Source organism: Stegostoma tigrinum, chromosome 15 (genome assembly GCF_030684315.1).
Source record: "Stegostoma tigrinum isolate sSteTig4 chromosome 15, sSteTig4.hap1, whole genome shotgun sequence".
Classification (NCBI taxonomy): Eukaryota; Metazoa; Chordata; class Chondrichthyes; order Orectolobiformes; family Stegostomatidae; genus Stegostoma; species Stegostoma tigrinum.
The window spans coordinates 38,367,677-38,511,855 of NC_081368.1; the positions used below are offsets into that span (position 1 = coordinate 38,367,677).

At 41.6% G+C, this 144,179-nt stretch overlaps 1 protein-coding gene across 2 annotated transcripts; it reads right to left on the reverse strand.

Annotated features, from left to right (window-relative positions):
- Positions 1 to 726: 726 nt before the first annotated feature.
- LOC125458911 (glycerophosphoinositol inositolphosphodiesterase GDPD2-like) lies at positions 727 to 120,081 on the reverse strand. Of its 2 annotated transcripts, XM_048544743.2 has the most exons (17): positions 120,003 to 120,081; positions 87,768 to 87,913; positions 77,796 to 77,899; positions 72,204 to 72,297; positions 70,713 to 70,772; positions 67,871 to 67,969; positions 60,956 to 61,046; positions 57,047 to 57,127; positions 56,284 to 56,429; positions 55,895 to 55,977; positions 45,464 to 45,614; positions 44,192 to 44,416; positions 29,182 to 29,327; positions 25,234 to 25,381; positions 20,947 to 21,029; positions 10,552 to 10,574; positions 727 to 1,967 (listed from the first exon to the last, which is right to left on the reverse strand). In XM_048544743.2, the coding sequence occupies exons 2-17, from the start codon at positions 87,873 to 87,875 to the stop codon at positions 1,927 to 1,929; spliced, it is 1,683 nt and encodes a 560-aa protein (XP_048400700.2). In that variant the 5' UTR covers positions 87,876 to 87,913; positions 120,003 to 120,081; the 3' UTR covers positions 727 to 1,926. The 2 variants fall into 2 exon arrangements, with proteins under 2 accessions (XP_048400700.2, XP_048400702.1); XM_048544745.2 differs by lacking the exon at positions 44,192 to 44,416.
- Positions 120,082 to 144,179: the final 24,098 nt, after the last annotated feature.

The window sequence follows — 144,179 nt, forward strand, 5'->3', positions numbered from 1 at the left end:
TGCATTGATAAAACATTTAGTTCTTTCAGGGCAGTGACTTGAAAAAAAATCAGGCATTTAAATATACATATTAATCAATAAAACTTTCTAATTGATTAAAGATTTAACAGCATCTTAGGCTTGTTTAATACATCCTTATCAGTTGTGTGACCCTTTGATCTTTCACTTATAAATTCTGTGTCTGTTGCCTCCTATCTCACCAACACCTGAAGGAGCAAGGCTTTGAAAGCTTGTGTTTTCAAACAAACCTGTTGGACTCTAACCTGTCATGTGATTTCTGACAATATAACAACGGCAGCCTTTGGACAAAAAGAGGGAAAAAAGCTACATAGAATGATAACAGCAAGGATGCTGAAAATTCTCTCTCTCTCTCTCTCTCTCTCTCTATTGTAGAAACCAGCACCAGTTAAAAAGGCATGTTTGAATAAATCATCATTCCCAGAGAACTTAAGATATGCAAACTTTACCGCTGCTACAGAACAAGACAACAGTTAAACAGTTAGAGATGGTGGGAACTGCAGATGCTGGAGAATCTGAGATAACAAGGTGTGGAGCTGGATGAACTCAGCAAACCAAGCAGCATCAGAGGAGCAGGAAAGCTGATGTTTCAGGCCTAGACACTTCTTCAGAAAAAAACCCTTTTTTCCCTTTATGGTCTCTTTTTTCTGAAGAAGCGTCTAGGCCTGAAATGTCAGCTTTCCTGCTCCTCTGATGCTTCTTGACCTGCTGTGTTCATCCAGCTCTACACCTTGTTATCTTACAGTCGGACCTGGATCTTTTCATTCTTGTCACTGCATTTACCTTGCCTTTCATTATGTACTAGACAGCCTTTCTCCCTTTGTAAGTTGACTAATTGTATTTGTGTGTATTTGGTGTTGTATTTTATTTCTTCAGAGTAGTAGATCTTAAACTCCATTTTCTTCCATTCAAGAAAACTTTGGAATTGGCTCTCCTTTAATTTTGATCTGGTTAACTAAGTTTAATTGAAGTGTGTTATCTGCATACTAAAAAAGAAAAAGATAGAAAAAAATTGTTCTGGCTGAACAAGAAGGGATTAAAAAGGAAGTCATGGTTCCACCTCACCTGATCATAACAAAAGGTATGTGTGTTATGGATGCACTCTTTCGATCGGGAGGCTTCAAGAGCCAACTGTCCTACAGGTGAGTCCAGCTTAGATGAAACATGCCTGGATCAGAGTGACCCTCATGAGTCTGTGTTCTGATGAGTTCTTTGACTCGTGAGGTGATTCTGGTGACTTCCTAACAAATGATACTGTCCTGTGTTACATTTCTTTCCTCTTCAACTTCCTGCCATCCCGTGGAACTGTACTATCCAACAGTTTTCCCTTTTCAAGGTACACCTTGATGGCAGTCCATCACAACACACTGGATGCTGAACAGAATTGTATTTTTAAATGACTGATGATCTGTATCTCCTGTATGGCCTTTTCTGCTTTCTCTGAGAAGGAAGCGTTGTGTCACCATCTTGAGCCAGTGCAGTCCATGTAATTAAAAACTGAAAGAACTACAAATGCTGTAAATCAGGAAGCGCTCAGCAGGTCTGGCAGCATCTGTGAAGGGAAAAACAGAGTTAACGTTTCGGGTCCGGTGACCCTTCTTCTGAGGAAAATTGGTTCTGTTGAATTGGAGTGTACTTGTATGAGGGAAATGGGTTTCAATAGCTGAGGGACCTTTGACAGATGGGGAAAAAGGAGTCTGATTTTAGATTTAAAAAAAAACAATACACATTTTGTTATATAAACCCTATGCAGAGATGAAAAAATAGATATATTCCATTTATACGTTAATAAAATTTTCAAAAAATATAGATACAATGTTCCATTAATCTCAGACTTGAATTCTCAAAGGCCGCTGCAGTTTCTGTGACAACATGCAGTTATGGAGAAATGCTGACTTCAAAGTTTCATCAAAGAATAGTGTCCTCAATATTTTCTTCTCCTCTACCCACTGCAAAAGAGAAAGAATAAAGAAACATTTTTTTAATAGACTCTCTACAGTGCGGAAACAGGCCCTTTAGCCCAACAAGTCCATACTGAACTTCAGAGCATCCCACCCAGACCCATCCCTCGATAAACCCACCTAATCTACACATCCCTGAACATTACAGGAAATTTAGCATGACCAATCCACCTAGCCTTCACATCTTTGGACTGTGGGAGGAAATCAGAGCACTCAGAGGAAACCCACACAGACAAGGGGAGAATGTGCAAACTCCACATAGGCAATCACCCAAGGGTGGAATTGAACCTAGCCCCCTGGCACTGTGAGAGAGCAGTGCCAACCACTGTCATCATGCTGTGAAAGAAATAAAACACCACTTAGTCCTTGCATTGAAATAAATTCTGGAATATCCATTACTTGATCTTGTACAAGCAAAGTTACAGTGTGGTGATGCCTACAATATCAAGAAAAACAGAGGTAACGTTGTTTATTGTCACAACTAAGTTGATTTCACACCTAATGAATAATGAATTAAAGTTAATTGGTGAGGACTAATTGAAGGCGCTTTAATCAGTCCATTGCAGACAGACAGAAATAGCTCACAGCAGAGTTGATTCAGTACTGCTCTGGTTCGATTGAAGCAGAATGAAGTTACGTAGCATATGAAAAGACATCATTTTTGGGAGACATTGTAGACTATATTGCAGGGAATCAGCAGACTTGTTTTCACATCAGAATCATTGCTGGGGCCTGATGATCTTCCCAGTGCAAATTCCAGTTGACTATGGATCAGATTGCTTATGCAGTTTGGCCATTAAATGCGACCTTTCGAGCGGCGTTATTTGCTAAGAGTTCAGGGGATAATCTTTGTCCCAGATTAGCCAGTTTCTCACATTGTGCAGTGATAAAGAGTGAGGGAGCAGTGATGGGGTTCAGGACCGCTGCAATTTAAAATCATTATAAGAAAAGCTTATGTTAAAGTGATCGCATCGCTGGATGTAAGTTTGTTCGCTGAGCTGGAAGGTTCGTTTTTCAGACATTTTGTCACTTTTTTTATTTGAAAAAAATATACTTTATTCATAGAATGTACAAAAAATAAAACATTTATACACCTACCCAGTCATGCAAGCCGCTCCGGGTTACCGGGGGTATGTACACCAACTAAAGGAAAAAAACAAAATAGAGAAAAAAAAAACAAAGCAAAGAAACCGCCCCGGCAGTCGTCACCCCGCACAGTCCCAGTTGGCCCCCTGACCAGTTGGGGAAGGCGCCAGCTGGGCCCAGTTACCAGATAGGGTTCTTTTCCCTTTTCTGGACGAGGGGGCTCATACGGTGGTCTTTCCCCACCGCGCCTTGGCGGCGGCTGCCCTAAGCTTTAGCGCGTCCCTCAGCACGTAGTCCTGGACCTTGGAGTGCGCCAGTCTGCAACACTCAGCCGGGGTCAGTTCTTTCAGCTGGCAGACCAGCAAGTTGCGGGCAGACCAAAGAGCGTCTTTCACCGCATTGATGGTCCTCCAGGCGCAGTTGATGTTGGTCTCGGTGTGCGTCCCCGGAAACAGCCCGTAGAGCACGGAGTCCCGCGTCACGGAGCTGCTCGGGACGAACCTCGACAAATACCACTGCATCCCCCTCCAGACCTCCTGCGCATAGGCACGCTCCAGAAGGAGGTGATCGACAGTGTCGTCCCCCCCGCAGCCACCTCGAGGGCAGCGAGCAGTGGTGCAGAGATTCCGGGCATGCATAAAGGATTTCACTGGCAGAGCCCCTCTCACCGCCAGCCAAGCAATGTCCTTGTGCTTGTTTGAAAGTTCTGGCAATGAGACATTCTGCCAAACGACTTTGGCAGTCTGCGTGGGGAACCACACAACGGGATCCACCCTCTCCTTTTCCCGAAGGGTCCCGAGGATACTACGTGCTGACCACTGCCTGACGGCCTTGTGGTCAAAGGTGTTTCCTTTCAAAAATTTCTCCACGAATGACAGGTGGTACAGGACGGTCCAACTACTCGGAGCGTTCCGCGGCAACGAGGCCAGGCCCATCCTTCGCAACAGCGGGGACAGGTAGAACCTCAGTAAGTAGTGACACTTGGTGTTTGCGTACTGAGGATCTACGCCCAGCTTGATGCAGCCGCACACAAAGGTAGCCGTCAGGGCGAGGGTGGCGTTCGGTACACCCTTTCCCCCATTTCCCAGGTCTTTGTACATGGTGTCTCTGCAGACCCGGTCCATCCTCGACCCCCAAATGAAGTGGAAGATGGCCCGGGTGACCGCAGCGGCGCACGTCCGGGGAATAGGCCAGGCCTGCGCCACATACAACAGTACCGAAAGCCCCTCGCACCTGACAACCAGGTTCTTACCCGCGATGGAGAGGGACCGGAGCGTCCACCTGCCCAGCTTCTGCTTCAATTTGGTGATACGCTCCTCCCAAGTCTTAGTGCATGCCCCAGCTCCACCAAACCAAACACCCAGCACCTTCAGGTAGTCTGTCCTGACGGTGAAGGGGATGAAGGAGCGGTCGTCCCAGTTCCCGAAGAACATGACCTCGCTCTTACCCCTATTGACTTTGGCACACGAGGCCAGTTCAAACTGGCCACAGATGTCCAATAGTCTACTCACCGACCGACGATCGGTGCAGAAGACGGCGACATCGTCCATGTACAGGGAGGTCTTGACCTGAAGGCCTCCGCTGCCTGGGATAGTCACGCCCTTCAGGCTCACGTCCTTCCTGATGGAGGCGGCGAAGGGCTCCACACAGCACACGAACAAGGCAGGAGAGAGTGGGCAGCCCTAACAGATCTAACAGGAAAACTGTCTGATTCCCACCCGTTGATCGAGACTGCGCTAACGATGTTGGCGTAGAGCAGCCGGATCCAATTGCGGATGCCCTCCCCGAACCCCAATTTGGAGAGGACGTCCCTCATGTAAGCATGAGAGACCCTGTCGAAGGCCTTCTCCTGGTCCAGGCTGACGAGGCAGGTGTCCACCCGCCTGTCCTGTACGTAGGCGATTGTATCCCTGATGAGCGCGAGGCTCTCAGCGATCTTCCTGCCCGGCACAGCACAGGTTTGGTCAGGGTGAATAACCGGCTCCAGGACAGACCTGACCCGGTTGGCTATGACCTTGGCCAGGATTTTGTAGTCCACGTTCAAAAGTGAAATGGGATGCCAATTCTTAATTTCTTCCCTCTCCCCCTTCCTCTTGTAAATGAGGGTGATGATGCCCTTCCTCATGGACTTGCACATTTCCCCTGCCCGAAGCGCACTATCGTACACCTCCAGCAGGTCTTGGCCGACCAGGCCCCACAGAGCAGAATACAGCTCGACCGGTAAGCCATCACTTCCGGGAGTCCTATTCCTCTGCAAGGACTTGAGGGCTCTGGCCAGCTCGTCCAGGGATATCGGCCGGTCCAGCCACTCCCTCGTGCTGTTGTCTAAGACCTCCGTGATAGACGACAGGAACGACTCGGAGGCCGTGCTGTCCGTGGGCTTCGTGTCGTACAGTCCGGCATAGAAGGATCTGCTGATCCTCAAAACGTCAGGCCGAGACGACGTCACCGAGCCGTCGTCCTCCTTCAGCCGGCTAAGCACAGAGCTCTCTTTGTGCACCTTCTGAAAGAAGAAACGCGAGCACGTCTCATCCTGCTCCACGGAGCGGACCCTGGACCGGAAGATTATCCTGGAGGCCTCCGCGGCGAAGAGCGAGGCTTGCTGGCCCCTCACCTCGCGGAGGTCCTCCGTGACATCGACCCCCATCAACTGCAGAAGGAGCAGGTTCTGCACCCTTTTCTGGAGTCGCGACAGCTTTCCCCGCCTCTCTCTTGCCTTCTGAACACCCTTGAGGACAAAGAACCTCTTGATGTTCTCCTTCACCGTCTCCCACCAGTCGCCTGGAGACTCAAAGAGGGGTTTCACGGTTCTCCAACTGGTGTACTCCCTCTTAAGCTCCTCGACGTTCTCTGGGGTCAACAGAGTCGTGTTGAGCTTCCACGTCACCTTGCCGCCGGCTGGTCGTCCTGTAAGTGACAGTCGGCCAACAGGAGGCAGTGGTCAGAGAAGAACACCGGCTCGACACCAGTGGATCTGACCGTGAACGTCCGTGACACAAACAGGAAGTCTATCCTTGAGCGGATAGACCCGTCTGGCCGCGACCAGGTGTACCTCTGCTGCGCTCCGTCTGCAGGGGTGCTGAAGACGTCGAGCAGCTTGGCGTCCTTCACCGTGCCCATCAGGAATCTGGACGTGACGTCCAGTTGAATCCCCCCACCCGCTGTCCCCACGCCGGATCTTCCATCTGCATCAATGATGCAGTTGAAGTCTCCGCCTAGGATGACCGGCCTGGACGTAGCCAGCAGGGGTGGAAGCCGCTGCAGGACGGCCAACCGCTCACTCCGTACCGCTGGGGCGTACACGTTAATCAGCCTCAGGGGAGCGTTCCTGTAGGTGATGTCAGCCACTAGGAGGCGCCCCCCACCACCTCCTGAACTTGAGAGATGGTGAAGTTGTGCCCCCGCAGCAGAATAGCCAGGCCCGAGGAGCGACAGTCGTTACCCCCCGACCAGATCGAAGGCCCACAGGTCCAGGCGCCGGACCATTTCCCGTACCTGCCGAGGTGCGGTATCCCGCACTCCTGCAGAAACAGGAGGTCCGCCTTGATGGTGGTCAGGTAGGCCAACGTGGACACACATCTTGCGGTTGACTTGACGCTGCGCACATTAATGCTCCCAATTCGTACCCCCATTGTGGGCAGTGACCGCAGTACCCTCCCCAAGTCCAAGGTCCAGCCCCTCCATCTGTCCCTTCATGCCCATTGCCCGGGCTAACTGCTGGACGCTCTCTGGGCTCAGGAAACCGTCCGTGCTGCCTTCCGGGTGGCATCCCCCCGTCAGGGGTGCGGAGGCAGGAGGGTCCGGCTCCGGGTCAGGCTGGGGACGTGCTGTTTCCTCCTTCCCGCCTGGAAGTTCCGGGGGGCCCTCCAGTGCTCCAGCAGCACTTGACTGGGTGTCGGAGTGAGCCTCAGGACGCCTCCCGTCACCTGGAAGCGGGGTGCTGCTTTCCTTCCCCCTCGAGACCTTTAACTTCTGCTTCGGGTGGGCCCTCTCCAAATCTCCCTCGTCAGAGGAGCTCTTATAGCCCCCCTGTAGCTGCCTCTTCCCGCCTGATTGTTGCGGTTCCTGGGCCCGTCGACGCACCTTCCTCCTCGCTTTCCGGACTGTTGTCCACTCCCCTGGGTTGCCTGTGGCCGCCTCCATTGGCTCCGGGTTGTCGGGGGGGATCGGAGCCTGCAGGGGTGCTTTGCTGGCCTCGGGCCCATCCTGCAGGGCTGGGCCCTCCTGCACGGCCTGGCCCTCCTGCACATTAGTGGGGTCCTTGCTGGGCCCTGGTGCCTTCCTCTCCTCCAGGGGGGCCTGGCCCCGCATTTCCCCTGCCGGCGACCTCTCTTTCTGGGGGTACCCCGCCACGGGCATGCCCTATAGAAGTGGCCCGCTTCCCCGCAAAGGTTGCAGCTTCTCTCTCGTGGGCAATCCTTTGCAAGGTGTCCCTCCTCCCTGCAGTTCCTGCAGATGGTGGCTTTGCAGTCGGCCGCCATGTGACCTGACCTATCACAGGCATGGCAGACTTTAGGTTGCCCTGCATAGGTCAGGTAGCTCCTGCTCCCGCCGATCGCGAAGCTGGACGGTGGGTGTGTGACATTCCCGTCTGCGCCCATCCTCAGCGTCACCTTGACCTGCCTCTTACTCGTCCAGATGCCAAAGGGGTCCATGATGTCAGTTAGGTCCCCTTCCTCCTTCACATACCTTCCGAGGAAGGTCAGGACATCAACTGCTGGCACATGCGGGTTGTACATGTGTACAGTCACCATACGGCTCCTCTGTGCTGGCATCACAAACAGTGGGACAGCGGTCAATACAGAGAGGGGGCCCTCACCTCCTTTCTCCTTGAAAACCTCCAGGAAGCGCTCACAAAGCTTGGCACTCCGGAAGGTCACATCGTAAAAACCTCCTCCGGGGAAATCCTGCAGGCAGTAAATGTCCGCAGCAGCAAACCCACAACAGTCCAACAGGACCCTCTTCATGAAGAAGGTGCGGTCCACAGGTGCACCTTCATCCACCTTCTTTACAGAAACACGGATGGTGTTCCAGACCCCCTGACCTGGGGCACGAGCACTTGCCGCAGCCATCGTTGCAGGTTGGCTGCTCCCCTGAACCAGCGTTAGGCCGAAGCCAGCATTAAGATCCACTGGTCGCAAGGGTGCATAGCCAACCCGACGTCCTCCTTTCACCTCCAAGACAGCACTCTCCTCCTAACGGTCCACAAGAGAGTGGTTCTTTACTGTGTTCGAGATGTAAGCTGGTTCACTGAGCTGTAAGGTTTGTTCCCAGATGTTTTGTCACTATTCTAGGTAACATCATCAGTGAGCCTCCGACGAAGCGCTGGTGTTATGTTCTGCTTTCTATTTATGTGTTTAGTTTTCCTTGGGCTGATGATGTCATGTCCTGTGTTGATGTCATTTCCTGTGTCGGTGATTCATTTGATGATAACATCTCTATATCTGAGCCAAAAGCTCTGCATTCAAGTCCAATCTAAGATTGGACAGTCAAGAATGATTGTAATGCAGCCATTCAGATTGAGTCTTACTAGTAAATCTGCCACTGGCAGATAATAAGCATGGGGGGAGTCCCTAGCCAGCCATGTGATGGAGAGATATTCCACTATTCACAGCTCCAGGCTACAACATATACATAGAAATATGTTACTGTAGCAACCTGGACTACTTGGTGGGGAGGCACTTGTTTGGGTCAGATTGGTGCCTAGGTTTAATCCCTGTTGTGACTAAGATGGAATCTGAACCTGTCCCCTTACCCTACCCATGGTGGAATTCATAGCGCTGTAGGTCACACCTGCCTTCAGGCAGTGAACTCAAGAAGAAAAAAGTTACCATTGCAGTTAATAGCATTGTGGGCACAAACCACTGTAAGGCACTATCAATGATCATAGTTCAGACTTATATTCATTGAGTGTAAGCCTTTGCAGGTCATGAGGGCAGTGGATTTGTGTGAAGAAGCCAGGGGAACAACAACATGAGTGCTGTCAATAGAATTCTTTATTTGCTGAAATCTTTTGTGCAGAACATGGAAAACTATTTTGCTGCTTTCTGTTATCTACTGAGACAACAATGAATGTATTTTTGTCATAAATATGGCATCAATCTTCTGTAAAAGCAAGCATAAACTATAGACTAACCAATATCACTAATGTTCCCTTTAATTGATTAGAAGCAGCTGCAAAGAAGTTGAGAGCTGCAGTTGATTTGATCTTACTCAGCAGGGGAATGGGGTAAGAACGAGATTATATCCTTGCTGACAGGAAGGAAAATCAATAAAGCACCTCCAGCAAACGAACAAGGTGAGAGTGGAACTTTCACCCCTCCAAGCCTGGCCATCAATTGCTGTTGGCCAATCTGATTGGTCTGCTACTCTATCAGTTCCAGCAATTTCAGAACTCAGTAGCGTGCACTGTGGTACTTGAAGCCAATACATGGATCCCAGAGTGATGTAAGTCAGGAGTATTAGTAGGGGATGGATGGGATCAGGGCTGAATAAATGGGGTAATATCAGTAATATCACCGGGCACCCTCCCTCCTGCATTTTAAACAGTTTGCTTGAAAAAAAACCTCTCCACTTCCACCTGCCTTTCAAAGTCAACTGTTTTACAGTGTGGGTAGTGTGTATTTGGATTTATAACAAGTTCAAATGTTTGTTAATTATTTATTTAAAAATAGTGGTTGAGCTGCTGAATATGGCAACTGAGCTGAGAATGAATGGGAAGGTGGTGGACCAGCCACTGCCAAGCATATCTCTGCAACCAAAAAAACATGCTTGCAGACACTATAATTTCAAAAGACAATTATATGTATGTTTGAAATAGAAAAAAAATTGAAGGGATATGGGAAAAGAGCAATGGGAATAGGACTAATTTGATAGATATTTCATTATATGATTCGTCATGCCAATAGTTCGAAATCAATTGAAATGTTTACAGGGCAAAGGACTCCTTTATGTGATGAATAAGCTACCTGTGAATTACCAAGACATTTGAGGGAATTTTATTCAAAATAACTTACAGCAACGAGTTATAGGAAATAGCATAATTGATCAATGCAGTACTTTGAGTGGAGTAATGAATAAAAAATATTGATTAGCAGTTTGCAATCTAACCAAGGATTTCGATAAAAGTAGTGAAACATAAAAGCAAAATGCTTCTGAGTTCTTATTGGAGAAAGCATGCTTGAAAAGAGCACATCTTAAAAATGGAGCTGCAGCTTTGGTTTGATTGTCTGACCCTGCTATCTATGAGCATGGCTCCCTAAGATGAGGGCAGGGATGCAGAAGCTACCATCTGATTGATTTAGGATTGAATTACTAGTTGACAAGATTTTAATCTTGCACGTATAATAAAGAATAATAAGTATTCATACATAGCAAAGTACAGACTAAATAAAGAAACTTTTAATTTGGGAAGTAGATTTGAACATTGCTGGCAATATTACTGCGTGTCACATCGCTATCATTTCACATAAAACAAAGATTTTACCTTGTATCTTTCTGTGTCTTGATCTGTGAAAAAGGAACTAGATGTTAATCCTTCAGCAGATAAATAACATTCCAGTATTAGTTATGCAAACCTCAACCAAGACTGGGGTCATAGAAACATAGAAAGTCGGAGCAGGAGTCGGCCATTCAGCCTGTAGAGCCTGTTTCGACATTTATTGTGATTATGGCTGATCATCGAATGCAACAGCCTGTTCCCACTTTTCCTGCATATCCTTCGATCCCTTAGCCCCAAGTATCATATCCAACTTGTTGAAATCATATAATGTTTTGACCTCGATTGCTTTCTGTAATAACTAACTCCACAGGGTCACCACTCTCTGGGTTAAGTAAATCCACCTAATTTCAGTCCTAAATGCACACACCCTCCACTCTTTTGAAATTACTGAGATTGAATTTTAATATTTCAGTCTATGGATCAATATGTGAATGTGCCACATAAACCAGGAATGTCTAGGATGTGTATTAAGTAAGTTATTTTAAGTTGAAACTGTGGAAAGAGTTGACCAAGTATTCAGGCAGTCCAAAAGACCGTACAACCAGAAGATATAGGAGGTGTAGTGTGAAACCCAGTAAGGAGTTATGACGCAAGTTATGACCCTGAAACTTTGAGATGGAGAGCCTGTACAGAGAGAGAGAGAGGGACAAATTCTTCAGAATATGACCCGAAGTTGACACTTTGAGAAGAATATGCAAAGAAAGAACCAACTCTCCTGAAAACAGTTGAGGCTTCAAAGGAGTACCCCTGCCCCAGATCTGATCAATCTATCCAACAGAGTGTGCTGCGACTTAAGACATCAACCACTAATTCACCTATATGGCCCATTTGGATCATGACAATTAACGATAGACTATAGAGAACTTAAAATAATAGCTACTCTCTCCTCAACAGTAACCACTAGCCCTGAAAGGCTAATGAAACAAATGTGAACAGCTAAATGGTTCAAGGTTCTGGTCCTTTGGCAATAAATGCCAGAATTCCATTTACCTTCTATAATACCTGCTGTACCTGCATATCAGTTTCCTGTGATTCATACATAAGGACATTCGGATTCCTCTGTACTGAAGTGCTCTGAAGATAATAACCTGCCTTTCTAGTCCTCCAATCAAAATGGATAACCTCACACTTCCCTCCGAAAACTTCATCTGCCTAACATACATATTTTAAATTTCTTAGTTCACAGAATGGAATCCCTACAATGTGGAAACAGGCCATTCAGCCCAACAAGTCCACACTTGCCTTCCAACTATCATCCCACCCAGACTCATCCCCCTAACCTATCATTGCATTTTCTGTGGGAAATGCACCGAACCTACACATCCCCGAATACTATGGGCAACTTAGCATGGCTAATCTGCCTAACTTGCACATTTTGGGACTTCTGGAAGAAACCAGAGCAACCAGCAGAAACCCACATAGACACAGGGAGAATGTGCAGATTTCATACAGACAATGGCCCAAGATTGGAACCTGGATCCCTGGCGCTCTGCGGTAACAGTGCCAACCACTGAGCCACCATGTGGTTGGTTCATTGCAGTTTACTTTCTGATCTTTTTAGTATCATCTACGAATGTGGCTATTGTACCTTCCATCCCTGCATCCAAATCATTTAATATAGATTGTAATCAGTTGGGGCCCGACAACCGAACCCCGTGGCACCCAACTAGTTACATTTTACCAACCAGAAAAAGACCCATCTATCTCAACTCTGTTTTCTATTGATTAGCCATTCCTTTGTCTAAGCTAATACATTACCTCTAACTCCAAGTGATCTTGAGGTTCCATAGCATGAAAGGTTATGAGCTATTTGCTGGAAAATAGGATTGGAATAGATTGATGCCTGGCCAGCATGAAAAAAAAGGGACCAAAAGCTCTCTCTTCATGCTGTATCTTTATCTCTCACTTTTTAAAGCAAAGTGTAAGCCTTGGTTCTTAGCTAGATTGAAACATACATTTAGTAGTTTTGGTCTGGATCATTACAACTGAATGGGTATCAAAAAGACATTAAAAATATAGTGTCTACACATAACATCAGCCAGAACTGCATTAATACACAACAGAAAGTGGAGGTGATAGCCACTGAAGCATTAGCCAGACCATGGCATACATGTGGAAGCCAACTTGTTCACACACTATCAAGAATGAAATCTCATTATCAATCAGATTTTGTTTTGAAATAGCTGAGCTCCTTTTTACAGTCTTTTATAGCATGTATTCTTTTCTAAAAATATTATCTATTGCATTACTTAGGTGATAGTGTTTTGCCTCCATCTTGTAAATTTGGCAAAATGGCATGCCATAGAGACAACATTGATTCGGTATTGTAGGAGCCGTAGGTTAGTTATGTTTCCTCCGTTGGTGATGATTGTGTCTGGCGTTTCAGCTCAGGAGTACGTAAATCATGGATTCTGTTCCTTCTTATTTGTATACCAGCTCCTGTCTCAATCAAGTATAAATTCAGAAGCCATGTGACATTAGTTAATAGTCCAACAGGTTTACTTGAAATCACAAATTTTTACGGCACTGCTCCTTCATCAGCACCTGACACATTCAGAATACCCTCCATTATGCTATGCAGTACTATCACTGTGCTAAATGGGATAGACTTCAAACATGAGTAGCAACTTGAGAATGGGCATCCACAAGATGCTGTGAGTCGTTGGTAGAATTGTACTGCAACAGATTCTGCAATCTTATTGTCTGGCAAACCCCACTCAAGGATTCTTAAGGGCTTTGACAGGGTAAATGTTGAGAGGGTGTTTCCCCACATGGGGGAGTCTAGGACCAAAGGCCATAGTTTTGGAATAAAGGGATGCCAATTTAAGATGGAAATGAGGAGGAAATTCTTCTCACAGATGGTTGAGAGTTTTTGGAACTCCTTGTCACAGACAGCTGTGGTGGCAGAGGCCTTGTGGAGATTTAAGGCTGAGATTGTCAATCAGTTGGGGAATCAAAGGTTAAAGGGAAAACGCAGGTAAGTGGATGTGAGGGATGTCAATTCAGCCACTGAATCGAGTAGCAGGTCAAGGGGTTGAACGACCTGTTCCTTTTCCTATTCATTATTCTCTTATTAACATCAAGCCAGGGGATCAACTCTGGTTCAATAAAGTGTACAGAAGGGTATGCCAGGAGCAGCATCAGGCATACCCAAAATGAAGTATCAAGCTAGTGAAGCTACAAAACAGGACTACTTCCATGCTGAACAGTAAAAGCAAGATAGACAGAACTAAGAAATTCCACAACAAATCAGATGTAAGCTCTGCAGTCCTGTCAGGTGTAGTCTTGAATGGTGATAAACAATTAAACAACTTACTTGAGAAGGAGGGTCCACAAACATTCCCATCCTCAATAATCACAGGTCTTAGTTCAACCCCAAATGTATCCATTAAAATGAAGCTTCTAATGCCACTGGAATATACTGGGAATGAGCATGCAGAAGAGATTCACCAGGATGTTGCCTTGGATGGAATATTTCAGCAATGCAGAGAGGTTAGATAAGATCAGGTTGTTTTCCATGGAACAGAAAGGATTGGAAAGTTGTCACAGTCCTACCAGACCATAGGCTGATCTTTCGTTAGAGAGTGATGACAGGTGGTGGCTTAACCCGAAGGTCATCAAGTCTCAGGTGAGGGGAGAAGTTGAGAAAAAGAGACCTGAATGGTAACCTCAGATGGTACAAGAATTGAACCCATGCTGTTGGCATCACCCTGAATCACAAACTAGTTTTCCAGTCAGCTGAGGCAAACCAGCCCTGAGAGAAGGTTCAGAGGATCCTGATTAAGGTGTATGGGATTATGAGGAGTATGGACAGGGTGGATAGAAAGCACACTGTCCCCCTTAGTTGAAGGGTTAAGAACAAGGCGGCACATTTTTAAAGTAAAATTTAGGAGGTTCAGACTGGATTTGAGGAAATATTTTTTCATACAGAGCATTGTAGGAATCTGGAATGCACTGTCTGGGAGGGTAGTTGAGGTGGGTAACTTCACAGCTTTCAAAAAGTACTTGAATGAGCACATGAAGTCTCATAACACTAAAGGCTATGGGCCTTATGAGGGAAAGTGGAACTAATTTAGGTAGTAATGTACGTTTGGCAGTACGGTCTTGATGGACTGAAGGGCCTCTTCTGCACTATACAATCCAATGTTTACATGACTTATTAGGAACGAAAGCTTTATTAAAACAGTATAGGCAAAACCTCACTTAATTCAGGCTAAAGTCCCTGGATTTGGTTGTTACTCTTAGGTTACCTAAAACTTTTGGCCACAATATTTCTCAGATTCAGCTGATAACTTACAATCATCCATGTTGTTGGTTCTTTCAATGAGAGCTATAGGTCCATATGCCAAATTGACCATTCCTGCCCCTCCTTTACGACTGTAGATGCTCCAGACCAAAGTTATAAACTTTCTAAACAACTGGTAGCAATCTCCAACAAAGCTGGCCCATCCAGTATTGATTATAGGCCTAAGTCAGGCTGGCCTGTCCTGATTCTTCTTCCAAAGTTGCTTCAATTCACCACTTTTATTGAGGTTCAAATCAAACATCTCACAGATACATCAAACATTTTAGTGTTGTTTAGAACATATGAGACTAATCCTGTTTAGTATTTTGCACAGAGATAACAAGGTGTAGAGCTGGATGAACGCAGCAGATCAAGCAGCATCTGAGGAGCAGGAAAGCTGACATTTCAGGCCTAGACGAGAAGGGTCTAGGCCCAAAACGTCAGCTTTCCTGGTCGTAAGATGCTGCTTGGCCAGCTGTGTTCATCCAACTCCACACCTTGTTATCTCAGATTCTCCAGCATCTGCAGTTCCTATTATCTCTCTAGTATATTGCATACTCAGTCCTGCCAAGTCAATTAGTGAAACAGTGCAGTCCATTACCATGGAAAACCCAGTCCAGACAATCTGAGCAGTTCACAATAGTTCAAAACATCTCTCCTGCTGTTTGGAAATGACATAGCTCCAGAAAGACAAATGTTTGAATTATCCATTTCCCTCCTCAATGGAAACTCATCATTTTAACAATGCTAGGTCGATACTGCTATATTAGATGATCAATCTTGTGATTATGTCAGATAATGGCATTTTCCTACACTGTTGTCCTAAGACAGCAGTCGGATAGTGTTCAATCCCTCAAGCTGAGCAACTGTTCAAATTCAACCTATGTGTATTTGTCCTATGTGTTGGCCCTTATTTGCAGCTCTCTCTTCATTTTGAGTATTTTTCTTCTCACATTTCATGAAGTCCAGTTGAGAGGATTGCAATCCTACACTTCTGAACTCATTACAGTCTTGATTCGAATATGGACAAGACAGCTAAATTCCAGGAGGTGAAATGCCAATGATTGCCCTTCACATCAAAGAGCTTAACTGAGTCATGAAGGAGTCTTAGCAAAACTGAAGTCAATGGGTATCAAGGAAAAACTCTCCACTGCACAGAATCACACCTACACAAAAGAAGATGGATGTTGGAGGTTAGTTATCCCAGCTCCAGGACATCTCTGCAGGAGTTCTTCAGAATGGTGTTTTAAATCCAACCATCTTCAGCTGCTTCATCAATTATCCTTCCTTTCATTATAACATCAGAAGCGGGGAAGTTTTTGTTCAGCATCATTTGCAGCTCCTCAGATACTGAAGCAGTCCATGTCTAAATGCAAGAATATTTGGACAATATCCAAGCTTTGACTGATAAATAGCAAATAACTTTATACCATGCAGATGTCAGCCAATGACTGTCACCAGCAAGAGAGATTATAAAAATCACCCTTTGACATTCAATAGCATTGCCGTCACTGAATCACCCACTATCAACCTCCTGGGGGTTAATTTAAGACTACTGCATTCAATTCTGGTCTCCCTGGTATAGGAAAAATGTTATTAAACTTGAAAGGGTTCAGAAAAGAGTTACAAGGATGTTGTCAGGACGGAGGGATGGACCTATAAGGACAGGCAGAATTGGCTGGGGCTCTTTTATCCCTACGGTGTTGAATGCTGAAGAGTGATTTTTTTAGAGGTTTAGAAATTCATGAGGGGCATGGATAGGTTGAATAGCCAAGGTCCATTTCCCAGTGTAAGAAAGTCCGAAATAAGAGGGCATAGGTTTAAGGTGAGAGGGTAAAGATCTAAAAGGCACCTGAGGGGCACCATAATCCTGCAGACGGTAGAATGAGCTGCCAGAGGAAGTGATGGAGGCAGGTAAAATTATGACATTTAATAGGCAGCTAGATGGGTAATTGAATGGGAAACGTTTAGAAAGGTATGGTCCAAATGTTGGCAAATGGAACAAGATCAGTTTAGTATATCTGGTTGGCATGGATGAGTTGGAGCGGATGGTCTATTACAGGCCTGTACAACTCATTGGGATTTACCAGGATGTTGCTGGGAATGGAGGGTTTTGAGTTGTCAAGAGAGATCAGATAGGCTGGGGTTTTTTTTCCACTGGAGGGTTGGAGTTCAGGATAACCTTATAGAGTTTCTAAAAATCATGACGGGTATAAATAAGGTAAATGATAGGTGCCTTTTCTCTAGGGTGGGGGATTATAAGACTGAGGGTATATTTAAAAGGTGAGAGGAGAAAGATTTAAAGAAGACACGAGGGGCAATTTCCTTTTACTCAAAGTGATTTGGGTGTAGAACAAACTTTGTGAGGAAGTGGTGGAAACTTGTAAAGTTACAATATTTAAAAAGCATTTTAATAAGTACGTGAATAGGAAATGTTTGGAAAAATATGGGCCAAGTGCAGTCAGGTAGGATTGCTTTACTTTGGGATTATGTCGGCAGACTGGTTAAACCGAAAAGGTCTGTTTCCGTGTTATGTGACTCTTAAGATCTTTGACGAGTAACTGAACATGGACTAGCCATATAAATACTGTGGCCACAACAGTGGGTCAAAAAGGCTAAAAGCCCTGCAGCAAGTGATCATCGCCACCTCAGCCTGGCCACCATCTGCAAGGCATAAGTCTGGTGTGCGATGAAACACTCCACTTCCCTAGATGAGTGCAAGCCAAACAACACTCATGAAGCTTGACACCATCCAGGAAAAAGCAGCTCACTTGGTTGGCGCCATATTCACAAACATTCACTTCTTCTATCACCAATGCTCAGTAGCAGCAGCACGTACAATCCACAAGATGCATGTTAGAAATTCACCAAAGCTCCTTCAACAGCACATTCTGGCTCAGTTACATTCTGTCATTTCGTACCTTCCGTATAAAGTAGTTAAATCTACTTGTACAGAAAAGAAAACTCTGTGCCTATGGTTTGCAGGCAATGAATTTTGTCACTCTCAGGGTGACTATATGTTGCCTGTCAGCTGTAACACTTCCTATTCCTGTTTTCTTGTAATTGCTTTCCTCATAAGCACTTAGGTTGTGCGACAGGCGCAAATAATGATCAATATTCAAAAGTCATCATGTTGGACCAGATACAGACGGCGCATTTGATTTGGATGTTGATCTATATTTGCTTACACTAGTTCACCTTCCGGGTCAATGTCAACCTATACTGATTTGATGGGACAAACACTCTCTTCTGAAACATACATTTTTAATGTTATTACATGGTGCCAAATTTTATTGTACAGAAACAAAGTTTCAGGTTTGATTTCTGTTTTGTACTGAGTTTGCTGAATTCAGCTAGGACAGCAAATGTGGTTCTAAACTGGATTTAGGCTTATAACTCTGTTTTGAAAACTATTCCATGATATCAAGAATTTTGGCATGGTTGGTGGATACATGGCCACATGCTAAGACGCTGAAACAGCATGGAATTAGTTAGCCAGATGTATCACAAAACATAAGAAGAATAAAGCTGAAGGGTACATGGTACCAAATTAGGGAGTTATAATCTTTGTAAAAGATTAGAGACAATCAAAGAAAGGTCAGCAATGTGGGAAGATTGCTGGTGGATGTAGTTTTCTTCACTGGAACATTAATAGTAATTTTTAAAAAATGAGAAACAATGGTCAAGAACACTTTAAATTGATTGGAAGAACAGAGATGTAATGATTCAGTGTTCAAGGGTTTCAGTGCTGATAGAAAGGAATGTAACAAAAAATTGAGATTTTAATTTTAATACATGGATCTTGAATCCAAAAGTCTATAATTGATATAGATACTGAAGTTACAATGGAAATGCCATGACAGACAACAGAACACAAAATGGTAAGCAGAGGAACAGAGATAGTAAGAACTGCCGATGCTAGAGCCAGAGATAGCTCAGTGTGGAGTTGGAGGAACACAGCAGTCCATGCAGTATCAGAGGAGCTGGAAAGTCCTTTCTGTCCATCATGTCTGTGCCAACTCTGATGCCATTCTAAATTAATCCCATCTGCCTGCCCATAATATTTACCCTTCTGTTCATGTGTCTGTCTAAATGCCTCTTGAACATTGCTATTGTATTTAATTCTACCACCTTCCCTGGCAGTATGTTCCAAATACCCACTACCATCTGTGTAAAAATCTTGTTTTATCTCCTGTAAATTTTCCCCTCTCACCTTAAACACTAACCCCTGGTATTTGTCATTTCCACCTTGGGAAGAAAATACTGACTAACCATTGTACTCATGCCTTGCATAATTTTATATATTTTTATCAGGTCACCCCTCAACCTGCAATGATTGAGCGCAAACAATCCAAGTTTATCCAAACTCTCCGAATAGCTGATATACAATAACCCAGCCAACGTCCTGGTAAACTGGGTATAGTCTTGGTTATTGCTTCACAGAAGACCTACATTCTGTCCACAAGAAAGACCCTGATCTTCCAGTTGCCTGCCATTTCAACACAACATTTTGTTTCCTGGCCAGCATCTCAGTCTCAGGCTTGCTGCAGTGCTCTAGTAGAAAAACAGCACCTCATTTTCCACTTGGGAACTCTACAGCCTTCTGAACTCATTATCAAGTTCAACAATTTGAGGATTTCATGTACCTTCTCCCATGTGCTTACCTCAATTCCCACACAGCAGGCCTTGTTATCACATGGTCTTCCATTACACACAGCTCATTGTTAGCCACTAATAGTTCCCATTAGCTTCCATACAGTCTCCTGGGCTGACCATTATCCTTTCTTTGACCAATTGCCGTCCTGTGTCTTTAGGGTCTATCAGCACTTATCATTTACTCCTTACTCTTTCGCTCTGCCCTATCTTCTGCATAGAAAAACACTTTTTCCTAGTTATCTTCAGTTCTGAAGAAGAGTCACTGGTCCCAAAACATTAACTCTGATTTCTCTCCACAGATGCTGCCAGGTCTATCCACTGAGATTTTACAGCAATTTCTTTTTCCAATTTCTAGCACCTGAAATTCTTTCAATTTTTATTTCAAATCCTGGTAAATCCCTTTTATACCCTCTCCAACACCTCAGAAACCCATTTTGAATGAACAAAAAGGGAGAAATGAGAAATGTAGGACACAAAAGTAGATACTAAAGCAGAAATTTTTGGTGAAAACCAAAGAAAAAATAAATAATTTTAAAAATAGAACCTTCAAAATCCTCAGCTGATCTCTGTAACGTAAGGATTTCTAGCTACTTGTCCTGACATTAGAAACCACTTGTATTTGGAATTTGTAGTTCACCATCTTAATGGTTGAGATTCATTATCGGTTATTCAGAGAATCCCTACAGTGTAGAAACAGGTCATTCAGCCCAACGGGTCCACACTGAGCCTGTGAAGGGTATCTCACCAAAACTCAACCCATCTACCCTATCCCTGTAACCTTGCATTTCCCATGGCTAATCCACCTAGCCTACACATCCCTGGACACTATGGACAATTTAACATGGCCAATTCACATAACCTGCACGTCTTTGGGCTATGGGAAGAAACCAGAGCAAACCCATGCAGACACAGAGAGAACACACAAACTCCATATAGCCTGAGGCTGGAATTGAATCTGGATCCTTAGTATTGTGAGGCAGCAGTGCTAACCACTGAGCCACTCAATGGTTATCATTCATTAACAGTTCTTCTAGGGACAGCTGAGAACGCTCACTGTTAGTATTTATAAAGTCAAGGTTAAAATTTCTCAGATAACAAGGTGTAGAGCTGGATGAACACAGCAGGCTAAGCAGCATCAGAGGAGCAGGAAGGCTGACGTTTTGGGCCTAGGCCCTTTTTCAAAAATCAGGGTAGGCATCCTTAGAAGATGCTTTACAGTGGGGCTAAAATTTTTTCAGAGATAGTAGGAACTGCAGATGCTGGAGAATCTGAGATAACAAGGCATAGAGCTGGATGAACACAGCAGGTCAAGTAGCATCAGAGGAGCAGAAGGCTGACGTTTCAGGCCTAGACCCTTCTTCAGAAATGTTTCTCATATTATTATGTTTCTCACAATATTTCTCATGTGGCTACAGACTAGCATGATTAATATTACTTACCTATGTAAAACGTATATTAGGACAATCAGTAGAAAAGATACAAGATCAACGGTTATCCATATTGCTTTATATGTTCCAGGAGTCTGAAAAACAAATGTAATAACAGCAATTAGTGAAATTTGTTAAAATTAATGTAATTGAGTTCCTAGGAGACAGCAAGAGCCTAATGTTAACCATTGTACGATATCAGTTGTTGGTTTAGTTGGTTTAAGCCAACACTAACAACAGAGCAAGTATAGCAATCTTGTTTCCATTTCTCTGAAGTTAAAAGGAAAAACTAGATTACTACTTGATAAACATGAAAATAACACTTAAGATGCTCAAGAATAGAATTTTAACTCATCTTCCAGATGTACAACTGGTGAAATTCAGTAGTTATTTATTCTCTGATAGCATGTCAAAAATCTATATGTTTGAAAATTAAATTCCATTTCATATATGGTAGTAATAGCACACAAAAATCTTTGAAAAGCGTGGTCATTCCTTGTAAAATATCCAGAATCATTTTATTACCATGGACATACCATCCAGTGAAATATCCTTGTCATCAAGTAGGCAGTCAATTGAGAAAGTACAGTCAAAACTGGATATGGAAAATGACAAAGCTATTATGTTTGGAATATATGTGAATTTGTAAAACACAATCAAGACACTTTTGTACTTTTTTGTATTAAGGGAATCACCTTTTCAGTGAAGAAATTAAAGAATTGTTATTGACATCAGGGGGTAGAAATTTAAAAGACAAAAAGTCAGTTGTAGAATCAGAATTGCTACAGTGCAGAAGTAGGCTATTCAGCCCATCCAGTCACATTGACTCTCTGGGCAGCATCCCAACCAGACCCAACCCCCATCCTGTCTCTGTAACCCTGCACTTCCCATGGCTAATCCACCTAGCCTGCACATCCTTTGGCAATTCAGCATGGCGATTCTACCTAACCTGCACATCTTTGGACTGTGGGAGGAAACTGGAGCAACCAGAGGAAACCCACGCAGATACAGGGAGGATGTGCTTACTCCACACAGACAGTCATCTGTGTGAGGAGTTGAACCTAGTCCCTGGTGCTGTGAGGCAGCAGTGCTTACCACTGAGCTATTGAGTCACCATGCCACCCTATTTGTATTCAAAGTACATTGGCAAGTTGCCTATCTATCTTTCAAAAGAGTAAAAGTTTTAGTAAAGAATGGGGGAATAACGGATGGGGAGTATGGTAAGCAAATAAAATAGATAAGCGATAGATGTAAGATTTGTAAGAATACCAAAGGAAACTATCACAGCCTATTGTAATTCTGCCGTGAGCAAGAGATTAAACAAATTAGTGACTCTGGAATTAAGTTATAAAACATAGAATATAGAACATAGAACAGTATAGCACAATACAGGCCCTTCAGCCCACAACGGTGTGCCGGCCTATTATTCTACTATGATCAATCTACCCTGCATACCCTACATTTTACTATCTTCCATGTGCCTATCCAAGAGTTGCTTAAAAGTCTCTAAAGTGTCTGACTCCATTACCACCGCCAGCAGCACATTTCACACGCCCACCACTCTCTGTGTGAAGAACCTACCTCTGACATCTCCCCTATACCTTCCACCAATGATCTTAAAATTATGCCTATTTGTAATAGTCATTTCCACCCTGGGAAAAAGTCTCTGGCTATCCACTCTATCTATGTCTCTCATCGTCTTGTGCACAAAGATCTTGTTATGGGATAAGGAACAGAAATCAGTTCACATTTTGGAGATTTGGCAAGCAGATTTTGTCAGTCAACAGTAACGCATAGCAAAGATAAGGAAATAATGGTCCATAATGTAATGGAAAAGTGGATAAAGATCAGACTTGCTTATTGATAATGAAGGCAAGGGTGGGGAGGATTTGCTAATGTTGGATTTAGAGGTACGTGTGTCAAAATGAACATAATAGTTATGAATATGGCAGTAGGAAGCCTTTTACCAACAGAAAATGTGAAAGAAACCATAAAGCAATAGATGAAATCATTTGTAAAATGCCATTAGACTAGCAAACTGTAACTTATTGTCTGCACTAGTGTGAGCTGAAAATGCTAAGAATCAGTTGGAAGAATTAGTTGCAGATAATTGGAGAATATGTCCACATCAGTTAGTTTGAGGTAGAAGTCCTAAAGTTCCATCAGTAGTAAGTGATCAGCCTTTCCACAGCATTTGAATGCAGGTAGAAAGGCATTCATTAAAGTTGAAATCTTCAGCGAGCCCTAAGATATAAGAGGAGACCAGTTTCAATCAGCGATATATGGTCTATTATAAGAGAGGGGGGTTTAACGAATGTGAAGACCTGACAAGGTTATTGGTAAAGATGCAAAAATAATAATTGTATTGTGTGGTCTAGACTTTTCAAGTGCACTCAACAAAGCTGCTTGGTATGGATTGCAAATTTGCAGATTCTGAAGGAGGAATTTGAGAAAATAACGAAGAGTCAGGTACTTCTCAGATCCACTTTACATACTGTGCCTATGTGGATCAAACTGCTGTAATTGATAAGAAAGTGTGGAGCTGGATGGACACAGCAGGCCATGCAGCATCTTAGGAGCACAAAAGCTGACGTTTCGGGCCTAGACCCTTCAACAGGAAAGCTTTTCTGATGAAGGGTCTAGGCCCGAAAGGTCAGCTTTTGTGCTCCTTATATGGTGCTTGGCCTGCTGTGTTCATCCAGCTCCACACTTCCTTATCTCGGATTCTCCAGCATCTACAGTTCCCATTATTTCTGCTGTAATTGATAGTTTGCCTGATGACGAACAAATCCATTTTAATCATCAATGTGATGCCATTAGTGCAAAAGGACAAAAGTGAGTATGAAAATCAGTTATTTTCTAGAAGTGAATAATCAATGAGGAAATTGATTTATTTTAATTAGAACAGGAAAGGCCACTGAAAAACATAAAAGCTGAATGAATGTACAAGATGAGGGGCAGAGGCAGAAGTTTAGGCCCATGTATTGGGAACATGCAGTACACAGGTGGAAGGCAAGGAAAGACAGTGTAAGCTAAAACAGTAAGTCTGGGAGTAAACATGCCCCTAGAAAGAGATTATGGATGAATGAAAGGAATCATGATAATAGGATAATTAAATCTTACCAAGCATCCTGGCCACAACTTCATATATGACACATTGCCAAAGAGGGTGAATTTGCCTCTCACAGAGTGGTTTCAACTGATATGTGACTGATTTTGTTACAGAACATAGAACAATAAAGCACAGTACAGGCCCTTTGGCCCATAATGTTGCAGACCTATTATCCTACTCTAAGATCAAACTACCCAGCATACCCCACATTACTATCATATCCCATGACTTGAGAGATTGACTGTGGATATTATGGTATCGAAGAATCTAATGGAAGTTTATTGCAACAAACAATTAGATATAAATATATTCGTCAGTCACATATGTATCTGGGCTAATATTAAACTGTAATATTACACCAGGTGAATTTCCAGTCGAGTGTCAAATTTCAAATGATTCAAATTAAAACAGTCAATGATATTTTGTATCTTCTGGTTGCATGCTATGATATTATGATGATATAATAACGATGTTTTTTAAAGTATTCTGACACATTGACCATGAGTCACAAATCAGCAGAGGGGTTGAAGGCCAGGAATATCTTTCCATCATGTCTCCCAACTGAATTGTTAAAAAACATGCAGGGTGGAATCCCACGTGAATTTGGCCCCATATTCCTGGACCATTCCAGGCAAATACGCTGCTCTCTGCCTTATATGACCATGAGAATTTCAGGACAGATATCTTCATATCTGGTTACACACTGGATAAGCTGATCTGATCTGCTCCATCGCAGACAGCACATTTTGTCCTTGGATAGTTGTCTCAAGAAAAAGAAAGCTTAATTTTGCTATGTAAAAAAGAAATCACAAAAATGAATTGCCTATTATCTATATCCATTAATTACTTCAAGAATAATTGAAGGAACATATACAATTTGTGTCAGGACCAATTTCTGCTTATTGCAGGTACTCCGCCCTAGATCTGCAGGGCCCATAATTTCCCTGCTTTTTTTCCACTGGTATTAGACTCAAAATTAAAATTAAATGTTGACCTTGATTTTTGTACGCCTTATTTACAGCCATAACTTTGAATTCTTTGCCCTGTTCAATCACCTTATGATCCTTGTGTCTTTGTACATTTTGATCTGCTGTACTACATGTAAGACAAAACTTTTCACTGTACCTATGTACATAATACAATAATAAATCAAATTAAATTTTCGCTTGTTTAAAAGTCTCACTTACGATATGCCAAATAGGTTCGTGCATGTTCTTGAAGATATGACAGGCATTGGTTGTAACAGAGTTCACTTTGACACACCACAACGTGGAGAAAAGCCAACGTTCATTGACAACATAAAGGTTTATGCTGATATTCTTTTCTGCATAGTTCCTGGAGGTACATAGTAATGTGACAGTGTTTGACTTAATTAATTCTAATGAGATGATAAATCATACTAGATGAGAAAGTTTGACTTCTCTTTCATTGCAGAAATCCCTTTACTTCATTGACACTAAAATTCTTTTTCTGACGCCATCCAGTGGACATGTTTGGAAACCACAAAGGTTTCTGGCATATGGCTCCAGATTTATACAGGAACTAAAAAGTTATGTCACCTACAACCAATTTTTATATTTCAACCTAAAGAGTTCAAACAGAATATTAAACAAAACCATTTCACAATCGCTTTCTGTGCAACTATGTCCCAAGTGTTGTGATTTCCTTAACCTTGTAGTTCAAACAGAAAGTTAACTGCTACTTCCTAAACTAGATTTGCAATTACAGTACACAGGGAAATTCATGATGTGCCATTGATACCCTAGTACAATATCACTGAAGCTCTTCTAAAGGCTGTTGAAGTTGTCTTCAAGAGGGTCTTAATTGTAAGCCTTAGATAGACCTACATCAATCATATTGAGCTACACTTTTCTTTCAGTACAGTTATTAACCTTAAAAATTGTGTCCAAAACTATTAGAGATAGTGGGAACTGCAGATGCTGGAGAATTCAGCTCCTGAGATGCTGCTTGGCCTGCTGTGTTCATCCAGCCTCACATTTTATTATCTCAAAAACTATTAGCAGTCTGTGGTTTGAATTTCCCCTTTCCCAACAATAGTTTGAATTTGCTGCTAAATTTACAGGATCCTGTGCATTTTAACTAGGGATGTCTGCAAACAGTGTAAGCAACCAATCTGAATGAATTATTTTCATAGGCATCCAGCCAGGAAGTAAAGTTCACAGATTATCCTTTGCAGTTCATTTAAGTTTTCAGAAATGTAAATAAATTATTGGATAAGGCAGAGGCTAAAAGATTATAAACCTCAATTTCTATTTTAAAATTATGCAAGACGTTGTCTATTTCTGGAAAGAGACATGTTGCTGAAGATCTTTGGTTTGTGGTCGTCAGGACAAATGGAAACATACAATCACAAAACAAGAGGAAGTGGTGCTGATTGTTTGGCAAATTGACTCATTGGCAAGGCAATGCTATAGTTGCTTCATGCTAGTGAATGCTGCCATCAGTCCAAGAAAGACATTCTACCTAATGCATAACAGATCAACGTCTTTTATGAATTTCAGTGCCAGTACAATGCCAAGTATTTAGGATATCTAGTGATTAGTTGATTGAAATAACATATTATTTTGCTTGTTCATAATGAGCAGAGCAAAGACTGTATTCATTAACCTATGCCTGTAAAAGCTAAAATGAAAGGTCTACATTTGGATGTGATTCAGCACTTATTGAACAATCCTGAGTGGCGAGATAGTTACAATATGATTTTAAGAAAATCAGTTGAAGTTATAATGCAGCTCAATTACATATTCATATACAGGGACTCATTCACCCAATGGGTGGTTGGTATCTGGAACTCATTGTCTGAAACAGTGCTGAAAGTGGGGGCCATCCCAACATTTAAGAACTATTTAGATGAACATTTGAAGTACCATAGTAAATAAGGCTATGGGCCAACTACTGGGAAATAGGAATACAACAGATAGGTGCTTGACTACCAGCATGGACAGAATGGACCAAAAGGTCTCTTTCTGTGCTGTAATACTCTATGACTAATGTTTTCCCTATTACTACCACTTTAAAATCATACCAATTACTTTTTGGGACCAATGGTACAAAATTGTACTCTGGTTGCAAAACATGATCTCGTAATATTCACATTTGCTGTGGAAGCATTTAGAACAAATTCAGGCAGGTAATACTTATCATGGCCCAGATTTTCTGAGGATTGGTAATCTCATACAGAACAAAGCCCTGCCCTTTATGTTTAGGAAGCAAGAGAGTTCTGTATTTCTGGCAAGAGATTCTGATCAGGGTACTTTCAGAAAAAAGGAGCTGTACTTCCATTCTGACAGTTCTTTCAAAATACAGATTATTGACAGTAGGAGGAAACAAACCCTATCACTTTTCACAGCAGTCAGCTACTGTATTCTGAAATTTGAAGATCTAGAAGCATAGGTAGTGACTTTGACAGCTGCTATCATACAATAAGTGTAAAGTTAGGTTGACATGAAGGTAGGATTCCAGATTCTGAGGGGGTAGGGCACCTGGTAAGTAGGGAACAAGGTGGGATTGGGCACCAAGTAGGTATGGGGTAGAGTGCCAGGTGGGTAAGATATAAAGGGGGTAAGAGGTTGAGTGCCATGTGGTGGTGTGTCAAGTATGTAGAGGCAGGTTGCAGGTGGATAACATGCTGGAAGTAGGATGCCAAGTATGTAGGGGGCTGGTGAAGGTGACAAGAACACAAGGGCTGGAAAATGAGCTGGACCCTGATAGGTGGAGGCAGTTTGGGCCTGGAATCTAGAATAAAGTGCGTGGGCAATTGGTCTGGAGCTGAGAAAGGTGTGGTAGAAGGGGTTTTGTGGGGTTGCAGAAACACATTTGCTCAGGAGGGGGTAAAGATGCATGGAGGGGCAGAATCTTGTTGGTGGGGTGGAAAACAAGAGAGAGTGAGGGAGCGAGAGAGTGAGAGAGAGAGAGTGTGAGAGAGAGAGAGAGTGAGAGAGAGAGAGTGTGAGAGTGAAAGAGAGAGAGAGCGAGAGAGAGAGCGAGAGAGAGAGAGTGAGAGTGAGAGCGAGAGAGAGTGAGAGAGGGTGAGAGAGAGTGAGAGAGACGTATAGCATATACAACAGGGAAAGGGGAAGTGTGGAATGAGGAGTGTTGGAAATAGCATGGGGAAAGAGGGTTCTCAGGCCGAGAGTGGAGTCGGCTTGCTGGGTCTGAGTGATGAGACAAGCGGGTCTAGTTTTGTTTTGGGAGTGCAGGTATACTGGGGTTATATATTGAAGTTGTGTGAGGTGACTATAGTGTCAGTTGAATAATTACTCAGGGGTTAGGCCATGTAGTTAAGAGTTGAACACTTTCTGAATAAGTATTTACTTAACTAGAACCCTCTTAATTCTCTGATTTAAATGTATACTTTTGGAGGTTCCAATCATAGAGGAATTGCACAGCAAAATTTTAAATTTCATGGATAATTCCTTCTCAGTCTGCTATGACGGAGATTCCACAGGGTCCCCATTTGCAACTCCTGTCTGTGCTAGAATAATAGTTGACTCACTTCCAAAAAATCCAGACCTATGTTCTATCTAAAACAACAAAGTAACAGTGAATGACATTCATATCAAGGTGTGAAGCTGGATGAATACGGCAGGCCAAGCAGCATCTCAGGGGCACAAATGCTGACGTTTCGGGCCTAGACCCTTCATCAGAGAGGGGGATGGGGAGGGGGTTCTGAAATAAATAGGGAGGGAGGGGGAGGCAGACCGAAGATGGAGAGAAAAGAAGATAGGTGGAGAGGAGAGTATAGGTGGGGAGGTAGGGAAGTGATAGGTCAGTCCAGGGAGGACAGACAGGTCAAGGAGGTGGGATGAGGCTAGTAGGTGGGAAATGGAGTTGCAACTTGAGGTGGGAGGACGGGATAGGTGAGAGGAAGAGCAGGTTAGGGAGGCGGGGAACATTGAATTCCTATTACTAGTATTGAGGCTCTCTGCTGGGAATGTGATTTCATAAAATTATCTTTATACAATATCAGGTCACCAAAAACATTATTTCATCTTTAAAGAAACAGATCAAATTGTGGCTTTTGTGACATGTGCCTGCAGCCCTCTGTGATTATGGGCGTTTTCTGGTTAGGTTCTAACTTGTAGATGTGTTTTGGTATTTTCAAAGCATCTTACCTGATCTCCATGAAATTAATGTCACTATAACGAATATTGATGTTGTGAATGTTCTGCCTTTGCAGTGCATCTGGATCAAGCTTTTCTCCCACAATCTTCTGGAAGTCTTTGGGGGTGCTGTTCGTATTGTTGGGCAACCATAAGATCTACAGAGAATGAAGTATGAAAGGTTGTTCAAAGAAGAACATATTGACTCTGGCATTCTTTACTCCTATCCACAAGCCTAAAATTTCAAAAATACTTGAAACTTTAATTTTTATTTCCCACAATGCTCCAAAAGGTAGCCTCACACTTTTAGAGCTTGACTTCCAAATGCCTGTGTGGTGAGATCAGATGTGGATATGCATTGATAATAGGGCTTTTGAATAGTATGTTCGTACTCTGACACCTGAAGAATACTCTGTTATTTTTCCAAGTGGGATTTGAGAGGAGCTATAAACCTGTTGCCTCCAATTACCTGTAGAAGGTGATCTAAAATTTCACAAGTTATGCTGGGCAATTAATACTCTGAGGACACAGGTTCAAATCTCACTGTGGCAACTGGTGAGCTTTGAATTCAATTATTAGAGGTAAAATAAGACAATTAGTTAAAATGAATATTAAAACACAACACAGTAGATAAATATGATCATTAGCATTTTTTTCCTAAGCATGAAGGGAAATGAAGCTGATACTATAGGCACAATGGAATATGAAGGCAGTCCTGTTGGAAACTAAGAATGTAAGTTGTAAAACTAATGACTGGCATGGCTTGAGTTAATAACCTTAGGGTGATAGGAAACAGACAGCTTATGCTCACAATTATAGCATACATCCTGGAGCTAATGAGGAGATGAAAGGAACATCCACAAAGTATTGATAGCTCTGTTTATTAACAGAAATATGTGATGCAAGTGCTAAATTACTTGATTCAATATTGGAGAGAGATGTTGCTCAAGTTTGCCCAGAGTGTCTCTCCAGTTTGTGCTTCAAAATGAAGTCTGTAATTGCTGAACATTACAATGTTTGAAGTGTCTTTTAATACCCAAACAATGTGGTGCTGCAAGCAGGTCCTCATCATAACAGTCAGTGACATTGGATTGAGTGTTGACATAAAAGGAAGAGTGAGTACATTCATTTTACCAACATTAGATTGGGGGGGGTGGAGGGTGGAGTCAGCCTTTGAATTGGCAACTGATGAGCCGATTCGAGAATCTAAACCAAGGAACAGGTCTGTGGGTTCGCTAATTAGAGGCACTATTGTGGCACAGTTGCAGATTGTTTTCTTGGTTAAACAAAGAGGTATCATTGCAATTGTTCTCAGGGTAAACCATTTATAAGCAGCCAATGGGGTAAAACACAGGAGATTATTTTGTAGAGAGAACCATTAGTTGTGATATGAACAGTCTGATTTTATGTACTTTTGATATAATTTATTTAAAATTTTTGATTTAGTATGATATGAATTTTCTCTGCATTTGAAATTAATAACTACCTTATAGATATTTCAGTAGCCATGGTGATTTATTTTGAAATCGTTTGTAAGGTCTACTTTGGCATCTATCACTGGTTACTATTCCCAAACCAATTAGCAACCTGTTGCTGACTGAAACTCACTTTGTGTACAAAATCAGAAACTGCTGGTGAAACTCAGCAGGTCTGGCAGCATCTGTGAGAAGAAAATAGAGTTAATGTTTCAAGTCCAGTGACTTTAAATTAGACTCAAAATATTAATTCTATTTTCTTCCTACAGATACTGTCAGACTTGTTGAGTTTCACCAGCAATTTCCAGTTTTGTTTCCCATCTCCAGCATCCACAATTCTTTGTCTTATGTCACTTTGTCTATGCTTCCTGGAGCCATGTTGTCTCTTTTTACAATTTCTCCCAACTACTGGCAAAGAAACTGTATAACATGATTTACCATGAATTTCAGTAACATGCGTTTTAGAAATTTTTTTAAAAATTAAAGGTTTTTCAAAATTTCTTCCTCAGTCCTTTGTTTAAAAACGTCAAACTAACCCCATCCACTACAAAAATAAAGTATAATAAAAAGATAGTCTTTACAATTGGCTCAGGACTCAATTGATAACATAGAATTGGATATTGAGAATGTTAGGTTTGGAACCATGCCCAGGCATACATACTGGGAAGTTAGTGGCCTGGGTTTGATTAATATGGAACTAGGAAGGAATGAACTATTGTAAAGTTCAGGGAAACATAGGGGATTTCTCTCCAAGCAAATTGTAAAGTTACTTCCTGAGCCTTGATGGGATTGAAGCTATCATACCCAAAACAGCAACAAAGACCCAAAGCCGTACTGCTTGCCAAATTGGAAATATTGGAATAATTAAAGGGTGTGTAATGTTATGAAGTACAATGCGCTGCTCTATGCAGTCCCAAAGAAAGATAATTTGGTGGGAACTAAAATGGAGGGGTGCAGCACTCACCAAGATGTATTAGTGTGAAATCATTGGCTACATCATGATCTTGATGCAGCTTGTAAGTTTAACTAAGACAGAGGCCGGTTGTACTATAGAAGTAATCAATATTGTGTACAAACAAACAGCTCATGCTTGTGTGTGAGAGTGCTATACAACTACAAATCAATTATCTTTTAATTATACAAATAAAATCTGTGAGCTACCACACCCAATCTTCAGCTTTACAGTGAGGATCAATGGGTACAATGAATTGATCAATATATACGTCAAACTCAATGGAGATACACGGACTGCGGCAATGTGTTTAGATTTGGTGTACCACCTCCAATGGAACAATGAATGCTGCAAGGACAGTGGCAAATCTCCTTTGTTTACTACAAACTGCTGCAGAAGAATTGAGCCATTAAGAAAGACATAGAATTATTAATCTACTTGGTGGCAGGAATTGTAGAATTGAGGACTTCCTATAAAAATCCATCTTTGGATATAGATTTTCTCTATATAGGCAATTATTCAGTTGATAATAGTTTTGTAACTGCCTCCTGAAGCCTCTGTCTGAATGCATCAAAAATGAGTGGAGAAGCTGCTCAAAATAGTGGCCAAAAACAAGAAAAGGAGCAGGGCTAATGGGAACTGCAGATGCTGGAGAATTCCAAGATAATAAAATGTGAGGCTGGATGAACACAGCAGGCCAAGCAGCATCTCAGGAGCACAAAAGCTGACGTTTCGGGCCTAGACCCTTCATCAGAGAGGGGGATGGGGAGAGGGAACTGGAATAAATAGGGAGAGAGGGGGAGGCGGACCGAAGATGGAGAGTAAAGAAGATAGGTGGAGAGAGTGTAGGTGGGGAGGTAGGGAGGGGATAGGTCGGTCCAGGGAAGACGGACAGGTCAAGGAGGTGGGATGAGGTTAGCAGGTAGCTGGGGGTGCGGCTTGGGGTGGGAGGAAGGGATGGGTGAGAGGAAGAACCGGTTAGGGAGGCAGAGACAGGTTGGACTGGTTTTGGGATGCAGTGGGTGGGGGGGAAGAGCTGGGCTGGTTGTGTGGTGCAGTGGGGGGAGGGGACAAACTGGGCTGGTTTAGGGATGCAGTAGGGGAAGGGGAGATTTTGAAACCGGTGAAGTCCACATTGATACCATATGGCTGCAGGGTTCCCAGGCGGAATATGAGTAGCTGTTCCTGCAACCTTCGAGTGGCATCATTGTGGCACTGCAGGAGGCCCATGATGGGCATGTCATCTAGAGAATGGGAGGGGGAGTGGAAATGGTTTGCGACTGAGAGGTGCAGTTGTTTGTTGCGAACTGAGTGGAGGTGTTCTGCAAAGCGGTCCCCAAGCCTCCAGCAACAGCAGGGCTGTTGCACTTAAAGAGGGTTAGCTATTGGCTTTAGTTAACCCAAACTTCACCTTGTGCTAATGGTACAGGTGTGGATATAGTTAGTGTGGGAGCCTCGTAAGAATGTTAGATGTAAAAGTAACAAAATTCACAGCTTGGATCAATAATCTTAAAGTGATAAGGAAGCAGACAAGAGGATTTTGTTAGGTTCATGTTGATAACGAAGATGTTTGCACTGATGATATGAAAGGAACATTAACAGAGTATAGAAAGCATTGTTCACTGATGAGAATACATGATGCAAGGCCTAAAATAATCAACAATTATGATAAGAATTATTGAATGGAGAATAGTTGGAGGGCAGCAAGTACTGCCTCTATTTTTCCTTCGTTCTTTTAGATATAAGTGACCATGGGTTTGGAGGATTATGAAAAGAAGTAAAAATATTGCAATGAAATATGAAGATTAAGTCTATAAATTTCCAAGCCGACTTTATTCTGGGAAAGACAGTTTTGAAGTTTGCAAAAGGTGTCTCTCTGACATGTTCAAATATAAAACCTGCAATTGCTGATCTTCCCAAATCTCAAGGTGGCTGTTTATACCGCAACAGTGATGATGATGATGACATCATTATCAATTGTAAAAAATAACCTTCAAGTTCACTAGTGTCCTTTAGGAAAAAGTGATAGAAATCTACCATCCTTAATTGGTCTGGTCTACATATCAAACTTGTCACACAACAATGTATTTTATTATTAATTGCTCTCCAATGTTCCAGCAAGTTATTCAATTCAAGGACAAATAGGGATGGCCAGAAAAATGGTGCCTTTTCAAGTGACACACACAGTCGATTAAAGAAAAGGAATGTAGTGTGGTATTGGGACTCAGAAATGATCCAGATGCGAGGTTTCCAACATTGTATTGAAAATAAAAGATTCTGTATCTCTATATTTCATTGTTCCTGGTTTTTCTTCTGTTAAGAGAATGTCTTCTGTATGTATACACTATTTTTAAACATTTATCTACACATGTTTTATTACAAGAAATATACTACAAGATATATTTCCAAGTCAGGATGGTGAGTAGCTTAGAGCGTAGCTTGCAAGTGCTGCTACTCTTTTCCCCTTATCTTATTAAGTGTAAGTGATCATGGGGAGTGGAAATGGTTTGCGACTGGGAGGTGCAGTTGTTTGTTGCGAACTGAGTGGAGGTGTTCTGCAAAGCGGTCCCCAAGTCTCCGCTTGGTTTCCCCATTTCCACTCCCCCTCCCATTCTTTAGATGACATGTCCATCATCGGCCTCCTGCAGTGCCACAATGATGCCACCCGAAGGTTGCAGGAATAGCAACTCATATTCCGCCTGGGAACCCTGCAGCCTAATAGTATCAATGTTGACTTCACCAGTTTCAAAATCTCCCCTTCCCCCACTGCATCCCTAAACCAGCCCAGTTCATCCCCTCCCCCCACTGGCACCACACAACCAGCCCAGCTCTTCCCCTCCACCCACTGCATCCCAAAACCAGTCCAACCTGTCTCTGCCTCCCTAACCTGTTCTTCCTCTCACCCATCCCTTCCTCCCACCCCAAGCCGCACCCCCATCTACCTACTAACCTCATCCCACCTCCTTGACCTGTCCATCTTCCCTGGACTGACCTATCCCCTCCCTTCCTCCCGACCTATACTCTCTCCACCTATCTTCTTTTCTCTCCATCTTCGGTCCGCCTCCCCCTCTCTCCCTATTTATTCCAGTTCCCTCTCCCCATCCTCCTCTCTGATGAAGGGTCTAGGCCCGAAACGTCAGCTTTTGTGCTCCTGAGATGCTGCTGGGCCTGCTGTGTTCATCCAGCCTCACATTTTATTATCTTGGATTCTCCAGCATCTGCAGTTCCCATTATCTCTGATGGGTTTGGAAGGTACTGTTTACGGAGCCTTGCTGAGTTGTTGTAGCACATCTTGTAGATGATTCATACTGCTACTGCTATGCATCAGTGATGGAGGGATTGGATATTTGTGAATGTGGTACCAATCAAAAGTCTTGCTTCTCCTGGATGGTATTAAACTTATTGAGTATTGTAAGAGATTCACATATCCAGGATAAGTGGGGAGCATTCCAATAGAGTCTTGAGTTTTGCCTTATGGACAGAGGACTGGCTTTGAGGATTCGGGAAGTGAGTTATTTGCTGCAGGATTCCTAGCCTCTGTCCTGCTCTTGTAGCCACAGTATTCATACATTGAGTCCAGTTCAGTTCTGGTCAATTTTAACGCCCAATATATTGATAATGGGGATTTGGTCATGGCAATGCCAATGAATATTAAGGGGCAATGATTTGTTTGAGATGATCATTGCCTGGTACTTGTTTGTCATGAATGTTACTTGCCAGTTGTCAGCCCCAATCTAGATATTGTCTATGTCTTTCTGCACTTGGGCATGGACTGCTTAAGTAAGATTATCAGAAGGTCAGCTATAATGCAACTGTCCACAATATAGAAGGTACAGAAGTCAAGTCTAAGATAGTGTTTGTGGGGAGCTCAATAAATATGGAGGCAGGTGACATTGTTTCTAAACATCATCCAGAGTTGGACATGATATATTGTCATGCCAGGGTGTGACCCATCTCAAATTGTTTTGAAAGGATATTTGAAAGTGAGGCGAAAGGATACGGTCACTGTGATCCATTGTGTTGCGTTGGAGTCAGTGGCACTGGAAAGAATAGGCAAGAGGAGATAAATTTAAAGACAGAACCTCAAGGATTATAACATGTGGTTTGGGTAATGATCCAAAAGTCAATTTCCAGTGGAATAAACAACGAATAAACAATGTGTGTGACTCAAAGATTCGTGTAGTTGAAATGGATTTCAATTCACAAGGTTCAGGCATCAGTAATTGCAGATGAGGAAATTGGGTTGTTAGGGTAGGTTCACTCAAGTTTATACTTAGACCAGTGTCCTCAAGAGTCAAATAACTGAGTTGTAGAGTGAGGTCTGAATTAAAAAGTTTGGGAGAGATTTAGGTGAGGAGCGATTTAGAAAGCTAATGAGAAAGAGCAAGGAAATATTCTGGTGTGGCAATATTAATAATGATAATCATGAGTGTGACAGGAAGCAACAGTGTCTACAAATAACAACAGTGCACCAGCAAGGAGGATCACTGTGTGAAAAATACAAAAGACAAAATTGGAGTCTCTTTATTAGAATGTATGAAGTCTTTGAGATAAGATGGGTGAATTGATACCACATATAGAAATAAATCAATATGGTATGATATCCTTTGCAGAAATGTGATTGCAAGGTAATCAATGTTGGGAATTGAATGCTCAAGGATATTTGAAATTTTGAAAGGACGGGAAGGAAGGTAAATGAAATGAGTAACTTTGCTATTACAGAATAAGATCAGTACAGCAGTGAAAAATGATTTTTGTTCTAAAAATCAAGCTGTAGAATCTGTTTCGGTGAATATAAATAGAAAAAGAAGGAATTAATTGATGACAGTAGTTTATAATCCTAGACAATAGGCATACTGTAGGATAGAATATAAATCAAGAAATAAAGAAATAGGAAGAGAACTTCTATAATTGAGAGAGATTTTAATCTTCATGTAGATTGAACAAATCAGATTGGTAATGGTAACCTTGAGAAAGAGTTCATGGAGTTTATTTGAAATGCTTTATTACTTACATCAGTATATTGTGGAAGCAAGTAGACAACAGGCTGCTTTGGACTTTATAATATCCAAAGAGGTAGGATTAACTAAGAATCCCCTTGTGAAGGATCCTCCTGGGAAGAGTGTTCATATAATGTTGTAATTTTGCATTAGGTTGTAGTGAGAAACTTTGGGTCTAAAATTAGTTTTCAAACTTAAACAAAGACAGTTACAATGGCACGTATACAGAGTTGGTTAAGTTGGGCTTGGAAAATAGATTAGCAAGTATGAATGCAGAAAAGCAGGATTTAAGGAAATATTCTGTAAGTCTCAATAGAAGTATACTCCACTGAGAAAGCAAGTCTCCCCAAAAGGGATTACTGTTTATGGTGCAGTAGTGAAGTTAAGGTTAGTGTCAAACTCAAAGAAAATAATCTGCACACAGTTGCAAAGATTAATCTTAGGCCAGAGGTAGGGATCACTTTAGAAACTAGCAATGAATCTAGGCCCGAAACGTCAGCTTTTGTGCTCCTAAGATGCTGCTTGGCCTGCTGTGTTCATCCAGCTTCACACTTTGTTATCTTGGATTCTCCAGCATCTGCAGTTCCCATTATCTCTGATCACAAAGAAGGAGAAAATGGATGACGATAGAAAGCTATCAAATATTATAAAAATTGACAGTAAACATTTCTGCAAGGAATAGCAAAAATGAGTTTTGATCCCCTAGAGGATGTCAAAAATGTATTGTTAAAATATTTTGCTTTTGCAGCAAACTAATCTATTAAAACTGTTGTCCAATGTCCTGTATAAGATAACAAAGTGTGGATGAACACAGCAGGCCAAGCAACATCTCAGGAGCACAAAAGCTGACGTTTCGGGCCTAGACCTACCAATGTCCTGTGTGGTTTCAGCATTATTTAGCAGACTGGATGAATCAAACTATAATTATCACAAAAAGAATCACACAGGCACACATGGGCACGTGAAGGCACTTGAAATTCAGTGAACATTCCCACAGGATAAACAGAAACTCATTGACAATGGCTTTTCTGGAGGTGTGGCTTGCTGTTTTCTATCTCACCAAAGCTGGAAGATTGGGATCTTTTCAAGGTAATAGATGAAATAATTATAAAGCTAATTACCATTGTTCAAAGATCTAATATATTTTCATGAGTTAACAGTCTCTAATTTTCGGCAATAATTTTGTAATGTATAGGTTTTGGCTGAAACAGCCATTTCATGAAGAGATCTCTGGAAAACCAATAGTGACATGTTTAGGCCATAACTCTGAGCTGAGGTAATTGTGAACAGCATGTGGGTGTTGAATTTTTCTCTCTGTAACGAAGACTTACAGAAAGAGGTGCCCAAAAATCGCACGAGCTCTACTGAGCAGGTATCCAGGAAGATCCTGGAGGGATCATGTAGTTTTGTTTTATGTTTTTGAAATCTGTAGGCTGAAATGAGAAAGGATGTTTGAAAAGATGGTTGTATATTTTGAAAGCAAGTAACCCAATACAGAATGCATGCATTGCAATCAAGTATTTGAACACCCAGTATTGAAGTTTGAGTTTCAGATAATTTGGAGTTGAGAAGGTGTACAGATGCAAACTTTTCTGGCATCAAGAAAATGATTGCTGTATGAACTAGTGACTAATGATCAATGACATAGAATTGTAGCCTGCCAACAACAATGTAATTAGTTCTCAGGCATGAACAGCTTAAGCAGGGAACATGTTCCAAGAGAAAGAGAAGCGTCTTGTCCTTCCCCTACCTGGCAGCATTCTTTGTTCTTGACAGTTACAAATCATTGTCAAACTGAAGAAAACCAGTTTTATCTTTCCTATCAAAGTAAGGATCAGCTCAACAACAGAACCTGGTAACAAAGACTACTAAATTACGTGTCTGCGTGCAAAGGGGAGTTCATATGAAGATTAGTTTTAATTAGTGGTGTTCAAACTGACTGTTTATAACTGCTTACTTGTAACTAGAGCCTAATTACTTATAAATACCGATTCCTATTTAGTATAGGAACCTTGTGTATTCTATCAATCTGCACCTGAAAGTTAGGTAAATTAGGGAATTCAGTATACTTTGCAAAATCCTTAGAAGATGCAGCACAGTGACTCAGTGTTTAGCACTGATGCTTCACAATGCCAGGGACCCAAGTTCAATTTCACCCTCAGTTAACTGTCTGTGTGGAGTTTGCACGTTGCCCTCATGCCCATATGGGTTTCCTTTGGTCACACTGGTTTCCTCCCATAGTCCGAAGGCCTGTGTTTTAGGTGCATTGGCCATGCTAATTTGCCCATAGAGTCCAGAGATGTGTAGGTTATGTGGATTAACCATGGGAATGGAGTGTTACTGGCAGAAGGGTGAGTCTGAGTGGGATGTTCTTTGAAGGAGAGGTGTGGAATCTATGGGCTGAATGGTCTGCTTCTGCACTTGTTCAGGATTTTATGATTCAACTTTTATGATAACTTCAGGGATAATGATGCTCAATTTCTAGCATGCCCAATTTCCTCAGTGAGTCATAACTCCAAATTCTAAAATCTGCGATGGCAAAAATAGAAGGAAAAGAACTTCAACTTGCTCCCTGAAGTTTTCTACCAACTGGGTCTGTGTACAGAGGTATGCACTGAACATTCAACTTTAGAAGCCATCACAGCTGATGAACACACCTCTTCAACTTGTTATGATCCCAGCTGATGGTAATATTAGACACATTACACCAGAGTGAAACAAGGCTTACTAGACTATTTTATTTTGTTTGTTGAAATATAGCACCATTATTCAAGAGAGAAGGGAGACTAAAATCAGGAAATTACAGACCAGCTAGTCCAACATCCATCATTGGGAAATTCTAGAACTTTTTTTCCCCCCCCACTCACAGAAGGTGGGCATCTCTGGCTAGGCTCTGCCCCCCAGAGCACAGCTAAAGGTCAGCCATATGGCTGGGGGTCTGAAGTCACATACAGGCCAGACCAGGTAAAGTCAGAAGTTTCCTTCCCTAGAGGATATTAATGTACCAGGTATTCTGACAATGTTCATCATTAGGCTCTTAATTCCATATTCTTTCTGGAATTCAAATTCTACCACTTGCTATAGCGTGATTTGAGTTTAGGTCCCTGGAACATTCGCTGAGTTTCTCCGTCTATATTCTAGCAAAAATACCATTAGGCTATTGCCACTTGTTAATTATTTAGGAGGCAACAGCAGAAGATTTGGACAATCGTGAAACAGTCCAATGGAGTCAATACTCCAAAGGTACTTAGGCAGTCCATCTTCTCCCTACCTGTGATGAGAAATCCTTCAGTAGCCAAAAGTGAGAAGAGCAATCCTGCATCTGGGCAGGAGAGTCTCAGCAGGCCTGGGCTCTCCATGTGAAGTACAGGGGAGATGTATCACCCAAGCTCAAGTAACTAGATGGCACTTAGACATATGTGAGGCAAAGAAAGAATTATTTATTTTACTGAAAGCACATAGGTGACACATCAATGTAAAGTTTCTTGCACTTTTAAAAATATATATTGAATTTCAGTCTAAGAAAGCCTGCTCTCCTGTTTTTCTCATTTTTGGACCTGGTGAAGTTGCTTCACATGAGAGAGAAGCACCCTGTTCAGAAATCACACAGATAAAGAAAGTTGTAAAGACCAAACATTACTTATCTCTCACCAGCAACTAACTCCTTGACTACAGATAGACTCTTATATCAAGGATCCTTAAACTGTAACAATGGTGTCTACAGCCAAAATGTTGTACATTGATGTGGAAAACACAAACTAAAATCATGTGTAAAGTTTGTGCAAGTCATTCCACATCCACTCTGTGATTGATAGCATGGAATCAGTGACGATGCCACATGTCTTTGGAAGTAATGTTTCTTAATATTCATCACATTTTCAAGGGATTGCACTACCATTCAAGGCTTGGAGGTGTGAAATGGGAAGTTCACGGATCCAAACTCTCACATTTTCCTGTTGATGGAATCTGCAAAAAAAGACTACTTCTCTTGAGTTAAACATCCTGTCCTACAGAATGCTCAAGAATTTAAGAACAATTTAGCAGCCTACATGAACTCTGAAATATTTAAAACCAACAATGATGGAAGGGTGAAAGGTGGATGCCTTGGAATTAATCCGAACTTACTGCTGATCATGACAAAATTCACTATACAACTAAGATATACTACTGTCCTATACTGTCCACAGCCTTAAAAGCAAAGTACATAGTGCCAGGCTATGTTACTTATCCTTTCTTACTAATTGCTGCTTCCTCCCAAATGGTGAGCAGGACTTGTTGAGTGCATATGTTTGAAAGTTGGATCATCTGAAGTTACCAAGCTCTGGTCAGACTGCATTCGAAATATTGTGAGCAGTTTTTGGCCCTATATACACAAGGAAGAATTTGCTGACTTTGGATTGGGTCCAGAGGAGGTTCATGATAATGATTTAAGGGATGAAGGGGCTGTCATATTAAGAGTTGTTGAGGGCTCTTGGCCTGTACCCAGTAGAAGAGGGGGAATCTCATTGAAATTTACAGAATAATGAGAATAATTGATAAAGTAGATACGGGGAAGATGTTTCCATGAGTAGGAGAGACTAGGACCTGAGGGCACAGCCTCAGAGTGAAGAGACGTCCTATAGAACTGAGATGAGGAAGAATTTCTTCAGTTAAAGAGTGGTAACTTTTTGGAACTCATTGCCGCAGAGGGCTGTGTAGATCAAGTCATTGAGTCTATTCAAGATAGAAGTTGATAGGTTCTTGATTGGTAAGGGGATCAAAAGTTATGGGGAAAGGCAGGAGAACGGGGTTGAGAAACAAATCAGCCATGATCAAATGACGAGGCAGACATGAGGGGCTGAATTGTCTAATTCGGCTCCTATACGTTATTGTCCCTGGTCTTATATTTCATTAGCCTTCCTGCTTATGCACTGTCCCTGTAATAGTCATCTTTTGTGACTCATGCTTCCAAACAACTAAATCCCCCGAATTCCAGTTGGCCTCCAGTTACGGAAAACTCTGTTTTTAATCAGTCTTCCTGGCAAAGTGAAAAACTTCATATTTTCCCATAATTTGCTCTCTCAGGCAGAGTTTTCTTCTACTCACATCTATTTGAAACTCCTTCTGGCTTCTTCACAACACTTTTCAACATATCTTTGTATCACATGTGTGAGCCAGTAACCTGTCGGGAATGTCAGAAATTAAACGACATTTCAGCAAAGCTACTCCTGATTCCCCCACGTCAATCACAATGAAGCATTACACTATCCCTTGTCACAGTTGATGTGAAAGCTTTGTATGGAGGCAAATGTCATGTTTCAAGGGGCTCCAAGATATGTAATCTTATGTTGATAAACGTTCCAGGACCAAAGTGCCAATGCTACATTGTGATAATGAAATTTTGGAACTAATTAACCATCATAGCATCTCCTCCAAAAAGAAGCTATCCTTGAACAACACTAGCTGTATCCTTGCATTCTTACAGTTTTGTATGTGAATGAAGCATTGCCTTTCAGTTTTAGAACTAAATGTGACTCAGAAATGGGACATCCCAGGTGAGATTTCTTGGGTAACATGAGAATACATTTGCCTATCTAACATGAATAGGAAGAAATAAGTGAAAACTATATAAATGATCATGTTTGATTTGTTGATGTTTCTTTTGGTTTTTATTAATGACCACATTTATTTCATTCACTAATTTATAACGTTCATTTTTGTAGAATGAATGGCATGCCAATGAGCTGCTATTTGATTTCAGATGTTTTGCATTACAGAATCTGATAATCATGATAAATGAAATTGTCACTAGCAAGACTTCATATTCAAAGAATTACACTATGCACTCAGAAAAATGATAACCTACTTAACACAGTGCATGCTGTGGCAACAATTGCCTTTAGCTCCTGCACAGTTGCCTTTGGATCAAAATGGCGAGGTTTAAAATTTCAAATCTTCATGAGTGACTTTCAGGTTTTGCTTGAGATGCAAAATGATTACCTAAAGTTCTTCATGGTCCCTTTTCTGTTGCTGTCCGTGTCTCCAATGATCTTTCAGCCCACCCCATTCATCTATTCCCTTCTTTAAACTGCTAATGTCTCCAATTTTCCCATTGAGCCCACGGTTTTGTAAATTGCCATCCTATACACTGTCTTGTTGGCCATAGGACTCCACATGTTGAGACAAGTGTGATTTTCACTTGTAGAGTCACAGAATCATATAGCATGGAATCAGACCCTTCAGTCCAACTAGTCCACGCCGAGCATGTTCCTAAATTAGACCAGTCTCAATTGCTTGCATTTGGCCCATATCCCTCCAAATCTTTCCTACTCATGTACTAATCCAAATATATTTTAAATGTTGTAATTGTCCTGTACAAACTTCCACTCCTACAGCAACCTACCTTCTTCTATGGGCAATGAGATCTTACACTTCTATCTTGAATTTCACCTGTACCTTATAATCAGTTCCTTAGTAACTCCAACAGTAGACTTAAGCCTCCCACTTTCCCTAGATTGCAACAAATGATCTCCTGAGGACTTCTATGACTATTAGTACCTAAATCCCCAGGATTGACTGTGGCTCACCAATGGACAGGCTTGGAAGCACAATCCTGATTGAGCTTGGGGCATGCTGCTCGGCAACTAGGGTCTCCTGATAGAAGGCCGCACATTGTGATCAAGGCTGTTCTGTCATCTTAATCAGAAAATCCAAGGCAGGAGGTGAGATGAGTGATAATGGGAACTGCAGATGCTGGAGAATCCAAGACAATGAAATGTGAGCCTGGATGAACACAGCAGGCCCAGCAGCATCTCAGGAGCACAAAAGCTGACGTTTCGGGCCTAGACCTTTCATCAGAGAGGCCCGAAACGTCAGCTTTCGTGCTCCTGAGATGCTGCTGGGCCTGCTGTGTTCATCCAGCCTCACATTTTATTATCCTGGAGGTGAGATGAGATGATTTCAGATGAGTCTACTGAAAGATACACCTTGGCTGCCATATTTTTCGCAAACTCTGATGATCCTTTATAAATATCAGAAATTTAGAAATACAGATACGAGCTTCCTTGATGTTCTAAGAAATGGCCCATCCAAACTGATGCTTGTCTGCAATGCTGTCCTTTCATAAAATAATCCCCACGCCTGTATCACTCTTTTATTGAACTCGTTCAACAATAGTTTGCCTCCAATGCAATCCTTAGATCACCCTTAAAAGCGTTCTAAATTCCTTCCAAGAAGTTTTCTCACATTTTGATCTATTTCCATAGCTATAAACAACTCTTCTCACTGTAATGCTTGATCTGTCAGTTTTATCAAGATATGAACTGTTCTGTTATACTTTCCATTATTCTGCATCGTTTCTTAATTAACTTCCAAAATGTTGTGAAACTTACACTTTGGAATACTACACTAAAAGGACACCATTCTACTTCTGGGAGTTAATTCTTTGCAAATTTAAATAGCCTTAAAACAATATCATAGAATGAAACAAAATAAAATCACATTTAGTTCGTACATTTTGGAAAAAATTGCCATAGCATAAAGATATCATGCTCTTCAAATGTAGAGATGTTACAATTTCTATCTGTAATCTTTGAGAGGAGATTTAATTTCCTTACCAGATTGTGATCAATTGAGGAATTCAGAATGGTTTCCACAACAATTTTGTGAGAAGCATAGTAGTATGGATGAGATGTGTTCTTTGGAAGTCGCAGGTCAAATATTACATGCCTTTTATTTTTTGCAGCAAGAGCCAACAGCTGAGCCAGTGAACAAACGTGTTGATTGGAAGCATTTTTTTGGGATTCTTCTGATAGCAACCTCACTGTGCGGTAAGGATCTTGCTATGAGCGAGTAGAGTTAGAAAAAATGCAAAGTTGGGAGTACACAGAAATATTTTAACATTGTATTTTAACTTTATACTATAGATAAATCAACATATTCTGTTGGTTGAGAAATAGGAAGAATTAGAAGCTCTCAGATTTTTAACGAAACATATTATAGTCATAATCTTAAGTTCAAAAGACAATAAAAATATCCACTGTTTGCATTTAAACTTTTTTTGTGACTTGTGCTCATTAGATTGAGTGTCCATGTTGGCTCTTAAAAGTTAGTTATGGTGCAGGTTAGATGAGACATAAAATTCCCTCAACACCTTCCCATTCAGTATTCTCAGATAGAGCATGGCTAGATATAGACAGAAAGTGCTGTAACCTTTCTTATTGCGCTTTTACATTCAAATAGCACGCCTTACAATATGGCATTTCCATTCACTTTAACAGCCAATGGGTGATTATTGTTTGGCAGAAATTGCCACCTGGTGCAAAGTTAGGGGAGCTATATATTCTAGGTCTACCCACATTTGGAACTTGATCAAAGCTGCTCCATGAGCAATTAATGATAAGACCTAGATAATAAAATGTGAGGCTGGATGAACACAGCAGGCCAAGCAGCATCTCAGGAGCACAAAAGCTGACGTTTCGGGCCTAGACCCTTCATCAGAGAGGTGATGAAGGGTCTAGGCCCGAAACGTCAGCTTTTGTGCTCCTGAGATGCTGCTTGGCCTGCTGTGTTCATCCAGCCTCACATTTTATTATCTTGGAATTCTCCAGCATCTGCAGTTCCCATTATCAATGATAAGACCTATTGAGAGATGAAACTTAAACTATATTTCTCAATTGGTTTCAATCGTAGGGACCTAAAGATGCCAGGTTAATGCCTAATCCTGTAGCTGCATGTACTTCCTTACAATTATTTATTCTAGCATTTGTATTGCGTGAGATCATTAGCTTCTACTTCCCACTTGTTTTATAAGTTCTCACAGATCTCAATAAGAACAATGTGTTGATGATAAAGAGTAAAATAAACATGAAAAGCTGTTGCTGTTTTACCTTCAGAAACCACTTCCCTGCATTGAGCTTCTGAATCTCTGCCCATGTAAAACTTGAAACACTACTTCTGGCCCGCTTAGGAAAAACATCTGCTATGTCTGTTGTTCTTTCAAATGTAGAGTCATGCATGAGAAATGGAACTCCATCAAAACTTGAAAAAAAAAGCAAAAGTAACCTTGTCAATCTAGATTTCAGGAATACTTAATTTTTTTTCAAAAAAATATACAATAGAAATAAAATCTTTAAGGCAATATTTCAAAACATTTTGATTTGGAAGTGATAGAATATGCAATGAAATTAAATTTGTGTCCATAGAGCATGTTCCAAATTTAACTGCTTTGACATCATGATGATATTATTTTTATTTGAATTTAGTTTATCTTCCCTGTCAGGCATAAAACTCAAAAGCAGAACCTTCCATTGTCATAGAGTTCTATAGCACAGAGACAGGCCCTTCAGCCCAAACTGGTCCATGCTGGCTAAAATGTCCATCCATGCTAACCCCATTTCCCTGCACTTGGCCTTTATCCTTCTAAATGTTTCCTATCAATGTATTCATCTAAACACCTTTTAAATGTTGTTAATGTATCTTCCTCATTCCATACATGTATCACCCTCTATAAAAAAGTTGCCCCTCAGGTTTCCCTGTAGTCTTCCCCTCTTTTCTTAAACTGACAGCCTCTAGACTTCATTTCCTCAAGATTGAGTGTATTCACCCTATCAATGCCTCTCATGATCTTTTACACTTCTATAAAATCCCTTCTTCTCCTACGCTCAAAAGAAAATGCTCTAGCTTGCTGAACCTCTCCCTATTACTCAGCCAATGAGTGTTGGCAACATGCTTGTAAATCTGCTTGGCACTCTTTCCAGTTTATTAACATCCTTCCTATAGCAAAGTGACCAAAACTGAACACAATACTCCAAGTGTGGCCTCACCAATGTGCTGTACAACTGCAACTCAACTTCCCAACTCCATATTCAATGCCCTCTCTGATGAAGCCTTGTTTATTGCCCTGAATACCCGAGACTTGACTTTCAGAAAACCCTGCACCTGAACGCCAAGGTCCCTATTTTCCATTACACTCCTTAAGGTCCTACCATCATCATGAAACTCCAATCTTGATTTGACTTTCCAAAATGCAACACCTCACACTTATTTGTATTAAACTCCATTTGCCTTTTCTCAAACCACTTCCCCAGCTGATCAAGATCCTGCTGCAATTTATGACAACCTTTCTCATTGTCCAAGATACCACCTATTTCAGTGCCACCTGAAACTTACTAATCATGTATTGTACCTTCTAATCGTAATCCAAATCCAAATCCAAATCAGCACCAACCCTCACCCTCACCCTCACCCTCACCCTCACCCTCACCCTCACCCTCACCCTCATCCTCATCCTCATCCTCATCCTCATCCTCATCCTCATCCTCATCCTCATCCTCATCCTCATCCTCATCCTCATCCTCATCCTCATCCTCGAGACACACCACTAGTCACAGGCCTGGCAAGCATCCTTCAACTGTTACTCTCTGTTTTCTACCATCAAGCCAATTGTATGTCCAATCAGACAGCTTCACCTGAATTCCATGTGATCTAACCTTCTAGAGCAGCCTATCACGTGGAACCTTATTTAAGACCTTACTGAAAAAAGCCATTCATATTGAAAATTATAGTAAGTGCAATAGAATTCAACTTCTCTCCATTTATCATACTTCATTTTGAAGTGCCTTCTAATGCATGATGACTGACAGGTCTTAGACGGCAACCTTTCCTCAGTCTTCACATTCAGCAGCTGCCCCAAGTTTTTGTATCCCTCAGCATGCAGTTGTGGACTTTGGATTGTGCCAGTCTGCAACACAGTCAAGGGCAATTCTTTGCACTAGAAGACCAGAAAGCATTGGACGGAACCTTTATCAAGTTGTTGGCCTTCCAGGCACAGCTGCTGTTTATTTCAGTGTGTGTCCCTGGGAACAACACAGAGCACAGAGCTCTATGTTATGGGCTTCTATAGATGAACTTTGGCAGAAAAGTAAAAAAAACATTGCATCTCTCTCCAGATCTTCTTTTCAATAGTGCTTTCTACAAGTAGGCGAACAATGATCTCTGAGATAATGGGAACTGCAGATGCTGGAGATTCCAAGATAATAAAATGTGAGGCTGGATGAACACAGCAGGCCAAGCAGCATCTCAGGAGCACAAAAGCTGACGTTTCGGGCCTAGACCCTTCATCAGAGAGGGGGATGGGGGGAGGGAACTGGAATAAATAGGGAGAGAGGGGGAGGCGGACCGAAGATGGAGAGTAAAGAAGATAGGTGGAGAAGGTGTGGGTGGGGAGGTAGGGAGGGGATAGGTCAGTCCAGGGAAGACGGACAGGTCAAGGAGGTGGGATGAGGTTAGTAGGTAGCTGGGGGTGCGGCTTGGGGTGGGAGGAAGGGATGGGTGAGAGGAAGAACCGGTTAGGGAGGCAGAGACAGGTTGGACTGGTTTTGGGATGCAGTGGGTGGGGGGGAAGAGCTGGGCTGGTTGTGTGGTGCAGTGGGGGGAGGGGATGAACTGGGCTGGTTTAGGGATGCAGTGGGGGAAGGGGAGATTTTGAAACTGGTGAAGTCCACATTGATACCATATGGCTGCAGGGTTCCCAGGCGGAATATGAGTTGCTGTTCCTGCAACCTTCGGGTGGCATCATTGTGGCAGTGCAGGAGGCCCATGATGGACATGTCATCAAGAGAATGGGAGGGGGAGTGGAAATGGTTTGCGACTGGGAGGTGCAGTTGTTTGTTGCGAACTGAGCGGAGGTGTTCTGCAAAGCGGTCCCCAAGCCTCCGCTTGGTTTCCCCAATGTAGAGCAATGATCTCTTCCCACCATGGCTATCTTTAGAATAATGTGCAGAGGAGATGAGACCTGAGCTGAAGGATTCAACTGGAAATACCTTTCTCACCACTAATCAAGCTACATCATGGTGCTTGTTTGAAAGTTCTGGCAATAAGGCATTGAGCCAGAGATAATAGGAACCGCAGATGCTGGAGAATCCGAGATAACAAGGTGTAGAGCTGGATGAACACAGCAGGCCAAGCAGCATCTTAGGAGCAGGAAAGCTGACGTTTCGGTCCTAGACCCTTCATCAGCCAAGTGACTTCGACAAGCTGCTCATGAAATCATTGACAGAATGACCGTCTTCTTCTCCTGCAGTGCCTTGAGGACATTGTATGTAGGCCTCTACTTGATTGACTTCCAGTTAAAGGTGTTTTCCTGCATAATCTTTTTCACAAGGGACAGATAACATAGCATAGCCTAATTGGTTTGAAAATTCAGGAGCAATGTTGCCAGACCCATCCACCACAAGCCAGGTAGAACTTTAGGACGTAATGTACAATCTATATGTAAATGGGAACAAAATGTACCCAGAAACAACCTCATCCTGTTGGCCATCCTTGTTTGTGCAACTGCATCAAGCTGTGCGTGAGCCTTCAGTCAGCAAACAGCAAGTGTCACTACGTATGAAGGTTCTTCCTGGGCCCAGTATTTTTAACAAATTATCAGATCACTTCTTTGTAATGCATTGGTATTCTACAGACTGGCTTCAGTTGTGTACTTACATTTTAATATAATCCCATTAAGATCTCATGTAGCATTCGATGCAGTTGAAACAAGGAAATTTACATCAACATAAACCCACAATGAAGTAAGTAGTGGATAAATGTAGTTGTTTGTAAAGAAAGAATGGCCTCAATGGAAACAACTATGTCACTGAATAAAATACTTAACCACACTTAGCTGACATTTGTGTTTAAGTTCGAGAGACCTACGAGACAGGTCTAACTGAATACATGCAGCTACTGGGTTAGAAATTCTATTTTTTAAAATTTTGTGCAAGTCTAATTTAAATTGAACCAAAAGAACTGTAGATGGTGTAAGTTGGGAACAAAAACAGAGTTTGCTGGAAAAGCTCAGCAGGTCTGGCAGCATCTGTGAAGAAAATATCAGAGTTAACATTTTGGGTCCAGTGACTCTTCCTCAGACCTCCCTGTGCTGAGGAAGGGTCTTGAGACTCGAAATGTTAACTCTCGAACATAGAACATGACAGCACTGTACAGGTCCTTCGGCCCTCAATGTTGTGCCGACCTGTCATACCGATCTCAAGCCCATCTAACCTACACTATTCCATGTACGTCCATATGCTTATCCAATGACGACTTAAATGTACCTAAAGTTGGCGAATCTACTACCGTTGCAGGCAAAGCGTTCCATTCCCTTACTACTCTCTGAGTAAAGAAACTGCCTCTGACATCTGTCCTATATCTTTCACCCCTCAATTTAAAGCTATGCCCCCTCATGCTCGCTGTCACCATCCAAGGTAAAAGGCTCTCCCTATTCACCTTATCTAACCCTCTGATTATTTTATATGTATCAATTAAGTCACCTCTCAACCTTCTTCTCTCTAACGAAAACAGCTTCAAGTCCCTGAACCATTCCTCGTAAGACCTTAGCTCCATACCAGGCAACATCCTAGTAAATCTCCTCTGCACCCTTTCCAAAGCTTCCACATCCTTATAATGCGGTGACCAGAACTGTACACAATACTCCAAGTGCGGCCACACCAGAGTTTTATACAGCTGCAGCATAACCTCTTGGTTCCTGAACTCGATCCCTCTATTAATAAAAGCTAAAACACTGTATGCCTTCTTAACAGCCCTGTCATCCTGGGTGGCAACTTTCAAGGATCTGTGTACATGGACACCGAGATCTCTCTGCTCATCTACACTACTAAGAATCTTACCATTAGCCCAGTATTTTGCCTTTCGGTTACTCCTACCAAAGTGCATCACCTCACACTTGTCTGCATTAAACTCCATTTGCCACCTCTCAGCCCAGCTCTGCAGCTTATCTATGTCTCTCTGCAACCTATGCCATCCTTCGTCACTATCCACAACTCCACCGACCTTAGTGTCATCTGCAAATTTACTAAACCATCCTTCTACGCCCTCATCCAGGTCATTTATAAAAATGACAAACAGAGGAACCCAACACCGACCCTTGCAGTACACCACTAGTAACTGGTCTCCAGGACGAACATTTCCCATCAACTACCATCCTCTGTCTTCTTTCAGCAAGCCAATTTCCGATCCAAACTGCTATATCTCCCACAGTTCCATTTTTCCGCATTTTGTACAATAGCTTATTGTGGGGAACCTTGTCAAACACCTTGCTGAAATCCATTTACACCACATCAACCGGTTTACTCTCATCTACCTGTTTGGTCACCTTCTCAAAGAACTCAATAAGGTTTGTGAGGCACGACCTTCCCTTCACAAAACCGTGCTGACTATCCCTAATCAATTTATTCTTTTTAAGATGATTATAAATCCTATCCCTCATAACCTTTTCCAACACTTTACCAACAACTGAGGTAAGGCTCACTGGTCTATAATTACCAGGGTTGTCTCTACTCCCCTTCTTGAACAGGGGAACCACATTTGCTATCCTCCAGTCATCTGCCACTATTCCTGTAGACAATGACGAGTTAAAGATCAATGCCAAAGGCTCAGCAATCTCCTCCCTGGCTTCCCAGAGGATCCTAGGATAAATCCCATCCGGCCCAGGGGACTTATCTATCTTCACCCTCTGTAGGATTTCTAATATCTCTTCCTTGTGAACCTCAATCCCACCTAGTCTAGTAGCCTGTGTCTCAGTATTCTCCTCGACAACATTGTCGTTTTCTAGAGTGAATACTGTTGAAAAATATTCATTTAGCGCTTCGCCTATCTCATCTGACTCCATACACAACTTACCACTACTATCCTTGATTGGCCCTAATCTTACTTTCGTCATTCTTTTATTCCTTAAATACCTATAGAAAGCCTTAGGGTTTACCCTGATCCTATCCACCAACAACTTCTCATGTCTCCTCCTGGCTCTTCTGAGCTCTCTTTTTAGGTCTTTTCTGGCTATCTCACAGCCCTCAAGTGCCCTAACTGAGCCTTCACATCTCGTCCTAACATAAGCCTTCTTCTTCCTCTTGACCAGAGATTCCACCTCCTTCATAAACCACGGCTCCCGCACTCTATAGCTTCCTCCCTGCCTGACAGGTACATACCTATCTAGGACACACAGGAGCTTTCCCTTGAATAAGCTCCACATTTCTAATGTGCCCACCCCCTGCAGTTTCCTTCCCCATCCTATGCTCCCTATATCTTTCCTCATCTCATTGTAATTGCCTTTCCCCCAGCTATAACTCTTGCCCAGTGGTATACATCTATCCCTTTCCATCACTAAAGTAAACATAACAGAATTGTGATCGCTATCACCAAAGTGCTCACCTACTTCCAAATCTAACACCTGGCCGGGCTCATTACCCAGTACCAAATCTAATGTGGCTTCGCCCCTTGTCGGCCTGTCTACATACTGTGTCAGGAAGCCCTCCTGCACACACTGGACAAAAACTGATCCATCTATAGTACTCGAACTATTGTGTTCCCAGTCAATATTTGGAAAGTTGAAGTCCCCCATGACAACTACCCTGTCTCTCTCACTCCTATCGAGAATCATCTTTGCTATCCTTTCCTCTACATCTCTGGAACTATTCGGAGGCCTGTAGAAAACTCCCAACAGGGTGACCTCTCCTTTCCTGTTTCTAACCTCAACACATACTACCTCAGTGACGAGTCCCCACACATCCTTTCTGCAACCGTAATACTATCCTTGACCAACAATGCCACACCTCCCCACCTTTTACCATCTTCTCTATTCTTACTGAAACATCTAAATCCTGGAGCCTGCAACAACCATTCCTGTCCCTGCTCTATCCATGTCTCCGAAATGGCCACAACGTCGAAGTCCCAGGTACTAACCCATGCTGCAAGTTCACCCACCTTATTCCGGACTCGCCTGGCATTGAAGTAGACACGCTTCAATCCAACTTCTTGCTTGCCGATGCCATCTTGCATCCCTGAAACTTTATTTCGGACTACCCTACTCTCAACCTTTTCTATACTTGAACTACAATTTTGGTTCCCATCCCCCTGCTGAATTAGTTTAAACCCAACCATATAGCCTTAGCAAATTTCCCCCCCAAGGATATCGGTACCCCTCTGGTTCAGGTGAAGACCATCTTGCTTGTAGAGGTCCCACCTACCCCAGAAAGAGCCCCAATTATCCAAGAATCCAAAACCCACCCTCCTGCACCATCCCTGCAGCCACGTGTCCAACTACTCTCTCTCCCTATTCCTTGCCTCACTCGCACGTGGCACGGGCAACAAACCGGAGACATCAACTCTGTTTGTCCTAGCTCTCAGCTTCCATCCTAGCTCCCTGAATTTCTGTCTTAAATCCCCATCTCTCTTCCTACCGATGTCATTGGTGCCAATGTGGACCATGACTTGGGGCTGCTCCCCCTCCCCCTTAAGGTTCCCAAAAACACGATCAGAGACATCACACATCCTGGCACCTGGGAGGCAACACACCAACCGTGAGTCTCTCTCGTCCTCTGATATTTTCTTCACAGATGCTGCCTGATCTGCTGAGCTTTTCCAACAACTACTGTTTTTGTTTCTAATTTAATTTGAGTTTTCATAGTTAGCACTAAACTGAAACCTACAGTTTAAAGTCTGTAGTTGCCAGCCTGAGGCATGGTTTTAATAAGGCTTCCAGTGAAAGAGCAGCTTAATTAAGAACCTGCTGAACATCGGCCTTTTCTCTTAGGAGCAAATAAAACTATTCACCTTACGGTGAATAGTACTTGAGTGTGACTTACAACAGAGATCTGGTGATATGGATTCAGGGAGATTCGGGGAGGAACAGAATGTGTGTTCTATTGTTTTCCCTGAACATTTTCTGCTTCAGGACCTGATACTTATTCTGCTACAGGAGAATGAGCTGATTGTTTGTGTCTGTGATAAGTGACTAAACTCTATTCTATTCCTAAAGTTCCACATTGCATAGCAACTTGTGATACAGTTAATACAAGAAATAGAACTATGACTGACTATGAAATTGACAAAAATAATTAAGTAAAAGCAACATACTTGGGTAGTGGAGAGACTTTTGGAATTAGTGGTGGAGAAACTCAACTGATCATGGCAATGTGGTACAAGAAGTTATTCACAAGTGGGAAGCTGGAGCAAGGGACAGTACACTGAGGGAGATTGATAATTTTCTGCAGCAAAAAGCTTGAGACTAGATGACTGTGTCATCTGCCTGAAGCCAGGGTTTGGAACATCTGCTCAAGGCTGGAGAGGAATGTGCAGTAGGAAGGTGAAGGCCCAATCATTGTGGTCCAAATAGGTATCAAAGTATTGCAAGGACCAAGAAAGAGGTTCTGCATTGTTAATTCGTGGAGCTAGGTGCCAAATTAAGAAGAGAAGAAATCCTGGAATTCCCTCCCTAATGGCATTCTAGGTCTACCTACAGCACATAAAATCTGCTGTGATTGAAGAAAGCAGCTCATCACCACTTTCTGAGAACAAGTAAGGAAGGGCAATCAATGCTGGCCCACATCCCATGAATTGAATTTTAAAAAAAAGGAGAGATGGCATAAGTTCATGAACCTTAGATGGAGATGTAATTTGGGTGGAGATGAGAAATGATAATGGCAAGAAGTCAGTTTCAGGAGTGGTGTGCAGGGCTCCTGATAATAATCTTACAGTAGGCAGGAGCATAAGGAGGAAATACCCAGAGCTTGTCTGAAAGGCCTAGTGATAATTGTGGGAGATGTTTTATTTACAGGCAGACTGGAGAAGTCAGATGGGAACAATAGCGTAAATGAAGAGTTCACAGGTTATTTTCAGGGTAGTTTCTTATAACAGCACATTCTGGAGCCAACTATGAATCAAGCTTTACAAGACTTGATATTATGCGATGAGATACGATTAATCCATGATCTCATAGTCAGGCACCTTTAGGTAGCGGCAGAACATTGTATGATTGAATATTACATTCAGTTAGACAGAGACAGAGGGGTTGGTCAGAGACTTTTAAAAAGTAAATAAGGCATATGTATGATCAGTAAGTTCGTAGATGTCATGGTAACTGGCGGTACAGTAAATAGTGATGAGGAAGGTCTTAGACTACAGGCAGGTGTAAATGGCCTTGTCAGATGGGCTACTAAATGCTGTGGATAAAGAGGTTCTAGTCGATGTACCATGCTTGGATTTCCAGAAGACATTTGATAAGGTGTCACATCAAAGATTATTGTGGAAGATAAAAGCTCATGGTGTAGCGAGTAGCATATTGGCATAGACAGAAGATTGGCTGGTTAAAAGCAAACAGAGTCAGCATAAACAGGTCTTTTTCAAGTTGGTGTGATGTAATGAATGGAGATCTACAGGGATTGGTGCTGGGACCTCAGTTGGTTAAAGTTCATATTAATGGCTTAGATGAAGGGATGGAATGCATGGTTGCCAAATTAGCTGATGATGCAAAGGTAGTCGGGAAGGCAAATTGTGGAGAGAATCTTAAGAGGCAATGAAGAGGTACAGGTATTTTAAGTAAATGGGCAAAGATGTGGCAATGGCATATAATGTAGGAGAATGTGGAATTACTCATTTTGGCAGAAAGAATAAAAACTAAACTCACTTCAGAATAGAAATGTCTGGTGAGTAGATGTGTATGTGCCTGCTAGCAGGAGCAGGGACATAAATCACTGCCCTGGGACTGCTGAAAGTCTGGTCTCTGGTCCCATATCCAAACTTAATGGGTCCCCCCATTAGAGCTGTCGTCCAGGTTGTTGGGCCCTGTTAAACACTTGGGGTCTGTATCCTGCCTTTGCTTTTACTTATTCATTTTGTGGCATGTGGGTGTTGCTAGCTGGCCAGTTTTTACTGCCCATTCCTAGCTGCCTTCTTGAACCACTGCAGTCCACCTTCTGAAGGTTGACCCACAATGCCATTAGGGAGGGAATTTCCTGGATTTCAGAAAATTTTCTGAAGAAGGGTCCAGATCCGAAATGTCAGTCTTCCTGCTCCTCTGATGTTGCCTGCCCTGCTGTGTTCATCCAGCTCTACACCTTATTATGTACCCTGAATCATCATTTTTTGTGATGGTATGCTGCAATTTCAAAATTTAACTAACAGTTCTTGAAGATGGAAAAACCTTGCAGCTACGGGCAGAAGCCACAACATTAACTATTTAATAACTTGATAGCCATAAGCACAGTGTATGGCTTCCACCCTGGAGAGGTGAGCTGAAATTAAACTTTCAGCCAAGCAGGAACACAAATCTCACAGAATTGTCCAGCTTGTTTCTCTTTCTACAGATGCTGCCTGACCTGAGAATTTTCCAGCGTTTCTAGCTTGGGATCAGGGAGGAGCTGAGGCAGAGGTCAGAATGATTATAGAGAGACTGTGCGGGCAATGTTAGAAAATAATGAGGTCAGATTGGTGAGTTAAGTCCAATATGTGTGGTGGTTTAAAAATGGCTGCCCATCACATACCTGATCTGTACATCACTTTCAAAAGTAGTCGCCTCACATTTCACAGTTTCCTCAAAAGACATCAGAGTGTTTTCTGGAGCCAACTAAAACAATACATGAAAAGTCAACATCTAATACAATCCATGTTGAGCAACAGTATTAAACACCACAAGTCAAGAAACAACATGGATAAAGAACATGTTAATTAAATATTAACTGTGTTTAAATGTATGTAGATGCTGGCCATTCACTTGAGTCCTCACAAATAGATACAGAAAGAGTGTTTGTTGGGTTAGTAGGTGTATGCTTGTGTTGTGTAACTCTCTAAATCATTATTAAAATGTGTAAAAATTGGCTCTAGATCTATCCTTCACTAACTGGTTTTCTGTATTAAAATAGCAGATACCTACCATGGGTGCTCCACGGTGTCCCATCATAGCTGGCCGTGGTGCCAGATCTTCTCTTTCAATAATACAAGGGGAGGAAATTGCAAGAGGAATAAAATAAAGGATTATCACCACTCCGAGATAGAACATTGGTATAATCACCTGTAAAACTGAAAACAAAAAGTGTAAAGTGGCGTTACAATCTCCATGATAAAGTTTCTGATACTTTTACTATCAATTTCAGCATCCTGGCCTTGACATTTAGGGAAGTAGACAAGTGAGGGCAAATTTAGTGGCTGGGAAGCCCATGGATACAGACATCCTGGAGGCTGGACTGAATTGAAGGGCAGATTCTGATTAACATATTTGGACTTCATCTCCAGGCCATAGTCAGACTGAGGGAATGACTGGCAAACTGACAAATGGCCTTCAGCTCCAGATGCAGCAGAGAGGAAGGAAGGAGAGAAAGAATGGGTTGATATGGTTTTGAGCAGGGATGTATTATGGGCCATGGTGGCTGTTTGGAGGGTGAAGCGAGGAACGTATTGAAATTGTGAAAACTGATAGATATTAGAAGTTGATAGACATTGAGGAATGCCATTGGGATCGCTACTGAAGTAGATGGATATGAAGAAATATGGGCCAGATGACCGTAAGGAATCATGCAGATATCAGGAAGTTGTCAGAGGATTGTCTAATAATGGGATAAAGCAAATTGTCATGGAAAGGTAAGGAGGAAAAGTAGAAAACTTTCCTAGCCCATATGCAGTGCTAGAAAAACATTTACCAGTTTGCTCCAGTTGCTTTTTCCTCTTTTTACCTGCCAGTTTTCTCGATGTCTGTGAAACTAGGCCAGTCAACATTAAATCTGAAATAAAAAGAAAGTCTTAGTTCATTAAAGCCCTCCCAGTCTGCCTCCATTACAAGTGGACATTAAGATTTCTATTTTAAAATTTTTAACCAAGTTGTTTAAAACTAGCCCCTGTAACCTTTGTAATTATTGTTTGGCTTTGTCTCAATTTTGTTACTGGACGTCAATATTACACGAATGTCAGGAAAAGAAGCAAGATTAGATAATGCAATCGATGAAACACGCTCTGGCATTCATTAGAGTCATGCTTGGACATCTGCAGCAATTCTATTTTCTGCCTAATCCACATATCACTTGACATACATCCACTCAAAATGTCTCTCAATCAGTCTTGGTCTTGAAATTATTCATCGACTGAATATCCATAGCCCTTTACAGTTCGTCCACCTGGTCCTGGAAATTTATCCAACTTCAGACAATTCAGTTTTTTTAGCATCTTCTCGCTGGTGATGGCCATCATTCACAGGTCTGCCCCCTGACTCTCTTTAATTTTTGGGATATTGGACGTGTCTTCCACTGTAAAGACTGATGCTAAGTAATTGTTCAGTTCCTCAGCCATTTCCTTATTCCTGAATACTATCTCTCCAGATTCTTTTTCCAGTGATCTAATGTCCAATTTTGTCTCTTTTTTGCCCTTTACATATCTAAAGAAACTCTTACAGTCTCCCTTTATATTACTCACTAGCCTATGCTCATACTTAATTCACTCCCTCTTTAATTCTTTTCTTTTGCTGCCTTCTGTTGGCCTTCGTAAGCTTCCCAATCCACTGGTTTCCCCTTGCCTTTGCCACATTATATGCTTTCCCTTTTGCTTTATGCTATTCCTGACTTCCTCAGTCAGCAATGGTTGCCTCATCCTCCTTGTACTATGCTTCTTTTTCCTAGGGATGAATTTTTGCTGTGTATTCTGAGTTACCTCCAGGAACTCCGTCTATTGCTGTTCCACTGTCCTTCTTACTAGGCCCCTCTCCCAGTTAATTCTGTCCAGCTCCTCCCTCATGCCTCTGTAGTCACCTTTATTCAGCTGTAACAACTTTACTTCTAATTCTATCTTCTCCCTCTCAAACTTCAGAGTAAAATCAATCATACAATGATCACTGCTTCCTAAGGATTCCTTCACCTTAAGCTCGCTTATGAAGTCTCCCTTATTGCACATCGCTAAATCCAGTATCGCCTGTTCCCTTGTGAGGTCCACCACAGGCTGCTCCAGAAAACCATCTCATAGACATTCCACAAATTACTTTTCTTGCAATCTATTACCAACCTGATTTTCCCAGTCCACCTGTATAAATAAAAGCCCCCATGATCATCGTAACTTCACTTTTTTTACACACCTTTTCTATCTTCTGATGTATCTTGTGTCCCAGCTGCTGGCCACTGTTTGGAGGCCTGCACATAACTCCAACTATGTTCTTTTTTTACCTTTGCAGTTCCTCAATTCTATCCACATGGTTTCTACACTATCTGACCCTACTTCATTTCTTACAATTGATTTAATTTAATTTCTTTTAATAAGGCGACCCGATCTCCTCTGCTCACCTGCCTATCTTTTAGATAAGATGTATATCCTTGGTTATTCAGCTCCTGTTGCAGCCATGTCTTCATGATGCCCACCATGTCATACCTGCCAATTTCAATCTGTGTCACAAGCTCAATTATCTTATTCCTTACTCTGCTTGCATTCAGATATAAACCTTCTGTCCTGTATTAACTGTTCCCCTTCTCATCTGTGCATCTGAATTTCTGATATGCACTTGCTAAACATAAAAGTTCCCAGTCACCAGTGAAAAGTTGTGAAATGCCCACATTAAAGTTCAATGAGCAACTTATAGACGAGCAAGCCAGAAGCAGTACCAGGCCCATCTAACATTAAGGTGACAACAAATGAGGAAAAAACACAAGACTGCCTGCATGCCAAACAGCAGAAACAGCATGCAACAGACAAGACAAAGAAATTCCATAATCAGCAGAATAAAATAGAACATAGAACAGTACAGCATAGTGCAGGCTCTTCGGCCCATGATGTTGTGCCAAACTTTAACACTAATCCTAAGATCTATCTAACCTCCACCACTACCTTGTACTATAATCCATCTGCCTATCTAATAGCCACTTAAATGCCCCTAATGAGGCCAACTCCACTGCCCTCTCTGGCAATGCATTCTATGCTCCGACTACTCTCTGAGTAAAGAACCAACCTCTGAGGTCTCCCTATATCTACCTCTACTCACTTTAAAACTATACCCCCTCATAATAGCTACCTTCAGCCTAGGAAAAAAATCTCTGGCTGTACACTCTATCTATACTTCCGATCATTTTGTACACCTCTATCAAGTCGCCTCTCATCCTTCGTTGTTCTAAAGAGAAACGCTTTAGCTCTCTCAAACTTTCCAGATAAGACCTACCCTCCATTTCAGGCAACATACTGGCAAATCTCCTCTGCACCTTTTCCAATGCTTCCACATCTGTCCTGAGAGTTCTAAGTTCTTCAATTGTCCTAAATCCAACAGTGAAATGTGGTGAATGATTTAATGACTAACAGGAGGGGGCAACATCCAGAAATATCTCTGTTCACAGTGATGCCAGAGCCCAGCATATCAGGCCAAAGGTCAAAGCTAAAGCAGTTGCCATTAGTTTTATTCAAAGGCACCAAGTATTTGATATAACTTGGCTTCCTCCTGAAATTTCCAGTATCACAGATGTCAGTCTTCAGCCAAATCAATTCACTCCATATGATTTCAAGAAATGACTCAAGGCACTTGGTACTGGAAAAGCAATGGGACTTCAGAATATTTTTGCAATATCACCAAACAATTGTACAACAAAATCTGACAAAGGGTCGCTGGACTCGAAACATTAACCGTTATCCCTCTACATCAAAACTCAAAATTGTAGACATTATCAAAAACAAAGCAGACAATTGACTGGCATGCCGTCTATTACCTTCAGCATTTGTTTCTTCCACAATCAATGCACAGTAGCAACAGTGTGTACCATCTACAAGATGCACTGCAGCAACGCACCAAGGCTCCTTGGCAATACATTCCAAATCATTGTTTATAGTCACTGAGAACAGTGAGGAAGCAGATGCATGTCATGCTAGCACCACAAAGTTCCACTCCAATCCACTTGCCATTCTGATTTGGAAAGGCCAGCTACCTGTTGCTGCTGCCTCACAGGGCCGAGACCTGTTTTTGAACTTGCCTCGGATGACTGTCTGTATGGAGTTTGCACATTCCCCCCTCATCTGTATGTGTTTCCATTGTGTGTTCCAGTTTCCTCCCACAGTTCAAAGATCGACAGGTTAAGTGGATTGGCCATGCTAAATTGCCTGTGGTGTGCATGGATATGCAGGTTACGTGGATTATCCATGGCAAAAATGTGGGGATAGGATAGGCAGCTGTGTCTGAGTGAGATGCTCTTCAAAGGGTTGGTGCAGAACCAATAGGTCAAATGTCCTCTTTCAGAGCATGAAAAATGAAATATCTGTTGCTTCAGTGTCATTCAGTCAAAAACCTAGGAACTCCCTGCCCAACAGCAATGTGGGTGTACCAATCACTCCAGTCGATTGACATCAGTGGTTCAAAGAGGCAGCTCATTGCCACTTTCTCAAGGCAATTAAGGATGGACAATAAATGCTGGCCTAACCAGAGATATCCATATCCCATTAATGAATAACAAACCAAATCCGACTCTACCCATCACAGGAAACCTGACAGTATAATTCATTGTGAGAAATTTAGATCACAATTTCTCATTTTAAATCTTAGGCTCAAATACAGTGACTTGCAGTTCCTTTGCCATTCTATTGTCTTTGTTACTCACTTCTCTTTGACTGGAAAAATTGATCGATGACGAACCAGGCCATGATCGTCACAGCGACAATTGCACCAAGGTGGAGGAACGGAGCTGTAACCTGCATAACATCATACATCTTCAAATTTCAGAAAATATAAGTTTTAGGCAATGTCAGCAAACTATGTCTTCACTTGCAAAAATAGAGCAGGAACAGTAGTGTCGATGATTCAATCCTCAAAGTTAGGTTACATATAATTATATATGAACAAAATTACAAATTAAAAGCAGTCCATACATCCCAAACAGTAATCTGTACTATTGTTCATTTTCCACATGTGGCAGTTTTAATTCCATATGTCCATTCTGTTCATGTGTTTCTTTAACACTGTTCTCTATAATGAGCTATGAAAAAGACAGCACTGTTGACATGGCATTTGCTTCAATCACAAACTGGTATTTCATTCTAAAGCCTTATATTCTGCGACTCCAAAAACTTAGAACTCCAAGTTAACAATTATTTGAACCAAATGTAAAGAAATTATATGCCACGGCTACTGATAACATGCTTCCCATGAACAAGACCACAGAGTTTGGCAGGAGTCATGGTACTTTCTTTTGGCTATATCTCTGACTCATATGGCTGGATGTTTTGGGATGTCAGAGTCTATCAGACCTGGTTCAAAGATCAGGGATGGAGTTGAGTTGGGGGAAGACACCTATAATCCCAACAGCTGCACTGGAACAATATACCTGTTGAAAGCAGAGTTAATTGTTTTAATGTAAAGTCTCTGCCTCTATCTCGGGAGGAAGTCTTACCTTGGTGAGTTGCTGGCCATCTGATTGTCAAGCAGATCTATAGCCACAGGAGTGCCACCAGGAGATGTGAGTGTCACTGGTTAAACCAGCATTTATTAACCAGCCTTAACAGTTTTTGATGAAGTGGTGTTAATCTGCCTTCTTGAACCACTAAAGTCCATGTGTTGTGTGTAGAACCATACTGCTGTTAAGGGAGTTCCAGGAATGACAATGAAGGAATGGAGATCAGATTCCAGGTCAGGATTATTTCTGGCAAAGAGATGGTGATATTACTATGTTTCTGGGCCATTGCCCTTCTGTGTGGTAGAGGTTGCATGTCTGGAGGATTGTGTCTAGGGAACCTTGTGAGTTATTGCAGTGCATTCTATAGGACTACAGTCACTGTGTGTTTGTGGTAAAGTAGCTGAATGTTGAAAGTGCTAGGTGGGTTGGCAGTCAAATATGTCACTTTGATCTGCATGGTTTTGAATACATTGAGTACTGTTGGATCTGCACTCACCCAGTCAAGTGAAAAATATTCTATCACCCTCCTTACTTGTGCTTAGAAGATGGTGAACATGCTTTTATAAATCAGGGAAATTAGTTATTCACTGCGGAATTTCCAACCTCTTGACCTGCACATGTAGCTACAATATTTATATGACTGGCCCAGTTCAGTTTCTGGTCGGGGTTAAATGCAAGGATGTTAATAGTACAAGATTCATTTATAGTCACAACATTGAATGCCAAGAGCAGTGGAGGATGTCTCTTGATTGAGATGGTCATTGCCTCATTATTGAGTGATGTGAATGTTACATGTTATTATCAGTTCAAACCTGAATGGTGTCCAGGTCCCCTGCATTTGGACGCAAATTAGTTCAGTATCTCAGGAGCTGTAATTGGGCTCAGCATTGTCTGATCATCAGTGAGCATTCCTATTTCTGCTTGTATTTCAGATGGAAGGTCATTGATGAAGTAGCTGAAGATATTGGGGCTAGGACACTACTGTGAGGATAACACTGATGTCCTGGAGTTGAGATGACTGACCCCAACAACCACAATCATCTTCTGTTTAGCATGATTGTAATCACTAGAGAGCTTTCCACTGATTCGCATAGAATTCAGTTTTGCTGGGACCCCTTGATTCCACATTCATATGATTTTGCCTTGATGATAAGGACATTCACTCTCTCTTCCCTCAAAAATTCAACTATTTTGACCAAATGAGGACAAGAACTGTGTGAGCCTGGCAGACCAAAAACTGAGCATTGGTGAGCCAGCTATTCATTTGCAATTGGTTTTTGATAGCACTGTCAATGATACCTTTCACTATTTTGCTGATGATTAGTAGTAAACTTATAAGGTGATAATTGGCTGGTTGAATTTTCCTGCTTTCTGTGTAGTGCATACCTGATCAATTTTTCATATTTCCATGTAGATTGAGTTGTGTTCGTATTGGAACAGATTGGTTTGAGTGCATATCATTCTGGAGTACCAATTTTCTGTGATGCTGTCCGGATATTAGGCTGGCATCTTCATTGAAGGCTTGCTTTAATTATCAGAGCACTGAGTATAGGGGTAAGGATGTCATGTTGCAACTGTATATGGCATTAGCCACTTCTGGAGTACTGCGTACATTTCTGGTCACCGTGCTACAGGAAGGCTATTATTACATTGGAAAGGGTGCTGAAAAGATTTACAGGGATTTTGCCAGGACAGGGGGATTTGGGTTATAAGGAGAGGCTGGGACATTTTCCCTGGTGTGTAGGATGTTGAGAGGCGACCATTTGGAAATTTATAAAACCATGAGCGGTATAGATAAGGTGAATAGCCTAGGGTTGAAGAGTTCAAAACTAGAGGGCATAGGTTTAAATTGAGGGGATTTGAGATTTAAAAGGGACCTAAAGGGCAACTTTTTCACACAGAGGTTGGTGCGTATGTGGAATGTACTGCCAGAAGAAGTTGTAGATGCATGTACAGTTACAACGTTTAAAAGGCATTTGGTCAGATACATGAATAGTAAAGATTTAGAGGGATGTGGGAGAAATGCAGGCGAATGGGATTAGTTTAGTTTGGGGAACTTGGACGGCATGGATGAGTTGGAGCAATGGGTTGTATGACTCCATGACGCTATGACTCTTGTGTTGAAGAGGTCAGGAGGAGGAGGTGGATTGGGAACTTCTACCTGAAAAAAAAACACTTTTAATCCTTCAAATTTGTCTTTTGTTTTCTAGTTCCGGGGATGGGATATTTGTGGAGTCTCTCCACCTTTGAGTTTTTAAATTGTCTATTACTTTAAATGACTGAATGAAACAGGATTGTATACCTGAGACCAAATCTGTTGGTTATAAAATCACTTAGCTCTCTCTATTGCAAGCTTCTTACATTGATTAGCATGGAAGTAGCCTTGTGGGTTCACCAAATTGTGCCTTATTTTTAGGTATGCATGGTGCAGTATTCCGTGTTCTACAACAAACCGAGATAAATAACTGGCACTAGCTGGTAACGGCTGATCACGGTTATTTGCTGAACAAATTTTATTTCCTTGCTTGATATGTGTACAATGCAGACTATCTGATGCAGCAGATACTGGTTTAAATAATTTGAATGGGTCCATCAGTGTAGAACAGCCATTTCTGTACTAGATGTTATTATGGCAGAATTCTATGACAGATTGAATGTCTTAAGAAATAGAAACAATAACCATACTGTACACTAGATAAAGTTATCAGTGGATGAGCCACTAAATGTTAGTCCTGAATCTGAGAGAAGTGGATCAAAAAGTCTAGGTGTCACTATATCACCATACAACAGATCCTGATGCACTCTTATTTTCTCAGTTGTGAAGTGTGTGAGATTCATATATATCAATATCATTTAGTTTAAAGTTTGTATCTTGAGCAATAATTTTAAAGCTGTGTGTATCAGAGGTCAGGTGACCTCCTGGATTAATAAAGAATGTCTGTTTGCATAGTGAGAGTTTTACAATTGGAAAGAGCAAACATTGAAATGCATTAACTTGCTTTCAGTTTAGAAGAATGAGTTTTTTTTTGATTAGCAAAACTACAGCTTGTAAAACTTTTGTTTAAGTGGACAGAAGACCTGACTGGGGCCAAACATAAGAACAATTTCTACTGGAGAATGGAGTTCATTTGGAAATAGGTTATCTAGTATATGGGTTTTGGTTTGAAAAATACCAGAATAGAAGTATTTGGTTGGAACACTGAAGGGGTTACTTGAACTTAAACTTAATTCATTCAAGGAAGTGAGTTTTACGAAAAAAAAGGTTGTCAAGCTCTCAAGACAGGGAGTTAAAAAACATTAATTCAAGCCAAAGATGTGATGGAGAACGGAACTCCCGCTAGTATTTGAGTACTATAAAGGGATAGTGCTAGAATAGATGGGATGTTGTTCTGCAGTATATTGAAATCTTTCAAATTGTGTCTGTTCAAAAGTTCTGTTCTAATGTTCAAACCAAATCTGCCGCATCGTTTGCATGCTTATGGGTCAGCGAAAGATTGCTATCATAAAAAAAAAATACAAATTATGAAATATCAGCCAGCATTTGTTGGAATCTGACTTGTCTAGTGGTAACCCCAGTTGTGACCATGATATGATGCATTCAGATGTATAATTCAAAACATAATTGAAAAAAAATCACGAAATCACGAAAAAGAGTAAATAAATAGAGGATGAATGAAAATAACTACTGTATGGAAAAAATTGCAGCATGAGATAATTGAAAAATGAAAGAAAAAGTATAAACAGAAATCACCTTCCCTTTTTTAGAGGTATATTGGAGCAGATGAGGGTTCTCATACACTTCAGCAAGCTTTTGAAACAAGTCTTGTTCAATGGGCTAGGTTTGCCCAAAGCCATGAATTGAGATGTGGGATATTGTATTAGGCTATTGAAATGTGGACATTTTTGCAAGAAAAACAACAGTGGTTTTATTTCACTTCAGCAGGTGAAATTTTCCAATCAGATGTAGTTTCAATTTTTATCCTGAACCCATTTCTTCTTGGGCCTTGACTTCTGCAGGGGCTCAAATTGTTAAACCTGATAAGAATTTCAAGGGCAGGGGACAAATTTTTAAGGTGAGAGGAGAGAGATTTAAAAAAGACATGGGGGCTTTTTTTTTACAGAAGGTGGCTCGCATATGGAATAAGCTACCTGAGGAAGTAATGGATGTGGGTACAATTAAAAGACATTTGGATAATTACATGAGTGGGAAGAGTTTGGAGGTATATGGGAACAGGCAGGTGTGACTAGTTTAATTTGGGATTATATTCGGCATGGGCTGGTTGGGCTTAAGGGTCTACTTCTGTGATGTATGACTCTATGACTCCATATTTGTTAGGTTCTACATTCATTGTCACAGCATTGTGCTGCGGATTTTCTTTTGTAAAGAATTAATTGAGGAAACATGATGGAATGCTAAGATTTTTCTATTGCAAATGTTATGGAGGTGCGTTATACCGAGCATTTCTTGGACGACTTAGGTTTTGAAGGATAAAGCAATTTAGTTTCAAGTTTTGTGGACTTACTTGGAATGGTTTATTTGAAACAGGTCATTTGATGTTCTCTCGTGACTTTGGAGATTTATTTTTAGAAACAAAACTTCCTGGCAATCACAAACTGATTGCTTTGCTGTAGACGGCATGGTGGCTCAGTGGCTAGCATTGCTGCCTCACTGTGCCAGGGACCCAGGTTTGATTCCAGATTCAGGCAACTATCTGTGTGGAGTTTGCACATTCTCACTGTGTCTGCATGGATTTCCTCCTGGTTGCCCTGTTTCCTCCCACAGTCCAAAGATGTGCAGGCTTGGTGGATTGGCCATGCTAAATTGCCCGTAGTGTTCAGGAATGTGCAGATTAGGTGGGTTATGGGGAACAGGTCTGTGTGGGATGCTCTGAGGGTTGGTGTGGATTTGTTGGGCTGAAGGGCCTGTTTCCATACTGTAAGGATTCTATGAGACTGCTATTGAATAGTGACTTGTAGGGGTTTTTGTTTTTGGTTCATTTGGAGGGAAGTTTACTCAGAATAATCTGAGTTGAAGGAAAGCTTGCTACAAACAAGCTGCTGAGCTGATCTTTGCCATGTTTTAAAAAGAAAAACCTCTACATCTCTTCAGAGTGAAAGCTGTTTGATCTTTTGAAAAAAATGATTGAAACAAAATTACTGATCAAAACATGTTTGCAAGACATTAGAGACAGCCATCATAACTAGTGGCTTGACCACTCATGCCAAAATGACAGAGCAGTAGACTCAGAATCTTTAAGCTTTTGTCCTCAAGAATAACCCATTGGTTAATGTCTTTTTTTTTCAGAAGTTAGACTCTGCAGAGAAATCTATTTGTTTTCCCTGAAGAATAATTCTGTGTTTTCCCAAGCGTGCATTTCGGGATATTTAAAAAATTAAGCATTTATATTTTTATATTACTGATTGTTCTCTTACTATTTTAGGTTTTTTAAATTTTATTTTGCATTTTTACTGAAGTTTAGTTTATGTTGTTTTGCTTACAGTCTGATACATACAACGCGTTTAATTCATCATCTGGGTAACTGGAAAATGTATTATTTTATGTCATGATCTACGGAGTAGTAGGACTGGAATGAACGCCTAACCCTCCAAACCTGGTTGTAATAAAAAGTGAGGGCTCGCAGTGGGATGAAAGATGAGGACATTGTTGTATTAGAAGTGAGGTACTAATAATTTGAAAAGGGTAAAAGGAAATATGCTAGAAGTTCCTTTATATCAAAGTGGCTTCCACTGAAACTTTTCTGGAAGTGGAACATTCATCCCTGTATGATTTGCAAAAAAAAATCACAACATTTGAGCAATTGAATTGGCTGGAATATTATGGTTAGAACTAAAAGTTGGGGATTGAAAAACTGGCATAATTGAAATAATTGCACATGGTCTTTATTGGGATGAAGGGCTGTTATTTGTTTTCTGCTGGGTTCACCTAATGAATATTTTTGCGTTATAACCCTTGGGATAGTGAGACGAGGAAAATGGTACATCCTTCCAGCTTTGGTCAGAACACAAATTCTGTTCTGACCAAATAAAATGGAACAGACGTTTATTTGTAAATTGCTGTATATAGTTTATATTCAAAGCAGTCATATTATTGTGTAAACTCACTTGAATTGACAGACTTATAGTGTCCCATTCTTCCTTCCACTTAATTCTAATGACTATCATCAATATTAGGATCAGTAGGACACAAATCAGGATTGCAACCTTGAGAAAACAAGAAAAGATACAAAATGAAAGTGCGATACGCAAAAAAGCGCTGTTATAGAATTATTGCAGGATTTCATATTGTGCTACAGGAGAAGCTTAGCGATAGGGGTAGCATCCTTGACATTGCGAGCATAGGATCAAATCTCATTGTGTAACATTGGAATTAGTGCTAAATACTCTTGATGTTATAATATTCAGTATATAAAGGAGATAATTTGAACTATAAGAAACAGAAACACTTGACATTCTTGAAGAAACTTTCTAATTCACATAAACTGCAACTTCCTACAGTCAATTTTTATGCTTCCCTTCAAAATTATTAGCTGCTGTCTTTTGCTTTGGTATGAAATTTACCTACTCTTCTTTTATCTATTTCTCCTTTGCCCTTATACAGTCTTATACAATTGTCTTTCAACTTTACCTTCAGTGAAATATCTGGCTCCCTCCATCTTTCCAAATATTAACATGGTCTGTCTGGTTTGTTTTTTCTGGGTTTGCTTTGCCCCATCAAAACATTCTTCCATCTCAATGTATTTTTTTTTAACAAGTATTGCACTGAGTCTATCACTCTACTGTGAAGAATCATGATTTAGCTGTTCTTGTTTTGTAGTGAATTGATGTATTGCTTTGACATCCTCTTCACTTGCATGGAATTAGGACATTATTAACAATGTAGTTTAAAACATTTCAACTTTGTGTAAGAGATCCTGACCATGAACCCTATCTATGCATTTCAGTTTTATAAACGTCTATCAAGTCTCCTCTCAGTCTCCAGAGAAAACATCTTGAGATTTTCTAGCTTCTCCTTATAGGTCATACCCTCTAAACCAGGCAGAAACTTGGTAAACCTCTTCTGCACCCTCTCCAAAGTGGCCATATCCTTCCTGTAATGTGGCAACCAGAATTGAATGCAAAACTCTAAATGTGGCCTAATCCAAAGTCACACAAAGCTGCAATATGACTTCCTGGGTCTTGTACTCAGTTCCCCAACCAATAAAGGCAAGCATGTCATATTCTTTACCACCCTATCTACTTGCATGACCACTCTCAGGGAGCTATGGATTTGAACCCCAAGATCCCTCTGCTCATCAATGTTGTGCACAGTCCTGTCATTAACTGTATACTTTTCCTTACCATTTGATCTCCCAAAGTGCAGTAGCTCACACTTACCCGGATTAAACTCCGTCTGTCATTTCTCTGCCCATATCTGCAACTAATCAATATCCCGCTGTATCCTTTGACAACCTTCTACACTATCCACAATTCCACCAATCTTTGTATCATCTGCAAACTTTCTGACCCACTCATCCACATTTTCATCCAAGCCATTTATACATATTACAACCAGGGATCCAAGTACAGATCCCTGAGGAATGTCACTAGTCATAGGTCTCCTGCCTTCCACCTTCCACCCCAACCTTTGCTTCCTATGTGCAAGTCAACTCTGAATCCATGCTTCAAGCCACCATGGATCCCATGCTTCTTAATCTTCTGGATGATCCTACTATAAGGGACTTTGACAAAAGCCTAACTAAAATCCATGTAAACATCAACTGTTCTATTCTCAGTGATCACCTTTGTCACCTACTCGAAAAATTCAATCAGATTAGTAAGACCTGACCTGCCCTACACAAAGCCACACTGGCTGTTCCTAATTGGGCCATGCTCTTCCAAATGTGTACAAATCCTATCCCTATGAATTTTCTGCAGTAGCTTCCCAACCACTGATGTGCCACTCCCTGGTCTATAGTTTCCTAGATTATCCATATTTTCCTTCTTTATCAGAAGAAGAGCATTAGCTACTCGCCAGGCTTCTGGAGCCTCTCCAGTGGCTAATGAGAATACAAAGATCTTGGTCAAGGTTCCAACAACCTCCGCTCTTGCCAGTCTCAATAATCTGGTGTATTTACTATTGGGCCTTGGGGACTTGTTCACCATAATGCTCTTCAAGAGACCCAACACCACTTCTTTCTTGACCTCAAAATGCCCTGGCATATCAGCACGCTTCACGCTAATCTCACTATCCTCCATTTCCTTTTCCTAGATGAATACCATTTTGAGGTATCAATTAGGATCTCGCCCACATTCTCAGTCTCCAAGCACTCTTAGCCCATGCCTTTCTAAAAGACTATTTCTGATTTCTCAGGATTGATTCTAAAATTTTCTGACAACCAAAGTAAGACTAACTGGCCCATAATTGTTTGACATTTCCTTCGTACCCTTTATAAATAACAGAACTGCACTTGCATTCCTCCAGCCCTCTGGCATCTCACATGTGTCCAGTGAAGATGAAAAAACAACCCTCAGAGCATCTATTTCCTCCCTGTCCTCCTTCAAAATCCGAGGGAACAATCCATCAGGCCCTGGCAACTAATCCACTTTTACGGATTCCAGGTCTGAGGCCTCTATTTCTCATTACGATTATTTTGTCCAATATTTCACACTGTTCCTCTGGATTACTATCTCCACATCATCCCTTTTCTTTCTGAATACGGAGACAAAAAAATCATAAAATTCTTTCCATATCTTCTGCATCTTCACACAAGTTCCTTTCTTTATGTCTGATAGGTACCAAGATTTTCCTTAGCTATCCTTCATATACTGCTCTTTATATACTGGTAAAACGTCTTTGCGTTTTCCTTTATCTTGATTATTAAATCTTCATGATTAAGTAAGTAGCAATTGAGAAAGAACTGATAATGCTCAGGCTACTTTTTTGTTGCCACTTACAGAACATTACCTTATTAATCCAGTGCAAGTAAAGTGGTATTTGCAGAGCAAAGTGACACAGTGAAAGTATCTGAAATGACAAAAGCAGAAACTTCCTAAGATAAGTCTGTAATTGTCTGACACATTTCTAACGCTATATTCACAAAATCATCAATGTGTAAATGTATTTGAGTTAATGAATAGTTTTTAAAATTGGTTTTAGTTGCATTAAATTCATTGTTTAACATTGGATTGTCCCCCGAGTGTACAATCTGTAGCCTTTTACATAATGTGTTTCACTTACTTTCATTGTTTAGCAATGCTCCCCCGTAAAACTTCATTGTTAAAAAGAAATTCCTTCTCTTTATCACTTGTTTGCAATATATACTCTCAGCTTGTCTACTCTGCAGCCAACCGTTTCCACCTTTGCATTCCAATGATTTCGTACGTCTGGAGACTAAATATAACATACCCCAAGAGCAAAAATACTTAAAGGAATGGAGGAATAAAAAAAAAGCTACAGATCTCCAAATGTAGGATTTCAGGTACTGAAAGCAATAAGATTCTGGATATAACTCAACGGTGTTGAACTGAAAACATGTATCTGCATGACACATATTACAAGCAAAATTAACAGTCAGACAATTATACATTAATTTAGGAAAGTCATTAGAGATTTATTAAAGATAAATTGTGGTTAATTGAATTTTTAAATCAGATTAAATAGAAGATTAATGAGTACACTAGGGTTGGTACAGAGTGTATGGATGTCCTAAAAATATTCGATAAAGTGCCACATCATAAGCAAGCAAACTTGAAGCTCTTGAAATAAAAAAGAATCATGCTTAGAATCTAGATATACTTTGAGGGAGTAAACTGCTATCCAGTGTTTATCTTCCACATGCCACAGTTTCAGGTAGGTATTTTTTATTCCATTGTTCTCAGTGCAAATTTCCTATATCCTAAATTCCTACGTTCTATTCTCTAGCTATCAGTTGTACAGCGTATACCTGCAGATAGCATTTTCTGACTTGTCCTCCAGTTCTTACTGTTTTAGTGGGTAGAGGGTTTGGGTGACATTGAGGTAGAGGGAGTGGTCATGTGTCCAGCACAAAGATGTCGAGATTTTGGTGGTTGACCATTGGAAGTATGTGGGTCATTAAGTATCATGGTGGCTTTTCACATGACTATCTTGTAGTGCTTCAGATAATGGTCAGTTTTACAGTTAGCCAAGAGTTAGAGCTATTTAAATCCCTATATCAATTATAGCTAACTCATAAATGGAATTGGAATAGTCTGAAATCTGTGGCTCTACATTCAGATGCAGACTAATTGCCCATTTGAGGTTTTTGTTTCAATTCCATTCAAATCCATTTCACTTAGGAACAATAGCTAGTTGAGACTTTCACATGATAAATTTGAACTCAAGCTTCAAGAGACTTACCGGCTACGTCACAGTGCCCAGTAAATTTAATATGAAATAAATAACTATGAACAAATCTATAACTTGTCAGTAACTTACCATCAACAGAAGCAGGTAGCTAAAGATAATTGCTGTCAATATTAGGAGAATCACAGACCAGTCTAACCACCGATGCATCTTTGCAAATAAATGCCTGTAAGGGAAGAGGAAAGGATTATTCCTTGAATAACCTATTGTTCAAGTGTGATTCTCATGTTGCAACTGCTAACTGCTTTAGGTGATTTCAGCTTGGGTAGATGTCAAATACAATGGGATGCTCCTTTAACATTGATAATGGGAACTGCAGATACTGGAGAATCCAAGATAATAAAGTGTGGAGCTGGATGAACACAGCAGGCCAAGCAGCATCTCAGGAGCACAAAAGCTGACGTTTCTGGCCTAGACCCTTCATCAGAGAGGGGGATGGGGAGAGGGAACTGGAATAAATAGGGAGAGAAGCGGAGGCTGACCGAAGATGGAGAGAAAAGAAGATAGGTAGAGAGGAGAGTATAGGTGAGGAGGTAGGGTGGGGATAGGACAGTCCAGGGAAGACGACAGGTCAAGGAGGCGGTATGAGGTTGATAGGTAGGAAATGGAGGTGCAGCTTGAGGTGGGAGGAAGGGATGAGTGAGAGGAAGAACAGGTTAAGGAAGCAGAGACAGGCTGGGCTGGTTTTGGGATGCAGTGATGTCCATTTCAAGCCCACTGACTCTCACACTACCAAGAATACACCTCCTCCCACCCACCCACCTGCAAAAATTCCATCCCCTATTCCCAATTCCTCTGGCTCCGCTGCACCTGTTCCCAGGTTGGGGCAATCCCACTCCCGCACACCTCAGATGTCCACGTTCTTCAAGGACCGCAACTTTCCCCCCACAGTGGTCGAGAACGCCCTTGACCGCGTCGCCCGCATTTCCCTCAACACATCCCTCACACCCCGCCCCCGCCACAACCGACACCAGAGGATCCCCCTCGTTCTCACATACCACCCCACCAACCTCTGGATACAACGCATCATCCTCCGACACTTCCGCCATCTACAATCCGACCCCACCACCCAAGACATTTCTCCATCTCCACCCTTGTCTGCCTTCCGGAGAGACCACTCTCTCCACGACTCCCTTGTCTGCTCCACACTCCCCTCCAACCCCACCACACCCGACACCTCCCCTGCAACCGCAGGAAGTGCTACACTTGCCCCCACACCTTCTCCCTCACCCCCATCCCAGGCCCCAAGATGACCTTCCATATTAAGCAGATGTTCATCTGCACATCTGCCAATGTGGTATATTGTATCCACTGTACCCGGTGTGGCTTCCTCTACATTGGGGAAACCAAGCGGAGGCTTGGGGACCGCTTTGCAGAACACCTCTGCTCGGTTCGCAATAAGCAACTGCACCTCCCAGTCGCGAACCATTTTAACTCAGCCTCCCATTCCTCAGATGACATGTCCATCATGGGCCTCCTGCAGTGCCACAATGATGTCACCCGAAGGTTTCAGGAACAGCAACTCATATTCTGCTTGGAAACCCTGCAGCCCAATGGTATCAATGTGGACTTCACAAGCTTCAAAATCTCCCCTTCCCCCACTGCATCCCAAAACCAGCCCAGTTCGTCCCCTCACCTCACTGCATCCCAAAACCAGCCCAGCCTGTCTCCGCTTCCCTAACCTGTTCTTCTTCTCACCCATCCATTCCTCCCACCTCAAGCCACACCTCCATTTCCTACCTACCACCTCATCCTGCCTCCTTGACCTGTCCGTCTTCCCTGGACTGACCTATTCCCCCCACTACCTCCTCACCTATACTCTCCTCTCTACCTATCTTCTTTTCTCTCCATCTTTGGTCCGCCTCCCCCTCTCCCCCTATTTATTCCAGTTCCCTCTCCCCATCCCCCTCTCTGATGATGGGTCTTGGCCCAAAACATCAGCTTTTGTGCTCCTGAGATGCTGCTTGGCCTGCTGTGTTCATCCAGCTCCACACTTTGCTCCTTTAACATTGTTGTTTTGAGATTAATTCAATCACAGAAAATGCCTAATACACTGGCAAGCTTGGAGTTTTGCATTTAGATGAATAAGATTTAGAGCAGATATTGTTTGGATGAAGTAGATTTCTGTATAAAACAAAACCCTTTGAGTGCTCAATTATCTCTTGTTACTGTGCTTTATTCCTTAGACAGACTGGTGAGCATCAATTTGGAAGAAATATCTTCTGTTTTCAAATGCAAGCCTGGAAACAAGTTGTATTCATAATGTAATTAGAGATGAATTTAGAAATATTAGATCACGGTGAACTTAACAAAATCATCTAGGATATTATTATTCAGTGGGTGTCAGGAGGGCTCACTTGTAAATCTAGGATCACGAAAACGGATGATGGGACGGTAGTTTATAAATATTCATTTGTACGAATATTCATAAAACATGAATATTCATTCATGCAATGTGAGTTCCACAGCCAAGTCCTTCATTGATTATGCAGCCCTGATGCACATGTGCCGTTGAGTCAGTTTCTTGAGCTGCTGCTATCCATGTGATTATATACAGGCACATTTACTGTTTACTATTTTCTTAAATGTCTACCATTGCTCCTCAAGCATCCTTGGCTACTAAATTCCTTTCTCAGTCCACTCCAGCAAGCTCTGCCCTCATTCATTTGTAACTATCCTTTTTTAAGTTTAGCAGAATTGTTTCTGAACGAGATTCTTCCTTCTCAAACTATATGTTATATCTTAGGAGCACAAAGCTTTTGTGCTCCTAAGATGCTGCTTAGCCTGCTGTGTTCATCCAGCTCCACACTTTGTTGTCTCGGATTCTCCAGCATCTGCAGTTCCCATTATCTCTGAACGCTATATCTACCATGTTCTGGTTGATTTTTCCTAAGGGAACGTTCTACACTGTAATAATTTATTATACTTGCTTCATTATGCATCACCAGGTTATCCAAAGTAGCCTGATCCCTGATAACAAAGTGTGAAGCTGGATGAACACAGCAGGCCAAGCAGCATCTCAGGAGCACAAAAGCTGATGTTTTGGGCCTAGATCCTTCATCAGAGAGGGGGATGGGGAGAGGGTTCTGAAATAAATAGGGAGAGAAGGGGAGGCAGACTGAAGATGGATAGAGGAGAAGATAGGTCGAGAGAAGAGTATAGGTGGGGAGGGGATAGGTCAATCCAGGGAGGACGGACAGGTCAAGGAGGTGGGATAAGGTCGGTAGGTGGGAAATGGAGGTGCGGCTTGAGGTGGGAGGAGGGGATAGGTGAGAGGAAGAACAAGTTAGGGAGGCGGGGATGAGCTGGGCTGGTTTTGGGATGCATTGGGGGGAGGGTGCGAGCTGGGCTGGTGTTGGGATGCAGTGGGGGAGGGGGAGATTTTGAAGCTTGTGAAGTCCACATTGATACCATTGGGCTGCAGGGTTCCCAAGCGGAATATGAGTTGCTGTTCCTGCAACCTTCGGGTGGCATCATTGTGGCACTGCAGGAGACCCATGATGGACATGTCGTCTGAGGAACGGGAGGTGGAGTTAAAATGGTTTGCGACTGGGAGGTGCAGTTGTTTATTGCGAACCGAGCAGAGGTGTTCTGCAAAGCGGTCCCCAAGCCTCCGCTTGGTTTCCCCAATGTAGAGGAAGCCACACCGGGTACAGTGGATACAATATACTACATTGGCAGATGTGCAAGTGAACATCTGCTTAATATGGAAGGTCATCTTGGGGCCTGGGATGGGGGTGAGGGAGAAGGTGTGGGGGCAAGTGTAACACTTCCTGCAGTTGCAGGGGAAGGTGTCGGGTGTGGTGGAGTTGGAGGGGAGTGTGGAACGGACAAGGGAGTCACGGAGAGAGTGGTCTCTCCGGAAAGCAGACAAGGATGGGGATGGAAAAATGTCTTGGGTGATAGGGTCGGATTGTAGATGGTAGAAGTGTCGAAGGATGATGCGTTGTATCCGCAGGTTGGTAGGGTGGTATGTGAGAACGAGGGGCATTCTCTTAGGGGGGTTGTGGCGGTGGCGGGGTGTGAGGGATGTGTTGCGGGAAATGCGGCAGAAACGGTCAAGGGCATTCTCAACCACTGCAGGGGGGAAGTTGCCGTCTTTGAAGAACGCTGATATCTGGGATGTGTGGGAGTGGAATGCCTCATCGTTTGAGATGATGTAGCAGAGGCGAAGGAATTGGGACTAGGGGATGGAATTTTTGCAGGTGGGTGGGTGGGAGGATGTGTATTCTAGGTATATTGCTGTGGGAGCAGGTGGGCTTGAAGTGGACATCAGTTTCTCACTGGTTGCCTGAGACGGAGACAGAGAGGTCCAGGAAGGTGAGTGATGTGTTGGAGATGGCCCAGATGAACTTAAGGTTGGGGTGGACCCCTGGTTGGATCCACAAATATTACTCTGTCCTGAGCACTATTAAGGGAACACTATGAATTCTTCATCAGATTATGGTCCCCCATTGTTTAATGCACAATTTTATCTATATGCTCTTGTTATCGCCTCAATTTTATCTGCCCCAGTTTATAGCTACTTTTAGGAGGGCCAACAGATAGCTCTTACCAAAATTTTCTTTCCTTTTTTTTCTGACCTCGGCCCTTATGGATTCCACCAATCCAATATCATTTCCCATGCTCTTGTATTTATTATACCTGATGGTAATAATGTTACTCAATCATCCTCTCATTCTTGCCTGTCCTTTCAAAAAACCACATACCCTTAATATTTAGTTCTCAGCTTTGATATCTTTGTAAACATGTTTCTGTAATGGCTGTATGATCATATTCATTAACTTGTATTTTTTAATTCATTTATGCCATTCTGAATACTGTGTGCATTCAAGTAAAGAGCCAGCAGCATGGAGAGGAATTTGGCTGAGTGTGAGGAAACCAGAATAATGCAGTGAACTGTTGTTTTTTTGGGTGGAAAGAAGATTTACAAAGGAGCTTCCAGAGTTTGGTACTAGACAATAGCTTTTCTTGATATGTGTTCATGAACTAGACTCAGATGTGCAGAGATAACAAAGTGTGGAGCTGGATGAACACAGCAGGCCAAGCGGCATCTTAGGAGCTAAACCCTTCAAGGGTTTAGGCCCGAAACGTCAGCTTTTGTGCTCCTAAGATGCTGCTTGGCCTGCTGCGTTCATCCAGCTACACACTTTGTTATCTCAGATTCTCCAGCATCTGCAGTTCCCATTATCTCAAATGTACAGAAGGTGAATTCAAAAATTTGCATATGATTCAGAATTTGAGAATCTTGATCTTTGAGGTAGACCACAATAGACTTCCTTATCGGTAGAAAGGACAACACATGACAGATGAACTTTACTGCTGGGAAATGTGAAGTGGTACAGTTTTGAAGGAAGAAGAAGGAGAAAGGAAATCAGATAAAAGGGGTGCAGGAACTTAGATGCCTGGGGACATGCACAAATTATTGAAGGTACTACAGCAGTGTGAGAAGGTGGCTAAAAAGACATGCTGAATCTAGGCTTTATAAATACAGAAATATAACTCAAAAACGAAGAAATTACAATGAACCTCTAGAACATGTTGGGTTAACCATTGGTGTATTGTGTGTCAAATTCTGGTAAAAATTCAAACACATAAGATATGTTTGAGAAGCAGAATGAAAGGTTAAATATCACAAGGATGTTGTAAACATTTCGTACTTACTCATTTAAGTTGCTGTAGTCATTGCGCAGTGCCCACCAACAGTAAAACCAGAAAGCACTGATGCCAAAGGCACAACACAAGATCAGGCACCAGATACACGTGCTCTATAATGATAGAACAGGTACTATTAAACAAAGGAAAATGATTCTATTACACATTGAAAGCCATGAGATAAGGGCCTAGATTTTGCCATGACTGAGACATTCTTAAAGTGAAAAGTTTGGATTGACAATTATAGGAGCTTGAACCTGTAGCCTTTGGATTTTTTGTTATACACCAGAGAATGATCCAATCCCTCACAAGTCAGCTGACAGGTGTTGTCCTTGTGATGTCACGCTAACATGGACTTCAGCATGTCATCCTCATGAGCACTAATCAGAGCACCCTTCATAATTTTAGCATTCTTTTATAATTATGTAGTGTGCAAACACCTAGCAAGTCATGCATTAGTGTAAGTAAGTTTGTTCAAGAAATGCTCAAATGTGATGTGTTATGGGAAATATACAATGGTGAATGCATTAAGGTTTCGGTAAGATATGAATCTTTGCTTTTCACAGTTCTATGGAGAACCTTCTTTTTTGCCTCTGAGGAGTTGAGTTCAGATTAGTCACTTCTCAGCTTATACAGCAATGAGAATTGTGATGTCCTACCACATAATATAGTCTGCAACTCTGCCTGGGCAGTCCTGGTCACCAGTATCTTCAGAGCAGAGAAGACAATTTGACTAGGAAAGTTTAAGATAACGAAGCTACTGAGAAGCCATAGGTCCCTTCACTCTCCTGAGGTGATTTCCTTCGCCCTGGTCTGACCCACATAGGCTTGAAAGGGCTACCTGCTGGTTTGTACCAATCATCCATTCTAGCAACCACTGGGCTAACAGAGTGACCTGTAAAGGGTATGCAGCTCCTCATGAATTCCATGAATGTTAGTACATGCACCTATTCCAATGTCTTTTATTTGTCACAAATGCACTTCAAACTCTTATGGTCAGACTGCATGGAGTTGAGCCCCAGGGACAATATGGAGCTCTTCAGGCTATTAGGCTTTTCTATTTAACATGCCAGAACACCTAGTGCTTTAGAAGCTCTACCAAATACCTACATATCTGTTGCTGACTCGAAACATACTGGGCGCTAAAATGTGATCCCTGAGATTCCATGTTCCTGCTCATTGTTGACACTCTTCTCCCTTCTGCAAAGGAGATTTCAGAAATTAATTCCAGTGTTGTGGCATCACCTGGTACACTGACTCTACTTGGGCGACATCCCCCAGGTGTGCTGGTATCTGAGTTGGGAAAGTGTTGTCAAGTAAGATATGACATTGCCTCTTCACATCTCTTTCATTTCTTGGTCCCTAATCGATGAATATAGAACATTGTTGGGGTGAACATGTTAACAAGGTGTTTAACAAGCAATATTCCCTGTCAATTGGCATCTTGCCACTTCCTATTGAGAATCTTGCAATGTTGTTTGTGAAAAGTATAAAAGATGGTGGAAGTTGCTTGTAATGTTATGATGACCCTTACTGTGCTTGTTGCCTGATTCTGCCACATTAGATTACCTACAATATGGAAACAGGCCCTTTAGCCTAGCAGGCCCACACTGCCCCTTGAGGCATCCCACCCAGACCCATCCCCCTATAACCCACATACCCCTGAACACTACAGGCAATTTGCATGGCCAATCCACCTGCACATCTTTGGACTATGGGAGGAAACCAGAGCACCTGGAGGAAACCCACACAGACATGGGGAAAATGTGCAAACTCCACACATATAGTTACCTGAGGCTGGAATTGAACCTGGGTCCTTGGTGCTGTGAGGCTGCAGTGCTAACCACTGAGCCATCGTGCCGCCCCACATACTTCAGTCTGATTCATTTAGATCCTTCCAAGATTCGTCCTGGCATGTCTAAGTTCTCTCAATAGGGGCAATTGTTTTTTTTCCAGGTCAGAGATTTAGGAATTGGAGACAATTAGTTTATCTATTTGGGACACCACAGGTATGCTACACTGTTGTGGGAGTCTGTTAGCTCATTTGGGCTGGATAGCTGGTTTGTGATGCAGGTTTAATTCCTGTACCTGCTGTGGTTACCATGGGGGCCCTGCTTTCTCAACCTCACCTCTCGTCTGAGGCATTGTGACCCTAGGGTTAAACTCACCAGCAGTTTACCTCTCTCCTTTGGCTTTATGGGGATTTTATTCTCATTTATGAGATTTCAGGGTGGCATCCTTTTGTGCATATTTTTGTGATTTCTTAAGGAAACGAACTGTTGGAGCTTTCATCTGGAGCAGGCAGAGAGAGAGTGAGGAAAAATGCAGATGATACTTGGAAGTAGCTAGTACTTTTTGAAATGGATTCATTAGCTTGAGCTGGGGGCTTGCAATTGTGAAATAATTAAGGAGAGTTTGAAAAGTTGCTTATTTGGCTGCTACTGGAATGACCTCAAGAAATCACATAGTCATTAGAAAAGCACAAACATTGAGGAAAATGAACTACAGAGAACTCTGGCACACCATAGTTAATCTCAGGATAAGTAAAGGAACCTTCAAGATGTGCTCTTAGGTGGAAATACAAGTGGAGCAAGCAGTATTTCCCAAAAAAATTACCTCTGTAATACTACTCTTCATTCTGGGCGAGCAAAAAATTTTTGTTTAAAATGTAGAATTTTGCGGTATTACTCTCTCAGTTAGTAACTGGGAATTTGAACTTCTTTTTAACATTACTCATCTCTACCAAAATCATAAAGCATTCCCTGATGCAATAGGGGGTAAATTACATAGAATGGAGGATTCCATCCAATTTATTTGTACTGGTATAGCTCAGAGCTTTGACCGGCAAAGATCCTCCAGCGAGAGAGTGACCAATGAAATGGAATCTAGAAGCTTCATCACTCAGTGCAGACAGAAACTGTGTTGTGTATCCACAGGATGCACGCAACATAACAGAGCCTGGACCAGTCACAGAGTTGTACAGCATGGAAACAAACCCTTTGATCCAACTCATCCATGCTGACCAGATATCCTAAAATAAGCTAATCCCATTGCCAGCGTTTGGCCCAGTTACCTCTAAACCCTTCCTATTCATGTAAGTATCTTGACGTCTTCTAAATGTTGCAATTGTACCAGCCTCCACCACTTACTCTAGCAGCTCATTCTATCCATGCACCACCCTCTGAGTGAAAAAGTTGCACATTAGGTCCCTTTTAAATCTTTCTCTTCTCACCTTAAACCTATGCCCTAGTTTTGGACTCCCCTGCCCTGGGGAAAACACCTTGGCTATTCACCCTATCCACATGATTTTGTAAACTTCCATAAGGTCGCAACCTCCAACCCTCCAGCGAGAATGCATCCAGCCTTTGACCTGTATCTATTGCTCAAATCCTCCAACCCTGGCAACATTCTTGTAAATTGTTTCCGCACCCTTTCAAGTTTCACAACACCTTTCCTATATCAGGGAGGCCAGAGCTGAATGCAGTAGTCCAAAAGTGATCTAACGAATATCCTGCACAGCCACAACATGACCTCCCAACTCCTATATTCAATGCACTGACCAATAAAGATAAATGTACCAAATGTCTTTTTCACTATCCTATCTATCTGTAACTCCATCATTTATATAAATGACAAACAGTAGGGGACCCAGCACCAAGCCTTGCAGCACACTGCTGGTCACAGGCTTCCAGTTCTAGAAACAACTTCCCATCATCACCCCCTGCCTCTTGCCTTCAAGCCAATTTTATATCCAAGTGGCAATTTCCCACTGGATTCCATGTGATCTGACTGCTAACCATTCTACCATGCAGAACCTTGTCGAATGCCATGTAGACAATGTCCACTGCTCTACCTTTATCAGCCTTCCTTGTCACTTCAAGTTAGCGAGACATGATTTCCCATGCAAAAAGCCACATTGACGATCCTTAATCAGTGGTTGATTTTTCAAATACAAGTAAATCCTATGCCCCAGAATCCCCTCCACCAACTGACTCACCACTTACATCAGGCTCACTGGTCTATAGTTTCCTGGCTTTTCCTTACCACCTTCCTTAAATAATGGCACCATATTAGCCACCCTCCAGTCTTCTGGCACCTCACCTGAGGCTATTGATGATTCAAATATCTCAGCAAGGGACCCAGCAATCACCTCCCTGGCTTTGCACAAAGTTCTATGTCTTCAGTATTATAGCAGGAATGCTGGGACACATAGCATTTGCAGTATCCAGTGCCTTCAACTGTTTCTTGATATCACCAGGTGCTGTCCCAGTGTCACAAATTTAAAACAATAGCAAGTAGTGAGATACCAGATATATTCATGTAAATTGGCTTCAGTGACAACATGGGCAACACAGTCTGATAAAGCAAAACACCCACTCATTGTAGAATGTGTTTAATTTTACTAGTACTGAAATCAGTGGGGAATAAAGTGGGGGAATCTATAACAGACTGGTGATCTGTTCCATCAGACTTTAACTAGAAGGTGAAAATTAGCCTTATTTTAGAACAGAGAACAATACAGCGCAGAACGGGCCCATCGGCCCTCGATGTTGCGCCGACCTGTGAACTAATCTAAGCCCATCCCCCTACACTATTTGTTTAAGAAGCAACCCATGGAAATGCGCGAGTCATTTGTAATAAATGCCTTAAGCTACATGTTTTTTTAAAGGCTTTTGTATGCAATTGCACTTCAAGTACCACGAAGCTTCTGTTCCCTTTCAAATTCTAGATGTAAAGCAGAAAGAAACTAGTTATTTATTTGACATCATTTTTTTCTCTTTTCATTTTAGTTGTATGTTTCCACAATATGTACTTTACTGTTATCCCCAATGCGACAATATCTGTCTAAATATTGGAATTAGATAAAATTCAGGAATTCAAAATGAAAGAGGCAATGATTTAGTTATACCCCAACAAATAAACTATGAATGATTTAAGTTAAGACATAGCTGTTTACACATATTGAACCTCGTTACTGGCACATGATCAAGGATTTCAGCAACAAAAATCCACATGAGTAAGAATACACCCACAGTACAACCAAAACATTCCAGTCAGAACAAGGATAAAGATCCAAAGTACTTGCCGTGCCAAAGCAACACATACCACTCCTCACAACAGTCAAAATGACTGATTTGAACTAAACCCAGGGGAGAGTCTGTATTTTTTATGCAATGTGTATTTTTTTGCATCTCAGATAATTAAATCACTTATTCAATGTATCAATTGCAATGCAAACTCAAATCCAAAATAAAACCCTGCCAATGTGAGCCGTAGACACATCAAGCCCAACCTAAGAACAGATCAAGCTACAAAATGTAAACAACCTGTAATTTAAAAGATGTGTTGGTTATGAAGTATTAAGTATGAAATTATAGACTAGTATTATTTACAAGACCTCAGTCAAACCATATGTCAACCTGTCTTCATAATTTACAACTTTAAACCCTGGTGTTATCCCAATGGCATTTTACCATTGATACATTTCTAGCCCTGGTAGAGCTTATTGTTTACGTACTTAAAATACATATGCTATTTTACTAATTTTCAAGTGTGACACGACACACAGGAACCTTGCACTGAAACTGGTCACACTGTGAGGCCAGGCACAGCTGGATATGATAACCAAGTGTGAAGCTGGATGAACACAGCAGGCCAAGCAGCATCTCAGGAGCACAAAAGCTGACGTTTCGGGCCTAGACCCTTCCTCTTTGAACAGCTGGATATGACATTGTCAAGAAGTTGGCAAGAGCAGAAATTCATTGGTAGATAATGGGTGAATATTAGAAAATGAGCTGTTGACAAACCGAAATTTAACTTAGTTTCTTAAATTTAAAAAAAAGTTCTGAAAGTTATGGGGGTTAACCACACATCAACTACAAATGAGCCATATTGTATCAAAGAAAAGATACAGTCTGTTGAAATAATAAATTGGAGTTAAGGAGAACACTAATGTGACGAGAATGGTAAACCAACTGCAAGTTTGCCTCAAATCAAACCAGATTGAAGTTCAAAATATGTTAAATATCAAGTAGTTACGTTATCAAATTTAAATTGTTATTAATGAACAAATGAATAAAAGCTAGAAATGGCAAAACTGGCTGTGGCATGTGAGACAGAGTGTAAAGAGACATGCTGGCTTCTTGGTTACTTTATGTTTCTGAGTTATTTTCTGTAGACAGGATCTAAGGGAGACATGGTGTTGTGCAGCTATTCGCATGCAAGCAATTGGTAGCCACCTGAGCTTGGTAATAGCCTATGAAGACATTTTGTCAGAGACTGATTCCAGATCCACAGAGGTGTTAAGGAAAAATGCAGCTGGCTGGAGGTAGCCTCTGGGTGGGAGACCATGATGATACAGCACTCCAGGCAGGCTTTGAGACCTCACAGCTTGCCTGTTTTAAGTTACAGCTGCAGCTCACTTTGTGAGGTTGTACCCCACCATTTCTGCTCTCCTCCACTCCCACTTCACGATGATGACCTGCTGTACATTTCACTTTTTGTTTTTAATCTTTGAATTGTTGTGCAGTACGTGCCTTGATTGTTTCTCCAATGCTGGTGGGAAAGTCATGGCCAAGTGGTTTCTCTGGTGTGCACTTTGACACTCTTTTTGATCTTGGTGTTGCAGTTGTGAAGTCTCCAGGGAAAGTCTTGTTCATAATTGCGGCAAGAATGACAAATTAGAGATGTGCTAAGTTAAGCAGTATGACAAAAAGTGCATCAGAGTAGGTGTACAGATTTCTAGCCTACATAAATATTTTGCATACTAATGCATAGAACATAAGAAACAAGGAGACAAGCTGGCAAGGTGAGAATCCAAGTCAGACAGTCAGTATCACTGAGATGACCACATTCATTAGAGCTAGTTTGGAATTGGTCCTTCAGAGGCAGAGGTTTTGGCTAGACTCTGGTAAGTGTTTAATGTCTTTTCTATTCATTAAAATAGTATACAAGTTAGTGGGAGAGTTAATAAAATATATGAAACGGAAATGTGCGTAAGTGAATAATATAATAAGAACAAACGTAAGATCGGGGAGATTTCAAACAAGGTGAGAAAGTAATAGAAATTTTCAAGTTTAGGAGATGAAAATCAGAAATGTGATGTCACTGGAAAAATGCCCCATGGACAGCAGGAGCTGAAAAGCTACACAACAGCGATGCTGGAGAGAAATGTAAGTTCATCAAGTGGGACTGGGAGCTGTGTGACACTGTTGGTAAGCAAGACTAGATGGGTATTTCTACTGTCCTGTCTTTGAAGTAAAAATTGCTTTTTTTAGTTCATACTGAGTACTCAAAGCATATGGATTAATGTAACATTTCTAGTAAATATTGAAAATTGTTTAAATTACTGGAAGTAAAAGGAAAGAGTAATTTAAAGTTAAATCATGGTGATAGTCCAGCAGAATGCTCCTCCTTTACGATGTGGAAAGTTGGGGATTTTTCTAGTATCCAGGATGATAGTGTGTGCAGGAAATATTTATAGCTGGGCTATTGGAAATCTATGCTTCTGGAGTCACTGTGGAGTATCTGCAAGGCTGAGATCTTCATGGACAGCATGTTCAATGAAGTAGTCTACCCACAGGCAGAAAAGAAATTGGTGAACACCAAATGGAATACAAGCACCATGCAGGTAGGAAGCCCTGGAACCTGGTCTCTGTATGTCTGCTTCCAGATATTGCTAGGAGAATGCAGTGAAAACCAATTCCATGGTACCAGGAGTGGTGCAGCTGCGCAGGATGGATGGGATTGGGTGGGGCTGGAAGAAAAGGAATGAGGCCACCAATTGGTGATTCTATTCTCAGGAGAATGGTTGGATATTTCTGTAGCAACAGGCATGACACCAGAATGTCATGTTGCTTCCCTGGTACCAGTGTTGTGAAGCCACTGAGCAGCTGCAGGACATTCTCAAGGAGAAAGGAGAAAAGCCATAATGGGGGGATGATGTATGAAGAAGGGATTTAGATTTTTGAGGCATTGGGATCAATTATGGGGAATATGAATCTGAACAAACTGGACGAGTTGTCTTTGAGCAGGATGTTACAAATATCTTTGCAGTGGTGTCTGCTAGTACAGTGGGGAAGGGTTTAGAGTGGCAAAGAGACAACATGGTGAGAAAAATGGAAATGATAGATAGAAAAGTGGAAAGCAGAAGTGGAATTCAAAGGAAACAAGAGCTAGCAGCAAAATTGTTACACAGATAAGTCTAAATGCACTTTGCATGAAAACACAGAATATGTGCAATAAAGTAGATGAACTGACAGCTCAGATTGTTGTAAGTGGGGACAACCTGAGTGTAATTACAGAGACATGGTCACAGGGAGACCAAGACTGGGAGCAAAGCTTTCAATGAATATTCAATCTTTAGGCAGGCAATATGGAAACAGGGGTACGGTCACAGTTATTATTAAAAGATGAAGCTGATACGCTCATGAAAAAAATTGCTGCAGGAAATTTGTATGGAATTAGTTTGGGTGGAGCTCAGAAGCATAACGGATGGAAAATATTCGTGGCAGTTGGTTATAGGCCTCCGAACAGTAATGGTGAGATAGGGGATATTAATGATGCCATATTAATGGTTCCATAGCAATCATGAGTGACTTTTAATATACATATAGACTGGGAAAACCACAATTGCAATGAAATTATGCTGGTTGAATTCCTGGAGTATGTACCAGGTGATTTTTTAGATGATCTGATGTCTCAGAACTTTTCCATTAGAGACAGGCATTGCTTGAGGGGTGATAGATATGAGCAAGTTCTCTCAACTACTACGGCCAACATACAGATTGAATACATGTTGGCTATATTTTACAGGATGCTCTGGTCATCTTTCCAACCAAAATATTCAACCCCAAAAGGTCTAACTGCGTCATCATCTTTTGGTGAATGTTAATTTAAAAAGTAGAGCCTGTGTTTGAGTCAGGTGTAGCTTAATTTGCAAACAAGTGCTGTATCACAAAGCTATAATCCCTCCCTAGAAAATGTTCTGTTAAGAAATCTGTGCCCAGTATTATAACATTTGTAAGAGGGAATATAAGGAATGGACTGATATTGGCAGGGGTTCTATTTTCAGAAAGACAAAAGGCGACAACCTAAAGCTACGATATAAATTGACCACAGGTTTCATGCTAGCAACACTCAAGTGATTGAAGATATTTATTGAAAGATTAGAGAGGTTGATATCAAAAGTAAAGCTATTTTGATGGGTGACTTTAATTTTCATAAAAATAATAAAAAGCAGAGTAGATCAAGTTAGACACAGGAAGAATGTGCAAACTCCACACAGACAGTTGCCTAAGGGTGGAATTGCACCTGCATCCCTGGTGCTGTGAGGTAGCAGTCCTAACCACTATGCCACCCTACTTTAATGAGGAGAGGATATATAAACTCACTGTATTTCTTGAATATACGTGGTTAAGTGAGGACTTGATTAAGACTTTAATATTTTGAAAACAATTTATAAATTAGTTGAAGAAATACATGTTCTGCCAAATGGAGCCTAGGAGGGAGAGACATAACCTTAGAATCTAAGTCAGGTCATTCTCGATACAAAAGGTGGTAGAAATGCAGGACGTCTTCCCACAAAAAGCAATAGATGCTACCTTGATTAATAATTTTAAATCAGAGATGGATTTTTGCTAGCCAAGGGTAGAAGAAGATATAGAGCAAAGATCTAGATTGACATTGAATGCAATTCAACAGTGATTTCATTGAATGGCAGTAGAAGTTGAATTGTGTCTTGCAGTAGCTCAACTAGAATGCAATACTAAATCAACAATAAAAACCTGGAAACCATTAGGAAAACTAAACAAGTAACTGTAGCAAGCCATGGAAATTTTTCAAGCACAATTTAGCTCTCTGAGGAAGAATGAGTCAATTTCCGTAAGACGATGAATACAAATAACACAAACTTACATAAAAGTCATAAAATGTTTCCCGTATATTAACAGTAATTATCCTTTGTGTAATTCAGGATTGTACCTTTTTGTTAAGTTGCGTTCGGTACTTTCTCCACTGGCAACCATAAATGCCAGTTACACAAGCTAAGCAAAGTTTCTTCGACTGAAGCATTGTCAACCTTTCCATCATCAAGCAGTCTCCCCAATTCTTGTCAGTAAATGCACAATCTAGGGTCAAATAAAGGACGGAAAAGTAAATATTAAGGCAAATCAGAAAAATAAATAATAAGGCAATTTCACCCCGTACCCTCACACATCAGTTGACAAAGTCTCAATTATATCTGTCTCATTTCCTAAATTCTCCTCTTATCTCTTCTCTTCACAGCCAGAACCATTTCAGGATTCCACTAGACATCGCCTGCCACTTATTAACCTTTGCTGGTTCTGCCACCTCATGATTGATGCTATCCCTTCCCCTCTCCTTTTGTCATTCTAAAAGGAAAACTCCTTTCACCATTTACCTAACAAACTTAATATAAGCTCAAGGAATAGCAGCTCATCTCTTAGATTGTTTTTAACCTTTCAGGCCAACATTGACTGCAACATTTCAGACTGTAATCTTGCTCACATTCTATTTTCATTTCTTTGTAAGTTTCAGTTTTACTGTAGCTTGTTTCGTGATTTTACTTTCAGATCTTCAACATGCTGTCAGTTCCACCTCTTTTAGATACATTCTTTAATTCCTTTAGTTTTCCCAATACCACTCCCTTTGGCCCTCTGCCCATTAATCTTATGTCGCTTAATATATCTGACTTACCAGGTAACCACAGACATTCACTTCAGTTCTATTTCCACCCTACTCCTAATCATTTGCATAAAACCAGTTGTATTCCTGGTTTCCCAGAGCATTTGAAAATGAATTTAAACTTCTTTCTCTCTCCAAAGATGCTGTCTGACCTGCTGAGTATTCCCAGCATTCACAGTATTTTGCTTTTGTCAAGCTTTCACAATTGGCGACAGTTGGTAATAACTAATAATTGAATTGTTACTTCACAGCAGACCGATACATCAATTCTGAACTTAGATCTATATCATGTTTCATGAATTCTGTAAAATGGTTGAAAATATGGGAAATTACATTCATCATTACTTCATGCTTTTACTAGTTGTTCATTTGCGAACAAGATACAGATCTAAAGTAACTAACCAAATTGATCTGGGTAGTGACTTCATTTAATATGTTTGGCATCTGTGCCTTTACAAAATAATGACTTCAGTCTCTGTTAGGGCTAATCTAATTCTGTGCACTTCCTATGGCAATAATGTCTATGCTTTAGCAATTTGTATCACTGAGCTGATGTGAAATTAGTCTGCTTTCCTGAATACATGACCTCCTTAAAGTACAGCCCATTTAAGAACTGCTGTCTCATATGGAATTGGCCCTCACCAATCAAGGGAACATACCAAACTCACTGGGCAAACTATGTTTCTGCCTGTATTCTAATCAGAATAGAGACAGGTTTATAATTCCACCTCATTTCACTAACGTCACATATGTTGCATGCAAAAATGTCTCCACCCTGAGGTGATATGCAATTCCAGTTATTCTAGAATTGCAGAATCAGAGCCTGACAATAATAAATTAGTACTCTGGGATGATTTCATGCACTTCTTGTGAATACTTGACCAGACATGCCATGCTTGCTGAATTCTGATTATGTAGCAAATGACAAGGAAACAGTCTCTTGTGTGAATCATAGTAGTCTTCAAGATTGCACAATTTTTTTGGGTGTGGGAAAATCCAATTATTAATATAAATTTTGTTTTAGAGTTCTGTTCCTCAAAAAAAATTGGCACCAATTTTGATGTACTCATTGGTTCAGTGGCCACTTCCTTAGAAAGCTAAAGCACATGACTTATTATAGAACCCAGTTTTGATCTTTGGCACGTGTTGATGTATCTAATATAAGCTATGGAGTTAGCAAGAAAATTTTATTTTACTTCAGCCATCTTCCATCAGGAAGGACCAGAGTCATCGGGAGTTCATTGTCGTCAGGTGCAGTTCACTGGAGCTGCCTAATGCTATGCCTTCATTGGAAATGCCAATATAGTATTGTTTCCAGTATGTTTCTTTCATTTTTTCTGTTTTATAGAGGTTACCATAAAGAGTCAGCTTTGATTACTTAGCACATTCAGTTCTGATTCAGAAAGCCATGACTTCAAGATCTGTTCCAGATGCTTGACCCTATAGTCTTATCTGATACTGCACTATGAAAAGTGCTGTACTGTCTTCCTTGCCGTTCTTCCAAAGAATGATTAATCTGAATTCTGTTTTCTCTCATGTGTATAAATGATCCTATAGTAATTATTGAAAAAGCAGAAAGTTGAATTTTCCCGATGTCCTGGTCAACGTCAAGAAAACAACTATAAAAACAGAAATTACTGGAAAAAGTAGTGTGTCTGGCAGCATCAGTAGAGAGAAAGCAGACTTAATGCTTTACGTTCAGTGACCATTCTTCATAACATATTTTGCTATTCCTGCTAAGTTTCTCCAGCAATTGTTGTTTTTGTGTCAGATTTCTAGCATCTGCAGTTCATACCTCAGTTTTTGTTTTGGTGTGCTTTTAAAGAAAATGTGAATTGGTTGCCAATCTCATTGGTGTTTGTGAGCACTTTCAGTGTGCAAATTACCAGCAGTGTTTTCTTGTGTTACAATTAACAGTATACTTCAAAGTTGCTTTATTACTGGTAAAATGGGTGGGAATATTATGAAAGTTAGTGGAATAATTTTCCTGGGATGTGGATGGAAGAATTTCAAAGTTGTGAACATTTTCCATAATACTGTCAGTCAATCTGTTTCCCCTCATCAGTGGATACACTGCATTCAGGCTGGAAAATTCTGGCTTAAACAAATCAGTATACAATGAGTCCTCTAAACATAGGAAAGACATTATTGCTTTAACAGGATGCAGGGTTAAAAAATATTATTTTAAGCTTCAGGAAGTACATTATGAGGAAAGATGGGAGTCAGTTTTCCTTGGAAAAAGTAATGGTTTGAAGAGACAATATTTGAAGCTTTTAAGATTAATGAAGATAATTAATAAATTGAATTTGACTTAGATAAATTGCATCATGGCATTGAAAGTGGTGTGTTCAAAGTGCAGTTTTTGCAACCTCTGAGTCAGACAATAAAATTTATAGGCCATTAATACGAAATTACTTCAGAAAATGAAAATAATCCAGGAGAAGAGGGAAATTTACATTTATATGTATTGGCCCTACCAACAGCACACTTGTCCTTTGTGGATTCTCAATATACTAAGATCCCAGGTGGGGAGAAATCATTTGGCTCTGATTTTTTTATTCGCTTGCCCCCTCATTTAGTTGCAACCAGGTTAATTTAGAAAGGTTCCCTTCTCCCAGAACAAAATAAACCTGTGTTTTAAATGTAACCAACTTGACCAAGCTGTCTTGAATTAAAAGAATTAGAATTAGAATGAGGTTCCATTGTCGCATGTACTCAAGTACCAAAGTGCAGGGGTGCAGTGAAAAGTGTACAGTGTCGCCACACATGGCACCATCTTTGGTATAAAGTACCCGGTTACAAAACTTAGGTACTAAAATAGATTAGGATTAAAAAGTAAATTTCTTACTTATTAAACATGAGAAGAATGAGTAATGTAATACACCTACTCATGGATCAGAAGTCAATCCAAAAAGATAAATGCTTGCAAAGAAGGACATACATGTCAGTCTCTGAATTGTTTGCAAAAGTCAGACAGTCGATCATTGCAGCAGTTATAGTCGAGGTTACTGATAACATTGACATGGATGGTTTTATGATGCTTAGTTTTGCAGTTTGATTGAGATTCTGATTCTTTTTGCCTGTAATTGAATTGTTCATGGTGAAACAGCATTCTTTTGTAGTCCTGTTTCCTTTTTAACTGGCTTTTAGCACTCAGAGTAACCAGGGGATAGTTATCCCTCCATCTTCAAAGCAGATTAATATTCAAACCCAGCATGGTGTACTCAATGGCATTCAATCCCACTAGTCCTCTCCAGCGCAGTTGAAACTGACATTTTAATCTAGTGTTTGTGCATCCTTCAAAGGAAAACTTAAAACGTCTGCTGTTTGAGACATAATCTGCTTTCAGAGGTCTTGCTTTTGAGTATGGAGTCATCAGATTCTTTTTACTTTTGTTGGCACAAGAGATCACAGTTCAGTTTGTTTGAAGTTCCCTTGATACCTTTAGTTATTACATCTTATTACTCCCTCATAGAGTCTTTTATACCTGCAATATTCCAGGGTTCTGACCCACAGCTGTATCACTTCTTCTGGGCAATTAAATAAAATCCAATCTTAATTCCACACAAAAGGGTGCACTTTTAGTAGAACTGATTCTCACGAAGTTCATGATGTTCCATTTGTTATGGAAATGGGGACCTGGGTTACTGCTTCTACCTTTGCAGCTCTGGGCAGTCTCCATCCTTAATGCTCAATGGTACCTGATCAGTCATTTGGGCCTTAGTGAACTGGCTTTTTATGAAGGGCCACTAGGTCAGGCGAATGTATTTTCTGGAAAAGGGCTTCTTTTACTCTAAAGACATTTCCCACGTATCACTGTATACTGGGAATCAGTCTTAGTACACACTGCAATTAGATAAACCTGGATATTTCTGTCTTTGAAAGGTGTCTGGGCCATTTTGGAGTCCAAATGACATGACTCAACAACTGTATAATTTCTGGAAATATGAAGGTGGAGACTTCATTTGCATGGGTAGTCAAAGAAACCTATCATTTACTCAAGTTTATTCATTGAGTAAATCTGTCTTGGAAATGTAGGCTATTTTGTGTGCTGCATCTATGCAATCTTCTATTTAGAATATCAGGTAGGAATTGGTCCTGGTCACTATTAACATTTCAATAGTTGATGGAGAGACTTGAAAAGCTGTATGGCACGAGTACAAAAAAAACTTAAGAGCTCGAGCTCCTGCTGCTGGGCAGGATGTAATTAATCTCATCGCAAACCTGGGCCAACTTTTCTGGACCTTGGCGAGTTGGAAGTTTCCTTATGGAGGTGCCTCTCCCATATCCACATTATAGAGAGCTAGGGTGGCACAACCTGGCTTGTCTTTGCACAAGCCCTTTAATGCAGTAAGAAGCCTTGCTCAAGTCTGCTCACTGTTCTGTCTCTGGGTGGCTGAATAAGGAACTTAAGTTTACTTGTATCTCGAAATTGGTTAGCTGTGTAGTAGTGTGTTCAGACTGAGTTTTGCCCGTATCACTCTCTAATTCATCTCCATTGCTAACCACTATAGTATAGTACAGTATTGTGTGTAAACTTGGAAGGTAAAGCAGAAGGAATATTGTTGAACAGAGATAAATGCATAAATGTGTAACCTTTTTATTGAAAAACTGATGTATGCGATAGCATTGAACAGTTGCTTTGTCACACATTTGGAAGCTGTAATCTGTCTTTGACTGGTACACTTTCCATGCACGGGTGAATAAATACTTAGATAAAGAAAGCCAGGTATCATTTGGTCTTGAAGTGATTAAAGGATTAGAAATTTTCTTTTTCACCACCTATGTAGGCTCACGTTCCAAAGATTTTATCAGGAAACATGTCCCTTCGGCTGTTTGCAACAATCAAAGTTCCGACTGCACTCAACCAATCTGTGCATTCAAAATTTGGACCACAACATCTAAAATCAGATTCCCATTGACAACATCTGTTGGATAATCCTAAGTGCATGAAAGAAGTTTCGTCAGGCTCTTAGTGTGGTACACTTTAATGTACTGGAAGCTACATTTAGGCTTAGTTCTTTGCAGACAGCAAAAAACATATACAGATACTGCTCTTGTTTTACCTCAACAAAACAGTTGACAGCCATTCACTCATTGGTCAGGGCAATGCCCTGAGAAATAAGATTAAACTGCTTTGATTGAAATTTAAACAGAGCCCAGCAGTTAACTGTCAATCAGCACTAATGTATGCAGTCTCCATGGCAGCTCCTCTGTCAGAATCTATTTTCTAACTAATCAACATTCTTCAGTCATGTAATACAAATGTTAGATTTCCCCTTGATTTGTAAATTTGAGCGTTGTCCTGATCAGTGTAAAATGAAAGGCATCAATAAAATGCTTTTTTCTGGCAATACTCAATTTGCACAGGCCCTCATTCACAGTTACAAGTTATCCTTGGGTAATGAAGAAAAGTATCATTGCTGAAGAAAATTGTGAATTCTAGTCTCTCCCACTTTTGTCTCTGCGCACACATTTCATCTATGATCACTAAGGTATTCAGAATTTGTAATGGCCGATTTGCAAGTTGGTAATTGCAGTCAGTTTAATTTCTGCTTTTTCTGGGATGTGTTCCTTCACTGGAGTGCATAGTTCAATCAGGTGCTCAATCAGAGGATTATTTTGATGGAATTTTCTGGGTTCATTTGGAGCTTTGGAAAAGGTGGCCAGGGCAAATTAATTGAGAAGGCGACAAAAAAAGAATAATTGGCTGACAGTGGTTTAGAATTTTACTATAAGTTCCTCAGAACATTCCAGTCATGTCAGCTTTGAATCTTCATGATCAGGAAGATGTGTTGCATTTGTTAGCATGTTATAAATACTATTGCCACAGCCAATCTAAGTTACTATTACTGACACAAACTTGTTAGCCAAAAATGTGAAATCTGTGTGTTCACAAATGCAACGATATATGGAGCATGTATCTAGTGGAGTAAAATGTCTTTTCAAGTCTAGTGAGTAAAAACATCCATTTCTGAAGAAGAGTCTAGTCCCAAAAATGTCAGCCTTCCTGGCCCTCTGATGCTGCTTGGCCTGCTGTGTTCATCCAGCTCTACACCTTGTTATCTCAGATTCTCCAGCACCTGCAGTTCCTATTATCTCTTCAGTATCTTAGTTCCTTTCTAAATATAACATTTCTTCTTGCAGATGCTCAGTGTTAGGGTAAAGCCCCTCCATGTTGATCAGCGCTTAAGAAGTCTTAGACTGTAAATGACTGTCTTCTTAATGTTAATTGCTGACAGAGTTGGGGGTGAAGCCTGGGCCAGCAAGCCTATCCAAGAGGGCAGCATGCTGTGTGATGCCAGCAAACCTGACTGGGGCAAGCATGCAGGGTTGAATTCAAAAAAGGAGTGAAATGCAATTGCATGTGTTCTTTCTCCAGTAGTGATGAATAGTCAGTGACCTGATGGCACGTGAGTTGCTGAATGCTATGATTTTTAATAGTTTAAGTATGAAGATTGATGAATGTATGTGAGGTGGTACCACTGTGCTGCTAGTGGTATTATGTCGGCAGCTACAGGGAAGTGAAATTGATTGCACAAGAGGTATCTGATAGAGATAGCTGACACCTAGCCTTCTATGTGACAGGCCTTTATAGTGGCAATTTTGCCAAGTTCACTCCCACTAATAGGACCAACAAAGGTTCAGTAGATAATGGTACATTCCCAGGAAACACACAATAGATCACTATCCTCTTGTAGAATTGCAGCCAGCTTCAAGGCACTTATAGGTGATGAAATTTGAAGCCACTTCCTGGCCTTGTTCAGTCAAGATGGCCCTTTGTTGCCATTCATAGGGAAATAAACTTCTGTTTGCTCCTGTGCAGCTACCTGGAGAATCTTGAGAGGCATTGCTAAAGTGTTACTGTGCTTTTTTACCTGGTTTCTAACATCTCTAGTCTTGGGTGGAGGTGATTAGCAGAAGTTGAGTGATGCTCCTGAGTTTCAGGGAATGAGATGTTTTCTGGGAGCCTTTTAAATATGAAGACTGCATATTGGTGCTTGGATGATGTTGCCAGGTTCAGAACTTCCTGCCTATATAATTCAGCATTTGCCTATGTATGAACATATAGAGCTGAGAAAAATACTATCATGTAGACAAACCTGGCTGGCCACTGAGCAGCAAAGAACAAAGAACAAATAAAATTACAGCTCAGGGACAGGCCCTTTGGCCAAGTCTGTGCCGATCCAGATCCTCTATCTAAATCTTTCACCTATTTTCCAAACATCTGTATCACTTTGCTCCCTGCCCATTCATGTATCTGTCTAGATACATCTTAAATGATGCTATTGTGCCTGCCTCTACCACCTCCGCTGGCAACGCGTTCCAGGCACCCACCACCCTCTGCGTAAAGAACTTTCCACGCATATCTCCCCTAAACTTTTCCCCTCTCACCTTGAAATCGTGACCCCCTAGTAATTGAGTCCCCCACTCTGGGAAAAGAAGCTTCTTGCTACCCACCCTGTCTATACCCCTCATGATTTTGTAGACATCAATCAGGTGCCCCCTCAATCTCCATCTTTCTAATGTAAATAATCTTAATCAACTCAACCTTTCTTCAAAGCAGTGACTCCCACTTCCAAGATAATAAAATGTGAGGCTGGATGAACACAGCAGGCCAAGCAGCATCTCAGGAGCACAAAAGCTGACGTTTCGGGCCTAGACCCTTCATCAGAGAGGGGGATGGGGAGAGGGAACTGGAATAAATAGGGAGAGAGGGGGAGGCGGACTGAAGATGGAGAGTAAAGAAGATAGGTGGAGAGAGTATAGGTGGGGAGGTAGGGAGGGGATAGGTCAGTCCAGGGAAGATGGACAGGTCAAGGAGGTGGGATGAGGTTAGTAGGTAGATGGGGGTGCGGCTTGGGGTGGGAGGAAGGGATGGGTGAGAGGAAGAACCGGTTAGGGAGGCAGAGACAGGTTGGACTGGTTTTGGAATGCAGTGGGTGGGGGGGAAGAGCTGGGCTGGTTGTGTGGTGCAGTGGGGGGAGGGGACGAACTGGGCTGGTTTAGGGATGCAGTGGGGGAAGGGGAGATTTTGAAACTGGTGAAGTCCACATTGATACCATTAGGCTGCAGGGTTCCCAGGCAGAATATGATTTGCTGTTCCTGCAACCTTCGGGTGGCATCATTGTGGCAGTGCAGGAGGCCCATGATGGACATGTCATCTAGAGAATGGGAGGGGGAGTGGAAATGGTTTGCCACTGGGAGGTGCAGTTGTTTGTTGCGAACTGAGCGGAGGTGTTCTGCAAAGCGGTCTCCAAGCCTCCGCTTGGTTTCCCCAATATAGAGCACCGGGTACATTGGATGCAGTATACCACATTGGCAGATGTGCAGGTGAACCTCTGCTTATTGTGGAATGTCATCTTGGGGCCTGGGATAGAGGTGAGGGAGGAGGTGTGGGGGCAAGTGTAGCATTTCCTGCGGTTGCAGGGGAAGGTGCCGGGTGTGGTGGGGTTGGAGGGCAGTGTGGAGCGAACAAGGGAGTCACGGAGAGAGTGGTCTCTCCGGAAAGCAGACAGGGGTGGGGATGGAAAAATGTCTTGGGTGGTGGGGTCGGATTGTAAATGGCGAAAGTGTTGGAGGATGATGCGTTGTATCCGGAGGTTGGTAGGGTGGTGTGTGAGGACGAGGGGGATCCTCTTTGGGCGGTTGTGGCGGGGGCGGGGTGTGAGGGATGTGTTGCGGGAAATACGGGAGACGCGGTCAAGGGCGTTCTCGATCACTGTGGGGGGAAAGTTGCGGTCCTTAAAGAACTTGGACATCTGGGATGTGCAGGAGTGGAATGTCTTATCGTGGGAGCAGATGCGGCGGAGGTGGAGGAATTGGGAATAGGGGATGGAATTTTTGCAGGAGGGTGGGTGGGAGGAGGTGTATTCTAGGTAGCTGTGGGAGTCGGTGGGCTTGAAATGGACATCAGTTACAAGCTGGTTGCCTGAGATGGAGACTGAGAGGTCCAGGAAGGTGAGGGATGTGCTGGAGATGGCCCAGGTGAACTGAAGGTTGGGGTGGAAGGTGTTGGTGAAGTGGATGAACTGTTCAAGCTCCTCTGGGGAGCAAGAGGCGGTGCCGATACAGTCATCAATGTACCGGAGGAAGAGGTGGGGTTTGGGGCCTGTGTAGGTGCGGAAGAGGGACTGTTCCACGTAGCCTACAAAGAGGCAGGCATAGCTGGGGCCCATGCGGGTGCCCACGGCCACCCCCTTAGTCTGTAGGAAGTGGGAGGAGTCAAAAGAGAAGTTGTTGAGGGTGAGGACGAGTTCAGCTAGGCGGATGAGAGTGTCGGTGGAGGGGGACTGGTCGGGCCTGCGGGACAGGAAGAAGCGGAGGGCCTTGAGGCCATCTGCATGCGGAATGCAGGTGTATAGGGACTGGACGTCCATGGTGAATATGAGGCGTTGGGGACCAGGGAATTGGAAGTCCTGGAGGAGGTGGAGGGCGTGGGTGGTGTCACGGACGTAGGTGGGGAGTCCCTGGAACAAAGGGGAGAAAATGGAGTCCAGATAGGTGGAGATGAGTTCGGTGGGGCAGGAGCAGGCTGAGATGATGGGTCGACCAGGGCAGGCAGGTTTGTGGATTTTGGGAAGGAGATCGAAACGGGCCGTGCGGGGTTGGGGAGCAATGAGGTTGGAGGCTGTGGGTGGGAGGTCCCCTGAGGTGATGAGGTCGTGAATGGTGTTGGAGATGATGGTTTGGTGCTCGGATGTGGGGTCATGATCGAGGGGGCGGTAGGAGGTGGCGTCGGAGAGCTGGCGTCTGGCCTCGGCGATGTAGAGGTCAGTGCGCCATACTACCACTGCGCCACCCTTGTCTGCGGGTTTGATGGTGAGGTTGGGGTTGGAGCGGAGGGAGCGGAGGGCTGCCCGTTCTGCGGGGGAGAGGTTGGAGTGGGTGAGAGCCCTGGACCTCTCAGTCTCCATCTCAGGCAACCAGCTTGTAACTGATGTCCATTTCAAGCCCACCGACTCCCACAGCTACCTAGAATACACCTCCTCCCACCCACCCTCCTGCAAAAATTCCATCCCCTATTCCCAAGTCCTCCGCCTCCGCCGCATCTGCTCCCACGATAAGACATTCCACTCCCGCACATCCCAGATGTGCAAGTTCTTTAAGGACCGCAACTTACACCCCACAGTGGTCGAGAACGCCCTTGACTGCGTCTCCCGTATTTCCCGCAACACATCCCTCACACCCCGCCCCCGCCACAACCGCCCAAAGAGGATCCCCCTCGTTCTCACACACCACCCTACCAACCTCCGGATACAACGCATCATCCTCCGACACTTTCGCCATTTACAATCCGACCCCACCACCCAAGACATTTTTCCATCCCCACCCCTGTCTGCTTTCCGGAGAGACCACTCTCTCCGTGACTCCTTTGTTCGCTCCACACTGCCCTCCAACCCCACCACACCCAGCATCTTCCCCTGCAACTGCAGGAAATGCTACACTTGCCCCCACACCTCCTCCCTCACCCCTATCCCAGGCCCCAAGATGACATTCCACAATAAGCAGAGGTTCACCTGCACATCTGCCAATGTGGTATACTGCATCCAATGTACCCGGTGCTCTATATTGGGGAAACCAAGCGGAGGCTTGGAGACCGCTTTGCAGAACACCTCCGCTCAGTTCGCAACAAACAACTGCACTTCCCAGTCGCAAACCATTTCCACTCCCCCTCCCATTCTCTAGATGACATGTCCATCATGGGCCTCCTGCACTGCCACAATGATGCCACCCGAAGGTTGCAGGAACAGCAAATCATATTCTGCCTGGGAACCCTGCAGCCTAATGGTATCAATGTGGACTTCACCAGTTTCAAAATCTCCCCTTCCCCCACTGCATCCCTAAACCAGCCCAGTTCGTCCCCCCCACCCACTGCATCCCACAACCAGCCCAGCTCTTCCCCCCCACCCACTGCATCGCAAAACCAATCCAACCTGTCTCTGCCTCCCTAACCGGTTCTTCCTCTCACCCATCCCTTCCTCCCACCCCAAGCCGCACCCCCATCTACCTACTAACCTCATCCCACCTCCTTGACCTGTCCATCTTCCCTGGACTGACCTATTCCCTCCCTTCCTCCCCACCTATACTCTCTCCACCTACCTTCTGTTCTCTCCATCTTCAGTCCGCCTCCCCCTCTCTCCCTATTTATTCCAGTTCCCTCTCCCCATCCCCCTCTCTGATGAAGGGTCTAGGCCCGAAACGTCAGCTTTTGTGCTCCTGAGATGCTGCTTGGCCTGCTGTGTTCATCCAGCCTCACATTTTATTATCTTGGAATTCTCCAGCATCTGCAGTTCCCATTATCTCTGATACTATTTTAGCCTCCCACTTCCACACTAGCCTCAAAAAACAAAGAAGGCTGTGACTTGCTTGATTCTAATGAATGCTTCTTCTTGTTCTGTGGAGCAACAGCCTTGTATATCCTTAGCAGTGAAATCGTGAAGAGGTTCAAACTCTTGCAGCAAATCAATGAAGAGCTCTTCTGGAGGTTTCACAAATCCAACAAATTGTTGCACCACTTACATGTCTGTTAGAACATTTGCTTTCCCAATGCTGGACATGCTTTGTTTCCTTTGCGTGGTACCACCCTCAAGATTTATACCCTATACTCTGGCCTTGAACCTTCTGCTGGCATTTCTGTGACTATATTTTAGTACAGTTCAAATTGTGTTTTAAATACCTTCAAAATGTATTCAGTCTTTGTTCTTCAGAGAGATCTAAGCTGCCAAGCTGTTTGTAACATTATTTCTCCAGAACTGTTAGAGTTACTGCTCTTTTGTTCATATTTCTTATTCAATTTTGCAACAATGTCACTTTTTTTTAGTGCTGATGCTGGAAAATAACTTCTAATTCTGTTCCACAACACCTTCCATTGCCACAACATCAAGGACTGGAAAGTTCACAGCCATCCTGACGAATTCAAAACTGTAGACAGCTGTTCTAAAATCTTCCTTTGCTGTCATGACAGCTAACTCCAATAGCTCTGAAAATCTGCACAATTTCAGCTGGACACATCTGAAACTATGTTTCCTATTATGTGTTTGAATGTCTACAAAATAAGTCTCAGTAGAGGCCACATAACTTTGGCAATTCACAAGTGTACAATGTGTTACTGCATTTCTTCAAACAGGTTTCAACAGCAGGAAATTTCTCCACCATCAAAACTGCATTGGGTAACTATTCTGACATGTCTCCCTGCTATTTTTGTCAATTTCCCCTTGTTATTGCTTACCACCCTGGAGCTGAGAAAAATCTTACCCTTGTGACTCCGTATCAACTGCATATTTCAATAGTTTCCACTTCGTGGCATCTGACCTAATTACGTCCCCAACCATTTCTTGTGAATTGCAGCTTGTCATCCCCATTTGTTACAAATAACTAAATCAATTAGATCAGATGGGATGCGTTTGCGATTTCAAAAGTGTCAATCGCAGGCTTGCAAATTTCATCTGGCATTTCTAAGTAGTTATAACTATTGCAGCTGAGAATGTAGTTAAGTACACATGAATATTGTGAATGTACCCCATTTTTAGTTTTGAGATTCCAGGCTTCAAAAGTGCAAGCTAATTTTTCATGAAGGTCCAGAAAGCGATATGTTTTGACTCAAGAAAAGCATGGATGTCAAGGTGGCTTGATTGAGGGGTTCAAATTTAAATGCTGTATCAAAATAGATTGATTTTTTTTGAATGAGTTAGAGCGAACATGTGAACATGCACCTAAACTACACAAGAATGAATGCAAAGATCTGTGCTTGTTAAAAGTCTGAAACAAAACCAGAAATTGCTGGAGAAAGTGAAGTTCTGAAAAGCTGAGCACTAAATGATAATTATGCTTTCTCTCCATAGACGCTACCAGGCCTGTTGAGTTTTTACAGCAACCTGTTTTTGTTTCCACACAAGAATAGTACTTGTTTGAACGCCAGCTGATTTTTAATTATCAACCTTTGAAAGAATTTGTTAATTTAATCAGTGAGTGTGAAGTTACTTTAAAAGTTCAAAGTAGGGCTATGCAAATGTCTGGTGTGCCAACAAGGTTGGTTCAATGCTGGTTGATTTATCCCTGTCATTTTTCTTTGAAAAGAGATTTTTGATTGTCTTGGTCTAGAAGGTCAATTTTCTACAATTCTTCTCACCAAAATGGCTTAACGATTTTTAATTCCCTGTCACAGGAGATTAAATTCCTTCTTCTATTTGGGAAACAAAACTAATGGAGCTGAAAATATAGACCAGCTGGTCTTTTTCCATTTGTCTTTTTCATCTGTTATGTGTCTGTAAGACAATGTGGGCTGCCACTCTCTGATGTTTTGTCACATTTACCATAATGAGGGACTTTTACAATTTTTGCATTATTGGTGACTTATTTTAAGATCTGAAGACTAACCATTACTGATGACAGTATTAGTAGTTCAGCATTTATGCAGCTATATAGCATTTCTCTTCTGCAATTTTAACAGTTTGATGACAGCATTTTGGCAAAGTTTGCAAATAAAGCTGAACAAATACAATCTTACATGTAAAAGAATTCCCTGTGAATGACGTTTGGTATATTTTCCTATAGATTTGCTGCTGTACCGTTCATTAGAAAACATCTGGATAATGAGGAGTCCTAAGGGTAGATATGATTATGGTCAGAGCCTTAAGCATGTTCTTTTAAGTTTACACACAGGATGGGTTTTGTTGGCAAGGCAGTGGACCTGCAGGAGGCAGAATACTATCAGCAACCTCACTTTGGCTGCCTGGGGGAAACTCTCCCACATTATCTTGGCACTCAGGCAAATAATTCTTGAGCAACAGGTCCCCAGGCCCCTGAAAAAAGAGGAAATTGCCTGTCAAGAATAGATGGGCAATTGAAAGGCTAAAAACTTTTCAGTCTTTGCTGACATTGCTGAGACTGTAACTTTTAAAATGAGAAGTTGCCCTCACGTTGGATATCATGCAGGCCTCTGTGGAAGGAGGGAGGTGGGCTGTTGGTGAAGGCAAAGGCCTGATTCCATGAGGATAATCCTTTTCACTGGGGCATCCTTTGTGTGCCACGAAGCATATGGTCATGACAGACCCACCTCCCACAAACCTGGATGAATATTGCAAGGCATTGTGGGGCCTCAGACTGATAAATGTCAATGGCAACAGGAAGGTGTGAAGATGATGACAGACCCACTGTTCATGTTCTCTTTCCATTTTATGGCCACCCCCAATCTCCTAAATACTCTAGATGCCCTACAATTCTCTGGTCCAAACAATTTGGCTGCAAAATTTGCAATCCTTTGTTCATTTCCTGAGTGTCAAACGTTTTACCCTATGTCTCGGGATTGTTCCCTGGAGTCTTGATATTTCTAAATGTTCCTTAACTGAAATGATCTTGTATTTCATGAGAGCAAGGACACCTCAGAAGCACAAAAATTGGTAGTGAACCTGTGTAAAATTTGAGAATGGTGACAGTAAGTTTAAAAGAACCGACAAGAACGTTGATATTACTATTGATCCATGGAATTGACCAGCTGTGTTCCAAAGGGATCAGTGCTGGGTCCACTTTTGTTTGTCATTTATATAAATGATTTAGATGACAATATAGAAAGCCTAGTTCCTACATTTGCAGATGACACCAAGATTGCTGGTATAGTGAACAGCTAAAATATCTAAGATCATAAATAGATCTCGTTCAGTTGAGTCAATGGGTTGACGAGTGGCAGGATGCAGTTTAGTTTGGGTAAAAGCAAGGTATTGCATTTTGCTAAAACAAACAAAAGAACAACCTATACATTTACAAGTAGCCTTGGCTAGTTTTGTAGAACAGAGAAGCCTAGAGGTTCAGATATACAATTCTTTGAAGTTTGGATCAGAGACAGGGCAGTTAACAAAGTGTTTAGCATGCTTGCCTTCATTGCTCAGACCTTTGTGTATAGAAGTTGTGAACATCATGTTGTTGATGTAGTTTAGGTCATTTAGTGAGGCCTCTTCAGGAATACCAATTTTGGTTGCTGTTATAGAAAGGATATTATTCTGCTGGAGGGGTTTCAGAAAGGGATTTACCAGGATCTTGCCATGAATGGAAGGTTTGAGTTATGGTGTGAGACTGGATAGGGTGGGACTTACTTCACTGAAGCATAGAAGGTTGACGGGTAACCTTACAGTAGCTTATAAAATTATGAGGGATATAGATAAGGTGACTGATAGGTATCCTTGCCCACAAGTGAGGTATTTCAAGATTGGGGCTTATTTTAAAGGAGAGAGGAGAAAGATTTCAAAAAGATATGAAGGGCATTTTTTTTTAAAACACAGTGTGGCTGTCGCATAGCATGTCAACTCTTGAAAGGTTTTAGTATCGGATGTCTCAGGAAAGATCAGGCTCCTAATAAACCAAAGAAACTGTGTGTCCATGCATTGTCAAGAGAATTACCCATTGCTTTTTCTCTTCCCCAATATCATTTTCCTGAAAAAAAGTAGCACATTCTTTCCACATACCAGGTTTTAGACAGCATAATTGAACAGGTCCAAGCTTCCTAAATAGCAGCACGAGGTCAGAAATGCTTACCCCAACTCACAAGACATCTGTTAAGAGCAAATCTCTTCAGGGACATTTTTTTTCACATCATCACTGAAATAACTCCATAGAGATTGTAAATAAGTCAGCCTTATTTACACATGCATAGGATATGAAACTGGCTCATTCATTCAAAGCCAGCTGTTGGAGTGAGCAGATCCCCACACTCCTGTTTATAACTGCCAGCCAGGACTCCCTGATTTGGAGAAGGTTAACAGCCATAATCAGGGAAGTTTAACAGCCATAATCAGGGAACTGATATTTTGTGAGGCCCAACTGACTGACCTTGTTCCAATCACTATAGCGGTGAGAATCAGTTGGCCGTGCTGAAAGCAATCCATTTCATGACAGGACTTGAGTGTGGGCTAGGTGAAAGACATGGAAAGCTATAGAAATATATTCAGGTCCTTCAATTATTGAAGTTGATGTTGAATCCTGAAGGCTGCAGTGTCCTCAAGTGGAAGACAAGATGCCGCTGAGACTTGCAGGAACACTGTTGCAGTCCTGAGATAGAAATGTCAGCCAGGCAACACCATGGTATGTTGAAATGGCAGCATAGAAATTATATGATTGCACTAAATAGTTCAAGGAGATTTACCAGGTTGCCACCTGTGCTGGAGGATCTGAGGCCTAGGAATGGATTGAAAAGGCTGGGATGAACAAAAACCAAATTCCTGGAGAAACTCAGCAGATCTGGTGCATCTGTGGGACAAAAACAGATTTAACGCTTCAAGTCCAATGACTCTTCTTCATAACTAGAAGCAGCTACGAAAAGGCGGTATTTATTCTGATGATGAAGATGGAGAGTACAGGAAGGAGTGAACAGATGGTGGAAATGGGGGTTTGTGGGGTTAGGTAATAGACTTATGTCTGGCCACCCATTTTTACCTACACACAGTCTCCATTATCATCTATCTGTCTTCTCTTCCCTGGCTTACTGTAAATGTCCATTTGTCTATCAACCTTTTTTTTCTCTCACAACCTGGGCTCCCTCCCCACCTATCCACTTATTTCTCAAGCCTCAACCCCTGTCATCAGAATAAATATAATCATTCCCAGTTGTTTTCAGCTCTAATGCAGGGTCACTGGACTCAAAACATTAGCTCAATTTTGTCTCCGCAGATGTTGCCAGACTCACTGAATTTCTCCAGCAACATTTTTTTTGTTTATTTCAGATCTCCAGCATCTGCAGTTCTTTGTTTTATGTTGTTAAAGAGCCTGGGGCATTTTTGTAGAAGTAATATCGTTGAGAGGGGACCTGATTGAGGTGAATACAGTTATAAAGGGCATAGATAGGGTAGATTTGCATTCGTAGAGGGGCGAGTAACAAGGGGTCTTGGAATTAAGGTAAGAGATGGAAGGCTAAGAGGAGAGTTGAGGAGAAAATATTTTTCACCCAGAAGGTGGTGGGAGTCAGCAACTCACTGTGCGAAAGATGGTTGAGTCAGAAACTGAAGTAAAAATTAAGCAGTATTTAGATATTTACTTGCATTACCATAGCGTCCAGGATCAGCTGGAAAATAAGATTAGTGTCATCCGGGTTTTGTTAACTAGCATTGGACAAGATGGGCCATATGACCTCTCCCTGGGTTGTAAATGTCTATGAAATCAGACTCACTGTTTAATTATGTCAACAGAATTTTTAACTTGCCATGTTGCAGCCATCTGCAGTACACTCATTCTATAGAAATGTCTAATTTTGTGCACGCCTGTTGAAAATGAGAAAAAGACGGATGTATGTAGAAAGAGAGCACATTTTTTTGTGTGGTACAGAAAGTCCTGAGGCATACTTGATACAAACTTCGACAATTATTTCTCAATGTCTCTCATGAATCACTTATGTTAGCTCTTGGGATAAATTGAAATTATGCAGGATCAAGTTCAGGCAGATTACCAAGCTCCTATAGTCAATCACTGTGTTGTTAGTAGTTCATATATATATTCAAGATTTAAGATCTGCCACTGTCCTGAGGCTCGTAACTCATCTGTACTTGTACAGATCATTTGCATATCTTTTGTTTTCATCTGCTGAGGAACATTCAAGTCAATTTCTTATTTGTGTTTCAAATTGCCAGCATATCACTTCTCCTTTTTATCAAGCCTGACAAGTAACATCGAATAACAAAATACTGAATTGCTATTGGCCAACTTGATATGTGATTCCAGAGCCTAAATCAGTGTCCTGAGTTAGGGAGAAAAAGATCAGACTTTTCTGATCTTCAACGCAATTATTCCTGTGTGTGTGTGTGTGTGTGTGTGTGTGTGTGTGTGTGTGTGTGTGTGTGTGTGTGACATTAGAATAAGGGAGGGAGAAAAGTGGTAGAACAAAAAAAAATTAATTGCTTTCCATAGATTACACAGCATAGAAGGAGGCCACTTGGCCCACTGTCCTGCTCTGGTTGTTTGTTAGAACAGTAGAGTTAATCCAAATGGTTTGTTTGCTCTAAAGAGCCCAGTAAGATTTTCTCTTCATCTATCTATCTCATGCACTTTTGAAAGATACTAATGAATCTGCTTCAGTAGCTATCATATTCCAACAGTTTAATGCATGAAAATCTGGTAAGCTAGTTGAGGTAGGGTCTAACATGCTAAATTCTTTCAAAACCACAACTTTCAGCCAATATCCAAGATCAGTCCATCATAATCTCACCTGGAGAATGATAAACACTACTGTATATGAATGGCCATCCAGGACACTGGTATGCAAAACATCATTAAAAAAGCTGAGCTTCATATCTGCTGGGTTACCCATGACTGGAAACGTTTCCAGTTCTCTAAATTTACTTTCTTTCATGTGTTATTCACTCTCAAGATATCCTCAAAGTGAAAATTTTCATTCTAGTACTCCATTTCAACATGTCCATCTGGCATCAGATCTCATCTGTCTGCATAACCAGTTTAATTTGACAATAAAACTTCTTGATTGAAGCAAAAACAGAGAATGCTAGAGAAACACAGAAGGCCTGACAATACCTGTGGAGAGAGAAACAAGGTTAACATTTTGAGTCCAATATGACCCTTCATCCGAGCTGAAAAGTTGTGTTTTTTTATGCAGAGGAGGAAATAGGAACAAGTGGAACCAATGGTGAGCGTGCCTCCTGCTTGGGAGTGTTATTGGTGGTAAAGGAGAGATAGTAATGCAAAGTGTGTGGAAATGAATTGGGTGTAGTAACAGAAATGGAGTGAATGTGAGATATCAGAGAGAACATGCTGGCACTTATACTGCAGAGTGAAAAAAGGCCATTGACATTGTTCCCAAATTGCTGGGCATTCCTCCTGTTGGCTGAGACTGTTTCAGCCCTGGTGGCACCCTCAGTCCAGGCTGGCAAGATCTGATGCCATGGCCTCTGTCGCTGGTCCTGGGGAAGTTGAAGTTCCACCTGTGCACCACTTCATTTTGTAGGAGTTCTATGTACCTACATGCAAAGCTCCAGTTGATGTGTCCGGAGGAACGTCAGGAACCTTGTAGCTCAGTTCCACACTGATAGTGCTTGTCAGGTGCACAATGGACTTTTAGAGATGGTGCAACACAAGGGAAGCTGGTGAATTCTAGGATATCTGCAGAGTGGTGAGTTGTTTAGGGAATGGCGCGGAATAAGTTGGGGCCAGAACCAGACATGACTGATGCTAATGGGCCAGAGTTGCTAGTTAATTAAATGTATTTGATAAGATAATTAAGAAAACCTCACTTAGTTTTGTGGTGGAAGTTCCTCCTAAAAAAACTCAATGCAACTTTGACTTAAGCAACAATACATGAGATTTGACCATAAATATTTAAAAGCCCTTGCAACCTGATTTCTAGCGTTAATTTTTTTCATATCTATCATACATTGCTCAAATGCTATAGAAACTCCTGGCAGGTAAACAATGACATGTATAACTGAAAGCTGCCTGCTAACTTCTCTCTATGATACCAATAGAACATTTTTGGTTATATTAAAACCTGAATGCAGCTTACTTTCAGCAAGATGAATGTACCTGAGAAATACTACACCCCTCCTGCATCATTTAACCCATAACAAAACATTTGTTCTCCCTGACTTTCCTGTTATATCATCTGCTACTTTAGGTGGTTGCAAAATATTTCCCTTTGAAAATTTTCACAGTTTATTTTGACTGTCTTACGTATCTAGCTGTATGTTACTAAATGTGCTATGAAGATCTTCAAGATTACTTTCCCTACAGTAGGGGTCATCTAGTTTCTCTTCAAAACCCGAGCCTCTAGGATGGCTTTAACCTTTTATGTACCATTAAGGAGCACATTTTCAGAGCATCCGGATGAAAAGGCTGGGTTTCCCCAATTTGATACTGTAGTGTATACACAAAATACTTTCCAAGTCCCCAACTCATAGGTTTTCATTTCATATTTTGTAGCTCCTAAAACTTGATGATCATAAGTACTTCTATGTCTCATAGTATTACCAGCCTGTTTCATGATTCTTATTCTTGAAAAATATTCTACTCACCCTCTTATGTCATGATGGATAATTACCATGTGATTTCTCCCTTATATGATCAGAATTCAATTTGCAAATACACAATCTTTTCCTAGGCCATACTGATTTCCAAGTCCACTTTCAGAAATGCATCAGGATTTATGGCCTTGCACTTCTTTATCTCATTTTGCCAATCCATGGGTTTTACTGTGTCCTTCATTTTGTACAATTAGCCAATGTTTTAACTGGAGCCAGTAAGGACAGCAGATGTTGGAAGCTAGAATCAACTAATGCAAAGCTGAAAAAGCACAGCAGATCAGACATCATCTGAGGAGCAGGAAAGCCAATGATTTGGGCCAAAAGCCTTTGTCAGGATTGGAAAGGGGGAGGGGAGCTTTCTCAGCTCCACATTTATTGACTGTTCTGTTCTAAGGAAGGGTCACCGGACCCGAAACGTTAACTCTGTTTTCTCCACCACAGATGCTGCCAAACCTGCTGAGTATTTGCAACAACTTTGTTTTTGTTCCTGATTTACAGCGCCCACAGTTTTTTTGGGTTTTAATGACTCTAATGTCCAGCATCTACAGTCCTTACTGTCTCCAAGTCACTGAAATCCATACTGCGAAGTGCCTTCTAAGGATGCACATCTTGAAGAACTTTACCTCCTCCCTCCAAAGAGAGCTCAGCGATTCTGTCTCTCATCGCAACCCCCCAGAAATCTCTGCTGCCTTGAAGTTCTTCAATGTTTTAATGGGATGGCTTTCCCTGTTCTCCTTGTGATTGTGGTTTTCCTCCATTCACTAGCCCTTCTGACAAGCATGTCACTTTGGTGCCAACTTTTGGTTGTTGACTTCAATTGATGAGGCCTGACCAAAATGACCCAGGAGCTCCAGAATTCTCAAGATCATGATTGGTGCTCAGGACCCCATCAGGAGCACACGCCTTATGGAGCAGCAGGCTTCCCTCACCAATGGCCAGGATTAACTAGGAGCAGCCGCCCACCCAGGAAATGTGGGCAATATGCTGGAATTCAGGTGGACTGCACCCCTCCCCAGCAAACTACTGGCAAACATCTAAGCCATTGGAAACAAGGTGGGTGAACTTAAAGCTAGACTCACGTTCCAAGGGGAATTGAGAGATTGCTGTCTGCTCAGTTTTACAAAGACATGGCTCACTCCTGCTACATCTGACTGTGCCTTACAACTTAAAGGTTTCTCAGCCAATGAAGTACCATGTGGTATCCTTAGGCAAGTCAAGGATGGATGTGAGCTGCTTCCTAATCGTACCATCTGGCGTTTTGACATGGTTACCCTGGCAAGTTACAGCTTCTCAGCCCTGGAATACCTTACAGTAAGGTGCCATCCCTACTACCTGCCACGTGACTTCATCTCTGCTATCCTGACTTCTGTCTACATCCCATCACATACAGAAGTAAAGAGTGCACTTGAGGTACTATACAATGCTGCAAGCAGTCTTGAGACGGAAAACCCCAAAGTTAATCTGATTTAATCCCCAACCGGAAACCACAGATGAACTGGTAAATCCACAGTCTACTGAAGTCCATGGCCGAGGTGTTCAAGTTGGACAACCTTGACCCATACAACAAATCCAGGTAAAACCTTCATAAGACTATCAGAGACACCAAGAGGCAATACCAAACTAAGCATGAGTCACAGACCAACCACATAGACACCTGTCATTTGTGGCAAGACTTACACAACATAACCAGCTACAAAACAAAGTCAGCTAGAATTGCAGGAAATAGCACATGCCAACCAGATGAGCTTAAAGCATTCTACACTCACTTTGAACAGAAGGTCGGTGAAATGATGTAGCAGTATTCGTGGACATCTTTAAGCTTTCCTCACTGTTGTTTGAAGTCTCCACCTGCTTCAAGAAGACTACCATCAGCCAGGTGGCAAAGCGAAATTGTGCAGCATGCCTCAATGATTGCCGCCAGTGGTTCTGACCTCCACATCTATAAAGTGCTTTGAGAAGTTAGTTATGGCTCACATCAACTTCAGCCTACCAAATTGCCTTGATCCTCTCAATTCGCCTGCCTATGCAACAGGTCCACAGCAGATGTTATTTCCCTGGCCCTACACACATCCCCTGGAACATCTGGAAACAAGAATACCTACATCATCCTCCTACTTATTGACTACAATTCCATCTTCAACACCATAATTCCAAACAAATGCATGTCTAAGTTCTGAGACCTAGGTCTCAGCTCCACCCTATTTATCTGCATCCTCAAATTCTTGACCCATAGACCGCAGTCATTAAGAAGAGACTATAATGGTTCCTCCATGAAAATCTTTAATGCAAGTGCCCCACAAAGCTGCGTGCTCATCTCTCTGCTATGCTCCTTACACTCTCACGACTGTGTGGCCAAATTCTTCCACAACTCCATTTTCAAGTGTGCTGATGACACTAACCTTATAGGTTGAATCAAAGCAACAACAAAAAAGGATACAGGAAAGAAATTGAGTGCTCAGTGGCATGATGTAAAGACAACAATCTCTCCATTAACATCAGCAAAATGAAGGAGCTGGCCATTGACTTCAGGAAGTGGAGTGGAGGGCATGCCCCGACGACATCAATGGTGCTGAGGAGGAGGTAGTCAAAAACATCAAGTTTCTGGGAGTGATGATCGCCAACAATAAATCCTGGTCCACCCATGATGATTTGGTCAAGAAAGCACAACATCTCTACTCATTCAGAAGGCTAAGAAAATCCAGCATGTCTACAAGGACTCTTACCATTCTTTATAGATGGACAATAGAAAGCATCCTATCTGGATACACCATAGCATGGAATGGCAACTACTCTTCCCAAGACTGCAAGAAACTACAGAGAGTGGTGAACGCGCCTAGTCCATCACGTAAAACAGCCTTCCATCCATTGGTACCATCTATACATCCCTCTACCTTGGGAAAGCAATCAACATAATCAGACTCTTCCAACCCGATTATACCCTCTTCCACCCTTTTCCAATGGGCAGAGGTATTAAAGTATGAATACATGTTCAAACAAATTCAAGAACATCTTCCTCCCCACTGTTATCAAACTTTCGAACAGACTTCTCAAATGTTAATTTTGATCTATTTCTCTGCACCTTCTCTGCAGCTGTAATACTGTAATCTTCACTCTGTTCTGCTATCTTACTGCACTATGTATTGTTTCATCTGCCTGTATAGCGTGCAATAAACACTTCTTTTCTCTGTATCTCACTACACATGACAACAATAAAGCAAGCTCAATCAAAAAAATGCTGGGGAAAATAGCCTTGTCCTGCATCTTTGTATCATTGTGTCCATATTCAGTTAGCCCTTAATTTTGCTCCAATCTGTTCTTCATTACCATACATCGTAGGTGTATGTGAAGTGCATGACTTGTTCTGATTTTTTAACTGTGTGATCAGTGTCAATTAAACTTGATCAATGCATCCCAAATATTGATTGCCACACTGTAACATGACTGTTTTTTTCACCACTTCTCATAACTTTACTAGAACTTCCCACTCTTCTGTCCTTCTCTTTACTAATACGTGTCCCATAGATTAAAATTTATTTCTGATGTCCTTATATGATGCCATAAGACTTACTGAATTTTCTCTGAAATTTTACCCTTAATGAATGCCCTTCTTCCTGCACACGTAGTGTTCAAGCACCCATAAAAAATTGAATCTAGAACCAGGAGGAACAACTTAAAAATAAGGAGGTTGCCATTCAGGACTGAAATGAGGAGAAATTTGTTCACTCAAAGGGTCGCAACTCTTTGGAATTATCTACTTGAGAGGGCTGTTGAAGCTCAGTCTCTGAGTATGTTTAAAGAAGAAACTACTAGATTCCCAAACACCAATGAGGTAAAGGATTATGGAGATACATTGATGTGATCAATCAGCCATGGTTATTTTAAATGATGGAGCAGAATTGATGGGCTCAATGGCCTACATGTTCCCCCAAGTTTCTAAAATCCAAACCACGAGTCTAATTTTAATCTTATATGGCCCATCTCAAAAGATGTTTTCCTATCCAAATCCATCAGGGTGATAAAGCTGGGTGTCCACTGCTTGACATTTGGAGAGACTGATCCCTTCTAGCTATCTAGCATATTTTGTTTCACTTTTTAATGTATATGCTAATTTGTTAGCAGCCACCATAACTCCTTTGTTTAAGGGTTCTACTTCTAATGACGTTTCTAGATGGTTCTCTCATCGAAGATCTACAATTAAAATTCGCACTGTCCTGTTATTGACTTCCACTGTTCCACTCCATTTTGTTAGGTCATTGATCTTACCTCTTGTTCATCTACCTTAAACATTTAACCAATATTTGAACTTGCTTTTTGAAAAACAAATGAACTGCAGATGCTGGAAATCTAAAACAAAAATAGAAATTGATGGAAAATCTCAGCAGGTCTGGCAGCATCGGTCGAGAGAAATCAGAGAAAACGTTTCAGGTCCAATGGCCCTTCTTTTGGGCTTGCTTGAAGTTTTCCTTGTTCTCTACACCACGAGTACATTCTGTCACTTATTAGGGTCTTCTGGTATGCAAGTCAATTGAGCATCCACTTTAAGCAGTTTTTCTTTGGATACTTTGAATACTTGTATTGTTCTGCCTATTGCCATCTGACACCTTGTTCTGTTCTACATAACCGTTATGAGAACTTGAGATACATGGTGCCTCACGATCTTTTATTAATTGCTCAGATTCCGAAAGACTGCAATTAATTCAAATTAGCCATGGTCAATGAAATGTTCCAGCTCTAATATGGGTTGTTAACCATTCTGGTCCAAACAGACCAGAATGGTTAACAACCATATTAGAGAATCTCTGTCTTGCTATCGTGTCCACTCAACTATCCACTTTTATAACTTTGATGTACACACTAGATTAAAGTTTGTTTGGGTAATCTAACAAGACTCCAGCCTTAAAAAATGTCTTTCTGCCATCATGTAGCACATTCAAGTGTGAAGAAAAAAGAGTGAGCTTATTGCAAACCCTTTCAGAAAGGGTTACTACTACACAGCAAAAAAGGTATAATAGGATTCTTCCAATTGACTGTATGATAAAGAACATAGTAACAACCATCTGAAGTAAATCATTTACATGGATTGCCCTTGCCAGGACCATTGTTAACTTGTAGTTGAATTGCTCAAGATGTTATGGAACATCTCATTGACCATGGCATGATTTCTTTAACACAGTTCATTGTTAAAAGAACTTTCAGCTAATGTGTTCATAACAATGTTCGGGAGAGTTGTGTGAGATGTCCAGAGAAGCATTTCTCAAAGTCAGGCACAACAAGTCACATTTTCCAACAAAGTTCTGAATGTTGAGATAAGATTTGAGATGAGAGGGAAGCAAGATGCCAGTCTAAAGGGGTGTTTGCTTGTTATCTGCTGCATTAACACAGAATGATACTTGATGAGGGTCGAGCTGTGGATGTGGTGTATATGGACTTCAGTAAGGCATTTGATAAGGTTCCCCATGGATGGCTCATTCAGAAGGTCAGGAGGAATGGGATACAGGGGAACTTAGCTGCTTGGATACAGAATTGGCTGGCCAACAGAAGACAGCGAGTGGTAGTAGAAGGAAAATATTCTGCCTGGAAGTCAGTGGTGAGTGGGGTTCCACAGGGCTCTGTCCTTGGGCCTCTACTGTTTGTAATTTTTATTAATGACTTGGACGAGGGAATTGAAGGATGGGTCAGCAAGTTTGCAGACGACACAAAGGTCGGAGGTGTCGTTGACAGTGTAGAGGGCTGTTGTAGGCTGCAGCGGGACATTGACAGGATGCAGAGATGGGCTGAGAGGTGGCAGATGGAGTTCAACCTGGATAAATGCGAGGTGATGCATTTTGGAAGGTCGAATTTGAAAGCTGAGTACAGGATTAAGGATAGGATTCTTGGCAGCGTGGAGGAACAGAGGGATCTTGGTGTGCAGATACATAGATCCCTTAAAATGGCCACCCAAGTGGACAGGGTTGTTAAGAAAGCATATGGTGTTTTGGCTTTCATTAACAGGGGGATTGAGTTTAAGAGTCGTGAGATCTTGTTGCAGCTCTATAAAACTTTGGTTAGACCGCACTTGGAATACTGCGTCCAGTTCTGGGCGCCCTATTATAGGAAAGATGTGGATGCTTTGGAGAGGGTTCAGAGGAGGTTTACCAGGATGCTGCCTGGACTGGAGGGCTTATCTTATGAAGAGAGGTTGACTGAGCTCGGTCTCTTTTCATTGGAGAAAAGGAGGAGGAGAGGGGACCTAATTGAGGTATACAAGATAATGAGAGGCATAGATAGAGTCGATAGCCAGAGACTATTTCCCAGGGCAGAAATGGCTAGCACGAGGGGTCATAGTTTTAAGCTGGTTGGTGGAAAGTATAGAGGGGATGTCAGAGGCAGGTTCTTTACGCAGAGAGTTGTGAGAGCATGGAATGCGTTGCCAGCAGCAGTTGTGGAAGCAAGGTCATTGGGGTCATTTAAGAGACTGCTGGACATGCATATGGTCACAGAAATTTGAGGGTGCATACATGAGGATCAATGGTCGGCACAACATTGTGGGCTGAAGGGCCTGTTCTGTGCTGTACTGTTCTATGTTCTATGTTCTATAATTTACCACTCACTGGATAGAAACTAGATGCCAAGAATTCTTGGCTTGATCAAGGATTGTTTTGTAGAAAGGGTCATTGAGTTTAAAGGGCTGATGACTAAGTTGAGCCTGGTGCGTACGGTGTCCAGTATGCCAAGCATTGCCTTCCATGATTGGATTATTGCTAACAATGAGTTTTAAATGGAAAATATCCTGGATTCATTGACAGTTTGATGGCCACAAGCACCAGATCCACTTCTGAGTCACAGGAGGCGCTTCAATGGAAAATTGATCTGTCGCATGCCTGCAGATGCATGTTCATATTATTTGTATTGTTTCATTGTGCTTGAGAAATGCATATAGTGTGCAAGCATGTGGGGATTGGTTATCCAGTTGGCTGGACAGCTGGTTTGCGATGTAGATTCATTTCTCAAATCCAGTGAGGTTACAATGAAGGCTCTGCTTCCCAGCATCAGCATATGCTTGAGAAGAAGTGAACATCAGGTTAAACTCACCATCAATAGTCTCTCTAATGAGAGAGCAGCTCAATGGTGCTTTGGGATTGTGGGAACTTTGCCTTAAAAGTATTTAGGTTTCAAATGCTGGTCATAGTTAATGTCAGATATGTTACTGGTCTTTGCATATTGCAGTTACACATCTCTATAAAGTAACCTTAAAAGAAGTAACTGTGGGCCACATTGCACACAGCTACGGCAAGACATCCTAGAATGCAAAGGGGCATGTAAGTTACTACCTTTGACTTTTGTAGTTCAGATGGAGAAGTGAAGTCACCATAGTCATACTGAACCATGGGGGTGCTCCCTTATTAGAGGGAGAGACATGAGTAATAATGGTTTAAACTGAGGCTCACCATGCCTTGCGAAGGGGTAAAATTTTGAAGGAGAGTCCTTCAATGATAATGGAATGCTCTTACATCCAGTTGTGTCTACTGTGGGTGATATAGAGCTGGGGGAGGAGGGTATAAGTTCTTCTGCAGCATTTATACTGTGCTACTAGCTCTCTGCATAACTCTTGGAGTATGTGTTGAAATAACATCCATTGGAAAATTGGCAAAACAAGCCATTCCATGGCCCTCTGTGTCAGAATGTAACACATCTGACTCTGTGGATAGGCGTGTAAAACCATTATTTAAGTGATGCAACTGTTGACTGCTTCCACTATGAAGATTCTCTTCTGCTCCTTATGTTTCTCACACAGGTTCATTACCAGTGCGACCAGTGGACCCAGCCACAGCAGGTATTATAATTGATCTTTCACTATACAACCACAGTGTAGGGAAATGAAGGAAGCATGGATATGCCAGCCAGCCATACAGCAAGAGTATCCAGGAGCAGAAAGTAAGCAGCCTCCAGTGAATGAAGAGGTCTCAACTTCAGGGTGCTTAAGAGACAGAGAAGGACCAATGTCTTTTTCCCTTGATGTCATTTCCTCCAGGTGAGTGAAGTACAATGTCAGGACAGGTTTATGGACACTGCCACAGAACAATGCCAACTGCTGCTGCAACCAGAAGGAGTGGGTGGCTAACCCATCATTTCTCCTTCCAGGGAGTGGAATCTTCCAATTTTCCACCAACAAGTGTACCAAGGCTTTTGCAGACACTATCTTCATCTCTTTTTCCCATGACAAGGTCAGTGCTGCAGCCTGAGAAGTAGCTTTCAGCTTCCCTGAGGCACAGTCACCAAAAACTGCACATAGGTCTTTGCTTTGAGAGGGCCGTGTTACAACGCTGTGAAGTTGGTCAATAGGAAAGGGTTCCATTCCATCAATGTGCAACTGATCTCTGATCACCGATGCCACTGCTTACAGGTTTGTACCTGGTATCTGGGGAGCTGCCACGACCCCTGCGTCCTCGAGAACTTTCATGTTCCTGTTGTGTTTGAGAGAGAAGATGCCTTTCAAGGAGCTGAAAGGGAGCCAACTGCCATTGTCTGCCTTCATGGCTGATGACCCCATTACACAAATCCCAGAGCGGAGATGCAATATGGCTCATTATTCAATCTGGGCTATGGTGAAGTTAACAATAGGGCTACTTAAGATATGGTTCCACTGCTTGGATGCACTTGGAAAAGCCTTGCATTACACTCCAAACAGATTATGCTACATAATCCTAGCGTGTTGTGCACTATACAACTAGAGCAGGTTCTGAGGCAATGTGATGAATGCTGAGGATCTGGTAGAGTAGGAGCAGCCATCCAAAGAGGAACATGAGGATGTTGAGCTCAAGGAATATCACGTTTTGTATGACAGAGCACAGTTATGTTCGGCATTACAGGTCTGACAAAATTTATTTGCCACTCAGTTCCAGTTAGTGGGAGCTGGTTGCAGTGATCACTCATTGAGTGTAAATTACTTGTTGCTCAAGATGCAAGGGCTTCATTTATATGTTGGGTGATAAATTCAGCCTTAGTTGTTTTGATTTCTGTTCACGTTTGGTTTCTGTACATAAAAGTTAATATTATACATTGTTTGAAAGCCTTCCTGTCTGTGATGGCCGCACATTGAACAATGATGAGATATTGGGCTCCAGTGGGCATTGTAGACAGAGTAGTAGTGACTGGGAAAAAAGTTCTATGATGGGTTGTGGCCAGTGAAGTGTGGGATTTGGTGATTAAACTAAGATTGGGGTAAGAATGTGCCGTTGCACTTGCAAGGCAGTTAAATCTGCAAAATCTGGCTTCACCAGAGGTAATGATAAATACAACTACCTGGCAACAATTCCAGATGTTAGGAAATTGAATAAATATATGTGCCACCTTTGCCTGACATCCTGAAGGGGTTATGAGCATTGATCTGAACGCTGTACTTCACACTGTGAACATCTGGAGCAAGAGATGGATACCAAAATCAAAAATAAAGAGTGGTCTCGTTAACTATTAAACTTGCAGAGAGATCATTGGTAGATCAGCCACTTGAGTATGGACTCTTGCAAATGGAAAGAAATTGCTGGTCTAATGAGAGTATGCCTGAAGTGACAATATACACTCAATAAAGATGTTTGATTAAACCATATCTTCGTTCTGCATCATTGTTGATCCAAAATAAAACCAGAAGCTGGATAATCTGGCAAGGTAATGACTGGGGCTTTTGCAAACCCCAAAGTGTTGCTATTTTTAAGTGTTTCCATCCCTGAGGAGCAATGTTTATTGTTTTGCCCCACAAATAGTTGATTTGTTACTGATATGCTTATGAACAGCTCACTGGAGCCCAGTATATCATCATTGTTCAATGTGCGGCCATCACAGACAGGAAGGCTTTCAAACAATGTATAACATTAACTTTTATGTACAGAAACTAAAAGTGAATAGAAACCAAAACAACAAAGGCTGAGTTTAACCCCTAACACATAAATAACTTGCAATTTTTCCAGTAACTATCCTCATTGATCCTGAAGCATTGATGTTCAGAGTGATGGTAATGTTTACAATTACTTGCACATCCTGGTGTCTGAGCCAGTAGATAGAGGGATTCAAAATCAGTAATGAACTGACTGAACAAGCACAGTTTCTTCACTCAAACAACAGAGCTAACCATTGATCTGTAAACCCTGTTGGGTGGTATTGCTGACTGTTGGCAGATTTCCTCATCTCTGCCTTCTGAGAAGGCAAGCTCCTTTTGCCTGGTGAGGACTTTGCTGCTGGTGTATTGCTGCTGCTCTCCTTCCTTTTTATGCTGTGCCCAGTGTAGGTAGGGCGGCTGCACACTTTTGATCTTAAACTTGTGTTGTTTATTAGGGATTAGTAATCACAGCCCTATTAAAATCAATCTTAAAAATTTAGCAAAGGTCCACTTCAAAAAACTCAGCTAGGCACATTTATAACTGACCTTAGTGCCTACAAAAGTTTCCCCAAACAGGTTAGCTAAGGTGCAAGACTTCTACTTTATCAACTAAAGTAAAACAGTAATCTGCAAATGTGTGTGCTTTCTTACCTCTGTGTTGCAGATTATCTATTTTTGTTCCAATCTACAGTCATTCTTCATTTGAGCGTCACTCTTATTCCTTCTGAGCTTGAGGTATGCCACCCTACATACATTCCCACACATTTTCTGTACTAAAATCACCACGTTCTGTTTAAATACTCCTATATTGGCAAAGGCTGATTTCCTGCAATGTGCCCTTTCTGAATTGTCCTGTCTAACAGGACCGTGGAATCAGCCTTTGTGTCTTTATTTAAATATCTCTTTTTTTTTACAGCTGTCCCCTAGTTAGTATGTGCGCTGCTGCCTTACACTCAGAATTCTAGACCATAGCTGAGTTTGCATGGATTCCTTACAAAACTACTAAACTATTTAGATTCAGCTTGCTAAAATCAAGCTTATGCTTAAATCATTACTTCATGCTCCCTACATTCCTCACTTCAACCACCTCCTAAGCTGGGAATAATTTGACTCTGCCACTGGAAAGCATATTATGAAAGAAAAATCAGAACGTTTCTACATTATGCAGCTGTTCTGTTTTGTCAGTTTTACATTTGAACACCAAGTTCAAAGTCTACCCCATGTAATTCTTATGAATCAATAGCATTTAAAATAGCAATTTTCCTGTACACTTTGTGTACTCTTTGAATATATATAAGAACCGATACTGAGACATGCGCTCACAATTTCAGAGTCAGATGTGGCTTTAAGCATTTCCTTTATATAGAATGCAAAGTATGCTGACAAGATTTGGCAAATTCATATGAATACAACATCACTAGTCGCAACTGAATCATTGCTATTTATCAGGATTACACATGCAGTTGACCCTAAAAAAATGAAAGAAATTTCTATGAAACAATAGTAATGTGAGCAGGAGACTAATACCGGGATGAATTGATTTAATCAAAATCATCACTCAGGATCATAAAATGACACAAAATTGCTGATCAGCACAGAGTGAGTCTTCAGATTATTAATAGGGATATAAAGTTTAGCACTTGCCTGTTTGTTGAGTAGATGAGGAATAGAGATTTTATTTCAGACAGAGTCCCTTTTGATCACGCTCCTTCCTATTGTGCTGGGAATGGATTACAGTTTGAGGATGATAGATTCACTTGTTGAAACCATGCCAGTTTTCTTGAGTAGAACAAACAGAGCATGTTTGCATTAACCCTTTCACTGCCCAACCATGAGAATATTAACATGGACAGTAAATCGGTACATCTACTATATAAAATAGCGATCTGGACATCAAGACCCAGAAATTTGCTTGCTCACAAAAATGGGCATGGAAGGAGAGGAGTGATCAAATGTGTTCTGTGTGCGCTGCCATCTGGATCTTCTAAATGTGTGGGTTCATTAAGGGCTTATGTTATCTAGTGTGTATGAGCATAGCCACCATCTGATCTGATGAGAAGAATAAACATGATGAAGTTTATTGCATATCTGAAACTATTTACTTTTTATAAGAACAGGATCTACATGATGCCAAAGGCAGTCGAGCAATCTAGCCTTCAGTCTGTCTCCCAGGAGAACCCACTTCACTTTCTCACCAGATTCTTATGTCATCATTGCAGAGGTTGATGCTTATTGCATTCAATCAGATGTTCAGACCCATTTGAAGCTGGAAACTTGTTATATTAAGATATATGCTCCTAAGTTTCTGCTTATTGGTTCTGAGTCTGTTTGGGAGATACAGAAAGTAAGATGTCAATCATGGTTAGACAATGGCAAGGAAGAGGGGCTTGAGTCATTTGGTGAGACTAGAGAACTTAAGATTGTTCTCCTTAGAGCAAAGCAGCAGGTAGGGAAATTTTATCGTGAAGTACCAAACATGTAATGTTTTGATGTAGTAAGTAAGGACAAATTTTATTTACTATCAGGTAAGTTAGGAGAATCATAGAGTTATGCAGCTCTGAGACAGACCCTTTGATCCAACTCATCTGCATCGACCAGATAACCTAAACTCACTTAGTCCTATATGCCAACATTTGGCCCATATCCCTCTGAGCTCTTCCTATTCATGTTTCCATCCAGATGCCATTTAAATGTTGTAATTGTACCCGCCTCCAACACCACCTCTGGCAGCTTAACTCATGCGCACACCACCCTCTGAGTGAAAATGTTGCCCCTCAGGTCCCTTTTAAATCTTTCCCCTCTCACTTTAAACCTATGCCCTCTAGTTTTGGACTCCCCCATCCTGGGGATAAAAGACCTTAGCTATTGGACCTATCTATGTCCCTCATGATTTTATAAACTTCTATAAGGTCACGCCTTAGCCCCTGATGCTCCGAGGAAAATAGCCCCAATCTGTTTCGCTTCACCCTGTCGCTCAAACCTTCTAATTCCACCAACATTCTTGTAAATCTTTTCTGAACCCTTTCAAGTTTAACATCTTTCCTGCAGCAGGGAGACCAAAATTGAATGCAGTATTCTAAAAGTGGTTTCACTAATGTCCTGTAGAGTTGCAAAATGATGTCCCAACTCCTATTGTCAATGCATTGACCAATGACAGCAAGCATGCCATATGACTTCTTCACCGCCCTTTCTATCTGCAAATCCACTCTCAAGGACCTATGCACCTGCACCCTAGGTCTCTTTGTTCAGCAATGAACTCAGGACCCTATTATGAATTAGTAGTTAGAGGGTGCAGACTTAAAATAATTGGCAAAAGACTACTGAGATGAAACAAAGTTTTTAATGCTGTGGGCACTAATGTTGGTTTGTGTTCGCACTAGGAAGATTCCCCTGTGCCTATAGCTTTAACATAAGTAGATGGTTAATAACCAGACAGGGTTGCTAATGTAGAACTCTATGTTCCTTGACAGTGACAAAGGGTTGCCCGACAGACTTGCCTTCCATAAGTGTCCTGGTGTGCATCTTCATTTGTGTTTTCCCATTGAATTCTACATTGTTATCTGCCACAGCAGAACTCTTTTCTGACCTATGGGGAAATGGCACTCAAGCCAAGACTGCAGTGCAGTCTAAGTTAAGCCCAATATTAATATCTGATCCCGTGGCTGCAACTGTCAAATCAAGTGATAGTGGCTCGTCTTATCTAATGTGGATTTTCCAGCCTCTTTCAGTCAGTCTGAGATACTGTAGGCATGTGGCAATTTTTGTGTAACCCAAAGCCTAAAAGTAAAGGGGATAATTTGAACATGGTGGAGAATGAAGTGGGGAATGGGGTGAGTGTGGTGGCTTGGGGAGGAAAGCAGCAGGTCTATGGTCACATCACTTGTAGCCTACACTTCACATTTCAGAAGGACTGTTGAGACCAAGTTGAGAATGGGCATAAGGCAGTAACAACATCGCCTTCAATGGCCTTGATAATGTTAATGTAGCTCTGACACAATTAACACCATGATTCTCAGTATTAACTTCCACTTTCAGGCTGAGTAGATGGAACTGCAGTGAGTTACTGCTCATTTTCAAGTACTTCTTTTCATTTGTGCAACTTTCTCTTGCAAGAGAGATGGCAAAATATCAGTGATTGTGTGGCATTGGGTTTGGGTAAAGATACTGCCATAGCTGAATAGTTGAAAATATGACTAGTGAGAAGTAAGTAATGTGATTTCTTAGGTCATTCACCACTATAAGTATTACATAGTGTACATGCTCTCTTATATTTTAGCTCAAGTAATATATCACACAAATACTGGGTTAATTTTTTAAGTTGTTCATGGGATTTAGACGTCACTGGCCAGGCTAGTATCTATTGTCCATTCCTAGTTTGCCCAGAGGGCAAATAAGAGCCAAAGCCATTGTGGTGGGTCTATACTCACATATAGGTCAGACCAGATAATGATGGCAGATTTCCTTCCTAAAGGACATGATTGAATGAGATGAGTTTTTAAAATAATCAACAGTGTTGCCATTAGGCTAGTTTTCCTTATTCTGGATTTTTCTTCAATTCAAATTTCACCATCAGTCATGGTGGGATTTGAATCTATAACCCTAAGATTGTTCTGTCTAGAACAGGGGAGCATTACACTAAGGTTCTAACGCATTTGTTCAGTGACATTACTGTCATGCCACTGCATCGTCTTGTTGAGAGAGATATGCTGAATTTTATGAATACTAACTTTTTACATTGAGAGCCGGTGAGAGACTCAACCTTTCTCTTTTGGAGAATGTTCAGCCTACAACAGTCAGTCAGTGACAAAGTCACTGGGGGACCTACCATGAAATCAAAACTGGGGTGGCACGGTGGCAAAGTTGTTAGCAGTGCTGCCTAGCCGTGACAAGGGCCCTGGTTCAATCCCACCCTTGGGTGATTGCCTGTGTGGAGTTTGCACATTCTATCCGTGGCTGTGTGGGCTTCCTCCGGGTGGCCTGGTTTCTTCCCACAGTCCAAAGATGTGTAGGCTAAGTGGATTGGTTGTACTAAATTGCCCGTATTGTCCAGGGATTTTTGGGTTAGGTGTGTTAGACATGGGAAATGCAGCGATAGGAGAATGGGTCTGGCTGGGATGTCTTTGGAGGGGTGGTGTGGACTTGATGGGCCGAATGGCCTGTTTCTACACGTTAGGGATTCTATGTATGTAAAACTTCACAGGAAGAAGTTCTACAAAGAAAGAGTTATTGGGTCTGCATCTCTTGTGTACTGCAATGCTATGAACATAGATGGTCTCTCTTGAATAACGTTCATTCTCGGCTGGATTTTCTGCAAATCCTCAATGCAGATCTTACATTTTCACTGAGACATCAGCCTTGATGAATTGCTGTCTCCCTGCATGTAAATTATTGGAAAGTGGAAAAATGTGAACGAATTGTACTACTTTCTCGAGCAGCAAGGTGATCAGACAGAACAGAATGGAATTTAAGATTTCGCGCATAGCCTACTTGATAAAGACAATACACTCTAACCACTTAGAGTGAATTGACTCACAAACAGTTCACAAAACACTAATTGTCAAGCTGGAATCTGATTAATCAGCTCAAACCTACATAACATTACATGATTTCTTTCAGAAACCAGATGCATGTATAGGATAGAAACTGAAAGAACTATGGATGCTATAAATCAGAAACAAAAAGAGGTGTTTCTGGAAAAGCACAGCTGGTCTGGCAGCATCTGATGCTGCCTGATCTGCTGATCTTTTCAAAAAACGTTTACTTTTGTTCATTTCTATGAAATTCTTATTTATGCATGTGACTCTGAGCTCATCATTGACAAATTTTCTTTTATCAGCCAGACAGTTTTGCTGGCCCTCAAGTCTGGTCCTTATCCTTTTCTCAATGATTTTGTGCATAATCCTGTGCCCTTAAGACAGAAATAGCAAAGCCAGTCATCAGGTCAAAAAAGTGTAGAATTTAAGTAATTCTGTTTTTGCTTCATGGCAATTAGCTGGTTGAAGTTGTGCCCCAATGGAAAGTTACAATTGGTTGTAGAGTCATTTCCAATATTTTTCACAGATTTCGCAACTTTCACTAATGCCTTCCATTAGCTTCATATATTTCACATATGTCACACTTTTTTGCTGATGTTTAACCTTCAACAGGCCGATTAGATTGCCACTGTAGCTACAAAAGCATGCATTTTTTACCCTCTTACTAATTCTCACTTCCTGATGCCAATAATACTTTTCTAACACTCTGAAAAGTACCAGGTTTTTTTAACAGAACATAAGAATGTCTGTTCTGAGTAAAATAGAGATCAATTGATTTTTCCAAACATATCTTGTTTTATGATGCTACATGCAAAGTTTATTTCTTTTTCAGAGAAGGTTTATTCAAAAGCATATATATCTCATTAGGGATTGCAACAGTACATTTAACATTACTTGCTCCAACTATTTTCATGGAATTACAACTCCATTTCATGACTTGATTTAGTGTCATCAAAACTGGGTCATTGACTGATGCAGTGTCAGTACCTGGAGTGGGGACTCCTGGCTGTGCTAGGCCCAGGGTGGGTGCCTTGCAGACATCCTGGAGATAGGTTTAGGAAACCAGCTGATGAAGACAACTTCTATTTAAGTATTTTCTTTTATTCTTCTTGTACCTCAAAATGGTGCCGGATTACAGCAACAGAATACTTTTCAGAGCACTGTATCTGTCTAGATGTGTGTAGCATAAAATAAATAAACCTGTAAACATAACGTAAATAGTATTTATGTATTCTTTATCTTTGCATCATTCTCCAATATATATCAAGTAAAGTTTACATTTAACTAATCTGCCCCTTGTATTAGATAGCACAAATACAATCTAACATTGCAATTAAAGGAGTTTTCACAAACACATTGTTCCCAGAAACCACACATCATTTTGACAGGTATAATTTGTTTAAATTCATTAATCTCTTCATTCTTTTTCTCAGAATTCTCTTCAATATGTGTCATTTCCAGGAAAGGTCCTCTTCATTTCAACCATTCAACACATACTTCAAGTCAGGCCAAAAACACAATAATTTCGTTACGACTTTTTCTTCCATTGTAATTGCTCAAGCTGCTTAAGTTTTTTTCATTCTCAATCTGCTTGTCATTAATCCTAGTTTTATACTGACAAGCGCATATCTGAATTAATTTGGCACCTGGTGATAATTTAGACTTCTTTAAGTCATCGTAAAAGATCTTATTTTTTCCCTGAAGGAAACCACTAGGATTTTTTAAGATGTGGCGTGGACAAGAAATTGTTGTAGGATAATGTCCATTTTATTTCCACCCCTTCACTGACTGCAACAAAATGTAATTTTGAGAAGATCACTCAAGAGTATACTCAATGCAGGCATTTTTGAAAGTTTCAGTCGAAAGAAAGGACAAATATTCATTTTCATAGCATCTGGAATGTATTTGCAACACCCACTCCTCATTCATTTAAATAACGTTGGCGCAAAGAGAAGATGATTTCTCAGCTTTAGAGAGTCACTGTTATCCTGATTCTTCAAGATGGAAATGTTGCAGATCTGGAAATTCTCTGAATTCACTAAAGGCAATGGAGTTTGGGTGTTTGATGGTTAATGGTCACAATGGATCATAAATCAGTTGGTATGGTACTTTAGGAGAGAAATTGAAATTGACTACTTATCATGTTGGTTTAAATTTAGTAAATGACCCTGCGAGGGATGTGATGTTGCCATTTCCTGTAATGGGAAGAACTCCCATTAACAACATTCTCAAAAAAGTATGGGAATATTTTTAATCCTCTTTATCGTCTACTTTATCTGTTTTTAATCCTATTTTTAATCGAAAGTCAACTTTCAACAAAGATGTGTCCAGAGAATCAAAAACTCAGATTTTTGATAGTAAAATCTCCAACCAGTGACAAAGAGTGAAAGTCAAATACAAATGAACTAACTATCTGCTTTGGAGTTGTCTGCAGATTAAGAGTCAAAACTGAATATCACAGCGGAATGAACAAAGAAAGACAAATAGTGCAATATATGAAATAATCTGAATCTGGATAATGTTATTATTTTGGAGTTACAAAAGAAACGGAAACTGCAGAATAATGAGGCCGTTGTACTTAAATTCCATGGTTTTGTCTCAGCAACAGGGAAGGAATGTTGATATATTTCCAAATCAGGACGGTGAGTGGTTTGAAGATAAATTTGAAGGTGGTGATGTTCCCAGGTATTTGCTGCCCTTAATTTTCTCAATGAAAGTGGCTGTGGGTTTGGCTAAGGGCCTAAGTGCTAAGCACCTTTGGGCGAATTTCTGCAGTTCATCCTGTAGTTTGTATACACCATTGTTACTGAGTAGTGGTGGGTTGCTTAATCCTAGACACTATCAAGTTTCTTGAGTGTTGTTGGAGCTGCATTCAACAAGGCAAGTGGGGAATAATCCGTCACACTCCCGAGATGTGTGTTGTTGATGGTGGACAGATTTTAGGGTATTAGGAGGTGGGCTACTTGCTGTAGTATTCCTAGCCTCTGACCTGCTCTTGTGACAAGTCCAGGTGAGATTTTTTCCAATGGTAACCCCAGAAAGTTGATAGTTGACCCAAAGACTTCACGTCTTTATGTTTTTGGTTCTTCTGTCTATTTAAGTGCATCCTTCCCATTCAATTCATGCAGCATTTTCCTCTTAACTGATGACTTCCTCAGATACTGGCTGTTGGATATGTACCGTATCTTTTAGAGAATTCACTCTTAATGACTCCATGTGCAGTTTACGCAATGTTGTGTCTTTGTGTGGCAGTTTGTCTGCAAACTACACTCACGGGGAACAGAAACAGAAATTGCTGGAAAATCTAGGCAATGTTTAGTGGCATCTATGGAGAGAAATCAGTGTTAATGTTTTGGATCCAGTAACAATTCTTCAGAACTGATGGTAGCTCGGAAAAGGGGGGTGCAGGGAGGGGAGAGTAAATGATAGATGGAGACAGAGCCCAAAGAGTGAGTAAAACAATTGGACCGACAACGATAAAACAGTGTGGAGCTGGAGGAACACAGAAGGCCAAGCAGCATCAGTGGAGCAGGAAAGTTGACGTTTTGGGTCAGGACCCTTCTTCAGAAATGGGGAGGGGGAAGGGAGCTCAGAAATAAATAGAGGGAGGAGGAGTGGGGCTGGGGAAAGTAGGTGGGTGAGGCGGATAGGTGGGAGAGAGGATGGACAGGTTCTGTCAGGTCAATGAGGTGGGGATAAGAGGGAGGGTTGGTCATGGGATGAGGCTGGTGGTAGGGAGATTCTGAAACGAGTAAAGTCGTCACTTAGGCCATTGGGCTGTAGGCTCCTGAGGTAGAAAACGAGGTGCTGCTCCTACAGTTTGTGGGTGGTGTTATTATGACACTGGAGGTGGCCCAGAATGGACAGGGTGAGTTAAAATTGTTGGCAACTGGAAGGTGTAGTTGTTTGTCGCGAATCAGGCAAAGATGCTCTAGAAACCAGTCTCCGAGCCTCCACTTGGTTTCCCCGATATAGAGGGCACCACATCAGCGGATGCGCAGGTGAACATCTGTCTGATGTGAAAGGTTTCTTTGTTTCCTTGAATGGGGGTGAGGGAAGAGGTGTAGAGGCAGGTGTAGCACTTCCTGTAGTTGCAGAGAAAGGTGGTGGGGCTACTGGGGAGTGTGGAGTGAATGAGGGAGTAGTAAAGAGTGTGGTCCCTATGAAGGTCCGATAGCGATGGGGAGGGAAATATCTCTCTGGTCGTGGGGTCGGAAAATAGGTGGGGGAAGTGGCGGAGAATGATACACTGGATACGGAGGTTGGTGGAGTGATATGAGAGGACAAGGGAGATTCTGTCTTTGTTTTTGTTCGGGGGAGCAGATGTGAGGGCAGATGTGCAGGAGATGCAAGAGATGTGGTTGAGAGCATTTATGACCACTGAAGGGGGGATGTTGCAGTCATCGAAGTAGGACGACATCTAGGATGTTTGGGTGTGGACTGCCCCATCTTGGGAGTAGATGCAGGGGAGGCAGAGGAATTTGGAGTAGGGGATCTCATTCTTGCAGGAAGGTGGGTGAGAGGAGAAAAAATGCGACGAAAGATAGTGCCTTCCGGTTGCGAGCCATTTCAACAGCCTCTCCCACTCCCTGGGAGACATGTCCATCCTGGGCCTCCTCCAGTGTCAAAATGATGCCACCCACAAACTGGAGGAGCAGCACCTCATATTCCGCTTCAGGACTCTGTAGCCCAATGGTCTCAATGGATTTTACCAGTTTCAGAATGTCCCCACCCCCGGCCTCATCCCATGGCCAACTCTCCATCTTATCCTCACCTCCTTGACCTAACATAACCTGTCCAATCTTCTCTACCACCTATCCATCCCTCCCACCTCACTGTCAATCCCCATCACTCCCTACCCGCACGCACCTGTCACCATCCCATTTATATTCCCCAGCCCCACCCCTCATCTCTCTATTTATTTCTGAGCTCTGCTCCACCTCCTCATTTCTGAAGAAGAGTCCTGACCCAAAATTTCAACTTTCCCGTTCCTCTGAAGCTGCCTGGCCTGCTGTGTTCCTTCAGCTCCACACTGTGTTTTCTTTGACTCCAGCATCTGCAGTTCTTACTATCTCTGGGCAGACAAAGGAGTGGTTCAAGATCAGTCTAGGGAATGAAAAGCTGCTAATGGGAACAATTCATAGAATCCCTACATTATGGAAGCCGCCCATTTGGCACGTCAGGTCCACATCAGCCCTCCAAGAATCATCCCTCCCCAGACCCGCCTCAACCCCTACTTTATCCCTGTAATCCTGCATTTCCCATGGCTAATCCACCTAACCTGCACATACCTGGACACTACAGGCAATTCAGTATGGCTATTCCACTTAACCTGCACATCTTTGGATTGTGGGAGGTAACCAGAGCATCTGGAGGCAACCCATGCAGACACATGGAGAACACATAAACCTCCCACATATAGTTGCTTGAGGCTGGCATTGAGCCCAGGTCCCAGGCGCAGTGAGACACCATGCTGCTCATGGAATTAATGGCTGACAGTGGTTAGTGTGTGGTAGCAGCCTGTGTAATGACAAAGCTTGGTGTGTGTGGGAGAGGGGAGAATGTATGGCTCAAGCCTTAAAATTGTTTAATTTGATATTAAACCAAGAAGGCTGCAGGGTTCCCAAGCAGAAATGAGGTATTGTTCTTGCAACTTGCACTAAGCTTTCCTGGAGCACTGTAGGAAGCCTGAGACAGAGATGCTGGCCAGGGAACAAGGGAGTGTGTTGTAGTGGCAGGCAAATGTAAACTCAGGGTCTTTTTTGCCAATAGAATGTCAGTGCTCTGTGAACTAGTCACCCAGTCTGTGCCTCGTTTCCCCAATGTAGAGGGGGCCACATTGTGAGTAGTGGATTCAATGGACAATATTGAATGAAGTGCAGTAAAGTGCCGCTTCAACTGGAAGGTATGCTTGGTAAATTGGATAGTCAATAGGGAGAAAATGAACGGACAGCTGTTACACCTTCTGCGATAGTAGGGGAAGGTGCCGTGGGGGTGTGAAGAGGTGTTGGGAATGAAGAAAGTGTGGACCAGGGTTTCTCGGAGGGAACAGTCCCTGCGGATGGCTGACAAGGGGGGGGGGGGGGGGGGGGAGAATGGAATAATTGTTTGATGATGGCCTTTCACTGGAGGTGGCGGAAATGGCGACTAATGATCCTCTGGATGTGGATGCTGGTGGGATGGTAGGTGAGGACAAGGGGAACCCTATTGCAGCTATAGGAGAGAAGAGGAGAGGTAATGGCCAAAGTGTGGATCTGCCTTTTCTATGTTACATGATCCACCAGTGCCTCTTCAAAACATTGAGAAAATCACTGTTAGAGATATCAAACGTGCAATTTTACTGCCCTATGGGGACATTCACCCCAGAGCTCGATACTTCACTGAAAGGTGTAGGAACGTGCATAATACAAAAAAATGAACCAATTGCATTTACTTCAAAAGTTCTATTTGCAGTATAGGCCAATGATTCAAACACTGAATGGGAAACATTAGCTCTAGTTTTTGGAGTCGAGCATTTTTTGTAACTATCTACTTGGCTATAGACTTGTAGTAGAGACTGATCACAAACCCTTGGAGATTATTTGGCAAAAACAAATTGGCTGGTGCATTGGAAAAATACGGAATTTCCTGATAAAGATCCACTTTATTATTGTGAGATTAAGTATAAAATAGGTCACCTGATAGTCACATTGGATGCAGATAGCAGTGTCTGCGTGGGTTTCCTCCTGGTGCTCCGGTTTCCTCCAACAGTCCAAAAATATGCAAGTTAGTGTGGATTGGCCATGTTAAATTACTCATAGTATTCAAGGATGTGCAGGCATTCTATGATGCTAGACTTAAGAGAACATTGTTAGAAATTCTGATAAATTTAGAATCGAGGTTTAGAAGAGCAAAACAATTATAAGATATGTAAAAATAAGACCTGCTGTAGACAACTTTCAAAACGTTGCCAAGCTCAAGTGCAATCTTAATTAATCCTTTGGCTCTTCAACATATGATAGAAGACTAACATAACATAGCAGACTAGTCCCAACACACTGTAGGAAGTCATCCCCCATAGCTTTAGTGCTCATTCAGATTACTTAGTTTATATACAGATTGAAGTCACCCATGATATCCACTCCTCATGATTCCCTTAAACTCCTGATTAATACCATACCTCATGCCCCAAGCTCCAACTACAGAACAATTAATCAATAACTTTAGTTCTGTTCACAGAAGGCAACACAAATCATTTCCCAGATATATTAGGCAAATAAGGGTCTGTTGGGAAGGAAGAATTGAAGGAATTAGAATTAATAAACTAAAGTGCAAAAGTAATGGGACAGAAAGATGGTGAATTTGTTGGGCCAGATAATCTAAATGCCAAACTACAAAAGGAGTTGGCCGTGGAAATAGTAGATGCATTGGTTCTCAGCTTTTAATATGCTGTGGATTCTGGAAAAGCCACTGAAAATTTCAGGGTGGCAACTATAGCTACACTATTGTAAAAAAAGAAGAGGGAGGGACAAAATGGGAAATTACAGGTTAGCGTAGTGATAATAGTTGGGATAATTCTGAAATATATTATACAAGATGTGATAACAGTGCACTAGAAATTATCACCTAAATTACACAAAGTCAACGTGGATTAATGAAAGGGAGATTGTTTTTAAGACCATAAGACCATAAGACATAGGAGTGGAAGTAAGGCCATTCGTCCCATCGAGTCCACTCTGCCATTTAATCATGGCTGATGGGTATTTCAACTCCACTTACCCACACTCTCCCCATAGACCTTAATTCCTTGCGATATCAAGAAATTATCAACTTCTGCCTTGAAGACATCTAATGTGCTGGCCTCCGCTGTGTTCCGTGGCAATGAATTCCACAGTTCCACCACTCTCAAGCTGAAGAAATGTCTCCTCATTTCCGTTTTAAATTTACCCCCTCTAATTCTAAGGCTGTGCCCACGGGTCCTAGTCTCCCTGCCTAACAGAAACAACCTCCCAGCATCTACCCTTTCTAAGCCATACATTATATTGTAAGTTTCTATTAGATCTCCCCTCAACCTTCTAAACTCTAATGAATACAACCCCAGGATCCTTAGCCATTCATTGTATGTTAAACCTACCATTCCAGGGATCCTCCGTGTGAATCTCCGCTGGACACGCTCCAGTGCCAGTATGTCCTTCCTGAGGTGTGGGGCCTACCTAGAGCTTTATAAAGTCTCAGAAGCACATCGCTGCTTTTATATTCCAACCCTCTTGAGATAAGTGACAGCATTACATTCACTTTCTTCATCACGGACTCAACCTGCAAGTTAACCTTTAGACAATCCTGGACCAACACTCCCAGATCCCTTTGTACTTCGGCTTTATGAATTTTCTCACTGTTTAGAAAATAGTCCATGCCTGTATTCTTTTTTCCAAAGTGCAAAATTTTAAAAAAATTACTGAAATTTTTGAAGCATGTAACTAAATGAAAGCTGGAGGAGAATCCAGAGGATGTGGCATATTGACATTTCCAGAAAGTTTCTAATAAAGGCATAAAAGGCAAGTGTGCAAAATTAAAGAACATGAGACTGGTGGTAATAAACTGGCATTGATCAAGATTTAGTTAGAAGGTAGGAAACAGGTAAAGCAATAGTTGTGTCCTTGCCTGTTAGGAAGATAGTGATGAGTGGCATTAAGGGGATCAGTGCCTGGGTCACTGTTATTCACAACATACATCAACAAATTTGATGGAGCATTCAAATATAATATTTCCAAGTTTCCTGATGATGCAAAACTGAGTGGGAGTGTGATTGATGAGGAGGGTGAAAAGAAGCATCAGGGCAATATGGACAAATTGAATGAGTGATCAAATTTGTGGCAGATGCATTTTAATGCAGATAATTGTACAGTTGTCCATTTTGGTAGGAAAATTAAAAGACAGTGTATTATTTAAACAGTGATAGATTGGAAAATGCTTAATGCTGATGTACAAAGGGGCCTGGTTGTTCTTGTATAGTGATCATTGAAAGCAAACTTACAGTTGCAGGGCAGCAAGCAATTAAGATGGCAAATGATATGTTGGCCTTCAATGCAAGAGGTCTGACTGCAGCTTTCAGTGTCAAGGTGAGATTATACCTGGTGTGTTTTGTGCGGTTTTGCTGTCCTTAGCGAAGTAAAAAAATACTTGTCATGGAAGAGTATAGCGAAGGTCATCTAAACTGATTGGGATGAATGAGGATGAATGGGTGTAGGCCTTCTGTTCTATTATCTATGCACTATAAGCTTGTAAAGAAACACGTTTAAAAATGGCACTTCATCTCTTAAGGCTGGCAGTATGTAAAAGACCAGACCTTTTTATTTTCCTGGATTATTGAATGAAAATGAGAAAAATGGACACTGCTTTAAAATGCAAAAAAATGTAAGAGAAAGTTATTTGCAGCTTTGGGAAAACAAGTGAGGCTCCCTGGTGGATATTAAACAATGTCACCTTTGGGGGCATGGTATATAGACACAGTACTTCACCTGGGGTATGGTCAGAACGATTTTGCCCAACGACACTCTTTTGATTGGCTTTTTAATTTGCACCAATTGTTATAGGTTCAGGAGCACTCGGTGATAGCAAAAAGATTCTGCTTGGTCACATTGCATTTTAGCACAGGATTTGTGAAAGGATTGAATGAGGAGAAGCAAGAAAATTTCAAGAAGCTAGTTGCAACAATCTTTTTTCTTTGTCCTTTCTCTGTAAAGTCACTCTTTCTAAACTTAGAACTTAGAACATAGAACAGTACAGCACAGAACAGGCCCTTCAGCCCACAATGTTGTGCCAACCATTGATCCTAACGTATGCACCCTCAAATTTCTGTGACTATATGCATGTCCAGCAGTCTCTTAAATGACCCCAATGACCTTGCTTCCACAACTGCTGCTGGCAACGCACTCCATGCTCTCACAACTCTCTGTGTAAAGAACCCGCCTCTGACATCCCCTCTATATTTTCCTCCAACCAGCTTAAAACTATGACCTCTCGTGCTAGCCATTTCTGCCCTGGGAAATAGTCTCTGGCTATCAACTCTATCTATCTTCTGCGAAGACAGCAAAAAAAAACATTCAGTTTTGCTAGTGATAATGGGAACTGCAGATGCTGGAGAATCCAAGATAACAAAGTGTGGAGCTGGATGAACACAGCAGGCCAAACAGCATCTCAGGAGCACAAAAGCTGACATTTCGGGCCTAGACCCTTCATCAGAGAGGGGGATGGGGAGAGGGAACTGGAATAAATAGGGAGAGAGGGGGAGGCAAGGATTCTAAAAAAGGAGAAGAAAGCCCACTTGTCCAACCAAGCAACCAGTGAAATAAAGATTGTTCATCACTGTGCAGATAACATTAATATTGTTGCAATTCAAACAATTGTGGAACTAACTCATCTTGTTTTGTGACATTAGACTGATGATAAAGAATGGTGAACGCTTTGACATTTTTTGTTTATTGCCCACAATATTTCTAATGTATTATAATATAATTCTTATTAATTGGAGGCTCAAAGGTTATGGACAGAGGGCTGGAGAATGGGATTGAGAAACATACCAGCCATGATCAAATGGCAGAGCAGACTTAATGGACCAAATGGCCTATTTCTATTCCCATATTTTACAGTCATGTGTGAATGAGTGTGTGTGTGTGTGAGCGAGTGTGTATGAGAGAGAGTGTGTGTGTGAGTGTGCGCGCGCGCGACTGTATGAGAGAGAGTGTGTGTGTGAGTGTGCGCGCGTGTGTGCGTGTGCGACTGTGTGTGTGTGTGTGCGCGCGCGCGCGTGCGCGTGTGGGGGAGGTGGGGGAAGGGGTATTATTATTAATGTGGTATGTTTAAATTATATAAATTAGAAATCCTGCTCTTTTGCTGTTCTTGTTAAAGTTAAGAGTAATAGAGTTCTTTTCAATTCATCTGAATAAAACTGGAGTGGTTTGCTTTTTTATTGGGAAACATTCAGTCAGCAGCAATTTGAGATTTTTCAAATCTTACCATTGTTTTAAATCTGGGAATGGTAAGGTGTAATTTCTAACGTATGATCTTGTAGGTCATAAATCAAAACATCCTGGTTCTTGCATTTTATTCCCATTGTAATAAAAAACACCATTCTATTTACCTTCTTAAACACTTGCCATGTACCTGTACACTAACCTTTTGTGATTCATGTCAGAGGACACTCAGACACCTTTGTACCAATTTCTGCAGTTTCTCTCTATTTAAACAATACACTGCCTTCCTAGTTTTCTTTATCAAAATAGACAAGTTCACAATTTTGCAAGATAATAAAATGTGAGGCTGGATGAACACAGCAGGCCAAGCAGCATCTCAGGAGCACAAAAGCTGACGTTTCGGGCCTAGACCCTTCATCAGAGAGATCTCTCTGATGAAGGGTCTAGGCCGGAAACGTCAGCTTTTGTGCTCCTGAGATGCTGCTTGGCCTGCTGTGTTCATCCAGCCTCACATTTTATTATCTTGGAATTCTCCAACATCTGCAGTTCCCATTATCTCTCATAATTTTGCATGCTGTATTTCAAGTGCCAAAATTTTGCCTACTTAGCTTTCCTTTTGCAGACTTTTTATCTGCCCTTCACAGTTTAGTATCCTACCTATTTTGCGAATCTAGCAATTATACATTCATGCCTTTGTCCAAATCATTGAGATTAATTTAAATAGTTGAGGCCCCAGCACTGATTCCTGCACTCTACTTGTCATACATTGCCAACCCAAAACTGATCCATTTATGCCTACTCTGTGTCTTGTTAGTTTACCAATATTTTACTTTTCCTAATTTGTCACCCTTTACATCATGACATCTGATTTTGTTTGTTAAGCTTTGATGGAGCACCTTGTGATATGAATCGTAGAATCCTGTAAGTGTAGAAAGAGGGTATTTGTCTCATTGATTCCACACTAAAGAACATCCCATCCAGATCCAGACCCCATTCCATCTTCAAAACCCTACATTAATCATGGCCATTTCAGCTAACCTGCATGTCTTTGGATTGTTAGAGGAAACCAGAACCCCCAGGAGCTGCCCATGCAGACACAAGGAGAATTTGCAAACTGTACACAAACAGTCACCTGAGGCTGGTACCACACCCAGGTCTCAGGCACTGTGAGGCAGCAGTGCTAACCACTGAGCCACTGTGCTGTCCTGGAATGTCTCCTGTAAATTCAAAAACAAATAATCCACAGCTTTCTCCTTATCCATGTTGCTTGTTACTTCTTCAAAAATTCCAGCAAGTTAACATGATTTCCTGTTCATAAAGCATATTGACTCTACCTGATGCATTTACATTTTTCAAATGTTTCACCGAATCCTCCTTAATAATAGATTATTTTCTGTGTAACAGATTTTGAGCTAATTTACCTGGAGTGTCCTACTTCGCGATTCCCTCTTTTCTTGAATAGTCTAATCACGTTTGCTGTTTTCCAATCATTTGGAACCATTCTGGAATCTTGGAAATTTCGGAAAGTTAAAGCATTTGCATCTACTAACTTAACTGATGCTTCTTTTAAGAGCCTAGCGTGAAGTCTATCAAGACTTTGGAACTTGTAAGCTATACATCCTAATAATTTTCTCAGTATCCTTTTCCTGGTGATTGTAACTGTTGTGCTCCTCCTTCCCCTTTACCTCTTCATTCACAATTGTTTCTAGAATGTTATTTGTATTCTCCACAGTGAATACAGGTACAAAATATGTTTAATTCATCTGCCAAGTCCTTATTTGCTATTATTAAATTTCCAGACTCACAGAATGGACATTCATCATTCACTTTACTTATCCTTTTTCTTTGAAGTACTGTAGGATCTCTTCCAGTGATTTATACTTCTGGCTAGCTTTTTCTCAGAATCAAATCTCTCCATTCTTTTTATATTTTTAGTTTGTCTTAGCTATTATCTATATTCTTTCTAATCTTCTCAATTAACACTAATCTTAGTGCAATTGCACATTTCATGTTTCAATTTCATATCATTTACTTCCTTACTTAGCCATGGATAGTGCATCTTTTCCTTCAAGGCTTTCTCACTGCACTGTGCCTTTTCTCACTAATGTGAAATGAACCCTGAAATCTCTGACACAGCTTATCTTCTGAGCTATCCCTTAACCTAATTTCTATGCACTTTAGCCATTTCTGTCTTCCTTCCTTCATGATGACTCCATTTATGTTTAAATCACTTGTCTTAGATCCACTTTTCTCTCCTTTAAACCGAATGTCAAATTCAATCATATGTAATTGCTGCTGCCTACAAGGCAGTCTTCACCATGAGGTCCTTAAGTAATTTCATAAGACTGAGCATTACCACATCCACTATGGCATGCTCTGTAGTTGGTTCTAGAGCATGCAACAAGAACAGTCTGTGAACTCATCAGCAAAGGTTACTGCAAGAAGTGAGGGAAGAGATTGTTGCCCCTTTGGCAACGATCTTTGCATCCTCACTGTCCACTGGAGCAGTACCAGATGATTGAGGGGTGGCAAATATCATTCCCTTGTTCAAGAAAGGGAATAGGGATAATCCTGGGAATTACATACTGGTCAGTCTTACTTCTGTGGTGGGCAAATTATTGGAGAGGATTCTGAGAGATAGTATTTATGATTATTTGGAAAAGCACAGTTTAATTAGAAATAGTCAGCATGGCTTTGTGAGGGGTAGGTAATACCTCCCAAGCCTTACTGAATTCTCTGAGGATGTGACAAAACACATTGACAAAGGCAGAGCGGTGGATTGCAAGAGCCATGTTAACTGGTGGAAGTTATGGTTTATGGAATCTGGGACGTTCAGATGAAGCTTGCAGATCACTGATCTGATGGATACAGTGCAAGATGCAAATTGTATGCTTTTGCTGTTTCTGCTGATTGAGTTGGTAATTTTCAATTAGTATGGATGGCATAATTGAAAACATAGACCACAAGTGGGCAACGATGTTGAATAATTTAAAATGCCTAAGTAAGTGTTAGCCAGCTAAACTCTTGGCAGGAAAGAATGAGGAAAACTTGTGAATGAGATTTCATTTGGCTGAGAATTTCAATTTCAATTTCAATATCAGTGGCCACTAAAATAACTTATAGTTGAGTATGGGATTGTAAACTAGGTTTACATAACAGGGCTTAAGTCAAATACTTTTTACAGTTAAGGAGGTTAGTGGAATATATCAGAACTACTCAGCATTGCCCATGGTCTGGAATATGTCAGTATGATGATATGTGCTTACAACTAAAGGACTGAATTCAAGAGGTCAGTGTAACCATCATAAACAATGTAAGCAGAAGAGATTATGAAGATCTACTTTGTTTTGCTGACATTTACAGGTATCTCTGTTTCTTTACAATATATTACCAACATGCATGGAATGCAGTAATTTTTGGTAAAAAGGGTATAACATGATTCAAATAAATCACAGAATATTATCACTCATGCATGTATCTCAACGATGATTTGATATTCAACTGTCACAAGTATCAGTATGTGTATATTCTACTCTTAAAACTAATGTTTGTAGGAAAAAGCAAAACAACACACCCAATGTCTAATAAAAGAAAAATTCTGAGGATTTGGAAAATTTAAATATTAGCAGGAATATTGGGGAAAACTCAACATGTCTGTGGAGCGAAAAGAGTTAATGTTTCAGGTCCAATATGACGCTTCAAAGACTCCTGATAAGAATATATTGGACTTTAAACATTAACTCTGTTTCTCAGTCCACAGATGCTGCTAGATCTGTTGAGTTTCTCCAGTATTTCTCTCAGGGATTCTCTGATTCTATGATTCTGCCAAATGTCAACTTACCCATTTTCTCAATGAAAAGGAATTTCACTCCATTAATGTGCAACTGCTGTGAGACAGTCAAACAGGTGAATGCTTTCTATCCTGACAGTGGCCATGATCCCTTCATTATAAGTTCCAGTTATATTTGACACACTGAGTCAAGTCAAAGGCATGTTACTGGGCTCAAGGATTATCTACTAATGATATGTTACATGGTTTGATTCTGGAACGACATACATTGAGTCACAACAGATTTAAAAGGGTGAGTACAGTAACATAGCAATAGTGTTGAAGCTGCTAGGGGCCAATAATCTAGGAGCATCTGGAGGAAACTAACACAGACACAGGGAGAACATGCAAACACCACACAGACAGTCACCCAAGGGTGGAATCAAACCTGGCGCTATGAGGCAGCAGGGAGCTATGAGGCAGCAGTGCTAACCACTAAGTCACTGCTGTTATGAAAAGGACTACATTAATGCAAATTTTAAATCCTGTTTTTGGTCAACATTCACAATTTTTATTATTTAGATTAGTGTTTTATTTTCCAGGAAAAGCTTCTTATTCTATGTCTCCAACTGACTAGCCTAAATTTTAAGAGTTGATCTTCACTCACTGTCACTGACTGTCCTGCTATTTCCAACATTTTCTGGTTCTTCGTGACGCTGGCATTCCACAGATACCTGGGTCTACACAATGGCATTAAACTGGAAGATTTTCTTTCCCGTTCCTGTGATCAAGGCTGACTCTGGCAAAAACTTATGATTTCCACAATAGTCTAAGTTGCAGAGAGTCAAAGAGCTAGAATATGTGTTAAACATACTGTTTTGGCATTTTGGAATTTGTAAGTGTAATCATGACAAAGGAGGAATGAGATAATAAAATCTAAAGCTGCAAATCACTTCATATGCCAACCTGGAAGGCGTGGACAGGACTTCAGAATTTTGTTTTAACATTCAGATTGTCTTTCCATAGCAATTTAATTAGCAGTGCACTGCACATATTAGAGTTTTGACAACAAGGAAAGGAAAGTCCCAGGTTCCATAAACCATAAAGACTGACTTACGTTGGAGTGGCAGGAGGCAAAATACAACTGACTACTGGAATTTGGGGTCAGAAATAAAAATAATGTAAGCCCGGGTTCCTAGTCCTGATAACTATCCAATTATGATTTGTGAATGTGTTAATAAATTCAGCTGTCAATGCAATACTTCTCACAACTGAGTAACCTTTCAAAGCTCACCTTTGAAATGAGTCTTTGATTGGCATTGCTGATAAAGCTGTGATTCTGCAAAAATCAACACTTTCAGGAAGTGGAGAAATCTTAGGAGTGGGAATAACAGTTCAAAGAAAAAGCTCAATTAATATTATAGTGACTGGAGCACCGCTTGCCTGACAATACACCATTGCCTCTGTCAACTGTATTCTTCATTGTTGCTAAAAAGAGATGCACTTTGCTAAAGATTCTTCTCTTGCATTCATCAGGACTATTAACAAGAATTCTAATTCCACAGGAAAACCGGCATTTAAATTGTACTGGAGGAGAGTGCTAATTAGTTCACAAGTAGACTTTGATTGATAGAGGTTTTGCCATGGAGAATGCACCTCTTAATGCTGATTGATAGTTAATTTAGTTTAAATTTTCAACTGGACGGATAGGCTCTTAAATGATCAGGTGACTGCACTGAGCTATCAACCAGTGAATATCTATCACCTGTTTTGTTGAGTTGAAACAGGTGCAGTTCATGTACATGTTCCTTTCTCTGCAAAACAGATCCTGTGTCATAATATATGTAACTTCCAGTTCATGCAAATGTGCTACACTATGAGTCTGATTGACAATCATAAATTGGTTGTCAGTTTAACTTTTTGCGCATGCAGAATTATCCAACAGATGTGGTCCAATCGCAGAATTGGACACTGCATTGTGAGTTCTGTTTGAGTACAGTCAACACCTTGCTTGCCTTGAACAGCTGAAGAGAAATTGACTGTTTGGTACACCACTCCTTTGAGGCATATTTCCTATGTCTCTGGCATCACACAAGCACTGAAATTCATATACCACATTACTCACTTCTGTGATGGGTAGAATGTCCTTTTGCTTTGATGGCAGCAACCTATTAGTGATGAGAACTACTTGCGTTGCAGGGATTTTGGTTTGCGATCAATAATTAACTGATTTTTGGAATCACCCCCAGATCCCTGGTTCTAACATTAGACTTATTTACGGAATGTGAAATGAAGAAAGCAGTAGACAGGTGTTTCAGGGCAAAAGAATATCTGCATTTATTAAATGCAAAAACTGAATATGTTACAAGAAATGAAGGCAAATACGTAACAGTGAAAATGACACCATCAGTTATACACAGGATAATACTTAAATTCACTATTAAATTAAACACAGATTAAACACTACTTGAAGCTAAACAGTAGTTTTAATCACAGAAATTTTAATCAGGCTTCCTACTCTTGGGGGTAGCACAGTGTGGAGCTGGAGGAACACAACAGGCCAGACTGCATCAGAGGAGCAGGAACATTGACGTTGCAGGTCGGGATCCTTCTTCAGAAATGGGGAGGGGGAACGGAGCTCAGAAATAAATAGAGAGGGGCAGTGTGGCTAGGGAAGGTAAGTGGGATGGTGAGTGCGGGTAAGCAGTGGTGGGGATTGGTCAGTGAGGTGGGAGGGGCAGATAGGTAAGAAAGAAGATGGACAGGTTGTGTCAGGTCAAGGAAGCGGGGTTGAGACAGAGGGTAGGACATGGGATGAGGCCAAGGATGGGGAGATTTTAAAACTGGGGAAATCCATGTTTAGACCATTGGGCTGTAGGTTTCCAAGGCAGAATATGAGGTGTTGCTCCTCCAGTTTGCGGGTGGCATCACAGTGAGACTGGAGGATGCCCAGGATGGACATGTCGTTCAGGGAGCGGAGTGGGAGTTAAAATGGTTTGCGACCAGAAAGTATTGTCACTTGTCACAAACAGAGCGCAAATGTGGAGACTCAGAGACTGTTTGTTTTTTGTAGAGCATCTGTACTCTGTTCGAGACAAATGACAACAACTTCCTGTCGCGAACCATTTTACCTCCCATTCCCATTCCCTGGGCGACATATCCATCCTGGGCCTCCTCCAGAGCAGAGTGTGGTGGTAGCCAGTCTTCGGACCATATGGAGACCCCCTACACCAGTCTGCTGCAGAGAACCATTGGAGAGACACTGTGATCTTTGGCCTTTTAACTTTACTTCTTGTTTTCCTGAACTATGGTTATATCATGTAAAGCTGTAATATAACTTCCTTTTCATTTCTCTATTCTGTAACTAAGGATGGTACCTAGGAAACTTTCGACCTTAGATGGCACTGTAAGTAGCAACTTGTAAACTTTTCACTGTACTCGTTTGAATGCATGTAACAAAAAGGCTAACTGAATCAATTGAATTCATCCCATGTCCTTGGACATTGGCATCTGAATGTGCCAATCTTGAAGAAACCATGGCATGTATTAGAAAGAAGATGATAGAATTCATTTTGGGAGAGTGGAGAAGGTCATTGATCTTTCAAGGAAGTATCAGCACCCTGATATCAGGCAGGGACAAGCTTTCCTCACAGTTGGTGGTACAATAGGATGCTACATATTGATGAGACTAGATGTACAGTTCACAACCTCATTAATAAATCCATTTTAAGTCAACTCATGACTCCCTCAACTCCTGGGGCTTGGATAAAGATATGGATGCTCTTCTTGAAACCTTGATGGATTTCTCATGATTCTGGCACATTTCTCTCCATAACCCACAACACTGAGATCCCTATCAGATTCCACCTTCGGTGTTCAAAATCAGGCTGTGATTGGGTAGTGTGGATAGGGAGAAGCAGTTCTCTTTGGCTGCAGGATTCAGAACCAGAGCACATTGATTCAAGATGATTCAATGCTACTAGGATTGTAATCTCGAAAACACTGCCTAAGATTGTGGTGCAGGCAGATTTGATTGATGTCTTAAAAACAGAATATCAGGAGAGAAACAATTTGCAGGGCTATGTTGAAAAGTAAATGAAGTTGGACCAGGTGAGTTGCTGTTGAACAGAACTGACATTGATATGAGAGGGTCAACTAACTTTCTTCTTAGCTGTAAACATTCTCTGGTTCTGTCTTTGCAAGTCAAACATAACTTTTCAATGGTAACACAATCGCCTTTTGCTTTAAGGTGTAATCTTAAACTAATGTGCGGCTTTCACAGTTGTAATACTTGTATAAATCTTTGCACCACTTGCCAACTACCTCAACTGCTCTCTATCTTGAAAATAAAGGGTAAAGGCATTGGTCCTAACACTGTAGATACCAGTAGTAAACCAGTCTCCAAACAGAACCAAGTCAGTTAACAGGCCATCCCTTCCAGCTACTTCCAATTCCAGCTCAATATATTATAACTGATTACAAAGGCTTCAATCTAGTAGTGTAGGCACTTGGGTAGAAGCTTGTTAAAAGCATTTTAAAGTTTCAATTGACATTGGGCTGACGTTTTCCAATTGCAGTGAAAATGTATTGCAGGGTTTGTGGTATGCATACATTTAAAGTTCTTTGGCAAAGTAAGGTCTGATATTAAAAGTGAATAAGTTTTTATTTCCCTAAAACTGGAAATTAAAATAAGCCTCAAAGAAGTGGAAGATTTAAAATATACACTGAATTTCAGTATTCTCTTTAATTCATTTTTTTTGTTGTCACAACCTTTTCCTTCTAATTTGTAAAATCAGTTTTCAATTTTGATTGTATTAGCAATCGCCAATAGCCGGGGAGACTTCTCAGAAAGACAATATCTTTCCACCCCGCATATTACTTCTGTAACTTGTGGACTAATCCAAAGCATCAAAGATCAAGGCTGCAACAGCCAAAAGAGAAAAGATAAGAAAAGTAATTAAGCCCCCCCCAACTATTTGAAAACTTTACCATCTGATATGCAGAGGGAGGCCATTCAGCAGGCCTGTTATGTTGTTCCCAGGTTTTAAATAACACAATAAAGAAGTTTCCTGATGGGACAGTTTAGGGATACTGTGATTTCTCAGTCCATCTGATGTAATGGGCCTGCAGTCTGAAGGACGGCTCTCAAGGACAATTGTCAAAGAGTGTCATACATACATTTAAGAATAGCTGAGTGAAGATTATGTCCTCTGCTTTGTTGGCTATTTATCCATGTTTATCAGAAAGAAACAGCAAGATCACTGACTTCCATGATGTTGGTGCTATTTACAAGAAAGGAAATCCTGGTGTGACTGGATGACAATTACTGGGAAAGTTTTACAGGAGGGAATGTCTTCATCTGTTATAATTATTTTCAATTCAAGAACAATTAAACAAATGTATTAGAAGCTCTGGAAGTACCTAGGCCTTATAAAGTTTTGAGAATGATTCTTGATGAGAAGTTCTGAAAGCAAAGAGGTGAATGTTGAAGGTCAAAACTCACCTTTATAATTTTGACAAACTCCAGTCAGCCATTCGAGCTTCACAACAGTCCAATTCATTGAGG

What these genes read in the sequence shown, in the direction of transcription:
- LOC125458911 (XM_048544743.2), bottom strand. Translation starts at nt 87,875, where the DNA reads ATGATGGAAAGGTTGACAATGCTTCAGTCGAAGAAACTTTGCTTAGCT. An exon ending in AAAGCAACTGGAGCAAACTG is followed by an intron (nt 56,430 to 57,046) that starts GTAAATGTTTTT and finishes TTTTGTTTTCAG; the next exon opens with TTTTACAGGTGATTATACCA. An exon ending in GAAAGTGATGTACAGATCAG is followed by an intron (nt 45,615 to 55,894) that starts GTATGTGATGGG and finishes TTTTTTTTCAAG; the next exon opens with TTTTGATGGAGTTCCATTTC.